This window comes from Eublepharis macularius, chromosome 7 (genome assembly GCF_028583425.1).
Source record: "Eublepharis macularius isolate TG4126 chromosome 7, MPM_Emac_v1.0, whole genome shotgun sequence".
Lineage (NCBI taxonomy): Eukaryota > Metazoa > Chordata > Lepidosauria > Squamata > Eublepharidae > Eublepharis > Eublepharis macularius.
In genome coordinates, this window is record NC_072796.1 from 94,799,515 (window position 1) to 94,936,222 (window position 136,708).

The window sequence follows — 136,708 nt, forward strand, 5'->3', positions numbered from 1 at the left end:
GATTGTGACGGCCATTAGCAAGGCCTATTCCCTGGCAGGGGTGGATTGCCCGCTTCGTGTCAGGGCCCACTCCACGCGGTCCCAAGCATCCTCTTCGGCACTCCTCAGGGGGGTGCCCCTGGTTAACATTTGTAAAGCAGCCACATGGTCCTCTGCAGACACCTTTGTCAGGCATTACGCCGTTGATGTCAATGCGGAGCAGGATGTATCTGTGGCCAAGGCTGTCTTACACTCCCTTTTTTCCTGAGGGAGTTTTGAAATGACTTTCTTGGCGTACCTGTTGGGTACCCTTGAGTGAAAGTGTGTATATATGTACCTGGGGGTGTGTATATATGTAAATATTGAGTATTTATGTGTCCTTACACAGTATTTTTACATAGATGTATATATGCATATCTATTTATTGTTGATCTTGTTTGCTTAATAAAATTGTGTTGGACTTCACCCCCACCTTCCTTATTGTGTGAAGCTTGGTACACTCCCATGTGTGGAGGCACAGAAGAACGAAGATGAAAACAGGGTTAACATACCTGTAACTTATGTTCATCGAGTTCTTCTGTGCTGACACACAACCCTCCCTCCTACCCCGCTGTGAACTCCAATGCACAGTACTGTAATGGCTGTAACGGAAATTGGTGTTTTTAAGGTGTTACGGCTGAAGTGTGTTGGTCAAGCGGCGGCAAGGGAGAACTGAGGGAAGGGGCCGTTGGTCGCTGGAGGATCACGTGACCGTTTGGGCGGGAAAACGGTCGCTGAGGCGCGCGACGAACGGCCCCTTCGGAGCCATAGAAGCTCTAGAAAATTCTCCGGCGGCTGGCCTGCGCCTGCGCAGTCCCCCATGTGTGTCAGCACAGAAGAACTCGATGAACATAAGTTACAGGTATGTTAACCCTGTTTTCCCCTTCATTGTCTAGAAGACAAGGTAAGAATTTAACATGCTGCTGCAAGAGGATTAAACCCTCCTTCTACAGACCAAACTGCTACTTGCTTTGGGGAAATATAGATATTAATAAGTAATATAGACACTGGAAAAGTACCCCTTCCACCCAAGTTTGGCTGGGATCATAGAAACAGCACGGGAGGAATGGGTTACAGAGATCTCAACCCCCACCCCCCGCCCATTTGCACACACACACACAGAAGCCCTAAGCTGAATAGGAGCTCTGTGTGGCTGCAATTAAAATATGGAAGATTACCACTATCTACTTTGGCTTCAGCAATATTCTCTTACACCTGCCAGCAAATATCCCAATTATTAAAAGTTTATAAAGATTTCAAATGAGTAGTGATGGCCATTTCCTTACCCTAGTCTACGGTGTCTTTAAGCTAAAACATTAAACAAGTAGTTTTACATTACATTGGTTTTGATTGCACCGATGAAAGAATTCAAAAACTTTATTGACCTATAACCTGATTAGGATGCCAGATGAGAACCAATATTGTACAGAAAGTTGTACAGAATTTACATAGAAAACTTTACATAGCTGTACCATATACATTTTCCATCTGAAAAATTTTTCTACATCCACTGTAAGACAGAATGCTTGACAATCTTTTCTTTAACCATCAGAGCACAATTCACAGTATGAATACATTTCCAATAAATTTAAAACCATCCCCAAACCATGCCAGATTTGTTACTTGAATATATTCAACATTAAATTCTGTACACAGAGTGAAATCTACATCAAACAACAAAAAAGTGATAGCAGACAAAACCTAGACTGGTTTGCAGTGATTCAAGTTCCTGTCCTGAAGGATCATTGCAATGGCTTATTATATTTAAAAGCCCTATCACAAGTATATTACAAACAGTTAAGTCAGTTGTGATATTTTTTCAATCTCTCCTCTTGACAAAAGTCAGCAAAACTAACTTTTGGGATACAGAAAAAAAAAACCCTTCACAACTCAAACCCAAACTAGTGCATTTCGTAAACAAACTTAAGGGCCTATGGGAAATAAAACAGAAATAAAAGAATGCAGGAAGAACTGTATAGTGTTTAGAACTTTATATTACAGACCTGCATCTCTGTACATTTTTTCACAGAAAGATGATTACCTACATCTCAGGCAGCCTGAGTGTGCAAATGAAAAAAGAATCTCCAGATTAAGAATTCCACATAGTTCCTAGATCTCTTACCATGAGCAATATTTTATCTAACTTTCAAAATACAGCTCTCCTGAGTTGTACTTCTATAGAAGTTCAAACTTTTTAATGAGTTAGTTCTTTGGGCAAACCCATCATAAACATCTTTTGATATATATCACTGCCTAGGAAAGTAAAAGGGGTATTACAGGCCAGGCTGGCAATAAGACTCTGTTAAAACTGGCTCTATGCTCAACACAAGCCAGATTAGAGAAATTTGGCTTGGGGGGGGCGGAATCCACTGGAGAACTAGAGTGTTGCAAGCCTAAATTACAGTTCTGTTCAGTACTGTGAACCCGTAGATGCACGCTGCCATACAAAGAAACTCTTTATGGACATCCAGTGCAAGTTTACTTGGTCTTTTGTTTTGTTATCCACACTTCTACTGCTTAGCTGTTCCCATGTCTTGATCAGATGGCTGGGATATTTGAAAAACGATCCCAATTCGCAGGAAGAACCTCCGCAAGATAGCTCGAAGTTCAGGAATCAGATCAAACTGCATTATTTCACATAACAGAGGATAGTAGAATGATGCATGAGCTTTGAACTGTTGAGAAAAAACAGAGGAATTATTTCCCACTGATTCAAGTAGAGAGGGTAGAGAATAATATTTAATACTTAACATTTACTAAGCTCTTTCCATACATGATTCATTTGCAGTCTGTATACAACAACTTAGTAAATTAGATGAGTATCATCTCCATATTGCAACTGGGGGATTAAGAGTGGTTTGCTGAAGGCCACTTAGTACTTTGCTGCATGGCACAGATCAAACCAGATAGCCCCTACTTCATAGCTTTTAGCTATTATGCTACACATGTGAAGCCTGAAGATGCTCAGAGAGTCTGCACACTATGTCCATTTGTGACAAAAGGAAGCTTCATATCCCATAGAGACTTCAGAGGGCCTTCCATCAGGTATGCGGGGGTGTAACATGAACTACATTCTCCAGAATGCCTAAGAACCAAGTACCATGGAGATGATTCTCTGTATAGCTCTCATACAGAGGAATTCACAACGGCAATAAAGCAGCTACACAGAAATGTTGTCTGCACTTCCCTTGTTCCAACCCTCTATTTTCCCAGGCTTTTAAAAAAAATCAGTTTTAGCTACCTCGCTATAACTTTATAACACTCTACTGGAATAATGCATTAGTTCCCAGCTCTGATTTGAAAAAAAGTAAATTTCTAGCCCTTTTAGTTGTCAAGCAATAACATTTCTTATATCTCTGCAACTAAAAGAGCAGGAGTTACTTTTGAAAAAATAAAAGCAGGGGACAAGTACATTGTTAGCAATATATCATTATAATGTTACAGCATTACAACATTATAGCTATTACTGATGTTTAAAAAGCTCCCCAAGATCATTAGTAGTGGTGGGAGAAATGGAGGCTGCATGGGGTGATGTAAGGAAAATTGCACAACTGGATCAGATAGTTATTTTTTCATTTGGCAGTTTTCCAAAATAGTATTCTACTATGAGACTGGAAAAGTTTTCACATTCCTGACCCATTTGGGATTATTACTCACCCGATCATCACTTATCTTTAGGACCTTGGTCAAGAATAAAAGTAACAGACTAGTCCAAGCTTCCCGGTGGCTTTCTGATGTTAAGGTGAGGAAGTAACTGAGAGCTTCACTGCAAACACTGTAAACAACATACCAGTAGAAGAAAAAATTCAAGCGCACAAACTTGCTATAGCAGGGGATTGCATACAAAGGAGGGGCACAGAAACAAGAAAGCCTCCCAGGAGCCAAACCAATCACCAGCAATACATATATCTCAATCCATCCATATAATTAAAGTGCTAAAGTGCTCAAAGTGAACAATGGTGGGAACTGCCCAAATATCATAGTCTCTCTATAAATACCATAAATACGTCAATAAATAATGCAATACATGCAAAAAGCAGCAACAGAGTACTTCTCCATCAAGATACTGTCATTTACTGCTCTGTAAATAACTCACACAGTCTCAAAAACCTAGCTGGTCAGGCAATGACAGTCTGTCACCGTGCCTACGTAATCTGTGATGCATATTTTAAAGGCAGGCAAGCACCTCTTCCAACTCTGCTGTTAAATCCAAGTTCAGCTCACTTAAATATATGGGCAGCACTACCCGTCCTCTGAAAGTAAGAATACAGGAACATATTTCATGTATTAGAAGTAGGGATTTTGAGGCTCCTTTGGTGCAACATTTCACACAGCACCACGAGAGCGAGAGAGACTTCCAGTTCTCAGTCCTGCATGTAGCGAACCCCAGATTAAAAGAAAACACAGATAGACATCTACTGCAGCTGGAGGCTTGATGGATTTTTAGATTAAACAGCCTATCCCCACAAGGACTTAATAATGAAATAGATTATTCTTTTTAATATTTTAATATTTTGTGTGACATACTTTATTTTTGTGTAACATTTTGGTGTAACATGGGTTTCAAGTGCATGGCTGCCTTTAAAATGTGTGTTACAGATTACATAGGCAACAGACTGTCACTGCCTGACCAACTAAGTGTTTGAGAAGACTGGGACACTGGTACCACAGCGAGTTATTTACAGAGCAGTAAATCACAGAGCAATTTATTTAACAGCTTTATTGTTGTGTTTATAAATGACAGGACTGTTATGGTTAGATATATGTTTTATTGCAGTGGTGAGAATATTAATTTGTGTCCTTGAAGAAATGTTCAGTAAAACAGGGCAATGACATGCTGGCAGAACCCACTGAAGCCTTCTATAGGCATAGAACTCTGAATGAAAGGCATTTCCTTTTGAAAATTTCTTTTCAAGGCTTCTCCTGCAATAACATCAAGGCGACAACGGTTTACACTAAAAGCATAATGAATGCTTACTTACCTACAGTCTCTGAACTTTATATTTATTGAGGTTCCAAGAGGTGGTTTAATTATCATATTGTTTTATACTTAGATGGTCTGGAAGACTTCTGTATTGTATCTTGATGGAGAAATACTCTATTACTGCTTTTTGCATGTATTTATATTGTTGCATTATTTATTGACATATTTATGGAATTTATAGACTGACTGTATGATATTTGGGCAGTTCCCATCATTGTTCATTTTGAGCACTTTAGCACTTTAATTATATGGAGGGATGGAGATATAGATATTGCTACTGACTGATTTGACTCTTGGGATAGTAGGAATTGACTTAAAAAACACTCAACCATATAGGCACTTTATTTGTTAGACTTGTGTCTTTACTGTCTAGCTTTGACACATAAGGGCCATTTTTTCTACAGTCCATTTTAATTACATCTCCCTTCACCCCACCCCATCTTTATGTCCCTCTACTTGGTATCATTATTAATGCCTCATGTCTTAACTTTTTTATTACTAAAAAAGGGACTAAGTATTACAATTGATTATAGTCATTGCAAATGGTACAAGAGATGTTCAGTTATAAATTACCACCATACCTATAGCGCCCTATACAAATTAATATTAAAACTATTAACCATAAGCAATACTCATATTCATGCTATACTATGCTATACTACTATAACCACCATACCACCACAGCTATCATACCACTGTAACTGAATATTCCTTATTTATATAGGCTCTGCCAAGGAGAAGGAATTCAAATGCATTTTAAAATGGCCTGCTATGTCTGCTCATTTGGTTTATTTGTATTCCAGTATACTATGAAGGGATACCAGTTTTTGATTAATCTTTCCTGTACACCCCTGTTCCCTTCCTGCATTTTCTTATATAAAAAGACTTTCCATTAAGACAATGTACCAAATTTTGTGAACCCTTGTATCTGTCTCTGGCAACCTTTTCTGTTTCCAAGTGTGTACTCTTAGTTATCCTGCTGCTGTTAAAAGATCTTTAAGTAAGTATTCCCCCCCCCCCCCCATCTATAGGAAAAATATTACGAAGGACCCTCAGTAATAGTATGGAATTGACTTTTATTATAGTTAATAATAACTTCACATTCTATAAGCATACACCTAATAGAATGAAAATGTGATTAGGCAAATTATGTCGGGCAACTCATGTTTTAGACCACTGCTGCGTGCTGACCCTTTTTATGGAAAAGAGCAGAAAGGAACAGAAGACCATTTCTTACTAAATGAATACAAGTTAATCTAGAATGTATACAGCATAACTTAAATGCAGATCTTAAGAAAAATAAAATACATTAAAATCTAGGCACTCTCAACACAGACTGGCATAGCCAAATGAAAGGATCCTTACTTTAACAGCCGCTGCTGCACTTCCTCCCATGCATCGCTGCGGCTTTCATCCATGTACATACGGAAAAGAATGCGCAACCCGCAGGCAAGGCTACTGGTCTCCTGTTTCAGTAGATTGGGCTTAGATTTTCCTTTAAAACCTGCCAAAATACCACCACATAGATTTTACTGGATACATCTAAAAACCTGCTTTAGAATAATACATCTTGCGGGGGAGGGGGATTAAACTATTAGGCTTTAATTAGGGTACTCTTTGCTCTGGAGATGAATAGGGTTCTATTAATACCGTGTTTTAAAAATCCTTTTCGTGACAGTCAGTGACAGGATGCTGAGAAAGGACTCTGTAAAATCTGTGCGCAGGACGTCACTGGTCTGTTTGTGTTAAGGGGTTTAAGGCACCAACTACATGTTATAATTTAACACAGGGTTGAGGTTTCCTGACCAACTTTGATGCTGACAGTCAGAAGTTAAGAACAGGGGGACTTGTTTTTCAAGGATCCGTGGCTCTGATTCAGATTGGGACCATGATGCGGGAGGAGAAGCCCAGTGCTTTTTAATATTTTTTATAAATGATCTGGATGAGGGTGTAAAAGGTTTTCTCATTAAATCTGCAGATGATACCAAAGTGGGAGGAGTAGCAAACACCCTTGAAGACACACTGAGATGTGAACACACTGGGAAAGTGGGCAGATTTGAATAAGATGTGATTTAACACACATTTCTCCACCTGGGTAACAAAAATGCAAAGCATTTGCATACTGGGTGAGAGATACACTTCTGGGCAGCAATGTGTGTGGAAAAGATCTTCAGTTATGGATAGATGGAAGCTAAATATGAACAGTCTGTGCGATGCTGCAGCAAAATGGCGAATGCAATCTTGGGGTGTATCAACAAAGGCATACTATCCTTTGTCCTGTTATATACTACACTGGTCAGACCCCACCTCGACTACTGTGTGCAGTTTTGCAGGCATCATTTCAAAAAGGATGCAAACAAACTGGAATGGATGCAGAGGAGAGCAACCATGATAATCAGGGGCTTGGAAACCAAGCCCTATGAGGAAAGACTGAGGGGCTTGGGAATGTTCAATGTGGAGAAGAGGAGACTGAGGGGAGACATGATTGCTCTCTTTTAAGTATTTAAAAAGCTGTCACTTAGGGGTAGGAAAGATGCTGTTCCTGTTGGCATCAGAGGATAGGACTTGAAACAATTGGTTTAAACTACACAAAGGTACCAGCTGGGCATTAGGAAAAACTTCTTCATGTTAAGAGTAATTCAGCAGCGGAATCAGCTGCCTAGGGATATGGTAGGTTGCCCCTCATTAGCAGTCTTCAAAGAGCAGCTGGATGAATACTTGTTGGGGATGCTTTAGGGTGTTCCTGCATGGGGCAGAGGGTTAAACTAGATGGTCTATAAGGCCCCTTCTAACTTTATGAGTCTAATTTTTACTGCAACCATATTGCAATATAATGTGATATTCTTCTCATGGTTTCTGTGCACTGACACTGTGGGCTCTGTGCTGAGTTCAATTTGGAATCTTCTAGAGTTAAGATTTTAGGTGCTAGCGCATATCACTCCAAACCAAGGGCACTGTTACCTATACCTTCCTGTTCAATTCTCTTTTGTCTGCTGCTGCATATGAATATGAAATTTTCTCATATATTTTCTTTCTCTCTCATCTTCTCTCTACTGTTTTTTTTGCTTTTTGTTTGTACAGGCATGTAATTCAACTGCAACCCAAATGAAATAAAGTAGTGTAATACCTTTTCAAAGTCTAGTATTCATAAGACTTACCTGCTTTCCACAGAGCAGTTCTTTGCTCATTGTTTGAATTGAAAGCTTTAGCAAATTTGTGAGATTCCAGCAAGCAGTCCAGCAGCTTGAACAACTGCTGTGATGTTAAAAAGCAATACATTCCTTGATCTTGTGTATCCACATGAACATTAAAGTCTACTGCATCCCTCTTTAAAGAAAGAAGAAGAGGTTCACGTTCACATTCACTATAAGGACCTAGTTTTCACTATCATTTAAACATTATAATATCTGTCAAAATGTAAATTGCTACAGTAAAAACTTAAAACTCCATTTAGAACAGTAATTGCAGCCAAGTTGACCCACAGAAAGACATCCAAAATAACAAGATCATCGCAAAGTGGTGACAAGTGTTCAAGCCTCTCAGAATTCTATTTCACGTTGGATATTAAGCTGAACAAATAAACTATGACAAGGGCAGGAGGGTGAAGGAGGATTAAAAAATCCTGATGGGCATGATCTGCAGCTCAGATCTGCAGCAACAGCCTTATGACTGAGCAGAAGAGGTATTATGCAGCGCTGGATGCTAAAAAGGACGGACAAAGCAGTTTATAAAATGGAACAACATTGCAACAGCAAAATATAACACAAGATCAATTTATAAATATCCAGCATCCATTCACAGCTGGGTTGCCTGAGAGAAAACATAACACTCAGCTAGCCAACCCAATAGGCAGCTGAAAAAGGGACGCAACTGTTCCTTGAAGGAAACTGAAGAATTGCATGTCAGAAGAATATTCCTCACTGCCAACTATCTGTATAGCCCCTTCCTTCCTCCCAAGTTCTTTGGCAGAACTATGTTTTTACTTAATGTCTGCTCACACATACTTGGTTCCATACGGCTTCCATACAGTTCTATGGGGAGGACACCATTAAGAATTTCCACATAGCAGATGAAGCAATTCCCTCATGACGCAGGGTTTAGCACTGCATATTCACAAAGTGTTCTCCTTGTGTGCTCTTGAGGATGAACTAAAGACAATTCTAATGTTGCAGCAGAAAAAGCAAAGCATGATATAGTTTTGCTATTTCTGCTTCAGTATCAAACTTAAACCAACTCTTACAATGTAAGAGAAGTTTTGGGTTTTTGTCAGAAATTACAAATTTCTTCAGACAGAGAATGGAATTCAAGACCTGTAAATGAAATTATTTATCCATGAACTAGTACCATACAACTGTACTAACCTGTGCTGCAGCTAGATTCTCTGCATCTTCCTTCTTACTGGTTGCTGGGAAGAACACAATGTTGTCGATGGTTTGAATGAGTTCCAGTTGCACAACACATTTGATCAACAGAGCACCAAACAGTTTCTGGTCTGGAAATTCTTTTTTTTTTTTAAATGTACAGTAGAGAAAAGATTTACAGTTAGGAGCTGCTGTAATAGTTTATAAAGATCAGATTACTTACATACAAGAGCAAGACCACTGGTAAAACACATTACTATGGAATGGATCCTGTAATCTTTTCTGCTAGTGAAAGAGGAAAAAGTAGTCCCTTTTGACTACTGAAAAATTTATGATGTGAGCTGTGGAATCTGGGTGAAGCTGTGGAATGGAAACTGCAGCAAAGTCATTTGCACTTCTAAGTGGCTTACAATTCCAAATTAAAACCATACAAAACATAAGAAAGCTTCATTAACCCATTTCTGCAAGAAAATGCCTACAGCTATGACTGCTTTAAAAGTCCTATCAAATAAAACAGACTTTGAGCACTTCCTGAAAATTTCTAAGGATGGTGCCCCCTTACTTTCTCGGAGCCCAATCTAAAAGGTGAAAGCCTTTATTTTAAAAAGGACCAGACTCTAGATGTCAAGCAGGAAATCTTAATCAGGAGGAACCAACAAAAGGTGGCAACTAGAGGAGTAGGAAGACATGGGAAAAGATATGTGGGGGTTTAGACTGTGATGAGACTCTTGAATTGAACTTAGAAACAAAATGGCAGCCAATGTAGCTGTTTTAAAACTAGCAAGGATGTGTTCCTGTTAACTAGCACCACACAATAACTGGGCTGCCAAATTGTAAACTTCATCTAGTTTCTGGGTTGCCTTCAAAGGCAGTCCCACACAAAATATGTTACAATAGTCCAGCCACTGGGTTACAAAGCATGGATTACTGGGGCCAGGTTGGCTTAAAAAAGCAGGGAGTTGGCAAACCAAATGCAGATGATAGAAGAGGTACTCCTGGCCACCATACCAACCAACTTTTCAAGCAACAATGGTGGGTCCATGAGCACTGCAAAGCTCTTAATCTTCTCTGCCAATGCCAACTCCATGCCATCCAAAACAAATGGATCCAGTCCCTACAAAGCATGAGCCTTCCTGGCCATCATTACCTTTGTCTTAGCTGAACAGACCAAACTTCAGCGTATTCTGCCTTACTTATGATTTAGCCTCAAATCATTGGTTAAGAGCCAAAATAGATGCATCTTGAATCTTAGATAATAGAATACAGAGTACCCTAAACTTCTGGAGCACTGTAATTCAGCGGTGTCATGTAAATATTGAAGAGCATGGGTGACAAAATGGAAGCCTGAAGCAACGCACAAGAAAGAAACCCAACCCATTGATTCTGTTCCTCCTATGGAAACTTTGTATTAGATCTGACATGAAAACTACAGTAGAACTACTCTCTAATAAAAACTCCATATTCCAACTGATGAATAAGAACAGAGTGGTCAACTGTATCAAAGGCCACTGACAGATCTGACAGTACCTATAAGTGTGAGTGCCTACCAGTGTAAACAAAGCTGTCCTGGTTCTGAACTCAGATCTGACACCAGAATGTAACGGGTCAAAGGCAGATGTTATCCAAGAACCCTATCCCACGCTCTATAACGTTCCCCAACAATATGATACAATACACTACAGAACAGCATGATCACAGGTTGCCATTAAAACAATGGCAGCAACATAATTCTAAAGTAAGGCAACATATAGAAAACACAACCAAGCTGCTATCTTATATGCATACAGCTAGATTTTAGCTAATTATTGAAGTCCAAAAGGTACAAGGTATGAGGTGTGCATTTTTTATGGTATAGCTGTTTTATGGGCAAGAGAGTGAAACGTACTCATTCTCACATAATTAGTATTCTTAAATAACCATGGTCCCGATCCAGAAGGATGTCCAAGAAGCTTCTCCCTCAAAGTTTCAGGGAACTTTAAGAGAGGGATCCACAGTGGAAGACATTAGAAGATGAAGCAGGTGAAAAGATTAAACAAGGAAGTTGTGCTGCATACAAAAAATTACTTCTATGCCTCAATCAGACTCAGTCCACGTAGCTGTTCAGTGGGTCCTGATATGATCAATATCTCTCCCAAGGAACAGCTTTTCTTCCTTAAGGAAACACTCACTTGCCGTAGGTTTGTTTTTGCTGACCTCCTCACTTGCTGTTGACCCTACAATGGGCTGAAACTGGCATCTATCGGAAGATCTTGGTTGCACAGAGTCATGGATATCTACAGATTTCTGTGATACCGTATCCTGAAAATCAGAAAAATAATGTTACCTAAGCAAATACTCAACAAGGTGGTGGTTGCCAATTATAACAGTTCAAAGGTACACAAATGTAACAAATGTAAATATGTCTTACTAATTTCTAAACTTACCAATGGTTTCTCTCTGCCTGGAGACAAAGGAGCTGTGTCTCCTCCTGTTGGTCGCCACGTTAAAAGCCTTGAAAAGAGGAAGGGGAATATACTTAGAACAGAAGTAATAAGTAAATATTTGAAGATACGGCTATCCCAATTTGAGTAACATTAACAACAGAAAATAGCACTCAAAAGATGCAACATACATAAAAAGATCAATAAAGAATTTCCAAGAAGATCAATACAAATAAATACTATATTATTTATGTATTGATATGGTAGTTTATTTTTGTCTTGTTGATTTCCAACTAAAGATAGAAATTCAATTATTTGGTTTCTTTGAAAGAACAGATATTAAAAAACAAAAGTATTAATATTAAGAAAGACAAAATTATTTTTATGAATACAGGATTTATTTGTAAGTTTAATGTGCTTTCTTATTAGTATGAAAATTACAAAAATAGCTTCATCATAATATATTATATACAAAACAGTCTGAGTTATTCATAGAATAGTTTGTGGGGAGAAGCCATGTTAGTCTGTAGTGGTGGAACAAAATTTGAGTCCAGTTACACTTTAAAGACCAACAACATTTTCCTGAATTTAAGCTTTTTTTGAGTCAAAGCCTACTTCATCCAATATCTGTAATGGCCTTGAGGAAAGCAAGTGTAATAGAAAGAAACAGTGGCCTGGAAAATATGGAGAGCACAGCAAAAGCAAAAAATAGCCAAAATTTCAAATCAGTGTTCAAAAACAAGACAAAACCAAGTAAATGCTCATAACTACATGGAAAAATTATTTTGCATTTTAGATGCAATAAAAATACTGACTTATAATAAATTTTATCCATCTAATACGTACAAGTGAGAAACAGCAGCAAAAACATGGATGTTGAATTTTTAAGCACCATGGATTGGATGTAGTGGATGCATTTTACATCCGTTACAGGAATCTTCCACTGATGCAAGGGGCTCTCTGCTAGTACCATTAGTAGAAACGAATCATGTAATCCAGTCCAATGAATATCCAAAGTGAGTTACTACTATTTTTAATAGCTCTCTGCTGTATTATAAATTCAAAATTAATATAGTAGTTCAGTCAGTCACAAAATACCAGAATCAATGTCCTCTAGAGGTGGGCACGAATCACAATACGAAGCAAAAAAATGCACAAACCAGGCTGATTTGTGGTTCGTGAAAACACGGTTCGTGGGAATGCGTTTTCCACGAACTCCATGACTTTTTTGACCCGGTTCGTGAGAGTCTTCAGCAGTTTGTAAAGCCAGACAGCCTGGTGCCGCTGATCATGTGTGAAACTGATAGCCCTGTTCTCCTGCCGAGGGCTGTCAGTTTCAAACACCCCGCACTGGCTTCAGAAGCCGGCGCAGGGTGTTTGAATTCCACGAACTATTAATCGATTCATGAACTGGTAAAAGTTCGTCGAAGTTTGTGGTTCCTGGTTCGTGGAATAGCAATGAACCACGAATCAGGTGGTTCGGGTTTTTTGGGGTTCGTGCCCATGTCTAATGTCCTCATACAATTATTTACAAAAGAATATTCCACAGTTATTTTTGGTTGCTATGGATTTGTTCTGATTTGTTTTCTTGCACTCCCCTATCCACAGCAAAGTGTAAAAAGCACTTGATTATGCTGGCATAATGGGGATAGACTGTGGGTCCCTTAACATATTAACAACTCATTCATACTTCAATAGCATTATCTACTTGCTTTTCTGCCCCTACATTAGGGGGCAAACATTATTTTCATTATAAAGCTGCTTTTATAAATATTCCAAAATATTAACAGTGACTAGGACTGCAGTATCTCGAAACAATGAAGCCTCAACCAATCACAAGGGAAGTTAAAACAAAAAACACCGCATGTGCATACCTTTTCTCTTTTATTGAATTTATCTGTTTTTAGGGCAAATTGGCAAAAATACTTTCTGCAATCTGCTTTTTTTCTGATACTACATCAGATTTTTCTACATGTCCTAGGGCTGCTTTAACTGTTCAAGTGCCTGTCTCGAAGGTGGCTTGATGTATGTGCAGGCCAAATTACAGAATCTTGCAACTTGAGGCTTTCTAAACCCTAGCTGACTAATTTTTTTTTTACTAATATTTTTGTTTATGTCAAGGAGTCAGGGTAAGTTCCTTTCTTGCCCAGCTCTGTTCCAAGGCCTTAGAGGAATTCAGGGATTCTTCCAGCTTCTACAGCAGGGGAAATGGGTGGGTAAGTTGTATAAACTTGCACAGAACTGAAAGAGCAGCAGTTATATAGTTAGGAGCCACACTGTTCTCTCTTTTATGGCATCAGTGCAGTTCCACAATTAGGAGACTATCAGTATAATCCTAAACAGAGTTAAAGACTTCTAAACCCATTGAAATCAGTGGGCTTAGAAGGGTGTAATTCTGTTTAAGATTGCACTGTAGGAAGTTCTTTGCTAGAGAAAAGGCTCTGTCCTACATCAAAGGACAATAGAACAAGTGTAGTTTAAAAGAAGAAACTGCTCCCTTGGGCTCCAAAATGGGAAGGAAGCTAAGAAACCTCACTCTCCTGAGAAGGAGAGGTGACCAGTACCAATGGTTTCCATTGATCTGGTCTGCACAGATCCCAATTTATGGAACTGCACAAGCACCATGAAGAAGACATTAAGATACCCTCAAGACACACACACACACACACACACACACATATATGTGTGTATAATATAATCAGTCACCATGAATTACAAGGTAAAAAAATAGCTTACGCATGGGGGATTGTGGTTTTGAAGATATCCAGCATACAGTTGCAAGTCTTATCCCAGATCTCAAGGGTAAACTTTTCACCATTTAGAATGACAACATTCTCTAAACAATTTGTACCAGATCGTGCTAGTTGTTCATTGTCTGAAACACAAAACAAGGCATTGGTCTGTTTGTACCACACAGAATAAACCAATAGTATTGTCTATAAAAGCTTGGTACATTCTTTTACCTTGCTGAACACACCAGTACAGCTGGGCAAATATATCATCCAAAAGAACATCACTAAGTACTTCCAAATACTGTGTGAAAACATCACATATTGCATAAAGTGCGTGGTTGCAAGTTGTTGTCATCCATTCAGCTTTCTATAAAAAAGGAAGAGGGAATTTCTCAAATGTGAGGTATTAATTGAAAGGAAGCTAAAATGCAGAATCAGGCCCAAACTAGATGAGCTGCTGAACTGATATCATGCATGTTTTTAAATTTGTAAACAGCAGCTGTAGGATACTGATCTGAATCAAGTTACAGCTTTGTAGCCCTTCCCAACTAGGGTTGTTACAGGGGTAGAATTCCCCCCCCCTGAAATTTTCTTTTTTAGATATAGCAATTGGTTCCTCATATTCTCTTTTCCTCTTTCAAAAGAGGAATTCTCTTTGATTTCTCATTAATTTATCTTTGAGTTTTTTTTAACCATGTGATAGTACGGATTTTCTCACCTCTCGATTTCTGTCTATTGCGCCACTGTAATATAATACAAGTGGAAAAAAGCAGGCTGATGCAGCAAGGATATGTTCAGATAAGTCCTGGCTCGTGTTTAATTGCTTCTTTAATGGTTCACCTTAATTTTTCAATTATGCTCATAGTAAATAAATAAATGCCCTGACCTGGGTAGCCCAGGTGAGCTTGATCTTGTCAGATTTTAGAAACTAAGCAAGGCCTGCCTTGTAAAGTAATTGGATGGGAGACCTCCAATGAGGACCAGAGTTGCAGAAGCGGGCAATGGCAAACCACATCTGCTAGTCTCTTGCCATGAAAACCCCGCCAGGAGTCACCATTAGTCAGCTATGACTTGAGGGCACTCTCCACTCTTTCCAAATAAATAAATACACACATTTAAAAATAAATAAATACACACATATCTGAATCGAATCTTTCTACTCATGAAAGAGGGACTGATTCGAAATTGAGTGAAACCCCTATACAGAGGAATAGGAATGGATAGCTGGGTTTTAGGGGGGAAAAAACAGCAAACAGGAATTAAGAGCATTCCACTTAACAACCGTGTTCCTAACCATGCTATTTTTCTGAGTTCAGATAATCCCCTGGGGCTGTGATTTGCCCCATTAGGAATACAGAGGCAGCTTGTATCTCTCTAATAGGGCAAACCGCAACTCCAGGTCTTTTGAGGCCAGGAAAATGGATTAACGTATATCACAGAAAAGGCACAAACAAATCCAAGCGCACAGCAGGTTGAAAACAGTTTTAAAAAATAAGGCAACTTTCATTAAGCATTCTATGAAATGCTTTTATGATTGTGTAAAGGGAGTGATACAAAGCAAATCTACTTGTTGTAAGTAATTCCGATTTTATCAAAGGGGGCTTATTTCCAGGAAAGTATTTTTAGTATCGCAGCCAAAATGTACTAAAAACTCCCTTACTTCTGTAATTTATACTTTGCCTTTTTAATTTCTGCTCATGTTAACTAACTTTCCCTCCTAATTTGGACCACAATGCTCAGTGCATTTTCTTACAGTAAAGGATCATGTTGTTCTATGGGATTTCAAATAGGCAATATTTTTTCAGCTTGAAGTTTTCATTAAAAGTAGCACCAGAATCAGGAAAGACGCCCATCAAAGTGAATTGGGGAGAGTGCTAACACCACAACTTTGCTGATGTAGTATATAAGATGGTAATAAACCATTCAATGTTGTTAAAGTCAAACTTCTAGAAAACTGAAAGTTGAAGGAACAACTGATTATATGCACTTGTATAGGTATCAAAAGCAACACACACATGTACACACCAGAGCCATAATCACAATATAGAGTGCAGATGCAGCACTCTAAAGAGACCTTCCTTTTTATCTCACCTACTCCACTAATAAAAAATTAATTCACATCAAAAGTTGTGCTATACCTACCTCTGTTTGCTGTTCAGGCAATTTCATATTATCAAATATCCGGAAGACAATCCGAAACAAATCCTGCCACCAATGCTTTTCATAAGTATGACCATATGTTTTCATTATTTCAAACATTACTGTTAAGCCTCTAGAATAAAAAGTAAATGGCAAAAATAAAAAAGTTAATTTTTTTTGATAGACTAGACTCTTACAGTAACTTTAGAAGCCTATTTTTTAAAACTTGAAGTATCTCGAAAATCATAAAAACAGCATTATATTGAATAGAATTAAAAGTTGTTATTTAAAGAAAGGAACACACTCTACTTGTATTATCTTTGTAAAGGTGACAAGAAAGCCTTACAATTCATTGGTAGGGGCCCTCTGCAGCACCAGTAGAAGACACTGGTGGAGACTAATCTTTCCTGACCTCTTCATAACCCCCCACCCTTAAGCTACCTGGGAGTGTCAAGGCAGCAATTTCACAGTGTCGTAGAACCCACATGATCTAAATGTCATGGGAAAATCACTGTAGTAGTGAAGAGGGGTAAGCAGCTGAAACTGCTCCTCCTGTCACTTGCATCACTGGACCCTCCACTTACCAGAATGGAGGTACAGGATGCAACCTGTAGTGACTAAAATGTAGTTTACAACATATCCTCCATTTGCCAAATATTAGTGGCACTAACACATAAGTTGAAAAACAGACAAAAAAAAGAGATCAGTAATTTTGATTTTTCCTCTTCTTAAAGTAACAAACAAAACATTCCAGCTGAATGCTTATCTGTAAGTGCAGCCTATGCAAAACAATCCTTTGAACATCAGAAAGTCAGTTCTAAATACCAGCTTACTTGTTTCTGTCAGTTGAGGGGTATATGAAGAATAGCACATATGGGTTATGTTTTATTTTAATGGAAATTTCAAAGATTCAAATAAACAGAATATTGCAAAAACCAAAGAAATTTCTATAGGGGTACTTTTGGTGCAAGCCAGGGAAAGGTGACATATTTAAGTGTCACTGAAGTAAAATGAATATAAAGAGCTAAACTGGTATTCTATTGACATGACCTTTGGTACATTCTCTGGCTTGCACCTACTACGTATATTTACTTGTAACATTGGGTGGGTGTTTCAATTGAAATAAGCTACTGTTCAAATCTTCCTGGAAAATAGTCCCTTTAACCCAAACCTATACCAGGCTCCATAAAGAGATCTGCATAAGCAGAGGTTACCCCATTCCACATAAGTTTAGGAAAAGCCTGCAACTCCAGAAAGACCTATAAAGAAGAGAAACAAAATGCTTTGAAGTTTGAATTACAAATATGGATTGTTACCTGGTTCTTACATCTAATTTGCATCTATTGATGATACAGGACAACTCAAAGAGAATTGGAAACCATCCTCTCACCCACACTCTGTCTTCAGGAGCTACATTCATATCATCACTTGTATATTCCTTAAAAGCCTTCAAGAAGCAAACAAAAGATTAATATAGCAGAAACGCAACTCTGTATTCCAAAAAGGTGTCAATTCTAACAATATAAAATTAGAAGATCTCAATAGATTAGCCTTGTGCACAGAAACAGGGTGCATCTACTACTACGTGTAAAAATCTCTTATGTTGAATAAGTGATAGTGCTTTGTCTATTTCCATGATCCTTGAGAACAGAAAGAAAAGGAGATCTGGGAATTAGTTTCCCCCAGTCCACCAACAAATCAAACAGCTCTTTTAAAGTAAATGGTATTCAGTGATGAACATCCAGCACAGAAGCACCATGTACATGCCATGAGTGCAAGACCTCTCACAATGTGGCATCCTTGGGGCACAGAGCATGTGGTCAAGAAAAGCAATTTGTCTATGGAAGCCTACTTCAAGTATCAATCACCTACATGCTGATCACCCAGAGTGAATATCCAGAAAAAAGTTCAATTATTTCTATTCTTATTGCTGCCCTTATTATACATTAATACTGTGTTTATAAGCCAGCTAAAATGATTTTAAAGCAATGATTAGAACAAATGGTGTATCTTGGGACTGACAAATCATCAATTTTTTAGACACAGGAAATGCAGTATTGCGTGTGGCAGGTTCCAAGAAGCCAAAGTCCCCAGAAAAAATAGTCTTAACTAGAGATGGGCACGAACCATGTGGTTCGTGGTTCATCAAATTTCATGAACCACGAACTTTCACAAACCTGCTCCTGGTTCGTGAAAACGTCACATCCAGGTCAGAAAACCACCACTTCCAGGTCAGCGGAAGTTCACTTCCGGGTCTGCAAAAGGTCTGCAAAAAGTCCATCCCCTGTTGACTAGGAAACTGATTGATCGGCACCAGGCTGTCTGCAGTAACGAACCAAAAAACGAACCAAACAAACCAGCCTAAAACTTCATGGCGGTTCATCAGAAATGGGATCTGACAAACCATGGTTCGCGAACCGCGAACCCGCCTGCTTCGTGCTTAATTTTGGTTTGTATTTCGGTTCATGCCCATCTCTAGTCTTAACTTTTGACAATGGTTACAACTGGTTCATGCCTGCTTTCAAACATGTGCCAGCTTTTGTTGAATCTAATTTCCATTGAAACATTAATAGTCTCTACAGATGAATTTATTCTAGAACACAATTACTTTTAACACTGATAAATAATACCTGAGGCCTTTCTGAGACATATTTTGCACAATGGCGAATGAGGCGGATTGCTTCCATACTTGTGTCTGGAAAAGCTGCATTGCATGCAAACTCAGATAAGCATTTTACTGCATCCTGGAAAGAATCTATGGTTGCTGGAAAATGTTTCTCAAACACAATTGCTGTAAAAAAAAAGGATAAATAGTGAAAAGGTTGTCCTCAAACACTTCAGTGGGCTTCTCAGACATTTTAAATTAACTTTTAGGTATAATAAAGCAACAGAGGTAGCACATACATTTCTTAAAGAACAGCTAAAAACAACTGGGGGCACACAACAAAATCTTGGGGATTATGTCAGGATGACACAGGGGGGATATGCACTGGGACCTCCTTCTTAAACATCCTTCCTCGTTTTTTTCCCCCTCCTTCCCAAGGATCATTCCCCTTTTCTCCCCGCCCCCCATTTCTCAAAGATCATTCTATTTCTTCCCCCCTTCCCAAGGATCCTTCTATTTTTCTCTCCGCCTCTTACTCTCTATCTGCAAACAACCCTACCCCCTCCCTCCTTGGCTCCCTCCTAAACACCTTTCCCCCTCAAACACCCTTCACCTTCCTACCCACCCTGGGGCAGCTGTGCTCAGTACTGGGCCTCCCTGGGCCAGTGTTATCTCACTGCACTGCCACACTGGCTAGGCATGGCAGGGCTCCATGTATCCCAGCACTGGGTGGGGATGCCGCATTCCAATGCTGGCCAGGTACAGCAGCAGTTCCCACTGGGCTGGGTGCACTAGGGCTCTATGCATCTCCCCTTTCTGCCCACTGGCCTGCTCCAGCACGGGACAGCATCTGGAAGCTTCCTCAGCCTGAAGAGTGTGCTGCCTGGGCCATGCAGGGCTGCCCCAGCACATTCTGTAATGGCAGGCAAGTAAGTTGCACCTGGGCACAGAGCACACTTATTTTTTGGGAGGTGGTTTAAAGCCCCCCATGCATCTTTCCTAATCTTTATATTTTTCTGCAACTCGGGGGTGGGGGGTTTACCCCAGGTTGCAGAAGCCTTGGTTGTTTCCAACTGGTCCCAATCTACAGTCTTAAGTGTCTGCAGATCAGAGCCAGTTGTCTATTAGTATTTATGATAGCTATACAAATCAATTCTGAAGCTAATAAATAATACAACAAAAGCAGTAAGAACATATTATGTTTCTTGACGGTATTCTGAAAAATTAGGTATCAGTACTCACTGACAATGTGGCCCGTAGTCTGAAAAGCAAGTTCTACTATACTTTCATCCTGATCTGATGCAGCCAAATGAAACACTGAGAAGATATTCTTCCAGCCAGACCGGATGTTTGCTGCTTGGGAATTTACCATCTGGGCTATGCAACGTACAACCATATCACGAATTGTTGGAGATCTGCAACATAAAAAACATTAAGAAGTCATCAAAATGCAAAGTCTAAATTCTATACTTTTCAAAATATTAATTACATGCAATTTAGTGAGTTTAATTCATTACACATTTTTACCTGTTTCTTTTCATGATATGCTCAAATGGCCTTAGGAAGTCCTTTTGGAAACGAAAATTTGCCAGTTCTCCCTTTTCTAAGAACTTCATTGATAACTGCCTTAAGGAGTCTACTGCGAAAATAGCTACATCTTCATTGGGATTGCAGCCAACCTAGCAATTCCAAATTAAAAAACTCATGATATGCAGTGTAAGTAGTAAAACTCTGATTACAAAGAACAGTTTGGTAAAAATATTAGGAAATTATCCCCAAACACTGAAATGTCCAGACATTTCTAAAAAATTACTTCTCAATACCTAGCTCTGAATAAGTAATGTACAAAGCAATCCTAAGCAGAGTTGCATCCTTCTCACTGAAGTCAATGGACTCAGAAGGGTGTAATTCTACTTAGGACTACACTGTCTGTGAAATCTTTCAAAATGTTGTTGCTTTCTGAAAATGAAGAGGAAGTTAATTTGAGCTACCTTCAACAGTCAAAATACTAGAAGTAAACGCAAAGAAAAATGAGAAAGAAAAACTATTCAAGCTGAGAATAACACCACTTACAAATTACATGCCAGTGGAGTTTGTTCTGCCAGTTCAAATATTGCATCGCCCTCCCATCTACAACTTGTTGTCCAATAGCGCCATTATATTTTCTGTTATTGTTGCTACCCATATAAAGAAGTAACAGAGAAACAGGCATTTGTATCACATCCAAAGGATAACATATACTTAAGAATAATTTGTTAATATTTAAACATACCTTATTGAAATGATCTCCAATAACTTCCCAGATTCTAGACCATTGTAGTCTTATTCGCCCCATGTTATAATAAGAAATCTCTACTATCTTCTGCAAGCTAAACATCCGAGGATGAGTCGCAGACAGCAGTTCATCCATAGATACAGCACAAAGCCACCGAACAAAATCCACTGTTCATAAAGCCATAGAAAATTCACTTAGTATTCTTTCCAAATTTTTAGTTCACTTTTTAAATAAACTGACTGGTAAACAAAACTTACCAATAGCATTTCCATCTAGCCTTGTAGATCCTGTAAATATTCTGCAAAGCACAGAATTTAAAAGAACTATGTAAGAATATGTGTGAAATTTACTTCAACATTTTTAGATTATTAAAAAAAATCTTACTGCTGAACAGAAGAAAAATATGTGAAAATTCTGTCTCAGGAAGTATAGAATAAAGAATGTACAAATTGGAAATGAAAGAATTTTCAATTAATCAGTGACACACACACACACAAATATTTGCAAGTATAATGAACACATTAATAAATCTTACTAAATGGGATGGCACAATGAAGTCTGTAAATAAATTTTCTGCTAAACAAATAATTTATGCCCACTGTTCTTCCCAAAGTCACAGGGGCATCATTAAATTTTATATACACATCAAAGAAGGTATCAGTGGGAACACAAATGCAGCACTTTACCTGTCTACAGCAACAACAACACTCTGAGAACTAGTTTCTCCAATGGATTCTTGAATACTTGCTATTTGCTTCCAATCAACATTTCCTCCAACTACCAGATCCATCATTTCAAAACAGGATAATGTTATGAGAAGGAAGGAAGGAAGGAAGGAAGAAAAAATATTACTTTGTGACTATTCAAACAACTAAATTTGTTACCATTAACAAAGTAACACCAACTACAATTACCAATGTAAAGCCAATTGTGAAAAGTTTTAACCTAAGAATTGTGAGCATATATTAGGAGATTTGTGGCTAGTCTACTTAGGATCAGTTTCAAACTGGCTTTTTTGTGCAAATGGAGTGTGTGGGGGGGGGTTGGGGGCGGGCCTACATTCTGGCAGTCTATTATGCAAACTGCTGCCTGGTAACGCTATAGATAAACATCCAAGCACACATGCAGCCTTAGTCCACTCAGAGAGCTTTATATCACAGCCAGTATATGTTAGTATTTTGTTAATAAATTAGTATTGGTTAATAAAACATTTTGCACTATTTTCACGCCTTAGGTTCCATGAACATAAAAATGGAAATATGATAAATCACAGTGGATCAAAAGAGTGTGAAGTGGGGAATGAAGAGACATTGCAAGGATAATTTCCTTCTCATTCTTTGAACCCCAAATCATGGTGGTTTACATGGGAGGAACAAAGACTTCTATAAGGCCAAGAATGAATTGAGTGAGATAGCAGCAGTTTGGCCAAGGCCTTGTATGAACTGACAAGGAGCCTGCTGCCAACTTCTACCAGCCCAATTTCGGGCTTCTTGGACTTTTCTTAGTGTCATAGGAATCTGCTATGCAATGGCTATCCTGCATGCCATTCCCTGTTTGGCCAGAATACATACTAATAGTGGGTCCTTGGTTCTTGCTTGAGCTGCAGAGATAAGATTACTAGTAAATAAACTGGTGGCAGGTTGACTACTTCTTGAGCATGTGACAAGCACTGACTGGAGAAATGCTTTGCCAAGTGGTTATAATGTGTTTCATGGCGAAAAGTAACTGCAGTAGATGCTTCCAACTTTCCTCTTTCAAGAAAATGTTGGTTTAGAAGGGGAAAGTGGAAGACACTCCAACTACACCATCCAAATTATACATTATTCACACAGGAAATGTGTTTATAATATTGAATAGAAGTCTTTGGTATTTTGCAGAAATTCTCACATAACCAACGTGCTACTATCTGAATCTCTCCCACTTCCTACCATTCCTTAGTACATTTGTGACAGTGCCAGCTACCAAAACAGCCCAAGGGGAATGCAGCTGATATGCAGGCACTAAATATGGAATTGTCTGGGAACTGTGAGGGCAGAACAGTATAGGAGGTGATTCTATTCCTCTGCAATGGGTTTTTAGCAAAGCTAAAAGATTGAAATGCAGGTTTACTGCTCTGTCCCCTGTACAGAACTATCTACATACTGAGGAAACAGCAGTATTTTAAAATACTGCGTAGGTATTAAATCATTAACAGTTCTTGATAACACAGAATGTTTATTTAAATGTCAAAATTATGGTACTGAGTGATTTATAAGAGCATTTGGAGTACAGAGATTTTTTTAAAAATTATTTGCATAATTTCCTCTATGTTCTACAGGAAGCTCACAGACAGTGCAATGCTAAGCAAAGTTACTCCAGTCTAAACCCAATGATTTCAATGGGCTCAGACTGGGGTAACTCTGCTTAGGATTGCACTGTGAAAGTCAAAACCAAGACAGGCACAAGTCTTTAAATCATCCTTCTTCAATTGCCTGGGTTATGGGCCAATTAAGGAGGGACATACAACGGACACAAATACTATTTTCTTTTTTAGTTTAAAGGTAGATTTTTGGTCTTTAAACACATTTGCCACACAGCACTTTATACTTAGAATACTTACCTAGCCCCAAACTTGCAAATTCATCTGTTGCCTGATCCTTTGTTCCTGTAAATGAACCTTCACGGCCTCTCATGGTTCCAGAAATATAACGTGGTTTTACTCCAGTACCTATTAACTGTGCCAGTTCAAGCTGACTGATGCATTTCAAAATCTTCAATAAAAACAAAATACTACTAAATAAATTAATGAATAAATACGCATAAGCACACAAAACTTTAAAACATTAGTCTGTATTAATGCCTAGCAGCAGATAACCACTTTTCCTACACCCCCACACTGTTTTTTTCGTAATATATTAAACAGATATTCCATCCCTGACGATCTTCTTAACCCCTCAGCAAATAACTTGCATCTTCGAGACTGGGTCTATAAGGCTGATGCCCTGATAGATAGACAGGCGGTCTTGAACTGTCAGTTAGCTTCTTGGTTTAAACTCTTCAAGTGCAATCATTCTAGAGCATCTTACTTAGTATTGCAAACTATAATCTTAGAGCAACCTTCACATCCCTACGATTCGAAACAATGCCTACCACAGTTTTAGCAGGCCGCTACAGGAAAATACCCAAGGACCAGTGCTTCCGTCCCTGTGGAACATCTGCAATTGAGGACTTACCTCATTATATTCTTAACTGCCCGTTGTATGCCCAACCTAGGACTAAATTTATTTCTGAGATGTTGTCCAACCTTTGTACCCACTCAGATCCTGAGAAGATTGCAGTTTTATTAGCCGACTGATGCTAACATATCCTACAAAATGGCTTTATATGCCCTGGCTGCAAAAAAAATACGGGCTAATGCTGTGCTTAAGGGATAACATTAACATTGAACATTGGGGATTTTTACTGTTTTTACTGTTTATACTTTTATTGTTCTATATGAATTTGACAACTGGAAATGGTTTGATGGTTGTATCTAGTTTTAAATTTTAATGCTTTGACCATGTCACATCAATTTTATTCAAGCTTGTGTTTCTGTTTTGTTTGTTGTTTGTGACTTGTAATGGCCTATGGCTGAATACAATAAACTTTTCTACATTCCCCCACCCCCCAATTTACTGAGTCCGTTATCTATACTGGTGCTAGTATGCATGTTCTTAAAAGTTGAAGTTCAATCTTACAATATATTTTTACCAATATATTATATAAAATATCTTTCTTTACATAATACAAGCACATTCACTGGAAACATATGCCAAGCCATAAAAAAAGATTTTTATGCATGTTCAATTCATTTTTTCGAATAGTACAAAAACAATCTACCTCATGCCAGGAATTTCCCAAGTAATTTCCATCAGTGTGAGCCACTGTAATGAGTGTTTTTATTGTGTCAATGTTCTTCTGTTTCATTTCCGTTATGCCAGAACTCACAGTAAGCAAAGTAAATCTTGCTAATGCTTGGACATAAGCATCCCTTTCAAGCTGCAGGAAGAAAAACGTTGTTTCATTCTGTAAAATACTGGACTTGTTTGCCATTAAATATTTCATAACTTTTTACCATGGTATTATACTGAAAGCTATAAAAATGAGTAGAGAACGAGTATGTAAGAATACTGGAAAATGTTGTGGCCCCACTATATGTAAACATTCTCAAAAAACGTCCTTTGATGGATGCTGCTCCTGCAACATCTCTTTCCTACTAATGGTGTCAAAACTCCTGAATCTGCTGTTTATCCCTCCTGTTTCAATGTTCTCTCCCTTTTTCGATCTGCTATAATTTGGTTTCCACTCCTCCACTGAAACTACCCTCGCTGCAGTTATTATCTGTTTGTTGATTTTATGATGAACTGTTGTTTTATGAATTAATATTTGTATTATATTTTTATAACTGCTGTACCTCACCGTGAGCCTGCTTGCGGGAAGGGCAAATTAGAAATGCAAATAATAATAATAATAATAATAATAATAATAATAATAATAATAAATCAGCCACTTTGTCACTGACAAAGAGAACTTGATTCTCAAAAGCTTATGCTACAATAAAATTGGTTAGTCTTAAAGGTGCTACTGGACTCTTTTTGATTTTGACAAATGTAAAGATCTATATTTGGTCTTCATCCTCCTTAACTTTGCTGACTTTCCTCTACAACTTTGCCCCCTCCATGTCCTGTGCCTCTGTGACTTTGTTCACAGCTGGTTCTCTTCCTATCTGCCAAATAAACTTTTTACCATTTTCACTGGGAGCTGCTCCTCCTCTGCATTCCCTTTCTTTGTTCTGCAGCAGATTCAATACTCTCAACCTGTAATCTGCATTTTCCTCCAGCCACTCCTCTTGCACACAAATTCTGCCCTTCCTCTGACAACCTTAAGCATAGTAAAGTGTTATGTGCACACTGGACTGAATTATGATTAATACTAACCAGAGGAAAACCCAATTTCCAACATTTTCACCAGGATATGATGCTATTCTGCGAACACTTTTTAGCGTGAATCAGAGTTCAGCTAAATGTGAATATAACAATCATGGTTTTTAAGCCATCTGGGGAAAGGCAGGGAAATCTGCACAGAGGGAGAGGGAACACATGATTCCCATACCTTCTTCCTGATCGCTTAACCATGATTAGAGCACTACATCTGGACTCCTCGGAGTTCCATCATTTTAAAAATATTATTTATATTATCATAATATATATTTTATACCAGTGGGATCTAGGAGAGGAATGACTACTACTGCCATCCTGCAGTCACTCCACTGGCTACCTATCAGGTACAAGGCTCAAGTCAAGGTATTGGCCATCACATACAAAACACTTCAAGACCTTGGTCTGGCATATCTACGGGACTGCCTCTCTCCCTATGTTCCACCATGGCAGTTTTGCTCATCTGAACAGGACTTTCTGCAGATGCCACCTTGCACATGGGCAAAATCAACAACTGCTCGTTCACATGCATTCTCTGTGGTGGCCCCCACCTTACAGAATGGCATACCTGAAGAGGTCAGGAAAGCTCCCACTCTCCAGGCTTTCGGCAAACAATGCAAACTGAATTATTCAAGAGGGTTTTTTTACTCAGATAGAAGGGCTGTACTGTAAGGAAGTGGTCTCAGAGAGATGCATCGGTAGAGGGACAGGACCATAGACTTTATTACTATGTGCTCATGTGTGGTTCAAGTACGATCCTACTGGGCAGTTTTATGTTGTTTAATGTATCTTTCTTAGAATTGCTTATGCTCTGTTTCAGCATTTCTTCAGTTCTGTATTGGATTTTTTCTGGTTTTAAATCTTTGCACATTCGCACGTACAGATCCTATTACTTTGTTTATTGAAACAATCCTTGAAACTGACTATACTGACTCACACTATGTAACCTGCCTTGAGCCTCAGTAAGAAAGGTGGACCATAAATCATGTAAATAAAAAAATAAATTAAAAAACGCAGCTCCATCAATTTACATGTCACAATAATATAACCAAATATTACCAGTCCCTGTCCTATGGACCTTAAAATCTAGATTTCAATAGCAGATAGCTGTAATTAGACTTCTCACATCTGCCATTTCTTCCATCCAACCATCTCTGTGCATGTACACATACACACAATTTGGTTCACAGAAACAAGATTAAAATCTTCCACCAAAAACCCACAATAAAAAAATCGTATTGCTCAAAAATGCCAGCATGTTCTCTAGATCTGCTCCCGTCTCTCTCCCAGAGTATCCCCCTTCCTGTACTACCCTCAGCCTGAATATTTCTCCATTAAAGAAACAAAATGATGCCTTCACAGCTTCCCAGCAGTAGCTGTCAAGCAAGCTACTGAGCCTGTGAAAGGCAGGAGGGGCTGGACTGCTCATATCTTACAATGGCTGCAACAATCCTGGGTAGAGATGGGCACAAAATGGGGAAAAAACAAACGACATTTCATGTTTCATCACATTCCACGAATCATGAGCTTTCACGAAATTGTCCTATTTTGTGAAATGATTCATTAGTTTCGTAATTCATCAGAACCCAGGGCACTTCAATGGCCCGCTTTATATCCAGAGATGCCAAACTTGTAGGGAGACATCAGCAGGCTTTCCTCCACCCACCCTCACCCAACAAGCCAGCGAGAACAAATGCTCTAAATAAGAATATATGTTAACAAACAGAGGACCCACTAGACAGTATAGTAATACAAACAGTGTAACCACATCAGTGGGTGGCTCAAATTATGAACAATCACTTTCAAGGTTATAAATAAAGTGAACAAACACAAAGGTAAATTATGAACAAGTAAATTTAAATGCCTATATTGTATTTCTTAACATCAATAAAGGTAATAAAGTCCATGAACTCAAGCCTTGAGGTTGAAAGTTAATTAAAGCACAGAAAAGACTCCAACAGAGCCACCAGAGCCCTGATGCCCAACTCGCAGATCCGGTTTGTTCCTGCTGTTTCGTCTTCCTGACGTCTTCAGGGGCAAGCTCTCCTGTGAGTTCTGTGAACATAAATTAAAATAGGAAACCACATGCCAACTGTACAAACAATCCCACAATAAGGCACATGCAATTACCCAATTACAGGCAAATAAAAGTATAAATAAGTTTAATAAATAAGTTTAATAAATAAGTATAAATAAGTTTAAATATTGGCCTTCGCTCCGTGAGATTCCTGGCTGTTCTGAATTACCTTTGATAGCCTTGTGAAGGACGTGGAATATCAAGGACTTGATTGTACACTCAGAACTCCGTATCCGGGAGCAGACGGGTACCTCCCTGGCTGGGCATTATAGATGCGGCCATTGCCGTCTCTGCCCTTTGGCATGGACTGGGGATGTGGTTAATATCATGCCGGGGGGGGGCACACCTTAAGGTTGAGACACTTTACTACGTGTCAGTCATCTGGTGTTGTTTATCTGATTCAATGCAAATGCCCCAAATTATATGTGGGGAGCACTACAAGAAACTTGAAAACAAGATTATTGGAGCATATGTCACGCATTCGAAATAAAGTTATGGAAGCCCCTATGGTAGAACACTTTGTAACGAAGGGCCACTTAGAGAATGATTTTCAGTTTACTGTGTTGTTTCATGCACTTGATGTACCTCACTCTCAGTTAAACACCACTTTACTGCATAAGGAGGCCCAGTGGATCTTTAAACTTAATACACTGAGACCCGTTGGGTTGAATAATGACTTAAATCTTTCTTGTTACCTTTGAAGTGCAATCTCCAGTGTGTGAAGTCTGTCCCTTTAAATCTCTGCGCCTGGGGGATGTGTCATTGTATATATTCACACCCCTTTCTTTTTTTGGTTGCTGTTAATAGCTGAGTGATTGTGTTGAATAGCCTTTGAGCTGCGACTTTGAATTGCTTCATTATCATTATACTTTTATTTGCCTGTAATTGGGTAAGTGCATGTGCCTTATTGTGGGATTGTTTGTACAGTTGGCATGTGGTTTCCTATTTTAATTTATGTTCACAGAACTCACAGGAGAGCTTGCCCCTGAAGACGTCAGGAAGACGAAACAGCAGGAACAAACCGGATCTGCAAGTTGGGCATCAGGGCTCTGGTGGCTCTGGTGGAGTCTTTTCTGTGCTTTAATTAACTTTCAACCACAAGGCTTGAGTTCATGGACTTTATTACCTTTATTGATGTTAAGAAATACAATATAGGCATTTAAATTTACTTGTTCATAATTTACCTTTGTGTTTGTTCACTTTATTAATAACCTGGAAAGTGATTGTTCATAATTTGAGCCACCCACTGATGTGGTTACACTGTTTGTATTACTAAATAAGAATATAAGCAAAGAAAATTAAAGAAAAAAAAGGTAGGCCTCAGTCAAGCTAGGCCCCAGAGCCAGGCAATGCCCTGAGACTGGGGTTGGGTGGGGTGGAGGAAAGAAGGCACCCTTACTCAACGACCTTCCCAGAAAGGCCAAGAGCTGAAAATGAGAAGGAGGCTTTTCAGACTCTTTCAAAGCAGCAACAAATCCAGCCAAATGTTCCCAATTCCATTCTCTCACTCCAAATCCCAGCAACAGTTCCTCCCTCTCCCTCTGTCTACTAGAACTGAAAAGCACGAGGCAGAGAGCTGTGCCTTATATAAGAAATGCTCACATAGAACAGAACAGGAGGTCTCTGGTTGGCAGACATACCTGTCTAACAGGGTTTGGAGGGATGAGATTGGTGTTCCCATGGCTACAGAAGGCCCATCTCCTCAGTTGCCTAGGGGATTAACCCCCTTGCTCCTTGCTGTATAGGGCAGAATGGAAGCTCTCCAGTTGGCAGGGAGAGCTGCCTATCAAGGTTATGTGGGCTAAGATTGGGGTTTCCAATGGCAACAAAAGGTCTGCAGACATTCTGGGCCTATGTTGCCTAGGGAATCAATGGATCGGCGCCAGCCTGTCTGGCATCACGAATCATTCATGAATTGCCCCCCAAAGTTGTGAATTTCATGAAAACCGCAGCCCCACAAAACGCATTTTGCGAAACATGAATTAGCCCGATTTGTCACGAAATTTGATTCGTGTTTTGATTCGTGCCCATGTCTAATCCTGGGTGGAAACTGGTCCCCACTGCACAAGAAACAGATGGCTGCTCTTCAAAGGAACTAGGTAGAATTGGACCCCACCACCTCAATCAATCAGCTTTCTGTGGGTAGGAGTGCTGCCACACATAGTTCTGTTTCAAAAACAGAGTGCAGGAATGAATGTGTCTGAATATATACCATTTCTGACACCTTCCAAGATTTTGCGCCCAAGTAGATATGACAACAGAGGATCTGTGATCAGATCTCTTATTTTTTAGATTTTGCCATGCAGGACACCCATTTGGATTAGATTTTATATCTTTTGCACCATGCTGTTTTTATAGTGTAATTACCCTTCTGAAGCAGCTATTTGCTCCATTGAGTTAAAAAATATATATGATATTGGCACCTATCCCCCACACCCAACACACATCACTGGAGAATATATTAGCCCTGTGCAAAGCAACTGAGATTGCAGAAATGATGTGGGGAAAGTAAGAACTCCCTCTAACCCTCATGGCCCAGATGATTAAGGAGATCACTTGGCCCTCTGGGAAACCAAAAAACCTAGAGGAATTATTTTTACAGGTTTGTATTTTTATCCTTGCACCTTTGCATTTACGTTTGCAAAGAGACATATACTACATGCAAACAGCAATTATTATTTTAAGAAAGCTATGAACTAAAGGCCAACTGTCAAAGTTCAATTATTGCAATTATTGATTGTGACAAGTCCTAAGGAAGTGTACATAGATAATTCCAAGCATCTGATTTTATAAAGAGCATGTGTCCTTTCATAACAAAAACATTTGCATCAAACAAGGATAATTTGAACTAAGGTTCACCAAGAATTAGCCATAGAATCTATTCTAAAATGCCAGGGCTGAGACCTGAAATTTATGAAATAACAACAGACTATCACGGAACATGAACAGAGAAAGCTACAGCAAGCCTTTATACACATGGAGAAGTATCAATATAAGTTAACCTGTGCTTTTATTTCAATGCTACAATTTCGGCAAGTGTTTACTACCCCTCAGTAATGTGGAAAACTCTACTTTCTTCAAAAGAGTCTCACCAAGATATTTGTAAATTAGTTCAAAGGGACAATTGATATATACAGCAGGATTTGAGTCCAGTGGCACCTTAGAGACCAACAAGATTTTCAGGATATGAGCTTTGAGAGTCAAAACTCTCTTTATCAGATATCTGAAGACAGTATTCAGATATCTGAAGAAGAGAGCTTTGATCTCAAAGCTCATATCCTAAAAATCTTGTTGGTCTCTAAGGTACCACTGGATTCAAATCTTGTTGTTCTACTGCAGACCAACATGGCTACCTACTGGAAATTATCATATACACTTGGAGAATCGTTACAATAAAAATATAGCAAAGTTGATATGACAAAATATCATGTCATAATTAGTCTCAAATAGCTTTACTGATATTTGAAACATTGTTATAAGTTTAATTGTATTATTGTATTACTGAAATACGATATATGTAGGTCTTCAGTGTAAGCGAATTTTTTAAAAGAGTTTCAAAAGGACAATTACTATTAAACTGCCCAATACACAAATTATGAGGGGTTTTGATAAGCATTTGCATGGTGATAAGTTTCACTTGTTATCAACAAAAATTGAAAGTCTGCAATTTTAACAACATAAGTAGCAGTCCTACAATTTCTTATTCTGGTATAATTCCACTTAATTCAACAGGACACTCCTGGGTCACTGCTTTGAGACGCACTATTCAGCCTACAGGAGTGTAGAAGATATTTGCAACTAATTGTCTAAGTATAATCAGGAATGACTGCTTGCAAGCCCAGTGTCAAGTGGGGCGGTTGAGGGGTGAAGGCAAGGTGACACTTTATTGGAAAGGCCACAATTTTATTAGTTACAGTACTGGCACTGGCACCATATAGGGTGTAAATCTCAAGCGTAGGCCAAATCTACCTGCCAGCCGATGACCCACCTCTGAAGGGGGAAACCACGGGATGACAGGCTGTGGGATTCTACATGGGCGCAAACCTCTGCATGGATCTTCTTGCCACCTGGGAGTGAGCATGCCCCAACTAGGCTTGCCCTTGCAGTGCTTCACCCCCCCCAAGATCCCTTAAGACGATCCCAATGTATGGGAAGCTGGAGTAGTGGCCTTGTTTCCTCACAAAAGGATTCAAGCCCAATGACAAACTTCAACTCTCAAAATTGTGATAGACAGAACAGACAATCCCTAGAAGGAGGGTGGGATGAATAGAAAGCCAGTTCAGGAGCTGAGGGCTCAGCAACTTTTCCATCCAGCCAGCAGACCAGAGGGAGGACTTGTCAGTTTGGTGTAGTGGTTAAGAGCAGCAGGACTCTAATCTGGAGAGCTGGGTTTGATTCCCTACTTCTCTGAAGTCTGCTGAGTGACCTTGGGTCAAGTCACAGCTCTTTCAGAGCTCTCTCAGCCTCACCCACCTCACAGGGTGACTAAGGATAATAATAAACTGCTTTGTAAACTGCTCTGCATGTGGCAATAAGTTGTCCTGAAGGGCGGCATATAAGTCGAATGTTGTTGTTGTAGCTATTCCAGGTCCCCTGGCAGGAAAGCCCTCCCAACGCAAGCCTGACCAGCCTGCTGAAAATTGGCTGGCTGGGTGTTTGAATTTCAGGCTTCACGCTGCCCACACAGAAGCTGCTGGGAGCCACTGGTGGCCACCATGCTCACACCCCTCCATCCACCTGTGGGCCACAAACTGAGGTCCCAGGTAAGTCTGAGGCTGGAGCTTCTTAGAACTTGTGGCTTTGAAATTCCTTGCAGCCAGTTTAATACAATGCAATTCAGATTTTACTAGGAGCCTTCTTCTGTCACACATTGCTAACAGACCTGGAGCTGCTTTCATAGTTCAGTTTTGACAAACTACTACTTTCCAGCTGTTCCATGTATAAGGAAGATATTTCTACCTAAAACAAAACTGACAACTTGCCAGAAGACAAACTTATTCTCAAACTTTCATTTAATGCTTCATGGTACTTTTTAGAAACAAACTCGTATTTTTGGTAAATTACACAACATATTTGATAAAGCATCACTGAGTAATAAATTGAAAACATTTTAGCATCCATTTACAGCATTTGCTGTTGTTATAAAACTTAACATTCAGTGTTACCTGGATATTAAAAATGCAAGCTATCCTTATTGCACATCGTATGCCTTCCAGGCAAAGAGAGGCAACTTCTGTGTCATCACAATCTTGTAAACCCACACTGAATGCAGCCAAGAATGGTGTCCATGCCAACTAGAATATAAAAATCATAAAAATAAAAGCATAGTTTAATTAAATTACAGGTAACTGTGAACTGCAAACATAAACGCCAAATATGAGTAGCCATGATTTTATGTTTAGATTTTATAGATTTGCCTCATTATTCATAAATCCTAACTGAAACCTTACTTATACTTCTTCCCGTAGAAAGGGGTTAAAAGAACACTCACGTTGCACAAAGTCACCATTCTGTGAATGGTCAAGTATTATATTGATCTGATGCTACAGCCAACTGCATCACCTCATGGCAATACATATTTGCCAATAATAAACCTTTTTTAAAAAAATGCCACAAAAATGGTGGAAAAAAGGATTTCCACACAGATAAATTTTATCAAATCATATGTAGAATGACAAATGAACTTCATTTCATGATCAAATAATCACATTAGACTATTTTGCAGTTTTATTTTAGCTCAATGGCAAAATATGTTGTTCCTAGGGTTGCCAACTTCCTTGTGAGGCCTGGAGATCTCTTGGAATTACAACTAATTTTCAGATTAGTGAGTTCAGTTCCCCTGGAGAAAATGGCAGCTTTGGAGGATGGGTTGTATAGCATTTATGTCCCACTGAGGTCTCTCCCCTCCTCAAACACCACCTTCTCCAGGGTCCACTCCCCAATCTCCAAGAATTTCCCATCTTAGAGTTGGCAACCCTACCTGTTCCCCATCACCGAATGAATCCTACAGTGGAGCCATGATGACGTATAATGTTCAAAGAAACACAGGATGTGACTGATAGAAAGGTAAGCTCTTTCCAGTTAGATAATACTGAACAAACATTAATTCAGGGTGACCATACATTTGAAGCCTAATAACATGATTAAATTGTAATAATACTGGCTGTTTCAGAAAACAAAGAAACTTGTTTTTAAAACATAAAATACAAGTAAGGGACTCACAGGAGAGGGATGGGATCTTATCTCCCTGGCTGGTCCTCCTCCCCATGCTATCTCCACTTTCCCTTATTGCCCCTGCACATTCTCCCCTTTCCCTGCTTCCCTCCAGCGCCCATATCTGAGAGTATGGTGTAGTGATTAACAGCGGCGGGACTCTAATCTGGAGAACTGGGTTTGATTCCCCACTCCTCCACTTGAAGCCAGCTGGGTGACCGTGGGTCAGTCACAGCTTCTAGGAGCTCTCTCAGCCCCACTCATCTCAGTGGGTGTTTGTTGTGGGGATAATAATGATATACTTTGTAATCCACTCTGAGTGGGTGTTAAGTTGTCTGAAGGGCAGTATATAAATCAAATATTATTATTATTATCTAAAGCTTTTGATAGGTTTCCCCTTTTCTCCTTCCACTCTGACTTCCATCGGCCTTCTTCTCTTGTCTGACTGCCCACTCTCCCCCGCCCCCTAAGTCACTTCAGGTTTATGAGAAACAAAATGCCTGCCAACATCTTGTGATTTGGTTGTTGTGGGTTTTCCGGGCTGTATTGCCGTGGTCTTGGCATTGTAGTTCCTGACGTTTCACTAGCAGCTGTGACTGGCATCTTCAGAGGTGTAGCGCTGAAAGACAGAGATCTCTCAGTGTCAAACTGTGGGGGAGATGTTTGCAGGTGATCTATATCTACTCAGAAAGGTGGGTTGGGTTGTGTCATCCTGTAAGGGTTTCCCAGGGTGTGGAATGCTAATGGAGTGCTAATGCTTCACTGTATCCTGAGGAGGTTCTTTTGCATCTGGATTGGTGCTTGATATGCTAATCTTCTCTGCAGGGCTATTGTGGGTTGTAGAGTCTTTTGTTAGCCTGGTGTTTTTCAGAACTGGAAACCATGCTCTATTCATTCTTAAAGTCTCTTCTTTCCTGTTGAAGTTTTGCTTATGCTTGTGAATTTCAATGGCTTCCCTGTGCAATCTGACAAAGTAGTTGGAAGTGTTGTCCAGTATTTTGGTGTCCTGGAATAAGATACTGTGTCCTGTTTGAGTTAGGCTATGTTCAGCCACTTCTGATTTTTCAGGTAGGCCAGGTCTGCAGTGTCTTTCATGTTCTTTTATTCTTGTCTGGATGTTGCGTTGTGTGGTCCCAATGTAAACTTGTCCACAGCCGCAGGGTATGCGGTATACTCCTGCAGAGGTGAGAGGGTCTCTACTGTCTTTTGCTGATCGTAGCATCTGTTGTATTTTTCTGGTGGGTCGGAATACTGCTTGTAGGTTGTGTTTTTTCATAAGCTTTCCCATCTGATCAGTAATTCCTTTGATATATGGCAAAAAAACTTTTCCTGTAGGGGACTGTTTTTCCTTAGTTGTTTGATTTATCCTGGGTTTAGTTGCTCTTCTGATTTCATTTCTGGAGTAGCCATTTGCCTGAAGTGCATGGTTTAGATAATTAATTTCCACAGCGCAGTATCCAGACAAGAATAAAAGAACATGAAAGACACTGCAGACTTGGCCAACCTAAAAAATCAGCAGCGGCTGAACATAGTCTAACTCAAACAGGACACAGTATCTTATTCCAGGACACCAAAATACTGGACAACACTTCCAACTACTTTGTCAGACTGCACAGGGAAGCCATTGAAATTCACAAGCATAAGCAAAACTTCAACAGGAAAGAAGAGACTTTAAGAATGAATAGAGCATGGTTTCCAGTTCTGAAAAACACCAGGCTAACAAAAGACTCTACAACCCACAATAGCCCAGCAGAGAAGATAAGCATATCAAGCACCAATCCAGATGCAAAAGAACCTCCTCAGGATACAGTGAAGCATTAGCACTCCATTAGCATTCCACACCCTGGGAAACCCTTACAGGATGACACAACCCAACCCACCCTTCTGAGTAGATATAAATCACCTGCAAACATTCCCTCCACAGTTTGACACTGAGAGATCCTTGTCTTTCGGTGCTACACCTCTGAAGATGCCAGTCACAGCTGCTGGTGAAACGTCAGGAACTACAATGCCAAGACCACGGCAATACAGCCCGGAAAACCCACAACAACCATCGTTCTCCGGCCGTGAAAGCCTTCAACAATATATCTTGTGATTTAATCTTACAAAGGCTTGGCATTTTAAAACTATTTCAATGTCTATTCCTTCTGTTTTTTTAAAAAAAATTAAGATTTTTCTTTAAACCTTGAGTTTTTAGGAACAACTCCCTTTTCTATTCCTGACCATACTGCATGGATATTTTTATCTATGATCTGTGGACAGGTTCAGAAGTTACTTACCCAAGTTACTTACTCAATTAAAACACAAAGTAATAGTAAAGGAAGGAAAGAATATTCTTAACTTAATTGAAGATGACTTACCTTGAACATGGGTCTCACATGCTCTAAGTGTGTTGCACTGGTGAAAGGAGCTTGAACGTGGCTCACAGCTTCCATCAGTGCTTTAGCTGTTTTAGCCATTTGTTCCATTTCTAAATTATAAAGAAGTCGTCTCTGTTTTTCACTTGCTACACCTGTAAATAATTTTTCCCATTAAACCTCACCATTTCACAAAGAACAAAACTCCTTAAAACAGTTTTAATATACTGTATAGACATGTACTGTGCATGGAGTAACATGCAGATGGGAAAGATCAACAACTGCCTGTACACGGGCATTCTCTGTAGCAGCCCCCTCCTTACAGACTGGCCTGACTGAGGAAGGCATTTTTCTAAAAGTGATAGGGTTTGCTATAATGCAAACTCTGATTAATACCAGACTGCATGGAAGGCCTAATAACATAACCATCATTCACGTTTATGCCCCAACTACACAAATGAGGAGGAAGAAATTGAAAAATTATATGCCAGTGTCCAAGAACAAATTGATCATACACCTAAATAAGATAAACTGATAATCATAGGTGACTGGAATGCAAAAGCAGACAAAGTAGAAACAAACATTATTGGAAAATTTGAACAAGGGTCACTAGCATCACGAAGCAGGAGAGCGACTCATAGAACTGTGTGAAGCCAACAGTCTGTTCATTGCCAAATGTATGCTTCAGGCAACCAAAAAAGAATATTGTGTAATATGGAAATCATCAGGTGGCCAATACAGGAACGAAACAGATTACGTAAGTAGAAGCAAAAGATGAAGAAGCTGATTATAGTACAGATCATTACTAGGGCTGTGCTATTTTGGTTTCGCTTTGGGTAAAGATACCCGAAGCGGACCCAATTCGGCAAGCTTCAGTATTCGAAGCAAAGCTTTCCGAAGCATTTGGAAAGCTTCGGGGCTTGTTTAAAGGGCCCCGCTGCTGCTTGCAAGCAGCGGCAGGGCCCTTTAAACATAACCACCCCACCTCCTCCCACTTACCTTGCGGTAGCTCAGGGCCAACTCCTCTGTTGCCGCCCGAGCCTGCGGGGGGTGGGGGGGTTGGGAAGGCCAGAGCTGCATCCTCCGGCCCTTCCTGCCCCTCAAATGGCCGTGGCGCGCCGGTGGCTCAGCGGCCCTTTGAGGGGCAGGAAGGGCCGGAGGAGGCAGAGAAAGCCCTTCCTGCCCCTCAAATGGCCGGAGCGCCGCTGGCGCCCCACAGCCATTTGAGAGGCAGGAAGGGCCAGAGGCGGCGGCTCCAGCCTTCCCCACCACCCCACAGGCTTGGGTAGTGGCACGGCAGCGGCAGAGGAGCTGGCTGGCTCCAGGCCGCGCTGCCTTGTGTTGTCACTGCACAGCTGATGACCCTCCCACCACCAGGTAAGTGGGTGGGGGTTGGAGGGGTCTCCCTAGGGTTGGGGGGGGTGGAGGGGTCTCCCCACGGTTGGGTGGAGGGGTTGCCCCAGGGAGGGTGGGTGGTGGTGGTGGGAGTTTCCCCCCCTCGCTTCAGTATCTTCATGGAGCATACCAAAGTGATTCCCGAACCCTATTCCAAATCAGTATTCTGAATTGGTTTCCTGCTTCGGGTAAACCCGACGTGGGAATACCGAATATAGCCACCCGTGCACAGCCCTAATCATGACTCATGAGTTGCTAATACCAAAAATTAGAATAAAGCTGAAGAGAAACACCAAAAGAATCATAGGAACAAAATATAATCAAAATAATATTTCTGAAGAATTTAAACACCATGTAAAGAACAGATTTGCAATACTAAGTTTAACTGATTGTGAACTAGAACTATGGGCTGAAACCAGAGATCTTATCAAGGAAGAATGTGCTAAGACTATTCCTGTAGCCAAAAGAAAGGAGAAGCCTAAACGGCTGACTGAGGAAACTCTTAAAATTGCTAAAGACAGATGAGAAACAAAAGCAAAAGGTGACAGAAACAGTTAGAATTCTAAATGCAGCTTTTCAGCAACTTGTACTCAGAGACAAAGAAATCTATTATAATAGCCAGTGCAAAGAAATGGAAGAGAACAACAAAAAAGGAAGAACAAGAGATCTGTTCCACAAGATCCAGGAAATCAAAGGGAAATTCAAACCATGGCTCGGGATGCTGTAAGATCAATACGGAAATACAGTATCCAATCAGGACAAAATAAAGGAAAGATGGAAAAATACACTGAAGAACTATACAGAAGAGATGGAAGGATAACAGATACCTTCAAACAGGAAACTTTTGACGAAGAACAGAAATCTTAGAAAGTGAAGTGAAAGATGCACTCAAAGCAATTAGGAGAAACAAAGCATCTGGAGTAGATGGGATACCAACAGAGCTATTCCAAGCTACAGAAATGGAGTCTATCAAAATCTTAACAAGAATAGGTCAACAAATATGGATAACAATGGCCCACAAACTGGAAACTCTCAGTCTACTTTCCAATTCCAAAAAAGGGAATACCAATGAGCGCAGCAACTATCCGGCCATTGTGTTAATTTCCCATGCAAGCAAAGTGATGCTCAACATTCTACAGCAAAGACTCTTACCATATATGGAGCAAGAAATGCCAGATGTTCAAGCTGGATGCAGAAAAAGGAAGAAGCACTAGAGATCACATTGCAAACTTATGATGGCTAATGGAACATACCAAGGAATTTCAGAAGAAAAACAGTCCTTATGTTCTATAGATTACAGCAAAGCTTTTGACTGTGTGGATCATGAAAAGCTAAGGGTGGTGTTAAAAGAAATGGAGGTGCCACAACATCTGATAGTTTTGATGATCAACCTGTACTCTGGACATGAGGCTACTGTTAGGACAGAACATGGGGAAACAGAATGGTTTCCAATAGGCAAAGAGGTCAAACAAGGATGCATATTATCTCCCCACCTGTTTAATCTCTATGCAGACCATATAAGGAAAGATGGGTTAGATTTAAAAGAAGGTGGCATGAAAATTGGTGGAAGGAACATTAACAAGTTGAGATATGGAGATAATACCACATTACTGGCAGAAAACAGTGAAGACTTGAAAAGACTACTGAAGAAGGTTAAAGGAGAATGTGTCAAACAGGCTTATAGACAAAATTAATGACTGTTGAGGAATTACACAATTTTAAAGTTGACAATGAGGAAATTGAAATGGTTCCCGATTTTCTATTCCTTGGCTCAATCATCAACCAAAAGGGAGACTGCAACCAAGAAATTAGAAGACTGAGACTGGGAAGAGCAGCTGTAAGGGAACTAGAAAAGATCCTTAAAGATAAGGCTATCTCTCTATGGGGACCAAGATCAAGATAATTTAGATTATGGTACTTACACAATACTATATATAGATTTGAAAGTTGGACAATGAAAAAAGCTGACAGTAAGAAAATTGATTCGTTTGAAATATGGTACTGGAGAGTTCTGCAGTTACCATGGACGGCCAAAAGACAAGTAAGTGGGATCTAGATCACATCAAGTCTGAATTCTCCCTAGAAGCTAAAATGTACTTTGGTCACATTATGAGTAGACAAGACTCTCTGGAAAAGTGAATAATGCTATGAAAAGTTGAAGGCAGTAGGAAAGAGGAAGACCCAAAGCAAGATGACTGGACTCAATAAAAGAAGCCATGTCCTCCAGTTTGCAAGTTCTGAGCAAGTCTGTTAAACATAGGATGTTTTAGATATCTTCTCATAGGGTTGGCATAGGGCAGAGGTGACCTGACGACACATAACACACACGCACACAATATCATTTACTGCTTGCTTATCATGTCATGCTTAATACTTATGTTTGTTTTAGATCTCTATGACCCCAATCCTATCACATTTCTTATTAGATCGATCATCTTACTGAGTGCATTGACTTATACTGTGTAATTCGCCTCTGTGAGAAAGGTGGACTGCAATTTTTTTTTGCCAACATATAGCAGCTCCACAGGGTTTTCAAGGTAAGACACATTCAGAGAAGGTTTGCCATTGTCTGGCTCTGCATAGCAACCTTAGACTTCTTTGGTGGCCTTCTATCCAAGTACTAATCAGGGCAGAACCTGAATTCCCTATATATTTCTATTTCACAGTTTAACTTATACTTTAAACAATTATTTTTGATATCAGTAAGAAAAAGATATTTACTTTTAGTGGTTGGTTATCTAAATGTTCACCACAGAAATAATTTAGCTAATCTATCACACAGATATTTGATTAATACAAATGAAGAACTCTTCTTAATAGCAGAAATGAGACTAGAAACAAACTGGTAAAAGAAATGAAGCCATAACTGTATAATCAGTTGCCTGGGAATAAGTCATACCGAACTTTATTTATTTACTACATGTGTATCCTGCCTTTCTACCGTTGCATTCAAGGCAGTTTACAGTTCAAAATAATTAACTACAATATAGTAAAGAAAAGGGACAGGAAGGAAGAACAAAGATACTCAGGTACTAACTCTTGTATAATTCATATAGTGGTTACAAATGTCCAGGAAGAAATGCCACTTCAGGAGACTGTTCAAGGAGTTCACGGAAACGGTCAAATGGCAGCTGGTTGACCTTATTAAAAAAATGCAAGTACACATCCTTGTGCTGTATCTGCTGTAAGTATATGAGAACATGTAACAGAGCACAGGGAACAACTGTCCTATGAGCACTTACTTTGTTTACTTGTCTTTGTGGGTATCGTTAACTCCTTTGTTTCCTTCATTGAGATCTTTTTCCCAGCTATTTCATTATAGATGGCAGATAAATATTCTTCAGGGAGATCCTTACTATCATTGATGCCTCGATTCATCTTAATATATTGTTCCTTTGTCATTTTATTCTTTACCTAAAAATTAGGAAAAGCTGTTTAGTATTAGTTATGGAGGCAACAGTAATCAGTTGTTCTGTTAGGATCTATGAATGCTAGTCAGAGTCTGTCGGCAAAAAGGGGGGCAGTCAGCAGCTGATGGCCTGGAGCTGAATCTGGCCCAAGTGAGCATGCTAGTTCACAAACCCACTCAACATGCTCACTAGTTGACACTAGTGCTTAACTTTCCTCCCAATATAATTCTGAATATGGCTGGCTATTAAATACAAGTGATAAAGGCAGTGTCCACACTCCTGCTAACAAGTAGCCAAGGGCAGTTCCAATACATAAGCCTTAGAGAACGCAGCCAGAGAAGGCTTCGCTCATCATCAACACACACTATTTCAGACTAGCTTGCCAACCAGTACTTTACCAAACTTCTCCAGTTTAGGTGCGTTTCAGTACAATAAGAGAGCTGATGCTGACACTAATAATCAAATAATAAATGCATTTTATTATGCTAGTCTCTGTTCAAGCATGTTTTACCGCAATTCTATTGTGACAAATATAATCATAGAGCAGACCTACAAAATTTTGAGCAGGGAGGGAGCCTCAGGTACCACTGTCTCAGATTACTAGAATTTCATCTGTGCACTATTGTTTTATAAGAGCTGGCTAAATACAAATACAAACTGAGGGGAAATTAAATTTAAAACACCTGTAAGCCACCACACTGCCTGTGTTTCTGGGCTGTCCCTTTGTCATCATGCTGGGTGTGCAGGAGGTCCTCGGCCTCAGAATTGGGGAGGGGAGAGGGTTACACCACCTTATTCCTCCCCCTACCCTTCTGGACTGTGACATACTGCTGCCCAGGTCATATCTGCTGCTTCCATATAAGCAGAGCCAGTTTGGTGTAGTGGTTAAGCGTGCGGGACTCTAATCTGGAGAACCAGGTTTAATTCCCACTCCTCCACTTGAAACCAGCTGAGTGACCTTGGGCTAGTCACGGCTCTCTGAAGCTCTCTCAGCCCCACCACCCACCTCGCAGGGTGTTTTGTTGTGGGGATAACAGCAACATACTTTGTTATTGTTGTTGCCATACTTGGTGCCACACTGTGGTTGCCTCCGTGTCAGTCAAGTGTTGAGTGGCTCTACCTGACCAAGGACCCTGGGCCTGCTGTTCTGAGGCTGCCGCTCCACTAGCTGGCTGGCCTCTGCCTCCCACACTTTGCCCTGGGTGGGCGAGGGCAGGACCCCAGCATCCCTGGCTCAGTGTTGCAAGAAGCAACACCTCCTGCCTGGTCTCCTTCTTTGTCAGCTGCTCATCCTGCGGCCTCCCTGGCCTCTCCTGAGCTGGGTAGGTAGGCCTGCAAGGGTGGAGTCGGTGCCGGGTCGATGGTGATCCTGGTGCAGGGATGAGCAGCCCCTGGCCCTCTCTCAGATAGGAAGGATGGCATCCACCTCAAGTCCGGAGCAGGTCATAGCTACACCACAAGTTTTGATAAACCTGAGTGACTTGCAGTGTGGATTCCCTTACATGTGACTTCCAGGTCAATTAGATGCCAATATAAAATAACTGGGTAACACAAATAATGGCTGACATACGTACATATTATATATATATATTCAGAATAAGAGCAATTAGGAATTATTCATAGTGTATATGACAGACTCTACCTTCAGAAATGGAGCTAAACAAACTCCAAGATGGCTATGAGTAACAGCAATTGAAATACATTCCATCTTTCAACTGGCTAAGAGTTAAAATATAGTCATCAGTAACTGCAGGAATCTCTGCTTTGAATGCAATTCAAGTCACAATGGAAAGCAACATAATGAGACTGATTGTATGTAGCTAAATGAAAAAGCATTAACAATATTAAAAATGGTGCAGTCTACTTCAGAGAAATCACACAAGAAACTGGGACAATCTATACTCCATCAACTGACAGTATCTGCACTGTACTTAAAGAAACAAGTAATTGAGTGATTGGCTTCATAGATGCCATATGCTGTTTCAGTGACCACTTTCTACTCTGTACTTTCCTTTTCATTATCAGCCTTTCTTATTCAGTCAGCGAACCCAGCACACCAACTCACCTAGTTATTTTATGAATTCTGACTACTTTCAGCGCAGCCCAAACCTGCCTTCTCCCTTACGCTATCTTACAGTATTCTTTTCTTCTCACTGTTTTTCCCGTCTTGTTTCAGGCCAGGCTTTAGGACTGAAACAGCCTTGATTGTCCTGGTGATTACCTGCACTGGAAGATCAGCTGATTCTCTTGTACTGCTCAGCAGTTTTCAATATCATTTATGTCCTAGACTGTGTTTTGGAGGTGGAACAGAGAGATAGTTTTGCAGTAGTTTCAGTCCTACTTGGAAGATGCAAGGGGACTGCTGTACAGTTCCTTGGCCTCTGGGGTCCCCACAAGGGTCCATCTTGTCCCTCATGCTATTCAACATCTACATGAAACCACTGGACAAGGTCATCTAGAGATCTGGGCTGGGCTATCACCAATATGAGGGTGACTCTCAGCTCCATCTCATGCTACCACTGGATCCCAGGAAGCCTATAGAAACCCTGAACCAGAGCCTGGTGGCAGGTTGGGGGTGGGTGCAGACTAATAAACGGAAGCTTAATCCCAACAAGACAAAAGTGCTATTGGGAAGTGGAAGGCCTGACCCAGGATTTAAGGTGTTACGTGTTCTGGTGGCATTCCTCTTGGGCATGTTCCTGGACCTGGGTCTACTGTTGGATAATCAGGTGGCAGCTGCAGTTACAAGTACCTTTTAACCGCTTTGATTGGTTAGCCAGCTATGGTTTTTCCTAGACAGAAAGGATCTAGCTCCTGTGGTGCATGCCCTGTGTCCGGCGCCGCCGGACTCGGCCCCGGGGTTGGGGATGCCACCCTCCAGCCGGGAGGGCCACCCCCTCCCCTGGCCCCCCGGCCCCCACCCCCTTACCTGGCTGGCGGCGCAGGGGGGAGCGAGACCCAGCCCCGCGGAGGGCCCCCCCGCACCACCAAAGATGGGGGCGAAGGCGCCGGCCGCAGCGAGGAGGCCAGCCGTGGCGGCGGCGGAGGCCGCGGTGAAGGCACCGGCCGCGGCGAGGACAGCCGCGGCGGTGGGGGAGGCCGCGCCAAAAACGCCGGCCCCGGCGACAGAGGAGGCCGCGGCCCGGGCCCCGGCGGCGAGCCTCGAGCCACGGGGACCGGAGCCACAGCGGCAAACGCAACCAGACGCACCTGAGCCCGTCAGGGGAGGGCCAGGGCGGGGGAGGGAATTCGGAGGCGGGGAAACCCAGCGGGATTGGCCCCAGGGGAAGGAAGACAGGGGAGGAGGTGAACCAGGGCTGCTAGCTGGGACACGGAAGGGTGGGGGATGGCAGGATTGGTGGAGGTGGTGGGGAGGAAGCTATAAGAGGGCGGCTCCCAAGACGCCGAGGAGGAAGTGGCTGGAGCGACTGGAAGAGAGAGCCGAGAGAGAGAGAGGGTGAACTCAGAAGCCAGAGCTCAGCAGGGAGAGACGGTGGAAGCCGGGTGCCTTGAACCCCCACCTCTCACCCATATCTGAGGCCGAGGGAGCCGCCCCCTACTGGAGCGCGACGGCGGAAGGCGGGAGCGGCACGGGGGCTGGAGCGGGCGCTCACACCCTGATAACATCTAGATTTCATTACTGCAATGCAGTCTGTGTGGGACTGCCCTTGAAAGTACTCAGAAACTTTAATTGGTACAGAATGCTGCAGCCACAATGCTGACTGAAATGGGTTCTGGGGACCATATCACTCCAGTCTTGGCCCATCTACACTGCCCCCCAATTTGTTTCTGAGGCAAATTCAAAATGCTTGTGTTCACTTTTAAAGCCCTATAAGGCTTGGGACCAGCATACCTGAAGGATTTCCTATTCCCACACAAACTGACTAATTCTGAGGCTCTGCTTTGGGTGCTCCCACTTTCTGAGATTAAGCAGGTCGCAATCCAAACTGGGACATCAAAACTATGAAACTCCCTCCCCAACGATATTCATCTGTCCCCTTCTGTCACTATCTTACGCTAGCAAGTGAAGACTTTTTCTTTTGTCTGGCATACCTCTAATGATCCCTCCTTCCTGCCCTATGTTTTAATTGCTGTTTTATGTGCTTTTAATGTGTGTTTTTATGAATAGTTTTTATGACTAGTTTTAACTTTTAGCTGCCTTGATGGCCCTGCCTGGGCAAAAGGGCAGCATATAAATTTTGCAAATAAATAAATAAATAAATAATATATATATATATATATATATATATATATATATACATATATATATATATATTAGAAAACTACATTAAGAAGTACCAACAAAAACATAAATCTGCAATTTAAAGAGGCATGAAGATGAAAGCACAAGCTGGAACCAAGAACGGGAAGAACAAAAATAAGATTAAAATTCGACAAGACTGTCAGCCTGGAAGTACCCTTTGTGACCTGACAAAAAAAGACAGGGAAAAACCAAAACAAAACAAAAAAAGAATTCACACTGTGCATTAAACTATACTAAAACAGTGCACAGATTTAAGCTTTTTACAATAGAATATTTGGCATCCAAAGGCTATGAGTAATATACCTGTGGGCTGTGGAGGTCTGTTGTCAACATGATAATTGAATAAGCCAAGACGTATGCCGTGTCTGCACTAGCAAAGAGAGTTTGCCTGAAACAACAACAAAAATATATTGTCAATTTTTCCCCATTAACAAATTTCACAGATATATAAAGCTTAGAGAAATCTGCTCACCCTTGGTTGCACTCTAAATATCTAGCAGCAAACTTTTCCATTAATCGATCAATTTTCTGAGCCTCCCCTGGAAGACGGAACCCTTCCAAAAACATGCGCAGGGCTGAAACAAAATCCTTTGCTGAAAAGTCATGTTGATCCACGTAAGCATACATAACTTCCTTGTTAAATTTATCATTGTCTCCCAGGAACTCCCCAACTTGAGTCTAAATCAAAAAATAAAGACAGTGAGTTCCAGACCATTTCAACACTCACATTTATAATACAGATAAGGAAGAGTGATTAAAACATACTTCATTTTTCAATCTTAACAAAATGCACTAAGATATTCTTTTATTGGTGTTGATTGTTGATTAGTGCCATCTAAGAATTTCTAGGGAGATTATTAGCGCCAATGAGAAACATGACAGGGCAAAGAACCTGCCTTCCATTTCATGAGGACAACAAGCAATGGCTTACTGCCACACTGTCTCAAGAGACCACTTTCCTCCTTTCCTGTATTCTCCAAAAGTTCACTGCACCCACTTTCCTTTTCAGTTGTTTGTGGGTATTTCATTCTATTAATCGTTCCACTCAAAAGATGTAGTATCCAATGCCTAGTTTTTGCTTCCTAATCACTGAAAATGCTAGATAGCACAAGATCATACATGCTTAAAAGATCATTTTCTCACTTTTCATGATAGACACCCCTCTTCCAAACTTACTAAATCTTTAATTCCCAATCCTTCTACCAAAAAAAAAGAAAAAAAAAAGGTGGCAAGACTTCACTCGGAATATCTTTAAAACTGATCATGCACAAAGGAAAGCAGAATTCCGTACCCACTTTATAAATTATTCAAATTGTGGGTAATTTATTCTGTTTATACTAGTTATCAAGGGGGCCAAGTGCTATGAAGTCCCACCTCAGCATTACAAGCCCTGATCAGCCTCCTCCTTTGCCTTCTGAGATATCCTCAGCCTTACACAAAATTTCACTTTCTCTGAATGCTGCATTCCAAGCCAAAGCAATTTCTGTGCTGTCATATCATACTCATAGAATATGCATCACCCTATATATGTCCATCTAGGCCTTGTACTAATTACTTCTCCTGTGACTTAGCTGGCGTCTATTTTATTCATCAGCTATGCTTCCACTTATAACCAAGCAGGCCAGGTCTTCTCCCTTGGTCTTATAACACCTCCTTTCCTGAGCTACTCTCTCTTGCTGAGACAGCTGAGGCTGGAGCAGTTATACATAACTCTGCTTTTTCCTGTTAAAGTTAGAATCTTAAAACAGCAGACTTAGTGCAATCCAAGGCAAAGTCACAGTGTAAGCCCTTTTATTTCACACATTTGCCTACAAAAGATCACTCAACTGTCTATTGTGTAATAGCATTATTTAAAAATGCAAACAGAGTATTTTGGATTTGTTGGAATCTTCAGAATATGAGAAGGCAATCAAGGAAAAACATTTTTATTGGATTCCAAGTTCTATAGTAAATACTGTTAGACAATCTATGTCCAAAAAGAATATTTAGTGGGGATGAGATGATGCTGAAAATGTGGATTGATTTACCTGTTTTGTTGGAAGACAAATCGGGATTCTCTTGAAGTCATCATTTTATATATATATATATTATGCTTTTAGTTTTAAGGTACTATTAACCAACTTCAAGCCCTTAAAACAGGACAGGAAACAAACAGTGAAATCCTAAACAGAGTTGCTCTAGTCTATTGATTTCAATGGGCTTAGATTGGAGTATCTCTGCTTAGGATTTCACTGTAAATCAAGTAAACTTAATTTTAAATCCAAGTATAGAAAATACAGTAAGGGACCAGGGAAACTTACTAGTATTTATAATGAATTGCTTAGTATGATTGAAATGGGATTATTTTTCCATTGTTTCTTCATAACCACAAGAAGGAACTAAGCTATGTGGAAAGTGGGTGTCCCATACTATTAGTAGGAGTGTTCTTAAAACAGCAGACTACTGCTCCATATAACAAACCACTTTTGCAATTCAAACATGTTTCTGAGTATCAGTCAGACAAAGTGGGCTGGGGGTGGGGGTGTTGCAGTTTAAAGCAAAAATATTGCAAATCCCACCGAAGCCATTACAGGTACCTAAATGAGCTCTTTGGACTGTAGCCAAAAGCACTTATTTCTGCTCTCAATTTTACAGCAGGAATATAAGCTTAGTAATCAGTCTAGTTCTCAAAGCTTCTCCAAACTGGGTGTGCAGACAATAATTTGGCAGAAGATATTCTCAATGTAACCATAGTGAGGTACACTGGAGTGAAAAATCCTACTTTTAAATACATGCTGATGGCCTCTGAACTAGCAGTGACTGTCCTGGAAAGAAAGTAAAACAGGAGTACAGCGACACCTTGAAGACTAATAAAATTTATTCCAGCATAAGCTGTTGTGAGTCAGATCTGACTTTATCAGATACATGAAGCGTTCATCCAATAGGCAGAAGTGTTTATACTCAAAACTTCAGAGAACAGAAAGTCGGTGGCTCTGGAAGAGGTTACAAAGAGAAGCCAGAAATGTCATGGACAGCTCAATAAAAATACTGAATCGGTGCTTGGCAGCAGTGAAAAGGGAAATTTCTATTCCAGAGATTATTAGGAAAGGAACATATATTGTAATGTCCTTGTATAAATCTATGGTGTGACTATATTTGAAATACTTCATACATTTCTGATCTCTGTATCACAGAAAGGTTATTGAAGTGCAGAAAAGGAAAACCCAAATGATCAAGTGCTCGGAGAACTCTCCCTATCCTATGAGAAGGGCTGGCGCGTCCATTGAGGCTAAGTAGATGGTGGCCTCAGGCGCGGGGGAGGGAGCGCCGGAGGAGGCGCGGGGGGGTGGGGGAACGTGCGCCACAAAGCAGCCGCCGCGTATCCCTCCTGCCCCGCACCGCCGCCAGCACAAGCCCCTGGCCGGGCGCAGCCACCGCGGGCACGCATCTGCGGCGGCGCAGGCAACTGAGCGGGAGAGCTCGGAGGCCGCCCGCCACAGCGATCAGGCCGGCGGCGGCACACTCCCATGATGACATCACATGTGACGTCATCACGCAGGCCAGTGCACACGCGCTTGCGTGCGCGTGGGGAGGGTGCCCGGCCGGCTATGAGCGCCGCAAACCCTTGCGCTGCCCCTGCCTATGAGGAAAGGAATTTGGGGCTTTATAGATTAGATGAAAAGATGAAAAGTAGTTTATATATTATGCATGATGCATGAAGGAGAGAAAATGAATAGAGACTTTCTTCCACTCCCAAAGTAGTAGAACTCACAGCCACCCAATGAAGTAGCTTCAAGACAGACAAAAGGCAACCCATGGAAATCACTGCTAGCAGCTGTGGTTATGGCCACTAGTTTAGTTGGCTTTAAATGAAGTTTAAGCAAGTTCATGGAGGACAGATTTGGCAGTGCTTGCGACTTATGACTAAAAGGAACTTCTATGTTCCAAGGCATTAACCCTCCAAATACCAGTGCTGGAGGGTGGGGCAACACCAGGGGGATGCACTGACCTCCGTGCTCTGTTAGTAGGCCTTTTGGGGGCATATAAATGGCCACTGTGCAAATAGAACGTTGGACTAGATGAACCATTGGTCTGATCCAGTGTGGCTGCTCTCATACTAAACTGGAATCAGTGAATAAAATAAGCACAGATATTCAGTATTTTGAAAATTAGCATATTACCGAGTCTAATCTTTCTTCTTGATGCAAGAACTGAGCAATATCTTCAGGAGTAGTACCAAGCATCCCTTGCTCTTGCAGGTATTGAATTCCTCTCTTTGGTTTCTTATTAAATCTGTATGTTAAATCTTATGTTAATTAAGCACAGAAAATCACATATACAACACATATATTAGCATAAAGAGGGGCGTTCATAAGCCAGCACCATAACCACTCCAATTTCAAAATCTATATATGCCAAATGAAAAACCCTACTGCAACAGCTTATCAACTTGTATTTTTAAACATACATTTAAATGTCCTTACTGTTAAAACGTTTAAATGTATTTGTGGAGACAGAATTTGCAGGAAATGGTATAAATATATAGGGCTTCAGGGTAAATTTTTCACTATAGGATGACTTATTATCACTCATAATTATTTCTTTATTCTGGTATTTATTAAAATTTCACACCACTGGACCTTCCAAATCCCCATCTAGTATTATCATGCTTTCTCTCTTTGGCAGGATTATTGAAATAACTTTAGTGGTGTTTCTGTTCCATTTGAATCCATGGTCATCTGTGAAATATATATGCCAGAGTTTTTCACCTAATTCCAATGTACTTCATTTCTCACAATAGTCTAATATGGAAAGGAATACTGACAAAAACAGTAACTTATGCACACTCCAAAATGTAGTTGCTGTGATCCATGTTTTTAAGGGCAGTCACCCTTCAGAATCTCTTACTGTCAAAGGACTGATCAGCAGGTGGGGTGACTGGATTGTGCTATCATTAACCAAAAACAGTTGCACAGCCACCTGTTGTGAGTTTAGATTCTTAGACAGAGGCTGCCTCCTTACTGCTGTGGAATGCAAATGATTTTCTCCCCTGAAGCTGCTTCTTGCACTAATTCCATAGGCAGAAAACTTTCTTTATTACAGGATTCCCTCACTGATTAGAACCAGACTAGCCAAACTTTATTTAAATGAATTCCATTGATGGTACCCTAAAAACATTGCCTTAAGGATATAATGTCTAATACAGAACATGGATGTAGACAGTCTCCGGAACAAGTTTGCTAATATCTTGAATGAATCAAACATATTTCAATGAAGGGGACTCTCTGAATGAAAGAAAATTCTCAAAGAATTAATCTGAACTCAACAGCATCTTCACCTGATGTACTGGCAGGAGACTCAGAACCAATTTAAACATTTAGAAAAGTGTATGGTACAAACTGCAGGTGTTGGGGTGGGATCACATATCTGAATGCTCCCTGGCATAAAATCTGTTATGCGCATGGTAAACTAACCTGGCAAGGAGGAGGCTAGGGTTAACTTCTTCTGTTCCATATGTTAACTTCCTATTCAGACAGCTTTCATCATTAAGGTACATTCAAGCATGCTCTTCCCCTGCAGTTTAAAGTACTATTCAGTGCAATCCTAAGCAGAGTTGCATCCTTGCACTGGTAGTCCAGGAAAAAGTGCAATAAATTGTTTTCCATGCATTTGAATCTGTTCTCATACTTTCAGTCATGGAAGGACCAGAGGGAAAAGTACTGGGACCAGAGGGAACACTACTGACAGGCTGTGGTTAAAATCCTACACATATTTACTAGAAAATAAACCTCACTTAATTCAATGGGACTTACTCCTGAGTAACCACACTGACTACGGGCCGCAAGAGTGCAATCTTTACAGTGCTATGGAAGTGCAGCACCAATAACTGCAGTGAAGCTTATAGGAATTATGGTATTCTGCTAAGGAATTAAAAACGGGAGATATAAATAGAAAATGCCTCTGCATTCTGAGAATTCATCTCATGAGTGAAATGAATAAACTTACAAATCTATTCCTTGCTCTATTATTTCTTTTTGTTGCTTTAGGACCTCAAACTGCTCTGGGTTGTCAGTACCAGACATTTGTGTGCTGTAGCTTCCAATTCCTGATGAGGCTGTGGAGTCAAGGGAATTCAAGCTTCCATATCTGTTAATTGTGTCGGGATGTTTTGTTTCACTGCTGTCTTGTTCTGCAGGTTTTTCTTGTCCTGCACAGGGAGAGCAAAAGGAGAGTTACTTTTTCTATATTGGTTAATGATATATTTACTGGATGGTTGTATCATTTTTGTTACAATGGGGACAGGGATTACAGTTATCAATTACTAGATGCCAATTGGTCATAGATCCAAAAGAGTTAACATGCATCTGACGAAGAGATCTGTGGCTCTTGAAATCTTATGCTACAATAAAGTTAGTTAGTCTTAAAGGTGCTACTGGATTCTTTACTAGATGCTAATTACGGTTCTTAATAAACATTTTTAAAATGTATACCCAAGTAACATGGAGAATCATAACATGAACACATTTCTAAAATATGAATCTAAAAATGAATATTAACTCTAAAAAACTGCACTCATTCTGCATAAGGTTACTCTGGAATATCAGCTGTAGTGCTTCAACCGTTTATAAAGAAACAAGAATTTCAGAGCAGCAACTTACCCAGGGTTGTCTGAGAGTTGGGGTTTACATACTGATCCTTACTCCATTCCACCATGCACTTCAATATAGATACCAAGCATTCCAGTCCCTTCTTTCTCAAACTTAGCTCCTGCAATAAGTTACATGCATTTACAGGAAATGAGATAATATCCAACAATTAGAACAGCTTAATGAGAAGAGTGATAATAACTCCTACCTGAATGTTGGTCATGCCAAGTTCTTGGCTACCCCTTCCTTGAGCAATCTTAGATAGATCATTAACTAGTCTTTCAAATATATTTGCAGCATTTAAGTCACAATCGTAGTTTACATAGATGTCCACTACACTCTGGGCATCTGTAAGAACAAAATTATACAATGAAGAGCTTTTGTCGCAACATTTGTATAGCACTTCTGAGCACAGCCAACATCCGCATACCCCAGGGTGGGGCACATGTCAGAACCCAGGGCTTCTGAAGGGGCCCACTGCTGCTGACTCCCCACTCACACATCTCCTCTATTGCCTGTACTCACACCCTTCCATTGCCTTTGTGAATGCTTTGTCACCTCTGCTCCAAGATACATATGCTGACAAGTGCTTCTGGAGAAGGGCATGTGGATGGTGTACAAAGCATCACCATTGGGGAAAGAGCATGCCAGCAATGTGGGCAGCTGTGACTCCAGGTGGTGGGAGAACCTGCCATGTGGGTGGGTTAGGAAAGAAGGGGGGGCTAGTAGAGGGCAAGTGATCCTAGACAAGTTTTTAAGCATGTAAGAATGCCCAATGGAGTAATACCTGCGCATATCCTTGTCAGTGTTTGTATAACCATCCATTTATGATCAAAAGAGCTAGTGGAGGTTTCCAAGATATACAAAAAAATTTCTTTGAAGAAAACCTAGAAAATATTGTATAAGCAGGAAAGTTAACTTATTTCTAAGCTCTTACATTTCACTCATATAAACATCCATTGTATGGATCAACGTAACACTTTACAGACAGATAGTGATTGTATCTTGGGGAATAATAATATTCTCGTAGCAATTCATAGCATAGTCATAGCATAATAGTTATAGCAAGTCATAGCATAACTTACCACTTTTACAAGTTTAGAGCTTTCATGCTATGAAAATATCAACTACTCTGTTCATCAGAATCACAGGCAACCATATGCAATGGCTACACAGTGACATTTTAATTCAAGGGAAGTGATTCATAGAGTAGCTCATGATTATATGGTGGCATGGGGGTCACTGAGTCTGACTTTAACAGTAATTGTATTTACTCCAATTACTATTTTACCAGCTCTATTGAATTGCATTTCGAAGTCCTGCTAAGCATAACTGGAAAAAGTAAAACAAAAACAAAATAAACAGCATGCCTGCAATCCTGTAAGAAAAGGATGAACACACTAATTTCTGAGCAGCAGAAACGAAAGCATCATTTTGAGAAGATATAGTACACAGCAACTGCATCACACAAGTTACAATACCAATTTACAGAAACAGGTGACAGTCAACAAGTCCATTAAAAAAAACAGATGACAGTCCACAAGTGAATGGATGGCACTGAGTTCTAAGCAAGAATCTAATTCCTTTTGTTTATGACCACACTGGAAGCTGCTTTTCTAAACCTGAGGAACTTCAAAAACAATTTCCAATGCAGTGAAGGAAAGCTATTGTTGGGGGAAGGGGAGCTGAAATTATAGCTGGAGATCTACAAACTTGTATGTATAACAGCTTGGTGAATTTTTATAATATTCAATAATGATACCTGGATTAAATATTAGGGGACTCCATGATCTATAGCTTCTTACTTGTTAGACTTACAGGTATATAATGAAACAACAATGGGACACTCATTAACAGAATAGGCCTCTGTATAAAAAATTTACTTCACCTCTCCCTACCAAGCTTACATACAATCACAACACATTTAAGCACATTTTTATATAGCATCCCCTGAAATTTCTACTATAGCAATTTATACAATGCTTCCAATAAATCAGGAAATTATCCTATAAAATGTCCTAGCAACTCTAATTAACTATCATAATTTCATTCATCGCAGTTAACAATTTAGAGAAAGAAAAATAAATCAGGAAATTATCCTATAAAATGTCCTGGCAACTCTAATTAAATATCATGATGATTTCATTCATCGAAGTTACCAATTTAAAGAAAGAAAAATAAAAAATTACAACGCACTTGCATGTCACTGTTATATTATCACGTTGCTCTCAGCAATCTTTAATCGAATTGCTAAATCTTTCTTCACAGTGTTCATAGGCTAAATCTGCCAGCATATGTTATATTTTTTTCATTAGCTCCTCATAGAGTTCATATGCTTTTTCATATGATCATAGAATTTACCAGAAAGCAACTCAAATTGCACCCCCCCACTTCTGGGGAGGGGGGGTACGCCAGAGGGAAGTTTTTTTTTTATCTGTCACAGCAAGTAATCTGGTTACATTAAGGGCACAAATGACAGCAACTGCATATTTCAGCTCAACCCCACTTTCGCCAATTGTAGCGATTGAAGACCTTGATATATAAAAATACACGTCCCTCATCTTGTGTCCCGTAGACATCTGTTTTTGAATTAAAAAATCAGCCTAGTAAATCCTGCCAGTGGTGCTGTGAGATGGCAAAAGGAAAAAAGCTTCCTAAGAAGACCACGTTCCCCACAAAATTGAAAAGATACATCTGAATGGCAGTTTCAGAAAAGATGGTCTTTTTGGTTTTGAGAGCATTTTAGGTTAACAAATGGAAGTGGGGAGGGCAAAAGGGGTATCAGTCTGCAACTTTATGCTAAACAATTTGTGCCCAGCTCAGCTGGTAAGATATTGAACTGGAAAACAAACAGCGTAAGGCAGAGTAACGTCTCAGTCAGCACCCATGCTCATCTGGTCAGTGGAAGAAGGCAGCCTATAACCTTTTCCCACTGGTCTAGAACAGTTATGGTGGTAGAATGGGGTTGGCTCCATGTATTCCATTATTAAAAGAATATATGTATCAGCTCTTATTTAAAGACTGCATATGGAAGCAAACAATTCATAGCTATGAACTGAGCCCCTTATCTATGGGTTAGATCCCATGGATCAGTTCTGCTAGTGGAGGCAGTTTCCCCTAGCAGAAGACGCCTTCCCCAATGCAAAATGCTCTTTTTCTGGAGAAAAGTGCCTCTGTTATGGATTTACCTCGTTAAGTATTGTTACAGAATTCCACATGGAGAAAAATGTGCAAGGAATATAGACATGAAAATCTGAACAGTTACTAGAACAGAAAATAAAAAACTGTTAATTGTAAGAATGTATTAATAAATTCGGGGGTCATTTTGTAGAAAAAGAGCTGGAGGAACTCATTAGCATAACTCATTAGCACATGCCATGCCTCTTGCCATCACCGGAAGTGTCATTAGTATAATGGATTTGCATATGGCACACCCCCTGACATCACCTATTCTGGCTGTTTTGGACCCAATCCTGGCCATTCAGGGCCAAAATTGGGCCCAAAATGGCAAAAAAAGGCTGAAAATGGCTGAAAGGGGGCCCAAAATGGTCAGGATCAGGCCACTGATGAGCAGGAGAGTGATCTACCACCCGATCCAGGCCGTTTCGGCCCCAATCCAGACTGAAATGGGCCCCAAATGCCTGAGAGTCAGGTGGGTGGGGGGAACAGGTGGGGGGGGGGGACTGCCGGAACTGCATTCCTGTGCGTTCCCCCTCAAAATGAGCCCTGAATAAATTTATGTGTCTGGAAGTGTAATTTCGTGCCTTGAAACAGCATTTTTTCGAAGTCATGAACGTTTGACCCAAGAGTGGGGCTTATTTTTTAAGGGCTATTATTTGACTGAAGCATTCTTAATCCATCTATTGAATATATTTTCACTTGGTACATCTGCATAAGTTTGAATATAAAAAAACCAATAGATCTGAAAAGAAAAAAAACTCTTTGGAACAAAAGCAGGAGGAACACCTAAAAAGTGAATATTTTTAAAAGGCTTGTCACTAAATTAAACAGCATTAATTGATCAAAAACGTTTAATTGGTTAAACTGTTAATTGCCTAATTGTTGCAGCCAGTTTTTACCCCTTCCTCTCAAACACAATTGGAGGCACCAGTTGGAGTTAAAAGGTCTTAGATGATAAGGTCAAGCCCCACCCCACCCCCCATAATACTTGTACTCAAGCTCAGGCCCTCATGACTACTTTAGTAATTGTAAAATAATTTTTCCATTGTGTTGACTGGCTGGTTACTGCAAGCTCCTTCTGGTCCCCATCCTACCACCCCAGTCCCACTACATTCCTTTTTCTAATAGCAACTTGTGTAGCATTCCTTAGTCCTCTTCTTTGCTTGGGGCACAGTATCATAATAACTTAGCCTTAGTTATTTAGAACATCTAAGTATTTAGTTTCAGTGTAGGGACTTCAAGAAAAATTACCACCAGTTTTCTTCATTGTATAGATATATCTTAAGCTATATGCAGTCATTTAAATCACACTGTAGGGAAATCAGGACTGTATACTTGCCACTATATTTCACCTGACATTCTCATCTGGACTTCACATTTTCATAGGGGATTCCATACACAAAAATAAACCCATGCAGATGTTATTTTGTAACCTGAGGCATATAAGTAAGCCTGTACTGAAAAAAGGGTTTGGGGCCTAGGACCTAGGTCTGATTAATAGACTGCAGATATATAGATAGACCAAACTAGCAGATAACTGAGCTGTACCTAAGGTTGTATTAATTTGCATGTTTAGCAAAGGCTCATGGGGCATAGGTATTAAAAAAAAAGAGGTCACCACGACTAGGAGAGGTGCTATAATACAGGGCTAGGCTAGCTGGGAGAGAGAACAGCTGAAGCTACTGCTCTTTAGAAACCAAAGCTTGTTTCCAGCTTTGGAGCTAAGAAGGTCATACAGCTGAAACTGCTAGCTGGGAAGAGTTGAACCCTCCTCCCTGGAAGACCAGCAATATCTGGGAAGAGCTGAAGAAATGAAGACCAAAGAGCAGGAATTGGTGCCAGCTGAACTGGTTGACTGCTTGAGACCAACACCCTAGTACAGAGCTGCCCCACTTTGTCTTACTAGGAGAAATGGGGAACTGCTCCTAGGGCAACAATCAAGCTCCAGGATTCAGACAGCATCTTTACAAAAGGAGTCCTGCTGTTGCAAGGCCTTCTGGATATTTGGGACATGCTTCCAGGCATAGCCTCTGGCCAAATCCACAAAACTGTCTGCACACTTTACCAAGGGATTGTGAGTAGGACGCTGCTCTGAGGTCACTGGTTACTGATCCAGTATTGATAACTTTGGGAATGTTTTCATAGTTGTGTTCTGTTATATTTAAATAAATTGGATTTATATTTTGAATTTGTAAACATATCTCTAGACATTGAACCTGGCCCTGGGGACTCTGGGGGTTACATATAGATCACGCTGCCTTGGGCCCTATTCATGTAGCCCTAAACGTGAAACCAAACATGAAGACATCTGGTGGAGAAGGCGTGGAAGGTGTTGTTTGCAAAAGGTTACAATTCTATTATTTGAACACAACAGTAATTTGTGCTCATACTCAGTAGTAGTTAGACAACTATTCATTAACTTTATTCAGAATGACATGCTAAAGGAAGTCCCATCAGACTAAGACCAGAACAAAATTACTTTTTCAAGATCCTGACCTATACATCTGCATTCCAATAGGTGATCTTAAGTGCAGTATGTGCAGCCCAGAATTATATGTGATTAAAATTAAATAAAAGCATTCAAACTACTGAAGATAACTTACCTCAATTTGCATTTTCAGATGTGTTTTAAAATTTGAAAGCAGAGTCAGGAATATAGATAGTGAAAGTTCAAATACGTCTGGAACTGATGAGACTCCATTTTTAGACAATGCAACACAAAGGTACTGCTTAATGGCATTAATAAACATTTCATTTGTCCTAAAAACAGGACCTGCATTCTGCAGAATAGATAACAGCAACTGCAATGAAAGGATCTTTGACCGCAACTCATGGGACCTAGGAAAAAATTGTTATAGTTATTTGAGCTGTAGATACTTCAGGCATTCTCAAAAAGGCTACAAATATAATATTGCCTATTGTCCCTTTAAGAGAATACAAATGTATGAGATGAAACACTGCAGTTTAATTGGTGTCTTTGAAAAAAGTTTCACAAGCATGCGTCAAATTATGTGTATCCTGGAGAGTGTCCATTATCTGTATAAGATAACATTGCAACTGAGTCATTTTATACCATTCATGGAAACACCAATATGAATATAAAGATGGCTGACAAATGGAGCATCTTATCAGCTATATCACATCTGTATATTTTCTTAAGTCATGGAATTCAGTGGTTTGTATTCTACTACTCCGGTCAGCAAAGTTTTAAGCTTTCCTCCTGCATAAGTATACTTTCTCTAAAGAAAGTAGCTCTTTTGCCAAGTTAGAGTTGTCAGGCTTCCTGCTATGGCTAGAGGTCTCCCAATGGCAGCCTTCTTTGCCTGCAGCAGTGGGAAAATTAAAAACAAAACAAAACATGTTGTCTGCATTGCTACATCACTTCTGGAGAAAACCATGTTGTTTCTGGTGATTCATACAGCTATCCTATGTCACTTCTGGTGACAAATATGTTAACAAATATATTAGTACAAATAGTTCAAATAGATTAACAATCATTTCTTATTAATCCAGAGGAGTTAGCTGTCTTAGTCTGTAGTAGCAAAATAGTAAAGAGTCCAGTAGCACCATGAAGACTAACCAACTTTATTTAAGCATAAGCAGGTGCATCTGACAAAGAGAGCTGTGGTTCTCAAAAGCTTATGCTACAATAAAGTTGGTTAGTCTTAAAGGTGCTACTGGACTCTTTACTATTTTATTTCTTATTAACAATTACTTCTATCATTTTTCTTCCATGAGCTAGCAGAGATGATGATGTATTCATCCATAAAATCTGCTTTTCCTCCAAACAATTGTCACCTACTAATTACTCAACAGGAGATGACCAGCAGAATCCATTATAGGGAACAGAAAGTCTATTTATTAAAGGGAAATATGTTATCACCTGATCCTTTTACCTCATGGTCTTTGAAGGGCCTTCCATAGATGTAATAATGATTTCACATCAGAAAATTCTCAAGAATTTTCCACATGTTTTGTTAATCTTGAGCTAGTTTTGTTTTCAACATGAAATGTGGACAGCAGTAATATGGAGTTTTTAGACTATGCATTTTAAAGGTTAAAAAAACTAGAAAGAGGAAGTGCAACTGTGAGATTGAAAATTTTGAAAAAAAAATGAAAAAAGCTGATGTGGCCAATTATTGTCCAGTCCCTAATCTGCCCTTCCTGGCTAAAGTGATCGAGAAAGCAGTAGCTGACCAACTCTAGACCCTTTCCAATCTGGATTCAAACCAGGGCATGGGATAGAGACAGCACTAGTAGCATTAGTGGATGATCTCTGTCTAAATATAGACAAAGGCCATGCCTTCTTATTTCTCCTCCTGGATCTGTCTGTAGCCTTTGACACAGTAGAACATGCCATCCTGTTGAGGCGTTTAGAAACAGACGTGGGCATCAAAGGATGTGCCTTGGACTGGTTTAAATCGTTTCTCATGGAACGGACTCAAAGGGTTGCCATCGGAGATCAGCTATCTCCAGAAAGGGAATTATCTTGTGGGTTCCTGCAAGGCACAATCTTATCTCCCATGTTATTCAACCTCTACGTAAAACCTTTAGGAGAACTCATTCGCAGCTATGGAGCTGGATGTCATCAATATGCAGATGATACCCAACTCTGTATCTCACTATCCAGGTCCCCACAGGATGCAGTAGAAATCTTAGATCGCTGCCTGACAACCGTGGTAAAATAGCTGAAAAATAACAAATTAAAATTGAACCCAGACAAGACTGAAGTGATGCTGTTTGGAAGTCAGAGATCTTGAAAAACATTGTACTCCCCACCTTCGATGGAGTTCGTTTGACCCTTGCACTCTCGGTTAAGAGCCTAGGGGTTATACTGGATCCAGCGCTACTACTAGAAAAACAAGTTAAAGCAGCTGCAAAAAACACTTACTACAATCTCACTCTAGCCTGGAAAATGGCTTCTTATCTCAATACGGCCAACCTGGCCACCTGGATCCATGTTATGGTAACATCAAAAATTGGCTATTGTAATGCATTATACATTGGTCTCCCATCTAAGTTAACTAGGAGGCTCCAATTGGTGCAAAATGCTGAGGCTCGACTATTATCAGGAGCGAGCAGGAGCTTGAACATCACTCCCATCCTACAGTCACTCCATTGGCTACCTATCAGTTACCGTGCTCAGTTCAAGGTAATGGTTATTACATACAAAGCCCTTCAGGGCTTTGGTCCAGCACGCCTACGGGACCGCCTCTCTCCTTCTGTCCCTCCACGGCAGCTTCGCTCATCTGAACAGGGTCTCTTGCAGATGCCAGCCTGTACATGGGCAAAATCAACAGCAGCCTGTCTCTGTGGTGGCCCCCACCCTATGGAACGGCCTGCCTGAGAAGGTCAGAAGAGCCCCCACTCTCCTGGCTTTCCGCAAACAATGTAAAACTGAATTATTCAAAAAGGCCTTTTTTTCTCAGCTAAGAGGGTGATATTGTAGGAAAGGGATTTCACCATTATGTTGCCTTACATATTATCTGCTGCTTTAAATATGTACTCCTATATCCTTCCTGTGCTTAACAACAATAACAACAACATTCGATTTATATACTGCCATTCAGGACAACTTAATACCCACTCAGGGCGGTTTACAAAGTATGTTATCATTATCCCCACAACATACACCCTGTTAGGTGGGTGGGGCTGAGAGAGCTCCAGAGAACTGTGACTAGCCCAAGGTCATCCACTTCAAGTGGAGGAGTGGGGAATCAAACCCGGCTCTCCAGATTAGAGTCCCGCGCTCTTAACCACTACACCAAACTGGCTCACCAAACTGTTGTTCAATATAAGTCCTACAATTGATCATGTTCTGTTTCAGCAATTCCTCAACCCCATACTGGATCCTTGCTAATACTATATCTTTGTAAACTTATATTCTTTTACCCCATGACATTGTTTATGGAAATGTTCTTGAAACTGTATCATTTAACCTATGACATTGTTTATGGAAATGTTCTTGACACTGTATGGAAATGTGTGCCCTTGTCCTTGCCACTAATTGCACTAACACTAATTGTACTAATCTCACATTATGTAATCCACCTTAAGTCTCAGTGAGAAAGGTGGAATATATAAATAAATAAATAACATAAATAAAAATAAATAACATAAAATTTTTACTGACACATTTCACAACAGAATAATGTCAACTTACTTTGGATCAGGTGGTCCATCTGACAGAGGCTTCATAGAAAGTTTACACAGTGACCTGAATACTAGGAAGGCATCCTTTTGTAAAATATGGGAAAATTTAGCACCAGGGGTAGGTCCTGAAGAATTTCCAGATTCCTAAACAACATAACAGATTTCAGTGTTCCATTTAGCATAAGCAAGTATATATTGTTTAATCCCTATATAATGGTGCAGATATAATACTAACTCCCTCTAAACCGCTATTAGGAAATCAAAGTAAGTCTTCAGACTGTTTGCTCTTTCCTTGCAGCCCGTCTGCTCCCTGGAGAGTTTCTCTGTTCCCCACTGCAGAAGAGTTAAGTTTGGTAGACCTGCTGTAACTCTATTAAAGCTAACACGGTATTCTCTCAATTCAGGCTCAGAAAACATTTTAGAGCATTTTTCTGGGGTAAGACAAACCATGTTTTGCTTTAACTGCTGTTAATATCAATTCTAATGAACCGCTTAACAACTTTTAAGAAAAGGGAGAGAGGTTTATGCTCTGGAGAGAAGTGCAGGGTTTTCCCAAGCCTGGACTTGTTGACTAGTCATCAACACTAACAATATGCTGTGTATACAAGCTCATGAGCTTAGATTAGCCTATAAACTTGTCTAGACAGTTCTTGCTGAGCACCAAGTATGGCTGGTTTTTGAGCAAGGTTGCCCCTTCATGATGATGGCCCCTGTCTTGCAGAACAGTCTCCCAGAATAAATCCACAATGCCCCTTCTCTCCTTGCTCTTTGCTTGCAAGGCTTTGACTGAGATATTTTGGTGCTGGCTTGTTGTGCACAATTTTACATTGGTCCAGAGTACATTAAATACTAGCATCACCCATATTAACCAATCCCAGACTTCAGGTTTGCCTTTTTTCCTCCAGTCTGAGCAGAGAGGTTTGGCTCTTGGAACCCAGGGGAGGGCTTTTGTAGATGTTGCCTTGTGACTTGGGAAATTCCTTCCCTCAACTGTGACTAGTCATTTCACTTAAGGCCTTCTGAATGGGTCTGAAAACCTGCCTTTCCTGGAGGGCGTTTGAGTTAGATCAAGAAGAATGGTGTGGCAAGGAAAGTGACACTACTGAAAAACGGAGACACTGATTTTTGCTGTATTTTATTGATTTTTACTGCCTTACTATTGTATTTCACTATTTTTACACTGTATATTGTGTTGTGAACCATTTTGTGAATTTATTAGTTGAAATGCAGTCTATGAATAAATGAACTATTTTGTTATTTTAATTTGGTTTTTGTGAGTCCTTGAGTTATTCTGGAGAGGCAGGATACAAATATTTCAAATTACACACACACATGCTCACACATGTTATCAAAGATACTGTGAATATTTTGCTTATCTGTGTGAATGTAATTAACACTTTCTGAAGCTGGTAACAATATTATGGCATTTAAGAAGTACAGGTGAAATAAAACAGCTAATTCTATAACACATACACTTGGCATAAGCTGGTTTTAAATTAGTAAATGTTGATTATGGAATCATTATGGACATTTTATTCTCCTATGCAAAACCCTACGAAGTCCGTTATACAAGATTTGTGAAGGGTTTTTGAAAAACAGTTGCCCATTATATGTAAAATAATAACATTCTTATAATAACCATAGAAATGAAGTGTATCATTTAAGCACTGTGACAACTTCATAGTTAAATTTTATTTAGTGGTGCCACTAGTCTAAGGCATATCAGTAGTTTTTGTCCTACTGATTTACATAAATAATTAAAATTAAAGCATCTGCTCCTTGGGGCAGAAATTGTTGCCTCAATCAAGTTTACTTATGTATGAGGGACAATATAAACTTTAATATACTGTGAAATAGTCCCAAACGATTTAAATCTATAGTTCTCTACAAATGTATTCAAAAGAAAGTATGTTTAGACAACTTTAGGACAGCATAAATCCTTGTACCTGAGTGTCATTGGAAGATACTGATAATCTGTCATCAGGTAAAGATGGTGTATAAACAACAGAAATGGGTGTTCCTGGAATTCCATTTGCCTGGATGTTTTCACTGTCACTACCATCTTCTGAGGTCCCAACTGGCCCATCTGTTATACCCTTATCAGCAGTTCTTTCTCCTACATCTAGGAGAACCATGGCATGCAATAAAAAACATGATATTGAAAATAGTTGGAAATACCATTTGAAATAAAATGCATTAAATGTAACAAAGCACAAGACTTCAGCAGTTTACTGCGCACTGCCAAAAGCAGGACGCAGCTTCAAATGTTCCTAAGACCGTATCAGATTCTACTTAGTACTATAATATCAAATTAACATCAGGACAAAGGGTGTTTTGCAAAGACTTGACTAGGGGAAAAGCACATTCACCAGATCAATTTGTTTAAATATTCATAGTTTGTTTTTCTCCCAATCAGGACCCAAAGAAGCCTAACAACATTTTCCCCTTTCCATTTTATCTCTATGACAATCCTGTGAAGTAGGTGAAGCTGAAACAGAATGACTAGCTTGGTGAATGATCCAGCTTGGTGAGAAGCTGTAGGCTTAATAATATTATTTTACTGAATTATTACTGTAACTTCTAATATTATTTGTTACAACTGTCTAGGCAATTGATTTTTTCAGTTCTAAACAGATATAGCACCTAACAGTTGGGGACATCTTCCCTTCTCTTTAAAAAAATGTCTAATTAAGCTTCTTGAGAGGAAAAATCTGCTGTGAAGAGCTCACTCATAAAAGAAAAATGGGAAGTGAAAAAATATAAATAATTTGTCAAATCCTGATAATTCAAAATAGGTCAACAAATTAGCTCAAATACTAATTTAAAAATATTCCTTTAAATGTTAGCAGAAGCTTGACTTCTACTTGTTTGAATAGTAGTATGAATGCCAGCCCAGCTGAAAATAGTACATACAGGGAATATAAGGAGAAGGAAGCAGAATTAAAACTCCCAACACTCTGAATGTTTTCAACTGTGCAGTCCTTTAATAAGCTACTGTTTCATATACATCAGATAAGGGGAATCAGCAACTACTAAAAAAAAAAAAGATTGGTACTCACTCAGTATGGCACAGTACTTTAAACTAAGGGACTGATAAAAATAATCATTTTGCTTATAGCCCCACTTCCTGAACATACTTCAGAGTGGTATCATCACATCCTCCCTTGTGATTTCCAGAGATTACCCTTCCCATTGTAGCAAATTATTTTAAGGCAATTATCTTACCTCCAACTACTATGTTCACCATATCTTGGACTATACTTTGTACAACATCCTGGGCAGTTTCTTCACACTGATGTTTCTCTCCATCACAGTGCCCTGCATCTGCTTTAGAAAGAGCTACAAAATAAAAATTAGTAACATATTACTCAAACTACATTCCAGTAATCAAAAGTGTATATTTACTTCTAGTTAGTAATTTGTTAGGCTAGAAAAGTAAATAATTCATAATTAACAGTAACTCGTATATTAAATTCAACTTGTTATTTATTACATACAGAAAACCAAGGAAAGAGAGCAATGGTTGTTGTGGGTTTTCCAGGCTGTATTGCCGTGGTCTTGGCATTGTAGTTCCTGACGTTTCGCCAGCAGCTGTGGCTGGCATCTTCAGAGGTGTAGCACCAAAAGACAGAGATCTCTCAGTGTCACAGTGAATGGCACTGAGAGATCTCTGTCTTTTGGTGCTACACCTCTGAAGATGCCAGCCACAGCTGCTGGCGAAACGTCAGGAACTACAATGCCAAGACCACGGCAATACAGCCCGGAAAACCCACAACAACCATTGTTCTCCGGCCGTGAAAGCCTTCGACAATACATCGAAAGAGAGCAACTTGGCAGAAATGTCACTTGTGATTACAACGTAACTTAAAACATGTTACCCAGGCCTGTCAATGACCTGCATATGTTTTTAAGCAATAAAGATAAACATCCCTTTACACGACAAAACTATACTCTCTTCCACCCTCTTACAACCAAAGCATCCATTATTACTTTCTGCTGCTGCTGTTGCTTGGTCTGCTTCTGTCTGTTCATTTTCCACACTGGAAATATCAGACCCATTTTCTGCTTCGGTGTCTTCCTGAAGACTCTTGTCCACCTCATTTGTGTGGTGGTCCAAGTCCCCTTCATGATCCTGGGATAGCTGATCAACAGTGTGCTCTGAAAGATGTCTCAGCTGAGGTGATTCAGGCTCATGATGGCTTAACGGTGACTGTTGTAGATGGTGCTGCTGCCGATGTCTTTCTTTCTCCATTTGTTTAGCTTCCTGGAGCTGGGAACAAATTGGATATGTCTGAATAAATAATATATGCAGGGCAAATATTCCAACTGCTTTGCATATGTCATACGGCTTCAAAAACAATTTCCATATTTATTAGTTATGTAATTCAGGGCTGTATCCAACATTTCCAATCTTCAGTTTTATTTAATGCCGTACCACACATGGATTGTGCACAGGTTAAAGGATCTTAGAATAACCCTTGTGAATGTTCTTCGGTGATTGTAACGTGAAATGAAAGGACTAGGTGAAAATAACACAAAGCAACATTTAACACAAATAACACAAAGTAAAGGAACATCTGATGTCATTCTTAGTACAAAGTGTACAGGTACTCACTGCTTGGTTTTCCATACGTGCAAATATAACATTCAGCATTTGTGTGAGAGTAGCCTTGGCTGTGGTTTGATTTATGAGATTTTTGCTTGCAAGATAGATATTATAACATGTTCTTACAGCTTGGAGCACAGTTCCTTCATGAATCTCTATATGTTGAGATGTTACTGCTGTGAGTAGAGCCTAAAACAAAGTCAGAGTTACTGTCATTAACAATTCAAAGTATTGAAATATTCTGGGTGTTTGTACAGAAATGTGAAGGCCCAAGAGGGGACAGCTTCCACTCACCCTGAAAATACAAACATAGAAAACAAAAGCAAAACAAACACAGGCTGCATTCCCCCCCCCCCCCACAAAGAGATAAAATATAAATGTTAGGTTGATTTACTTTTTAAAGTCCGTTAAGAAATTCTTCCTTCTTAAAATGTTGACTGAAATACTTGTTAAAATATTAGAGTCAACTGGTGCTTAGAACTAAGGTTCAAAGATCACAGTGTTAATGATGGTAACTTTGCTCTCCACATGGCTGGATGATTAAACAAGCCAACTCTTCTAAGGCCAGATACTTGACAAAGTCTTTTCAAATGTTAAGAGTACAAAACAACTTCCCTACTGAAATGTTTGGGTAGGTATGAATCACACACTACCATTTCATTCAGGCATCAATGGCCTGCTCATTCAGAGCAGATTTAAAGTTCGCATGGGCTAGAACTGAAGCAGTAACCTGTGCCTCTGTTTCACACAACTTCCATTTCATCTGAAGGTGTTTGCCGTGTACTCTGCCAACGTTCGTGTTGAATTACCACACTGCAGCAGTGCATCTACCCAGGATGTAGACTACTGCCATGCTAACTCTGTATACCTTTGGACCAGCATGTGAAGAAACCATTTTTAAATGAGACAGGAACTGTGAAGACCATTTCTAGAGATGTTTTACTCATGGCCATGTTACATTTAAATAGGATGATAATTAGGTTTGCCAGGTCTTGCCTGGCAACTGGTGGAGAGGAGTCACATGTTCCACAATGCAGTCGATGACATCACTTCTGGTGCAACATGGAAGCAAGAGCATCACACCGGGCCCAATTCTTTAGGAATCTGCTCAAAATACAGAGTTTTTGCACTGGAAGTGACATCATTGACCAGGGACATGGGTGTGTTCATGCCCATTTCCCTGGCCTACCTGCTGTTGATAGGCAATCTCTGGGTAGCCTGCCTCCTCCCTCCCATCACTAGCAAGGCAAGAATCCATGGGAGATTGTGGGCACCTGGGAACTCTAGTCATAATGCACCAGTTAAAACACAAAAAATTCTCTCAAAAGAAATGCAGTATCATAATGAAGGGTTTTATACTTGTTTGGTCTATCTCTTTCTTCCTGTAAAATAAAAACAATACAGCTATTTAAATAAAGAAACAAACAGCTTAAATGTTAAGTAGCATGTTTCAGATTTTAAAAAATTGAGATCTATGGCCAAAGCAAGGAATAAATCACTCTAGCTCATAAATGAAAGGACAGAACTTTCAACTAAGAGCCACTTTTAACTCAGATCCACTGACCATGCAACTTTGATAAATAATTATTGGATGCCGGTATTTTGTTCAAGAATAGCATCCAAACAACTCAGTAACATTCATTTCAAAAGTGGTTAAAGGTTCTAGACAGCAAGAGTGTGAATCAAAATCTGAGTGATGCAGATATAGGTTTCAGTGATACCAAAAAAGTTCGGTATCCCTGAAATTCAGGTCAGATTCTCTGCTCCAGGTTAGAGAATCCAGGATTTATCAAGCCATTATTTCCTATGGAGGATAATGGCCAAGAAGAGGCTGGTGGCCTTTTTTAAGCAAACTCCACCAAATTTGTAGGTAACTTACTCCTGACTGTCCACTAAAGACCCCCCCCCCCAATTTTCAGGAGAATTGGACCCTGGGATCCAATTTTATGGGCCCCTGAATAAGCTGCCCCCAGCCACTCTTCATTAGTTCCTATGGGGGAACACCCCCAAGGCTTCTAAACTCCACAGCTTGGCCCACCTCCTTGCCTGGGATTCTCTAGTTCAACATTAAAACTCTATTACAAGCATAACCATACAACGTCCACAGAACCAAAATGCAGTGAGGGAACAAATGTCAAATGTGAGAATCCCAATTTCGAACCAGAGAATCCCAAGCAAGGGGGGTGGGTAGAGTTTAAAAGGCAGCTGGCAGCAGCTTGAAGGGCTCTGTTGGAGCCCAGGCAGGGGTGGAAGGGTGGAAAATGGGATGGGAATCCACTTTGCCTGCTGCCTCTTCTCTTGCCCCCCAGCCTTGCACTGCTCTCCTGCTGCAAAGCAAAGCTCAGACTGGCTCCATTCATGTCACTGCCTGCAGTGGCTGCCTGTGGCAGAGTCTGGCTGCCTGTCATGGATCCAGGGTTCTTTTATGTGAACTGGCATAGCTGAAATATACTGACTGGCATAAATTCCGCTATTTTGGGGGTTCATGAACCTGGATTGCACACCTCTATCAGCAAGCACAGTCCCCACTGATATCTGGTTTCTGATTACAGCCCAGTTCTAGAGAGATTTTCACATCCAGCACTGCTAATTTTACAAAGACCTTTTCAACAACACATAGAGGGCTGGCACTTCTGAACACATACTGTGCTAGTGTAGTAGTTAGATCTTAGGTCAGTCACATACAGCCTACCATGCCTCACAGGGCTGTTGTGAGGATAATACAGAAGGGAAGGAAGCACGTACACCACCTTGAGTGCCTTAGAGTCACAAAACAAAACAAAACAGTACTGTCAGCTTTAATTGTACCACGTACCTGAAATCAGCTCTGTCATCATCCAGGCAAATGACTGTAGAGATCAGCTCGGATCTCTTCTCTTTCTGGTGGCTCATATGCAGTATAGTAACCATTACTTTTCTTGGCATAGATCAAAAAACATAACCTCATTCCACTGTTGTTCACTGCGAAATATGTTTCGATGTTTCCACCCACCCCTCCCCCAATCATAACAATTATCTTTAGCATGTGATGAATGTTCTAAATTCATACTAGTACATTTCTTTCAGGGCAGCATACGTTCAGTTCCAGTTTTTGATTGTATGCACTGCAGGGCAGCGTCCTGACTCCTTGGATACCTTTCAACAGCAAAGTCTGTGCTCAGAATAGTGGACAGCTTCTAGCCAATGGATGTTGAATTACCTTAATAATTTGTAGCTGAACTCCTTCATCGGTTTGGGGACCCTGAAAGCATCCACATATTGTTTCAATAATTCTATCGATTAGCTTTTTGCCAGGGGCTGTACTATCTGGAGCACTGCCAGTCAAATGTCCATAGGCTATAAGTTTCTGTGTGGCAAAGCAAAGAACAATCATGAGCTATTAAGCCTAAACACCATACCCCATACTACCAGAACAATATGCTTTTCCTCACATAAATTATCTTATTGAACTGACTGCAAACTTTTTAAAAGCCTGGTTTATGCCTGTAATAAAATGGAAAACAGAGTTAAGTAGTAACTGGAAAACCACTGGCATATATTCGGTTTCTGGTTACACAGTTCTTCCATAATTTCTGAACCTGAGACTATAGTGGCCATAACAATAGTTTATTCTAAACCAAATTCAGAAACCGCTCAGAACCAGGATTCCTGATTCTGAAATGCAGGCAAACTATGTTTAACATGTCAGTAACTATAGCTTGCCTCAGGGCTCATTTCGAGGGGGAATGCACCGGAACACCATTCCAGTAGTTTCTCCAAGTCAGGTGGCCCCATCCACCTGACTTTAAAACATTTTGGGCCGTTTAGGCCTTGATTGGGGCCAAAACAGCCACAATCGGGGCCAAAACGGCCCGGAACGAGGCCGAAACACCACGGATTGAGTCGGTGCCGGGCAGGGGGAGCCTTCCGATCCTGGCTGAAATGGGTCAAAAAAGGCCATTTTGGGCCCATTTCGGCCCGGATCGGGGCCTAAACGGCCTGAATCGGGTTGGTGCCCGGCGGGGGAAGCCTTCCCCACCCGAATCTGACACGGTCCCGGCTGTTTCGGCCCCAATTTGGGCCGATATGGGCCAAAATGGCCATTTCTAGCCATTTGGGGCCTGTTTTGGCTTGGATTGAGGCCATAGGGGCGCGGATGAGGTCGGTGCTGGGCAGGGGACGCCTCCCCCACCCAGTACCAACCCAATCCCGGCATTTAAGGTCCCAATTCGGGCTCAAATGGGCCCAAAATGGCCATTTTTGGCACTTTGGGGCCTGGATTTGGACTGAAAGCCTGGAGTGAGTCAGTGCTGGGCAAAGGAGGGTTCCTTTGCTTCGCTCCAACCAGATCCAGTCCTTTTCAGCCCCGATCCTGGCCCCAAAGGCCAAAAATGGCACCTTTTGACCATTTGGGCCATTTTCTGTTGGAATCGGGGCCAGAACTGCTGGGATCTGGTCAGTGGCAGGAGGGAAGACCCTCCCCTGCCCAGCACTGATCTGGTCCAGGCTCTTTCGGCCATGATCTGGGCCGAAACGGGCCCCAAATGGCCAAAAATGGCCATTTGGGGCCCTTTTTGGCCAGGATCAGGACCCAAACCGCCAGGATTGGATCAGTGCCTGGTGAGGGACCCCTCCCCTGCCTGGCTACAACCCAGTCTGGGACATTTTGGGCCTGATCCAGGCTAATACCTGCCCAAAATGGCCATTTTGGGCCTGTTTTGGCCTGGATTGGGGGCAAAACAGCCCTGATCAGGCCACTGCCAGGTGGGGAACACTCCCCCATCTGGCAGCAGCTGAATCCTGGCCATTTCGGCCCAATCAAGGGGCATGGCATATGCTAATGAGTTATGCTAATGAGTTCCTGCAGTTCTTTTTCTATGAAATGACCCCTGGCTTGCCTAATAGAATTATTGCTACTAAAAACCAGGAAGTGGAGGAGCAAAATCAATGTCCATGTGAGAAAGGGGAGTATGTAGGCTTTATTCTACTATGGCTTGGTCAGAATGTAAAAGCCTGGCAGTTCATACCCAATAAGGACAGCTAATATTTCTAATATTTTGATGACTATCTTGTTAATCTACATTTTTCTATTCAAAAACCAAAGATTAGTCACTCTCCAAGCTGATGGTCTATGAAGAAACTTAACATGGTATAAGGCTTAAGTTTTGATAAAAAAATTAGCGATTTCTGAAATAAAATTACACAAATATAGTAATAATGCCATATTATGGCTTGACACTATGTGAACAAATCTTGTACTCACCTCTCCCACTTCCTCTCTTCCCCTTTGCATACTTAGAATCAATTAATGACTTCTAATTATGCAGACAATAATTTGCCTTTACATCTGAACCAGCTAACCATAGCTTGTGTTTCCCCTCCAAATCAAGACTGCAAACCAGAAACCAGAGAAGAAAATCCAAGATAACTTGTAACCTGATTTGGATGGAGAAGGCAAATCACAGGATACAAAGAGAATCAGAAAGTAGGAGAGGAGGGAGCGCACAGGGACAGCATTTGGACACAAACCACAAAGCCATTATTTAGCATCACAACTAAACTATTCCCAGAGTCATGTTAATAAAGAAAACCACAAATATGAGTGATGAATGAATGATCTGTTAATCTGTACATACCTGTAAACAGTCTAGTGACGTACTAACAATCCTGGGACACTTGGATTGGCATGCCAGTTCAAAAGGCAAGAAGTACTTGTCTGCTTCAATAAAGCTTGTCTTTGATTTCACTGGTGGAAGAGTGCTTGAACCAGGCTTTGCTTCTCCATGAGGAGGACTGAACAGAACACTCCAATTAGCATGGTAATAGAGTCAACAACACGTTGAACACAGAAGTACAAATAATCATCACTAACTGACTCCGACTTTCTGCTTCAAATAATCAAAAAGTTATTTGTACAAGCGAAACTTATCTTTATAGTTAAAAGTGCAATCAGAAAAATTCAAAAGGCAAATGAACAATTCACAATTTAAATAGTGAAATCTTAAAATTTGTAATCAGGCCTCTACAGAAAATCTGGTGTTAGTGAGTATTGCTTTGAATACCAAACAATTTTACTTCTTTATGAGAAAGAAGAGTGAAGTCTGGTTTTGTAAATAAATGCTATTTGATTTGATATGCACCCACCTTTCTCCCAGACAACTGGGACTCAAGAAAAAAAGTCTTTTAAACCACAGAAAAATGCAACAAACATTTAATAAAAGTATTGAAAACAGCCCACAAAACCTTAACTAACATTCTTCAGCAGACCCCTGCTTCACAAATCCCTACGAACTAGAAAAGCAATTACGTAATTCCTACAGCCTTTCTAAAAAGTCCAGCCTTACAGCCCTTGCAAGAACTTCCTGAGTTCTTCTGATGAGATTCATGACAAGATATGCCTCATGATTACTTAAGAGTATGTATGCATGATACAAGTAAACATTATATTAAACTATTTCGGAGGAGGACATAGATTAAATAGTTTTCCTGGCCAAATAACCAAAAAGTTGAGAAAAATATAGATAATGAACCAATGAGGGAGGATATAAATTTAATACATACCACTAGAAATACCGTGCAAATATATGAAATATAATACATTAACGAACTCTTCCTAACCAGTTAACCTAACAAAACACTAAAACATTGTACAATTGAGAATGCCTTCATCAGTGGAAATTTCCCCCCCAAAAGAATTGTCTACGATCATGAAATCATCTAAAACGACCATATGTATCCTGCTGATCAGGTAAAGCACTTCAGTGTACCATTGCAGAATTGATGTCTTCCTATAAATCAAAGTCTTCAGAATGAAGTCTACATTAAATTCCCTGAAAATGGATCAACTGTCCAACGCTCTCACTATAAATGCACACACAGTTACCCGTTCACGAACAGCAGGTTCTTTTGCATTTGTATATTACCGAAGAAGTATGATGTTCTCACCAACATATAGCATGCCAGCACAGGGGTTTTTGGCACTCTAGGCTTGGTAGCATCCCTCTAAATCAGGTAGTGTCCCTCTAAAAGTTACAAAATGCTATATATTGACCACATTTTTAATGTAATTTACAGACAAAACTATTCATGTTCAATTAAGAAAAAGTACCTTTGTTTTCCAGTTTCTGCTTTAATTTCCTCTGAAAGAAAAATAAATAAAAACACAATTTACAACAGTAAGTTACAGAAACACTGACATTAGTAAAATAAGCTCCACCTTTATGAAAAATCAAATTATATGCAATTGTATTTATAATTCTGCATTTCCAATATTGTTCAGCTGCCAAAATACACATTAGGATCACTTTGTTCTATGAACTATTTCAATACAATATGATTTGGCCCATGTAATGCATATTTAATATCATGATGAGTATAAGATTACATTTGTGCTCTACATTAACTTGTTCAAATAATTGCCTTTCTGGTTAAAAATGCAACAAACCTGGATTGAACCATGACAACTCACATATTTTTATGGAAAGAGTTTAAAACCATTCATCATTACTGTGACTATGGTGGGGTGTTTGTGCAAGCGAGAACTAATTTGCATTACATTATCTTGATGATGTTTTCAAAGAAGCCTAGTTCAGAAGAACAGGAAGCAGATAAGTCTTACCTTTGTTATTTAATATATGTGATCTCAGTCCTCTCAAAATAAGTCCATTAAATTATGCTTCTAAGCATTCTATTAACACAGTAATGAAGACTTTATAGGTTCAATACACACTCTTTAAACTGAGTGTAGCATCTAAGTCAGCAGCTCCCTTAAAATAGTAATGAAAAGCAGCAGAAGAAAGTTTCTTCATTTTGGTCAGGCTACTTCTGTATGCATCTGGGCCAAACTGGAAATTGAGGGACATTTACAGTGCCTCGTGTTTAATGCATTTATGTCTCCCTAACCACACATAGCAGCAATACAAGAGACACAGCATATACTAATACTATGCATACAATTCTTTCAATTTTCATAAACAGATACTGTAGTACACTAATAACTTTCGCATCTTTTTCAGATTAATCACAGAAAGTTTATCAGCATTTCATTTCAACTGTATGGCCAATTTCAGAGTTTTTAAGATTATGAAAACACAAAAACTTCATTTGCTAAACAACTGTTTCAGTTCTCAAATGTTTTAACTTACAGGACAATCAAGCATTTGCTTTATTGACTCAAATAGAAAATTGGCACACAAAGTTTTTAGGAAACAAATAATTTTGACCTATCCTATGTGTTTTAGGTAGGGAAAGTGGCATGGTATAACCCAATCTCATCACAACTCAGAAGCTAAGCAGGGTCAGTACTTGGATGGGCGGCCATCAAGGAAGACTCTTCAGAGGAAGGCAATGACAAACCACCTCTGTTTCTCACTAGCCTTTAAAGCCCCTTGCTGGGGTCACCGTAAGTCAGTTGTGACTTGCTAGCACATACACACACACATGTTTTAGAGAAAAGTCAAATCCGTGCAATTAAAGAAGTCTTATAAATACACCTCTCTCTTGCACTTCATACCTAGATAGCCCATTCTTCTCAAGCAGTATGGTTCACCTGCTCTGTTTTAACATGCAACTCAAATTAAAACACTACCAGAATTCTCCTAAAAATATAATACACTCCAGAATTTCACTTTCAGTAATTCATATTCAGAGATAAGCTATATCCTCTGCATTGTTATTCCATGCTCAGGAATGTTTCATGATTAATTGCCAAGAGAGCGCAGATTGAGAACGTCACAATAAGACAGAGGCCCAGATTTGTTCTTCAATTAAAGGTCAAAAATCTCAGATCTTTAATAAGCTTTCAAGACAAGAACAAATCATGCTGATAATCATATGAAGACTAAGTTTTTACACAGAAGTTAATCACTCATAGAAAGAACTGTGTTAAGTCAAACATAGCTTGAAACTTCAACCGTTCAATGATTCTAGAGTTCAAAAATAACTGTGGCGACAACACTAACACAATAAGCCGCAAAGCATTCAGAGATGACAGACTTCTTTGGACCACAAGGAAATATCCAATCCCTGCAACTGGTAGGCAGCATAAAGTCTTTCAACTGGGCAGCAGGAATCCTGTGATGGAGACACCCATCCATATCTAGATTCAGGTATAGCTGCCCAGAATTCTGGTAAGCAGTTTCCACACCTTGAGCTTTCTGCTAACTTGTAGTTCTTTCTACTTACAACATGGTACATTTTACATTGCTGGTATATTCCCAGGACACCTTTTATTTTTTCATTAGCTGACACATATGTCAAGGTAATTGCTAGACATGGGCACGAACTGAAATACGAATCAAATATTGTGATGAATTGGGCCGATTCTTGTATCACGAAAACACGTTTTGTGGGGCTGCATTTTTCATGAAATCCATTACTTTTGGGGCCGGTTCGTTCGATTCGTGAATGCTTTGTGATGCCAGACAGGCTGGCACAGATCCACTGATTCCCTAGGCAACACAGACCCGGAATGTCTGCAGACCTTTTGTTGCCCTGGAAACCCCAATCTTAGCCCATATAACTTTGATAGGCAGCTCTCCCTGCCAACCTGCGATCTCCCATTCTGTTCTATGAGAGCAATGAGCAGGGAGGAGATGGGCCTTCTGTAGCCATGGGAACACCAATTTCATCCCTCCAAACCCTGTTAGGCAGGTCTGTCTGCCAGCCAGAGAGCTCCTGTTCTGCTCTGTGAGCATTGCTTATATAAAGCACAGCTCAGTGTCTCCTGCTTTCAGTTTCCGTAGACAGAGGGAGAGGGAGGAGCTGTTGTTGGGGTTTGGAGTGAGAGTGGATTTGGGAGCTTTTGGCTGGATTTGCTGCTGCTTCAAAAGAGACTGAAAAGACTCTTATTTTTTGCTCTTGTCCTTGCTGGGAAGGTTGTTGGGTGAGGATGCCTTTGAAGTCTCCCTGCGAGTTTGGCATCTCTGGGTATGAATGGGGCCATTGTAGGGCCCTGGGATCTGACGAATCATGAACCTAACAAATGGTTTTGTGAAATGGGACAATTTCATGAAAGTTCGTGGTTCATGGAACGCGACAAACAACGAAACTCAGGGTTCGTTTCCCCCCCATTTCATGTACATCCCTCAAGAAATATGGCTGGAGACTGTCTGGCATCCTTCTAAAGTGATAATATAGCCATAAAAAGTCACATCTGACTTTTCACACAGACACAGAAAAATATTTGGTTCAATGTATGCTCTCCCAAATACTATATGAAGGCATTGTCCAAAATGGCCACTCAGGTGATGGAAGATTTTGAATATGGAAACTGGCAAAAGTGAAAGTGAAAAAGGGTATAATCATAAAACCACAGCTTTAACATGTGCAAAGATTTAGAACATGCCTACATTTTTGGTATTTTATTTTTGTGTAATTCATGCTATAATTTCAACAGAGAATCTGACTTTAACACAAATATGTGCACTACAATGTATTCTTCTGACAGGAACAGTTTCTGGAACAGACTGTCTAATATATACAGTGAATCAGTTCATGGAAATAATTTTATTCTTTCTCTTATCCCAGACTGTCACTGTAATCCCCCCGCCTTGCTTCTGGATTTGTTGTTAGATTTTGATGTGTTAATGTTTTCTGAATGCACTGTTTTTACTACATGACTGTTTTTACAATATGGATTAGACCTTTTTATAATCTGCTTCTGTTTATATTCTTTTATCTGTTTTTATCCTGGATTTCTTACTCTTATTAATAACATGTGCTTTAATTGATTTTGCTATAAGGTACCACAAGAATTTCTAAAGGAAGGAAGATATCAACAATTAATCCTAAAACTGTGCAAGCTACCAAAAGTTTTATACCTTTTGACTTTGTGTCTTCTTACATTATGATATGGTCTCCAACAGCTACCAAGTCTTCAGTGTTTTCTAGAAAAACGTTGTTTAAAAGCAACCACCATCACCTTCATTTCAAAATTCTCTGGCACACTGGGTGTATTAAATAACTATGGGCCCAAATGACTATAAGCAGAATTGTGCAATGTGTGCTGCTGAGTGTGGGTTGTGAAACTAACTGCTCTTTTTATGCTACCAGTTTTAATTGTTTATTTCTGTATTTTTAAATTGATGTGATCTGCTTTGAGTCTGCTTGGGGGGGACAGTGAACTACAAATTGAATAAATAAAATAAATAAGATGTTCAAAATATTTGAGAATCCATAATATTTCAGGCCAAGGAACAAATCAGCATTAAGAGGTTCAAACCAAATTGTGCCAACCAGCACCAGCCTTGATACTGGTATTTATTTTTTTGCAAAGATGACAATGCAAAAGAAGAGAATGGATAGTGTCTTCTGCAAACAAGAAAGAATTCTTTGCAGAATTCTTTGTAGATTTCTAGATTCCCTGTCTGATTCACATCACAACATGAAGGCATACAGTTAAGCCAATAAAAGTAAGTCAGAGGGAACCAAACAGATACAGATCCATCACTTTTTATGGCAATGACAGGAAAAGTTAGAGAATTAAATTCAAAAGTGTTTCCGCACACATTTACAAGTGTAATTATGCCTCTTTGTTGTAATGTGTACAAGCAGCCTCTAGTAGACAGCTTTCTGCTTTGTGTGTTCTTTAGTTTTGGTGCGTCAGAGCTCCTGCAGCAAATGGGCGGCTGCTGAGTAGAGATGGGCACGATCCCAAAAAAAAGTAATGATCAAGCTGATCATGGATCGGCGCCGGCGCCAATCCCGATTTAATGACCTGCACCATGCATCTCCCGTTCCCGATCCGTGGATCATGGAGGCAAAAGTGGAGGGGCGCCCTGCTGTTCCCAGAGATACAGGAACAGTGGGTGATGCCAGTGGCATCTGTGTTTATGTTTGGCCGTCTGTGTTTGGCCGTCAGAGCTGCCTATCAGGGTTTGCAGGGCTGAGATTGGAGTGCCCATTGCTACAGAACACCCCCTTCTCCCTCCCTCCCCTGGGTGTCTTCTCCCAACTGGTGACTGCTTTGCTGCTCCGTGGTTGGAAGGAAGCCCTGCTAATCAAGGAAAGCTGGGCTTCCATTTGGGTTTCCAGGACGACAGAAGGAGGGCAAACAGAGCTCAGGCATTCCCCTGGCTCCGTTGCCAGGGGAATAGATTGCTGGCGCCTGAGTGTCTGGATCCCCGATTCGAGCCTGATTGCCCCAATCCAGGCCCCTCCCGATCACTGGATCGTTGGCCGTGGACGATAACTATCCGCCGGGTCACGATCGCGCGATCGCCATTATCGTGGGGGGGGGGTGTTTCGATCATAATGCGGATCGTGCCCATCTCTACTGCTGAGGCTGGACTGAGAGGCTGACTAAAAATGCAGACTGGACCAGAGTGAGAGCTGAATAAACCTGTTTATTATATATAAAGCTGGCATTGGTGTTCAAGATACAACAGTCTTAACCTAAGAAGGCAAAGAATCTTCTTAAATTTGGGTTGGGTTAGATCTAGATGAACGTGTTCTATGGGCACAAGAACTTCCATCCATGGAATGCCATTTCCTATGGAGAGGAGAACTCAGAAAAGGATTTCAGGGGGCATTATGGGCTGCTGCAGGAAGAGGAGGAGGGAATTGTGTTCTGCAGGCACAAGTCTGCACCCGCGCTTAAGTCTATACCAGTTCAGATCTGTGTGCCATACAGGTCCACTAATTTCACAGTAATCCAAGATCTATGGTATGGTATAGTATAGATAAGCAAGCTTTTAGAAAGGCATCGAAACAATATGCTTCTGGCAGGGTTTTAAGAAAATCAAGGAAACTGTTCCAGTATTAAAGCATAACAAGGAGGAATGCCTCATTTCAAATTTCAAGTAACATGTTCAAATAAACAGAAAGAGGGCTATAGGAAAATTCTAATTTTATTTCCTAAAAAACTGTTGAGTTGCAACAAAAGATCTTCTCACAGTTTAGAAACCAAAATATGAAGAAACCAACAAGCTATACTAGTAAGAGAAAATGAAGACTCTGTACTCTCCCTTGTTATTGGCCGCAATGGTAGCTATTATCAGGAACTTCCTGTGTGTTACCATTGTTCATACCAGCAACAGCAAGTCTATCAAATCACCCAGCTACAGTAAGATATCACATGTTTAAATATGAATACAAATTAATATTGTTTTACAATTATATAAGAAACAACACCTCTACAGGATAAATAATTTCTCAATAATAATGCTTGCTTTATTTTTAGTAGTGATGTGAAAATTGTAAGCATACATCTCAGGCTATAACCAAAATGGCATATGATCTGAATTTGAAGGAACCATTATTTTGCTTTTTAAAGAAAAACAACATTTTCTCCTTTAATCCTTTAAAGGAGAAAATGTTTTTCTTTAAAAAGGAAACTTTCAACTAGAATATGTGTAAGGCTCTACCTGATTTCTCATAAAACATTACAAAACAAAAAGTATGAAGTTCATTGAACAAGAGTAAATGCATATAAAATATTTCAGAGATAAAGATAAATTTACTTTATTTATTTATTTAGAATATTTCTATATCAGCTCTTCAGAGTTCTGGTTGAGGTGGCTTACAATAAGCAGCATAAATATCATCCACAAAACAGAGCAGACCATTAAAAAGGTGGTAGGATAAAACTCCTAATTAAAAGCCTGGATAAAAAGATGTGTTTCAAACTTTCAAAGAAAGTAAGTAGGCACCAGGTGAACCTTGAGAGGAAGGGCATTCTAAACACAAAACTACTCTCTGCTCTCTCTACTTTACAAACAAAGGGGAATATTTCAGTGCTCTCACTTGCAGGCAACCAACTGAGCTAAAATTTATTTATTTAGTTAGTTAGTTGGATTTATATCCCACCCTCCCTGCAAATGAGCTTATTCCTATTCGATATTAAGAAAATATGAGTGTGAAGCCCCCAGAGCCAGGGACTGCTTCTCCACCCAGTCTCCAGACTCTCCAACAACAGGCTGACAGCAGGGGGGGGGGATAGGTTAGGCTGTAGTTTATTGTTGTTTTCGCCAATAACAGAATCCTAGGTTCAAATTCATAATAACAGTCTGGAGGTCTGCCTACCCCTTAACTTTTACACTTGTAAAACATTTATACTACTATGATTGCCTTGAGTGCATGCTGATGTTGAAAACTAAATAAAAAGTCAACACATGGAGAAACTGTTTTAAAACTGTAGCTCCAAAGGGTGTACCAGTGGATGATTCCATAGAGCCTGTAATCCTGATACTTATGCTATGTGATTCTCAAGAGCTAAACCAGGCAAGCTCTCGTCATGTTTTATGTATTCTCAAACGGGAAGTCAAAGTTTCCAACAGCCTGCCCCAATGAATATTCTGTAGCTGATACGGTACAAACTGCTCATACTTCAGCATTTAAGCAGCATAAGGATGGGCAGACATTCACCAATCTGACATATACTCTTTTTATTGCAGGAGAAAGCACTATGACAGCTTATTCTTGGCTCAAGAACCTGTAAATGAGCATAAGAGGATGGGGCTTGACACAAATATGCTATACCCAAATGCAAAAGTTCTCTTTATGGGAAGGGAGAAAAGAAGAATTATAGCAAAACTCAACTTGCCTCATGTTATCAGAATTATCCTCCAATAAATTAATGTTGCATAAAGTTTCAGAAGTGTATATTCCAAGAACAAGTTTTGTGAGGTCAAATGACAAAGGCCTTAACATCCAAATAATTAAACCTGTGGTACAGGAAAGACAACTAGGGCAACAGCATGATATAAACAAATAGTCAGCTAACCACAGACGTGAGGAAGAGTAATTTGCATCTCAAAGAATGAGACCAGAAAATTCACCAAAAAATTGCTCCTAAAAAGGTGAGGGGAGCGCTTAATACAAAATGATGACAGATACAAAGAACAATGTGTGGAGCGCAATGGATTTTTACCTTACCCCTTTACATTGCAACAACTTTCATCTGGGTAGCGTTGTTTTGCTGCGCTCCCAGAAGATAAAATTGTAGGCTGCATATTGTGTTTTATCTATTTAGCTGATTCAAGTATTATTAATGAGACTAAAATCTCTCTTTTTTCAACATCTAAGTTACCGGAAACAGATTTTCCCAATGTCTAAAGATTCGTTCTAAGGACTTTGAATTTTTGGCTTCCCAAACACTGATAATAGCTCAGACTCTGAGTAAAATCTGGAACTCTCTGTCTGTAGATACGTGGGCCTGCCGGGAACTTTTATCCTTTCAGCAGGCCTGTAAGGTAGATATGTTCCACCAGGCATATGGTTGAGGCTGGCCTTGTATCCATCTAGTGAGCCTCTCTACCGGTCTCCTGTCAGGGGGAGGGGCTGCATATAGTCATCTCGTCCCCCCATTGGAGTCATAATGCAACCAAAATAGCGCTTCCCCCTTTCCTCCCCTCCTCCTAAGAGTTCCCCCTTCTATGCAGTATTAGCTAGGGCGGTTAGTAGGGTTGCCATCTTGGGAATCATATTTTATCATATTTCTCACTGTATTTTATGTTTGCTAGGATGATCTAGTCTTATTATGTTTTAAATGTATTTATACCCTACTCTGATCCAGCCTGAGCCCACTTGCAGGGAAAGCAGGCTAAAAGTCCAATAAATGAAATGAAAAGAAAAACCTACGAGAAACTTGATCCATTTTTCTTTAAGCAGTTCAGTACTTCAGATTTTGTAATCCAAAATGGGAACAAAGATGTGCAACTTCTTTAATTCCTTGAAATAACACTTGTGAGGATTTGGGGATTCTCCGGAGTGGCATGGATTGCAGCATGGTCTGCAGCCGGGAAGCAGAAAATCTGTACCTCAACCGTGCATGAGCAGTTGCTTGCATGGGGCACTTTGAATCCTCACATACCACATTTACTTCATTGATCTGTCAATTTAAGGTAATGTTGTGATTTATTTTCTCCTACAAACTTTAATCCTCAACACCATCAAAGCAACCTTGCAAATATGTTTTCTGGAATGATCATTTCCCCCTTGTTCACATTTCCACATATTACTTTCATTCTTCTACCCCTCATGTGGTTACAATCAGGGATTCTTACAATTCTTCGAGAATGGTGTGATCACTTACAGGGAAATAACATAAATGCAATCATTTCATTCTAGGAATTGCTGGAAACTCATGTCACTCTAGGAATTTGTTTCCAGCTATTCCTAGAATGACACAACAGCACTTCCAATTTTTCCTTGAAGTGAAGTCACTGCACACTGTGCCCTCTGTTCCCGCTCCAAACCTCGCACAAGTGTTAGGCATGGCCTGGCAACGCCAACTCAATCTCATGTGTTCCCTTGTATAATTAACAAGGACCTTATAACTGGCAATAATTCATGGCCATAGTATAATATTGAACTGTAAGTTCCTTCAAGCTGCATGAGGTGGTCAGATATATTGGACAAATAGAGACCTGTGACAATGCTATGGAAGACTGGCATCTCATACAGAAAGCCTAAAGTGGAATATTGAAATTAATGAGAGTCCCCTTCCCCTTCCCCCACCCCCAAAACCAAACCTAACAGCACTGCTGAATGAGAGGAACAATTTACAGCCTTATATACTATCTGTGTCAGAGAAGCCTGCAGACAATTTTTAAAATAGAAGCAGCGCAAATTGTTCAATATTTATCAAGACCCCTAATATTACAGCAGTAAGGTTCAGATTTCACAGGCAACACCAACTATGAAGGTGCATCTTTCCTCACTTGCAGCAGAATGTCTAAAAAGCTTTCAGATTGTGACTTTAAAGAGGAGCTTGTTGAAGCATTAATAGATAAATGTGTATGGAGAGGACAAAGTGAGAGTACACAAGAGACTTAATGGAGGAATACCTTGCTTTTGATCATACTAGAGAAATGGGTGTAACAGGGGAAATGGCAGCTACAGATATAGTGGAACTCCCAAGTAAGGCTAGAACCAGGTGGGGCCTAGGGAATCTCACAAAATTACAACTGATCTCCAGACTTCTCCAGAGAAAATGGTTGCTCTGTGAAAGGTGAGTCCAGCTGAGTAAGAATGACTGGGCCAAGATCATCTAGTGAGCTTCATGGCAAAGTGGAGATTTTAAAATGGATCTTCTTGATTCGAATCTAAGACTCTAACCACTACCATTCAGGAAATACCTGATATGATTTGGGAACCATCACACTAATCAGTCACACAGTTCAAAGGTGACCACCAATATGGACTTGCAAAACTATATAAACCAGAATGTTTGGTGACACCATCTCCAATACCAAAGGTAGAAACCAAATCCAACATAGCTATCCGCTAGTAATTTTTTGAGTAGCATGCTTTATCTGATCTAGCACAACCAAACAACTGCACAGAAAGTACAGGACAGGGACGGATGCTGTCCAGAATGAAAACACAAGTCACAAGAGACTTAATTACTGACTTGAACCTTCTGTGGTAATTCATAAAACTTTACATATGTAATTTTGTTTTCATTTCCAGTGTGGGTGGAGATAACACATGTAATGTACAAGGAGCTTCAAATGGAGAGAGGCTCCTGACTGCTACACTAGGATTGGCTGGGCTTGCGGAACCAGCCAATCAGGACTCTCCAACGAACTAAAGTATCAATGAATCAGGGCTCTGAGTGCTGGGGTGTTCCTATTGGTTGTTATAAAGTTGGGGGCATGGTTTGACGTTTGGAATGTGTAGATAGTTGTGGCTTGCCGTGTGTTCTTTTCAGTTGGTGTTCTTCCTCAATAAAGAACTATGTTGAAATCACTTCAGCTTCTGAACCCACTACATAACAACACGTATTTGGGTGTGTCTAACAGAATCTATGTAGTGTTTCACTTAGGAGTGAGTTATGTGCAATCTTCTGCTCTATAGCATCTAGTAGATTTACATAATATGTTTTGTTACTTAATAGAATCACAGTTCTGAACCCAGTTTTTTGTGTGCACGTAGATTTATTGTATGTGTCAGTCTATGGAAGACAAGATACTTTGAAGCTGACTCCCAACCCTTGCAGCAAGAAATCCAGGCTCTTGAGTAAATGGGTTTTATTGAGATATCTTGGCTTCGCCATACATATGTCCATAGGATACACAGAAGCAATTAAAGACGTCTGGCTGTACACAGGTTTCTTGTTAAGAATGATGCATTGAGTACATGATACATTATATCTACCCCTCTACATGTCCCCCACGCTCCTAGCCCATCCAGCAGAACACAATCAGTAGCGGGACGGAAGGAGCTGTCCCAAAACCGCTGCGGTGAGCCATCCAAGATAAGGGCTCTGCCGTCCTGGAATCTGGAAAGCAACAAGGGAACAGGTGCACGAGGCTACTGCAACATATATCTAAAGCTGGGTAACAGCATGGAGAGACAGTGGGCAACAGACCTGACATTATGATTAGCAGCCATTATTTTATAGGACTGACAAGGGGGGGGGCACAGGAAGGGAAGACTATAAATTCCCCCTTTCCAAACTCCTCTTCCAGAATTCTCTAAGTTCACAGTTACTTGAACAAGTTGATCTCATCCACCCCCTTTCCCCCCTTCAACCGACATTCAGCTGTTCTCAATATTCCATCCCTTCTGCAGCATGTACAGTACTACTCCTAATCACACTTTTGTGAAATTCTCTCTCTTTCTGTCTCTTAATTTACCAAGTCATATTCTCTACACATACCTGAGGGACCCTCCCAAGTATGCAGAGACCCATTTTGTTAGTGGATGGAACACTACTGTGGTTTCCACCATTCTCATATGGAACCGATCATGATTCAGAGATAGTGCTACAATAACAAACGCATTTTCAGTTTGCAACTCCCGCCCCCCACCGGTAGTTAAGTCAGAAGACTTGTAAAATATTTGCATTACAATAATACACACTACATCCCAGAATACTCTCTAGGGTTTAAACAGCTTTGATAGCAAGCAGCAAGAGCTGTCTTGAAGATTCAGACATTGCTCTTTACTAAAATGATAATGAAACCCAACTCCAACAAGGACTTGAAAAAGTCTACTCAATCTGAACAATTGGGCTCAGTGATGCTGATGAGTCAAGGGAAAAGCCAAAATAAAAAAGAATACTGACAAACAGCCAAAGGTATATTAAACTTTTACAGGAGTGAATATGCATGTTGACAAAACAAAACTCTGCCCTTCTAATACTGTGAATATAGATACAAAAAAGGTAAGAGGGCAAAACAAGCTTAAGGTTGTTATTTTAAGGACAAAACTAACATCTGAACTACGTGATAAAGAGACATATTGGAATCTTCTGCAGGTTTGTTAAGAAGTAGCTCCACCTGTATTCATTGGGAGCTTATTCACAGGTAAGTGTTCATAGGATTGAACTGGTGTAGTGGTTAGAGAATCAGGCTCTCGCAAAACCAGGTTCAAATCCCCAATCTGCCATGGAAACCAGCTGGGTGACCTTGGGCCAGTCACACACTCTCGGTCTAGCCTACTGCGCAGAGTTGTTGTGGAGATAAGAGGGAAGACAGAATTATGTAAGCCGCCATGGGCTCCCATTGGGGAGAAAGGTAGGGCATAAAGTAAGTAAAATGAAATAAAAAATAAATATATCAAAATTAACAAAAATAAACAAGTCCCCTTTTTTTAAAAAATGAAATATAATGCATAATGTTTGATCTAGTAAAATAAACCAGAACAATTTTTTTAAAAACCCTTATAAACATACCAAAAAAGCAGAGTTGGCGGTTTTATGAAAGGAAAAAAATCAAACCCAGGATGAATCAAACAACCAAGGAAAAACAGTCTCCTACAGGAAAAGTGTTTTTGCCATATATCAAAGGAATTACTGATCAGATGGGAAAGCTTATGAAAAAGCATAACCTTCAAGCAATATTCAGACCCACCCGAAAAATACAACAGATGCTACGATCAGCAAAAGACAGTAGAGACCCCCTCACCTCTGCAGGAGTATACCGTATACCCTGCAGCTGTGGACAAGGTTACATCGGGACCACAAAGCGTAGCATCCAGACAAGAATAAAAGAACATGAAAGACACTGCAGACTTGGACAACCTGAAAAATCAGCAGTGGCTGAACGTAGCCTAACTCAAACAGGGCACAGTATCTTATTCCAGGACACCAAAATACTGGACAACACTTCCAACTACTTTGTCAGACTGCACAGGGAAGCCATTGAAATTCACAAGCATAAGCAAAACTTCAACAGGAAAGAAGAAACCTTAAGAATGAACAGAGCATGGTTTCCAGTTCTGAAAAACACCAGGCTAACAAAACACTCTACACCCGACAATAGCCCTGCAGAGAAGATTAGCACATCAAGCACCAATCCATATGCAAAAGAACCTCCTCAGGATACAGTGAAGCCTCCCGCCATTAGCATTCCACACCCTGGGAAACTCTTACAGGATGACTCAGCTCAACCCCACCCCCCCTGAGTAGATAAAAATGACCTGCCAACATCTTTTCCACACTGTGACACTGAGAGATCTCTGTCTTTTGGTGCTACACCTCTGAAGATGCCAGCCACAGCTGCTTGCGAAACGTCAGGAACTACAATGCCAAGACCACGGCAATACAGCTCGGAAAACCCACAACAACCATCGTTCTCCGGCCGTGAAAGCCTTCCGACAATCCACAGCCACATATTTGCAAATGACAACTCAAGAACAAATAAATGTGTATAGGCTTAGTTAACAGAACAGCATACACCACAGCACATTTTAATTGGCAAATACTTTTCTTACGTTCCATAGTAAGTATGCTAAAGCTGTATATTATGTTTACTGTATAACTTAACCATAGATTTAACACGCACAAAAGCAAGCAGGAATGCCAAAATACCTAATGTTTGGTGTAATTAACATTAACCTATTGCTGTACATTTAGAAATGCAGATGAATATCCCAAATACATCATCATCATGAAGGAAGAAGAGGAGGAGGAAACTGGGAAAATGGTTCCACCTCCCCTCTTCCCCCGGAGAGCTTATTTGGGGCAAGAAGCTCTGCTAGCAGAAAAGGAGGAGAGGATACCTGGCTTTCCCTCATTACTTTGCCCGCCCCCCCTTTGATGGGTGCCTTTTTCTACACAGAGCTCCCTTCAGCCACCAGCAATGCATTTTCAAAAATCCCAGAGCTGCTGTGAAACAGAAAGGTGCGGAAGATCCACTTCTTCAATTATATTTTTATTTTCCACTTTCAAAGGTCTGAAAGGTCTGATTTGTTCTAATTGCTTGCAAAATGTCAAAGATGACAAACTTTAGCTATGGATGTCACTGTGCCACTAGAGATCTCTGGACACTGCAACAGCAGTGCTGAGCAGATGGAAAACAAATGAGATGACCAGCAGTTCTAATCTATGATTTGCTGATATATCTGAAAGCTCAAGTCCCAGTTATATTATAAAAGCCGCCCTGAAGGATCAAATCAAAAGTACATCTAGTCCAGCTTCCTCCATTAGGCAGCCAAATGCCTTCAGAGAATCCAAAAGCAGGAAGTGAAGGAAATTACTCTCCCCCAATGTCCCCCCGCCCCGCCAGCCACTGTTATATGCCGAAAACAGAGGTTCCATTCAGCAATTAAAGATTATAGCTCAACAGCTAATAGATCAATATATATAGTTGATAGATCAATATATCCACCACTAAATCTGGCCAATCCCCTTTTAAAATCTGCAAAACTAGAGATTATCACAGCAGATTTAGCAGCGAATAGTATCAACTAATTTTGCACTGTGGAAGAACTTTTACCTGTCCTCCATCTATTGCAAATAAGAGATCCTGAGTTCTACTAATAATGGAAGAGGGGGGGAAATTCTGTCTACTTTCACCCACACCATGTATAAATTTATGAACATATGCGAATCAGCACGGTACTGGTTCAAATCCCACTATTGTCATGAGCTCAGTATCCAGTGGCCTTGGGTACGCCACTCTTCTCAGGCCCAGTTCCCCAGCTGTACTGTGCAGACAATAATAACACTAACTTGTTCACTGCTCTAGGAGAGGTATTAATCTGTCTAGAAGAGCGGTATATAACTGTGACGATGGTGGTGGTCTAAAGCAGCTCATCTCCAAATGTTTTAGGATTTCCTTGTAGGAAATGTGCTCCAACCTCTTGATCTTTAGGTTCCCTAAAAATTCTTGTTCATGGACAGAATAAAAAGCTTTCAAATAAATTAATGAACCTCCCATAGTTTTCTGCATTTTAAAAAAATTGTATCATTCTATCATTTTAATCTCATACCTCTTTGAAGAAGGTCAGAGCAATGTACACCACTATCCACTTCATCGTAACAACAATGTTAGTGTGAGAGATAGATGGACTTTTGGTTTGAACACTGTAAGCCCCTGAAAAGCAATTTGAACACTGGGCTCCTCAGTACTAGACCAGCATCTAACCACTATGCAATAGCCCCCATCAAGAACTACGTGCCACATTCAAAATGCCCCCACACCACATATTTACACAGAGGTATTATGAAAATGATCATTTTATTATTAATCCATTTCCTAAAAATTCCTAACATGACCTTTTCTGTTTCACCTCTGCCATACACTAATTTAACATTTTACCCATCTTGGAACCAGAATCTCTTTCCTTAACAGGAACCACTAGTTTGAACTACATCACTGTATACCTGAAGTTAGGAGATTGCATCAATGGACATCACTTTACACTTAGATCAATCCTCATTTTCCATTTTATTTCACATTCAGCCAGTTTGAAGTGGTCCTTGCACACTGACAGCCTACTGAAGTTTTCATCATGCACAAACTTAGCTACTTCACTGTTCAATTCCAACTTCAATTCATTTACAAAAAGTTTAAAGTACAAAAAGTTTAAAGTACCAATAAATATCCCTGAGAAACCCTACTGCTTGCTTTTCTGTTTCTCCTTGCCATTTATTTTCTCTTCTTCATCTAGTCCATAGCAGGACTTACATCTTATTACATGACTTCTAACAGTGAAATCCTAAAAAGAGTTACTCCAGTTTAAGCCCATTGAAATCAATTGAAATCAATGGGCTTAGACTGGAGTAACTCTGCTTAGGACTTTACTGCAAGTTTATTAAGGAGCCTTTGCTCAAGGACTGTGCCAAATGGTGTTGGAATTTAAGTATACAATATGTTGCGCTTTGCTGGGGTGCATGTGCTGGGCGTCGGCCAGGCAGGTTAGCTCACCGGTGGGCCAGACCAGGTAACAGCAAGGCAGTCGGTTAGAGCAGGAGTCAGCAGTTTGTGTCAAGTCCAAAGCAGTCAGTTAACACTAGGGGTAGGCAGGCGAGAGGTCCAATGCAAGCCAAGGTCAAAATCCAGGAGGTCAGTCCAAAGGGGAACAAGGTTCAAGACGAGGTAGCGAGCTAAGACGTTTCCACGCTGAGCTCTGCTCAGCAGCTCCCTTTATTGCTGCTCTAATGAGGTGCAAGTGTTGCTTCTTCCTCTGATAGCCTTACCTCGTTCTCAGAAAATCTCACCCTGCGCTGTGCCTGCGAGCACTCCTCTGTGTCTCCCACACAGCTGCCTTTACTTTACACTTCCTTTTCTCAGCTGGCCCGGGTTTCTCCCTTACTCAGTGGGAGTCTTTGTTTCCAACAGCCTCCACAGAGGTTCCTGGCTGCTCTTTCTGGGTTTCTTCGGGTGCTACAGCTGTCACAGCTGGCTCTAGAGTAGACCCTGCTGGCTCTTCCAGCTCCTCGTCCTCTGAGGACGACTCTGGGGCAGAGGTAAAGTGGCTGGTCGAGGCTGATGCATGTCAGGTTGAGGCTGACTCATGACATAATATCACTCCCACAACTATGCTTGCTGACATTCTCAAATTAGCTACAAAAAATTAGGGAAGCAAGACTTTTGCAGAAGCCATACTAGAATTCCTTGGACTTCCAAATGCTTAACAAATACAATTTTAATGTTTATGAACCAATATTTAGAATAGACACTAAGGCTACCGGCCTATAATCCCCTGGCTATCTTTGAACTACTTTTTAAATTTTTTTGCTTCTTTCCAAACCTATGATAAGGAGGCAGTTTTAGTGACAAGCTGCATGGTTTTGTACCAGTGCAGCAATTTCAGATTTGTCTTCTTTAAGACAACTTGAGTATACGCCATTTGAATCTGGTGACATTATAATTTGTCATGTAGCCATCTTCACCTCTATTTTATTTAGTTCTTCAGACATCCTTTCAGTTCTTCATACATGCTTCCAAAAAAATGCACTTTAGGTGTTGGTATCTATCCAATATCTTTCACAGCAAAGACAAAGGCAAAGAAATCTCTAATATTGTCACTCCTTTATTTTCCAATGGACTCACTAGCCGATTTCCTGTTCCTAATGTAAATATATGTTTGGTTACATTACAGTTTTTAGCAATATATTTCTCCAAATTTTCTTTACTTCCCTTACATTTTGCTTGACTTTCATTTGCGCTGCAACAGTCTGTTCTCCTTTCTGTTTTCTTATTTAAGGAAGACTTTCACTTTTTAATAGCAACCTTCTTGCCTTTTGTAGTTTCCTTGACTCTCCTTGTTAATCACAATGGCATCCTCTTAGACTTGTTGATACATGTGCTACATATTCGGAGTTGTTATTATCAGAGATTATTTAAAACCACAAGCATTGTGGAAAGATTTGACTTTGTTGACTCTTCCTTTTCATGCCCACCTACTCCCCAAAACTCCTTTTTGAAATCAAATATAGTCCTGTTGGATTTTCTAGTCAACATTCCTCCTACATATAAGTTCAAATTTATACCATAGTGGTCAGTGCTCTAAACTAGTGTAACAACATTTGAGTCAGATACTAGATACCATTCAGGACTAAGTTGTGAGTTGCCTCTGCTTCACAGAGCTCCACCACCAATTATTTTGGCTCTCAACTATGTTTTGATGATTGATATATGAACTAAGCATACACTTATTGACATTATATACGGAATCTAATTTTATAAGATTTATTAGAAACAGAACATAATTCCATTTCTTTTTATGTCAGAAGTGTGGTACTTCTGTTGCAAACGTACAAAAATGAAGCCACTGTTACAAAATTCATTGCAGACACTAACAGAGGTGCGCACCCCAAAAATTTTCGGGGTAAACCCAAAGCAGGAAAAACGTTCGGAAGTACCCAAAACCCGAAGTGGCAAGCCACTTTGGATTCAGGCATTTGAATAGCTTCGGAATGCTCCATAAAGATTCGGAGCATTTCAAAGTGATTTAGGGGGCTGGGCTTTCTCCCAGCACCCCCATTCCACCCCCAATTTAGCTTCCCATCCTCTCCAACCCACTTACATGGCTGGGCGGGGAAGGACAGAACTGCCTCCTCCTTCTCCACCGCCTCCTCCTCTGGGCTCACAGGGCGGCTGGGAAGGCAAGATCCGGTGGCGCATGGCACTGCAGGGTGACAGGGAAGGCCTTTTTTGGCATCCTCCGCTGCCATGCGGGCCCACAGGGCAATAAAGAAGGCCAGAGATGCCTCATCCGGTCCTTCCTGCCTCTCAAATGGCTGCCATGGCGGCCATTTGAGGGGCAGGAAGGGCCTTTTCCAGCTCCTCTGCCACCATGCAGGCCCGCAGGGAAGTGGAGAAGGCCGGAACCTCCTTCTCTGGCCCTTTCTGCCCCTCAAATGGCCACTGCGGCAGCCATTTGAGGGGCAGGAAGGGCCTTTTCAGCCTCCTCCGCTGCCATGTGGGCCCACAGGGCTGCAGGGAGGGCTGGAGCTGCCGCCACCGCCGTACCGCCTCCTCCAGGGCCGCAGCAGCCCACAGGGTGGCCAGGAAGGCCAGATCCAGAGGTGCGCGGCCCCATAGGGTGGCGGGGAAGGCCGGAGCCACCACTGCCGTGCCACCCCACTTCCTTCATGGCTGCAGCGGCCTGCAGCAAGTGGCAGGGCCCAGGTAAGTGGGGGTGGGGGTGGGGGACTGGGACTGGGGGGTTGGGATGTTTAAAGCACCCTGCTGCTTGCAAGAGGCAGGGAAAGGGTCCTTTAAACTTGGGCCCCGAAGCTTCCTGAAGCAACCCGAATGTTTCGGGAAAGCTTTGATTTGAGATTTCCGAATTCAGGAATCCTGAATCTTTACAGATCAGGTCAGATTTGTTTATTTTATCCAAATTGGAAACCCAAAGTGCGTACCTCTAGACACTTAGGACCAATGCAGAAAGATTTAATCCTAAGTTTTTCTTCCTCACAATTGTTACTTAGAGTATTCATGAGAACTAGAGATTGCAGTGAAGACTATGCTAAGATTGCCTTAGCCAAGCTAATGGATTTGATTCAACCCATTTACTTGATGGACTTGATTCAACCAAGAACTACCCATTTACACAGAAAAGAGAATTATCTCCAATTTTGACTGGATGGCATCCATTGTTTTCAAGTGTCAGATTCCCACTGTGAAATGGAAACCACTTACACAACTTAAAGGCAAAAGGAATTTGGGCAGGCTTGCAAACGCTATGCATAAATCCTGAAAAATCTTTCTCCAGTTATAGAATTAAACAAACATTACAGCACATCAGCATATAATGAAAACGTAGCTCCCAGTAAATGCAAATGCTTGGTTTCAAAACAATCTGGAAATATGAAAATGAAAGTTATTTCTTCCTTCAATGGCCTAATGAAAATATGAAGCTTATATTGAAAAGCCAAATAACTTATTAAGAATATTTACCAGATCAGCTATTCAACAAAACAACACTATTACCTGTGAGCATAGCAGATACCATTAAAATTGATTTCTATACTGTGCTATAGTATAGTACACATACTAAACCATACCTTTTACATAGTGATTCTAACAATGAAGCAACTGACACACCCCAACTAATGGAAGGGAAGGTCAATCCACTAACATCACAGAAGGAACTCTGCATTTCTGGAAAAACTATTCGTTAATGTGGTTTCCCTAATTATCCCTTAAAGAAGAGCAAAATCTAATGCTTTATTCTGTGGATAAATTTCAATTTCTAAATATTCATTGTTTCATAAAGCTGGGCTGTTTCCACACGGCTTACCTTATTCTGCAAAATAGCGAAATCTTGCGCAAAATCTCACGAGAAGACGCTGTTATCATGTCTTCTCGCATGATAACAGCGTCTTCTCGCGAGATTTTGCTATTTTGCAGAATAAGGTAAGCTGTGTGGAAAAGGCCCTAGTAACAATGAATGGATATCATTGCCAATTCAGTATTAGACAAGCTTGGGAATTTCAAAATATTTTCCAGCTAATTACCCCTAGGAATGGTATGAGGATTTATAGATAAATGTTATTGATATATAAATAGGGTGGGTGGATAATAAAGCCACAAATATATATAATAATCCAACTAAAAACAAATTATAAATTCTCCTGAATTTATAATAGCTGTACAGATCAAATTAAAACCAAAGATAAAATTCTTATTAAGTATCTCATCTCACATGATGGAAGGGGACACTGCAATTACTAATTTGCTATCACACTAACAAACAATACAATTGATGCTGTAGAGTTACTGTGAAGCCAAAGAAACCTAGTGATATCTGTGGAACAGAGGTAAATTATGTTGAAGTAAACGAGTGGGCAGCAACAATAAAAGGCACATACACAGTGTGCATGTCCATAGTTTTCAGCTCCTTTGGTTTAAACAATGTAAGGGAAGTACATGCTGCATTGTCTTTACATCTGCACAAATATTACTCTAATAAAAATAATTCTCACATAAAGCTTTGAATCAGTTTGAATACAATATAGTATTTACAATACACTTGATCACTTTTTCCCTAATAAAACATTTCTTCATATACTATTTGCTACTGTGACAAAAAATTAACATGAAGTACTTTTAAGTAAAAATAAGCATGCTACATTAAATTAAACTCTATTTACAGCATTAGAAGTTTCCCCAGACAATCCATATCACTAGATAATACCACATCCCTCTCCCTGAAAAAAAATTGTTAGAAATAGGGCTTCCTTCATGATGCCATGGACACAAGCATGAGGGAAGACTGAAGGCACAAGCCATCATTCTGTTTAGCAGTAATTAGGTTGAAAGGACAACAGGGGGCAAGCTGCTGTCTTCCTTAGAGTTTGATGGGAAAGAAGCCTTCCTCACCACCACACAAGCCACCAGCCTTTACAAGCCATCTTGAGCACAATTTCAGTAGAAGGATTTTGGACCCTAAAATAAATGATATGGAGTGAAGATGTCAGGCACACAACCCACGGCCCCATTTCAGCTTCCCTCCAAGATCTTTTGAGTTGTTAGAAAGAACTGGCTTTTTCTTTGGTCATTTAGAAGATTCATTCAAATTCTTAGGTCCTAATTAATCATTGCAAAACCACAAACTGCAGAGGGAAGACCCTTTAATGAAGTAAAGGATTGGGGGGGGGGTTATTTGCTGAGAAGCCCCTTCTTAACAAATGTAAGCTTCCAGGCCTTCAAAGTCCTATTCCATCCCACAAAAATCATTTGCAGGCAGCTCTAGGGATCCATGGTGCAACATCTTATTCAGACAATAATAATGCCTATGGCAAATAAGAATTCTCTTCAAGCAATTAAATAGGAACGCTTCCATAAATTCAAAGAGAGTAGGTAAGCAGGGTTGGCCCTGGTCAGTATTTGGATGGGAGAACACCAAGGAAGGCCAGGGTTGCTTTGCAGAGGCAGGCAATGGCTGAATGACTCTTATCTTGAAAACCCTTTGGAGCCACCCCATGTCAGGCACAAAAAAGTCCTTATTTTAATACATGTCAAAGTGTCACAAGTGACTGATACGGTGAATAATTTGAGGATGAGCTGTTGTGTGAGGCAACCCTGGCTCTCCTCTGATTTGAGACCTGCTCAGAGAGCAGAACTCTTCCTTCCCCCCCTTACTCAGCTCTTCCCATTGTACCAGAATGGAATGTGTATATGAGGTATACTTATCAATACCTCAAGGTCACATCTGGCAGCCAGAATTACCGTGAAGGAACCTTTCCACAATTTATAGCACCCTCTGCCCCAGTGAGAGATAAATGGAGAACAAGGGGGTCTTGGCTCTTTTCTCTCTCAGGGCCAAAACTAACACTAGAGTGAGCTGAGAATCTTCCCAAGAGACAGAGGCAGACCCTAGCCCCCAGGATGATGCTTGCCCTAAGAAAGAAGGGGTGGAAATGGACCATTTGGGAGCATAAGAACTAGAGCAACCCCTCCTTGTTTTCAGGCACCCTGATCAGGCTGTTACATTGCTTCATTTCCTACACTGGGTTACAAGATACAAGTCTGTCTACAGCCATGTTTATGTCTTAGTAAAACCCATGGATTTATCTTGTCTCTATTTTTATGGCACAATGAATCTCCCTTTTATGTGTGTGTGAGCCCCGTAGCACAGAGTGCTAAGCGGCAGTACTGCAACCCAAGCTCTGCTCGTGACCTGAGTTCGATCCTGGCGGAAGCCAGGTTCAAGTAGCTGGCTCAAGGTTGATTCAGCCTTCCATCCTTCCAAGGTCAGTAAAATGAGTACCCAGTTTCCTGGGAGTAAAGTGTAGATGACTGGGGAAGGCAATGGTAAACCACCCAGTAAAAAGTCTGCCAAGAAAATGTCGTGATGTGACGTCGCCCCATGGGTCAGCAATGTCTTGGTGCTTAAGAACATAAGAACATAAGCAAAGCCATGTTGGATCAGGCCAGTGGCCCATCCAGTCCAACATTCTGTCACACACAGTGGCTAGAAATCCAGTGCCATCTAAAGGACTGTCAGTGAGGCCAGGACACCAGAAGCCCTCCCACTGCCTTCCTTCCAGCACTAAGACAACAGAGCACCACCTCCCCACAAAGAGAATACCATCTATCTCCTGTGGCTAATAGCCACTGATGGACCTCTGCTCCATATATTTGTCCAGTCCCCTCTTGAAGCTGGCAATGCTTGTAGCTGCCACCACCTCCTGTGGCAACGAATTCCATGTGTTTATCACCCTTTGTGTAAAGTAGTATTTTCTTCTATCTGTTCTAACCCGACTGCTCAATAATTTCATAGAGTGCCCACGAGTTCTTGTATTGTGAGAAAGGGAGAAAAACACATCTTTCTCTACCTTCTCTAACCCGTGCATTATCTTGTAAACCTCTATCATGTCTCCCCTCAGTCGTCTTTTCTCCAGGCTAAAGAGCCCCAAGCGCCTCAATCTTTCCTCATAGGGAAAGTGTTCCAACCCTTTAATCATTTTAGTTGCCCTTCTCTGTACTTTTTCCAGTGCTATGATATCTTTTTTAAGGTGTGGCGACCAGAACTGTACACAGTACTCCAAATGAGGCCTCACCATCGATTTATACAGAGGCATTATGATACCGGCTGATTTGTTTTCAATCCCTTTCCTAATAACCCCTAGCATAGCATTAGCTTTTTTTATGGCAGTCGCACACTGTGCTGACGTTTTTAGTGAGTTATCTATCATGACTCCAAGATCTCTCTCTTGGTCAGTCTCCGCCAGTTCAGACCCCATCAACTTGTATTTATATTTTGGATTTTTGGTTCCAATGTGCATTACTTTGCACTTGGCTACATTGAACCTCATTTGCCACATGGATGCCCACTCTTCTAGCCTCGACAGATCCCTTTGGAGTGCCTCACAATCCTCTCTGGCTTTCACCACCCTGAACAATTTCGTGTCATCTGCAAATTTAGCCACTTCACTGCTTAATCCCAATTCCAAATCATTAATAAACAAGTTAAAAAGCATTGGACCCAATACCGACCCCTGTGGCACCCCACTGCTCACCACCCTCCACTGTGAGAAGTGCCCGTTTATACTCACTCTCTGTTTCCTATTAATTAGCCAGTTTTCGATCCACAAGAGGACTTGGCCCTTTATCCCATAGCTACTGAGCTTACTTAGGAGCCTTTGATGAGGAACTTTGTCAAAAGCTTTCTGGAAGTCAAGATAAACAATATCTATCGGGTCTCCCTTGTCCACTTGTTTGTTCACTCCCTCAAAGAACTCTAACAGATTGGTGAGACAAGATCTTCCCTTACAGAACCCATGCTGAGTTTTCCTCATCAGCTTTTGGTCATCAATGTGCCCACTAATTTTATTTTTGATAATAGTTTCCACCAACTTACCCGGTATTGACGTCAGGCTGACTGGCCTGTAATTTCCCGGATCTCCCCTGGAACCTTTTTTAAAGATGGGGACAACATTAGCTACCTTCCAGTCCTCAGGAACAGATGCAGAGTTTAATGACAGATTACATATTTTTGTGAGGAGATCTACAAGTTCACACTTGAGTTCTTTCAGAACTCTTGGATGTATGCCATCTGGGCCCGGTGATTTATCAGTTTTTAAATTATCTAGCAGTCGCATAACCTCCTCTCTCGTCACCTCAATGTGACTCAGGTCTTTCAAAACCCCTCCCAAAGTCAGTGCTTCCGGAGTGGGCATGCACTTCTTATCTTCCACAGTGAAGACAGAAGCAAAGAACGCATTCAGCTTCTCGGCCATTTCCCTATCACCCTTTAGTAATCCTTTTACGCCTTGGTCATCCAAGGGCCCCACTGCCTCCCTAGCTGGTTTCCTACTTCTAATATATTTAAAGAATTGTTTATTGTTTTTCTTTATGTTCTTTGCAATATGCTCCTCATATTCCCTTTTCGCCTGTCTGATCACAGACTTGCACTTTTTTTGCCACAGCTTATGCTCCTTTTTATCAACCTCACTCCGACTAGTTTTCCACTGCCTAAAAGAATCCTTTTTACCTTTTACAGCTTCTATTACATTGCTTGTTAACCATGCTGGCCTTTTCCTAAACCTATTTGTGCCTTTCCTAACCAGCGGTATATATTTAATTTGAGCTTCCAGGATTGTAGTTTTAAATAGTCTCCAAGATTCCCCAAGTGTTTTGACCTTTTTTACTTTCCCTTTCAGTTTCTTCTTCACGTACCCCCTCATCTCAGAAAAGTTACCCCTTTTGAAGTTAAACATGGCTGTGTTGGTCTTATTTGGCAATTTCCTATTTATACATATGTTGTACTCAATAACATTATGGTCACTGTTCCCAAGTGGTGCAATCACATTTACATCTCTCACCAGGTCTTCAGCATTACTGAGGACCAAATCCAGGATCACCTCTCCCCTAGTAGGTTCTGTAACCATCTGTTCCATAGCACAGTCATTGAGACAGTCTAGAAACTCACTTTCTCTCCCCCGATTCGAACACCCATTGGCCCAGTCAATGTGTGGGTAGTTAAAATCACCCATTACAACACAGTTTTTTTGTTTAGCAGCCATCTTTAATCCTGTCATCATTTTATAATCCTCCTCTATTTTCTGATCTGGAGGGCGATAACAAACTCCCACAGTTAAGTTTCCATTTGGGCCCGTAATTTCAACCCATAGCATTTCCAGAAGCGAATCTAATTCAGTTACCTTCTCAATCTTACTGGAATGTATACCTTCTCTGACATATAGAGCCACCCCACCACCAACCCTTCCCTCCCTATCCTTCCGATATAATTTATATCCAGGAATCACCGTGTCCCACTGATTTTCCTCATCCCACCAAGTTTCTGATATGCCCACAATGTCTATGGATTCGCCCAACACTAAACATTCCAGCTCCCCAATTTTACCTCGGACACTTCTAGCATTTGTATATAAACACCTGTAACTTCCCCGGCACACTTTGCCTCGAGACGTAGTTAGGTCATCTGCACTGTTTGTCTCCATCTCAGTTGACAACTCTAATCTATCTCCCTGTAGAAGTGTTATACCTAGCCCTTCATCTCTCTGAGATGAACCATCCTGAACCAGAGACACTTTATCTCTTGTCGGCTTTCCCCTAGCATTTAGTTTAAAAACTGCTCTGCCACCTTTTTGATTTTAAGTGCCAGCAGCCGGGTTCCTTCTTGGGACAAGTGGAGACCGTCTCTCTTGTACAGCTCCCGCTTGTCCCAAAAAGAATCCCAGTGCCTAACAAACTTGAACCCTTCCTCCCTACACCATCGTCTCATCCACGCATTGAGACTCCTGATCTGCGTTTGTCTCTCTGGCCCTGCGCGTGGAACAGGTAGCACTTCTGAGAAGGCTACCTTGGAGGTCCTGGCCTTGAGTCTCCTGCCTAACAGCCTGAATTTTTGTTCCAAGACCTCACGACTGCATTTCCCAACATCGTTGGTTCCAACATGGACCACAACTGCTGACTCTTCCCCAGCACTATCTACCAGCCTATCTATAACACGCGTAATGTCCGCTACCTTCGCACCAGGCAGGCAAGTCACCATACGGTCAGAACGCGGTTGTGCCACCCAGCTATCTACTTGTCTAAGGATCGAATCACCAACTACCAAGAGCCTCCCTCCCGCCCCACCCAGGGATGGTTCCTTGATGCGAAAGGAAACCTGCTCACCAACTGAAGAAGAGGTCCCTTCTAAGGGCATGTTCCCCTTATCCTCAGTACGGTGCCCTGATTCCACAAGATCCTCATTCTCCTTGACAACAAGAACGCTGCCATTTTTAGAGTGGGACACATCTATCCTGTCCCTGAGAATCTTGTCCTCGTGCCTATCTAACTGTCTCCGCTTCTCCAGGTCAGCCACCTTGGCCTCAAGGGTACGTACTCGTTCCCTGAGAACCAGGAGCTCCTTGCAGCGAGCACACATCCAGGACTTCTGACCAGAAGGCAGATAGTCATACATGTGACACTCAGTGCAATACACTGGAAAGCCCCCAACCCCCTGCTGGCATTCTGACTTCATTATTCTGTTTTAGGAATAACACACTAAGAGGAAAGAAAACGGCTATGATCCCCCGGCTAAGAGCCACAGGCCAAGAGCCCTTTAGCTCTCGCCCTTCGGCTCGCGCCCCTGCCCAGCAGTTGCCTTTTCAATGCAAAATGTCACTTCCTGCTAAGCACAGGAGGTGAGCACAAAGGGGGGGTGTGGCTTGTACTCCAGCAACCCCCAGCAGCCTTACAAACACACTTACCCTCAAACACAATCAAGCCCAAACACACTCAGCCTCAAAACTACACTCAAATCAACACAGGGGACTACCTTTACCTTAGGTCAGTACAATCAATATGAGGAAACAGAATGAGCAATGTACTAGGGTCATTGAGATCTCAATGAGCATAGGACATTAGGAGTGAGGATATAATCAAGAAAAATGAACAGGTTACAGAAAACTAGTTAAAAATGCAGAAAGATGTTAACCAGAGCTACCGATTCAACAACAAATACATTTATTACATGTGAAAGGGTCCACTTACAAACCATGATTCAAGTGTCTTGAAGTATATCATACATGTTTGAAAAGATGACAGTAAATAAAAATTGAACCTGTGAATACGGTACAAAAAAAACAACCACCCCCGTGGCAGATTTACACCCTTCTAAACCAGCTGACTTTGAAGGTGTAACTCTGCTCCAGTTGGCACTGTTGGTTTATTAAATCAAGCTGAATTTAATTGCTTCATTGGCTTAATATTTTCTTTATATACAGGCTGTACACAAGATGCATATTATCAGGAAAAGAATACACATTCTGAGAATTTTTTTAAATGAATAGAGCTCTTAACTGTAACCTGTTGCTGACACAGTACACAGCAAGAGAACGGCATTTAAAACAAACACAGTTGAAAGCACACAAAATCACAAACAAGTACATTTACAAACAGAACGTTTAAATTCTAGCACAAAGCAGGATGAACACAAAGAAAATACAATTAGAACAATGATGTTTATTTAGCAGTGAAATTCTATAATCAGAACAAAGCAGAGACTGTGTGACCGATGTTACTGGGCCAAATTCAAACTTAATTTTATATATGGCACAGGACAGGACACAAATTGAAGATTAAATAATTCCGAGTTTTATATCTCTGTTAGTCAACATTGCAACAATAATACGTAAAGGAGATGCTATTGCAAAAGTTAGATAAATGACGGTTTAAAGAAAAATGTTAAAGAGAAATCAATTAAAACTTTCTAAAGACTCAGTAATGCTACATTTATTCACAAATACAATAAAATACAGTTACAATAAACACAATTTAAATTAAGTTATAGTAAAGATCGCTATAAAACCAAGCATACCCAAAACATCAACATTATTAATCCTTCCCAAAGACAGGGCTGCTGAGAGCCACAATGGGTCCCTAGAAAAATGTTCTATCTGCTCCCTCCATATGATCCTGATGCAAACCAAATATCATAACAAATCACTTAGCCTGCAGTTATCATGCATACATAATAATGTAAGGATCCATGTGTTCACTTGTCTCTCCATTTCTGGCAGGAATAACTCATCAGAAAATAAAGATACGAGTCTCAGAATTGTTAAGTAACTTCAGGATGATCCTGGGAGTTCTAGGCCCCACCCCCGTGCCATCTGCAATCAAAGCTAAGGTTCTCTGTTTGTGGCAGGCATACTTTATCTCCATGATAGACAACATGTAATAAGAGCTTTTAAGCAACCTGTCATGTGTCTCTCATCATAGGGTTTAATCAAAGTCAAAGCAGTCATTGATAGAACATTTTGGAGGGCATTCATTCATAGGGTTGCCGTAAGACAGAAGTAACTTGACAGCTCATAACACACACACTAATATTTCACTAATATTCATAACCCCCATCTACCATGGAAGGTTGCTGGGTGATACACTCTCAGTCAGACCTACTTCACAGGCCTGTTGTGAGGATAAAACGAATGACAGGAAAACAATGGAAGTTGTTTTGGGCCCCTATTGAGGAGAAAGACGGGATATGGCATTAGTTATAAATCTAATTTTTCCTACAGTTTACCAGAAAAGGATTATTGCTATTGGTGTTGCTTCAACAAGTATTGCTGCAGCTCTTTCAACAGGAGGAAAAACTACTCATTCATTCAGTATTCAAACTACTGTTACATATCACAAATGCTGCAATCTGTTAAGTGGTCTTCTCTTTGCTCTTGGATAATATAAAAAGTTTTGTTACAGCAACCAATAAGCACACACCGTTGTAGGAATGTTGAGAACTTCTTTTCCTGGTGGCTTCATTTAAACCAATCTGCTCTTTTTTTCCTTCTCAAAAAGCATTTATATGTTTGGGTTGCACAGCTGCAAGCCTACATATGATTTTGGGAGTAAATCCCATTGCATTCAGTTGTGCTTTTGAGTAAAACTTGGAACCATGTTAATATTATTTCTCTGCTCTGTGTTTACTTGTTTTACTTGTCTTTGACAGTTTTTAACAAGATACCGTATGTTTATTGTGGTATAAAGATAATATATTAGTGGTCTTTTGTCCATTTATAGCAATCACTAACACTGATTTTCCTCCTGAAAAATCACTCATAAGACTATTTTTCACAAACCACTGAATAGCTAACCTCACATTTTTTGCAGTGCTATAATACCCAATATATCTGAGATGTGTAAAATGTTTAGACCTTATTTCAAGAGCTGCATTGTGAAATACTAGTAAGATCTGTCCTCCAATTGTACTTGAGGACAGGTAATTTTATATATGTAGAAGAATAAAAAAGATGAAACTTACTAGTTTAGAAGATAAAAAGATAATAACAGAAACAGAGCAAAGACAGGAGAGGATGTTGCAGCAGCAGGAAACATATTTGTTAAAAGAGGTGATATTAACTAAGGAAGTGTGAAAGTCAAGATGATTCACTGCTGCAAATAGAAGAAACTTTTCCTCTGCAAAGCCCATTTAAATGAGAGAGATTTACACAACAGGTCCTTACTTTATTATGCAGTATTAAAAAGAAAGCTTCTGTTTCATATAAGGATAGGTAAGAAAGAGGAGTAAAGGGTTTGAGGATTATTAATACAGTCCAAGATTGCATAAAGGAAATACACAAATTGTGGAGGGGGGGGGGTCCAGTTCAGGAATACAACTAAACTAAGATTTAAGAATCAAAAATAGGTCTTGAAATCCTGCACATCCTCTAACTCCCCTTCTTCCAAACCCAGTTTTGGTATTATACACTACTGTTGCCAACCTAGGCTAATATGAAACTAGGTACACTCTAAAATTAATTTGACTTGATTCAGACTCAACATCAAATGAAGGTCTGGCACTGTGGAACAAGCTTTTTATGTTCACATGCTCCCTCTTCCTCTATGTGCTCAAATGCAATCAGTTACTTCTTTGCTACAAACCATAATTTGATGTTACATCTAAACAGGCAAAGTATAGCTAGCATTTACTATTCAAACCAGGATTACAAACCATCTTCAGACTGTAGATTATAATCCTGGTTTCAAGGGCAAGGACAATGTCTAGTTTACTGGTTTGGAAGAAACAGTAAATTATGGACTGCACTAAAGAAGGTTTGATTTATACACATGAAGTTGCCTTTTACTGAATCAGACCATTGGTCCATCAAGGTCAATATTGTCTACTCAGGCTAGCAGAGGCCCTCCAGGGTCTAAGGCCGAGGTCTTTCACATCCCCTACTGCCTGGTCCTTTTAACTGGAGATACCAGGGAATGAGCCTGCAACCCTTCTACATATCAAGCAGATGCTCTTCCACTGAGCCACAACTGTTCTCCTGTGAACACAATCTGCACATGTTTCATCCTAGCCACATTTCATTTCATTTATTAGACTTCTATCCTGTCCTCCCCACGAGCAGGCTCAGGGCAGGTCACAACATCACTAAACCATACAGGCATATTTTATGTCAAAACAATTTACATTAAGGCAATATTAAAACCATCAATATCAACAGTTACAAACTGCTATCAGATTCAGTTTAAAGCGAACATGCCATAAAGCAGCTGGCAGATTAAAATTCATATCCATGGCAGGGTGGCAGGACACGGGCAATGAGGAGGAACTAATCGACTCAGCCAAAGGCCATGCAGAAATGCAGCTGATCTCACAGGGCCCACATCTCAATCAGAAGAGTGTTCCACCAGGCTGGTGCCAGGGCCGAGAAAGCTTTGGCCCGGGTCAAGGCCAGGTGGACATCCCTCGGGCCGGTAACCACCAGCAACTGCTTGACAGCCGCCACAGCAGAGCTCAATTATTCTGTTGCTGACACTTCTGTTTGCAAAAGGATTCACCGAAGGCTATTGATCTTGGTTAAATGGAAATAACAGGAGTTGAAGAAGCAAGTTCCACAGCAGAGACTGTCCTCTGCAGTGGCTTGAGCAAAGGGCATATGGAACACAATCATAGGATCCAAGTTGAAATAACTAATTGAAGCAGACACCTACAGGAGATGAAGGAGGAAACATGTGAACATATGGCTTGTTCACATGGCATATGTTTCTGTGCTATGTCTAAAGTGATTCTTTGAAAGTCCTAAATAAAGATACATTTGGAAAGGAAGTTTAGGAGTATATCTGGTTTTATTTTAATCAGGATTAGAATGGTCACACAGTGCTGAAAAAGGAAGACTGTAGGGCGAAAGGAAGAATTCATGTGTGAGCTACACTATGAGATTCTTAAATTTAAGCTCTAGTTATTGAATGGACTCTGAAGGACTTCAATCTCCATTCCTACTTGTATTTGATGAAGGGAGCTTTGATTCTCAAAAGCTTATACCCTGAAAATCTTGTTGGTCTTTAAGGTGCTATTGGACTTGAATCTTGCTATTCTACTACAACTCAGCTACCCACAACGCTAGTGTTCTCTCTCTTGTTGGCCAATCTCATTGCCTTGTAGGTATAGAAATGACAACTCCTCACAGGTGTGGTAAAACAAATTGGATTAATGCACAGAAAAAACTAATGTGGAAGCATTTCAAAGAACACTGCAAATAATGAAGCTTTTTCAAAAATCAACAAGAGTCAAATTCTTTGTAAAACTCAAACATAGAACCAGGCATTCATTATTATTCTAAGAAAGGAAAATAACACAAGGTGAGAATACTGGACTATGAAGTTATCAAAGGTAGAAAGTTTCTTCCGAAATATAATATAAAGTTAATATTGAACAGTATATAGGTATCAAAGGCAGAGAGCAAAAAAAAAATCTAGATTAACATGTTTTGCTTATTTCATTAGTAACCATTTGCAATACAGTGCCAAAGAGCCAGAGTAATATCTATTGCATGAAAATGCAGTCTGTTTTAGTTGTGCTTTCAAGGCTCCTTGGCTCTCAGTGCATAAGCACCAAGAATACAAAAGAAACAGTGAAGGAAAAAAAGAGCCAGTACAGGCCTCATGTAATAAGCATGAGCCAGATCAAATTCAAGGCTTGTTATGTAAAAACAATTTCACCAACACAAGAAAGAAAAATATCTAAATAGCATAGTCTAGCTTACCTGATAGACACATTTTATTAAAAATTATCACTCCTTTCTATAGTTGATGGTGGTTTATAGTCAATAAAACAATTTATAGAATCCAGATAGTACCAAAAATAAAAAAAACACAGTAAAATTACAAAATATCCAATCATTGCCAAACACCAAACTTATCAGAACCCAGCATGGGGTATCACCAACATCTTGATGACATCCAACTCCAAACCTCAAACCTCCTTATATCATTCAGCAAATTTAAATAGCTATTAAAGGGAACCAGCAATACAGTAGCTTATGGTAATCCTACATGAATGCAGAGGCATTTTTCAAGGCTCCTACTATCAGACCAAAAAATCCTCTAAACCACAAGAATCCTACCCCAAATGCTCCCAACAGTTCAATGGTATCAAAAGCCATCCAAACAGCTAACAAAAGCAACTTGGAAGAATTACTCTTATTTGTAAGTGATCCTTCACCACTGAAATTAACGCTGTCAGCATCCCATAACCAGGCCTTAAATTAGATTAAAATGTGTCAAAAAAAGATGAATTACTCAAAAATACCTCAAATTGCTGTGATACTACATGCTTCATCACTTGTCCCCGAACTGGAAACTGGAAAAGAGTTAACAATTGTCCAGGACTACCTAACAAAGTGCCCTGACCTGGATAGCCCAGGTGAACCTGATCTTGTCAGATTTCAGAAGCTATGCAGGGTCGGCCTTAGGTTGTAATTGGATGGGAGACCAGGGATGCAGAGGCAGGCAATGGCAACCCCCCTCTGTTAGTCAATGGAAAACCACCCCGTAAAAAGTCTGCTAAGAAAACGTCATGATGCGACGTCCACCCATGGGTCAGTAACGACTTGGTGCTTGCCTTTAGTCTCTTAACATGAAAACCCCACTTGAGGGCACTCTCCACCACCACCACCTAACAAAGTAAACCTCCCCCAACCACTAGCAATGGATGAACCACTGCTTCTTTATGTGACTGGGATAACTTATCCTCAAGCAAAAAAAGGTTAATTGATCTGGACAAAGGATCTCTCAATTTCTACTGGACGATTTAATCTCCTGGATGTTTTAATCAATCAAAACAGACAAAAATCTAATTTGTGAGTGTAACCTTCAAAACTCCATGTAATCATATATCACTGTCAAAGATTAAAGGGGTGGAGAAGCCATGACATTTCACAAGATTCAAATTATTTCTGATGAAGAGAACTATGATTCTGGAAAGCTTATGCTACAATCAAGTTGGTTAGTCTTTAAGGTCAGGGCTTTTTTTCAGCGGGAACGCGGTGGAACGGAGTTCCGCAACCTCTTAAAAATGGTCACATGGCTGGTGGCCCCGCCCCCTGATCTCCAGACAGAGGGGAGTTTAGATTGCCCTCCATGCTGCAATCTAAACTCCCCTGTCTGGAGATCAGGGGGTGGGGCCACCAACCATGTGACCATTTTCACTGAGGGCAATTAAAAAACTCCCCCCTTGTTCCAGCTGACCCAAAGCGACATCATTGTGCGGTCTTGAGTTCTACCACTGAGTTCCACCACCTCTTTTCCCAGAAAAAAAAGCCCTGTTTAAGGTGCTACTGAACTCTACTATTTTGCTACTACAGACTAACATGGCTAACTCCTCTGGATCTAAAACTATTTCTAGAGAAAATTAAACATGATATGTATATAGACACACCTAGAACTTTGTTTCTTTATATTTCTTCTGGACTAACAAAGATCTTTAAGTGATCCAGCACTTCCATACTGAACCAGTATTGTTCTCTCTCTGTATAAATATATATAAACCATCACATAGAAAGCAGACCCTTCTGAGCCTTTTCTGAACCAAATATGTACATATTTCAACAACTGCTACTAACTAGATGTGTCATGATATACATTTTCATGTGTCTGTTGGCACCAACGTTGATGTGTATGTAGAAACACCCATGCTAAGTCAATAGATGGATCAGATTCAACTGACTGTGATGTTGTAGTTTCCTTGACTATTGTAGGATGGGCAAGCAATGTTAGTGCCTTAACACATTTAAAAATTGATCCGAAACAGATTAATTTAAGTACAACTGAGTTCAATAAAATTTACTTCCTAATAAGATTAAAGCTTTGTAGATTAACTCTAAGCTAAATAAACTTTACCTTCGAGAGCTAGTGGAGTGGAGTGGTTAGCATATCAACAGAAATAATATGCTTTCTTTATTTACATACACATACATACACACACACACATATTTATATATATATTTACATATATGTGTAAATATATATACACACACATTAAATGGACATAAACGCATGCACTCATACACACAAGTTATATAATATTGCCATGGGGGAGAACATTAACCAATTTTTCTAGATTTAACACATTTTTTAATTTCCCAGGCATTAAGTTACACAAAGATCTTTTTAACAAATACAAAGTAAGCTCAGCCCAGAAATGAAAAATGTAACACTATATCACACCTGCGCATTTTCATCTCAGTATCTCCCTGCTCTAATGAAATTATTGAGTTTGACTTCAGTTGGGTGCAGGGATCAAGCCCCAATTTAAGATCATGGATGAATGGTTCAATTCTGTAAAATGTGGTTTCCATACCATATTTTTATTTTATTCTTGCTGCAACAACCATACAACTGAAGGCAACTCCTTCTCTTCCCAGCAGGTCTTTTCCTGACACACTCAGATTTACTAAAAGGGGTTCCTCCTGCCACTATATTCTTCCCTGCTGTTATTCTTCCTCACAACACAACTATCTCTCAATTCGAAAAACAGACAATTGTAAATTCGGGCAGGATGTCTCTGTCCCTGCTCATTCCCTTTCTAGAGCTTCCGTTCTCCGTCCCCCCTCCCCCCCCCCAACATCGCTGCCTGTCACCTGCTCCCTCCCAGATGGCCTTGTTCTTCCAGGTCAGCTGTGTACACACCTTCTCTGCCTATTCATGCAGGGTGTGTGTGTGTGGGCGAGAGCGACGGTGAAAGAAAGCCATGTCAAGGCAACCCCAGCGCGTTTCGCCGTCAACAAGGAGGAGAGCTTTCCTAATGCACAAACTCCATCAAAAGCCACACGCACCATTCTTCCCTAAGACGAAGGCAACACACACACGCACACAGAGAGAGACGCACCAGGCCTTGTTTAGTTCTCTCGTCTCTCCCCTAGCTGTATCCATCTCCAACCACCACCACTGTGCCAGATCACAAAGGCCTGCCTCCTGCATCAGCAGCACCACGGGCTTGGCTGTCCTCCCGACGCCCCTTGCCAAGCCAACCCGAGACCTGGCCCGACAGGCACCCCGGTCGCCTCGCTCCACCCCCTCTCACACCAGCCCCCTCCCCATATTGCCCCGCGAGACCCTCGCTGCTCCCTCCCCAGTCCATCCCAAGGCCTTCCCGCTGCAGGTGCCTCACCCGCCGCCCCCATTTACCTAGGGCCACCTCACAGGCTTTGCGTAGCTGGGAATGATGCGCCTTCTTCACCTCCTTGTCAGCCAGGATCTTCTCCAAGGCCCGGGTCAGGAACATGTTTTTCGTTTTCTTCCCCTCATACATGGGGGCGCGATGAAAGTAAGGCGAAGGAAAGACGGAAGGAAGGGCTGGGGAGCCTCTCGCGAGCCCTGGCTGTGGCTGTGGCTGTGCACTCCCCCCCCCCCCGGGCCCGGGCTGGGAAGCTGGTTCCTGGTGAAACTGTGGCGGGAGCTGAGGAGGCTGCGTCCCAGCGAAGCGGCTACGGCGGCCCTCGGGAAACGCCGGCTCTCTTGTGCTCGAGGCCCCTTCAGCCCCGGCGCTGCACGCTCGCCTCAGCCTCCATGAGTCGCGGCGGCACTAGCAGCAGTGGCAGCAGCTGACTCTCGCCATGTTGGAAGGAAGCGACGTCAAGGCCGCGGCCCGAGTGGCTGCGGAGAAGGAAGCGGCAGCGGTGCGGCTGCTGTGGTGACTGCTGCTGCTTCAGGCCGGGAGGAAGGCGGAGGCGCAGCCGCAGGGAGGCAGCGACGGCGGCCGCGCCAGAGAGGCTGAGCCGGGACTGGCTGTCAGGCCTGCGCTACAGGTGTGAGGAGAGGAGGGGCCTGCGCTTCTCCTTCCGACCGAGAGGAACGGGGGAAGAGGCTGAGTGGCGGCGCCAGGGAGCGAGCAGGCTGCTTCCTCCTCTTCCCCGCCGCGCTTGAGTCAGCGCTGAGGCTTGCCCCTGGCGAGCAGGGTTCGTTCAGGCCGGGCGAGGACGCTAGCCCGCTTGATCCCTCATACTTGGAGCGGGACAGGCGCTCCTGCTCCGTGCTTTCTTCCGGGTGAATGGGCCTCTGTTTATTCTGCGGGGGTGAGAAATAAACCCATCCCAAATTTGAACACATTTACTTGAAAGCAAGTCCAAGTAAATAGGATTAGGCTTACAGTAAGGCATGCAAAGACTTAGAGCTGCGAGTTCTCAAACTTGGTTATAGTAGCTGTTTCTCTACTTGATCCTTCCAAAGGGTGATTAAGATTAAACGTAGAGGATAAAGTTTTTTTTAAAGCTTTCTATTGGTTCTTGTTTTCAGTTCGGACTCAGGCAAAATAGGTTAACGTGAATAGTAGAACTTCAAGCCATGGAAGGGACGCCCAGGAACTTTAAAAACTTGCAAAAAAACAGTATGTACGGTTGAACAAACCGTATTTGAATCCAGTGACACCTTAGAGACCAACGAGATGTCAAAGCTCCTTTCTTCAGATACAGGGAGGGGTGGAGATCCCTGATCCCCTGCTGTTTGGGATATAAAGGCTCAAGGATCTCCACTCCTCCCTGTAGCTGAAGAAGGGAGCTTTGAGACTTGAAAGCTCATACCCCGAACAAAAATCTTCTTGATCTCTAATGTGCTACTGGACTCAAATTCTGCAGTTCTACTCCGGACCAACTCAGCTCCCTACCTGAAAGTGTATGAAGTTAGTATTCATCACAGATGAAAGGTCTTGACGGGTTGGAAAAGTTGGGAAACGCGGATTGGTGTCTTGGCTCAACTAAACCAGCATCCAACAAACTTGCATCTTTCCTGGCAATTCAGTGGGCTTCCTTAGGTAAACTTAGAGGGGTAGCCACCTTAGGCTGTTGTAGCAAAAATAAACAGTAGGGTTCTGATGCCTTAAAGACTCTGTGTGTGTGTGTGGTGCCCTCAAGCCATAGCTGACTTACAGTGACCCCCAACTAATGAGTTTTAATTCTAACATAAACTTCAAAGACTAACATGTCACAAGCATCCTGTTTATTTTTCTAAATAAGAACTAAATGACAGCTACTAGGAGAACTCAGCCCCATTATCAAATACAAATACATTCTGAAAGTGTTCCCAAATTACAAAACTGAACTTTTAAAAATGAGCTAAAATATACTAACAGTAACTGTATTCAAGCATTTCCCCAGCACATACTAAATTAACAGTTGAGGCCCTGAGAGTTGTTTCACAAATCCTCTTTCTTAAGGAAGGAAGTCATGGTGATTCTCGCCCTTTTGAATGACTGATGTGGTATTTTAAAATTCTAAATTCTGGCTAAACAGCAGCATAACTTAGAATCATATATGATGGGATGAAGAGGGCCTTTACAGCCTTTTGTTTTCAAACTGTGGGATTAATAATTCTGTCATGTAATAAAGACCATGGATTGATGATATTAGAAGTAAACATTGCATTGCTTACTAAATTGTACTATGTATAAGGTTCCTCAGGAAAGCAAAGCTTTTTTATGTTGTATATTATTAGCCGTGTTAGTCTGTAGTAGCAAAATCAAAAAGAGTCCAGTAGCACCTTTAAGACTAACCAAGTTTATTGGTTAGTCTTAAAGGTGCTACTGGACTCTTTTTGATTATATTATTAGCTGTATTTTCACTCTGCTTGTCAATAGCAACAAAAAAGTTGGTTCTTGAAGCAGTTTATAGCAGTTAAAAACTAAGGATTGGATCCAGCCAGACTTTTCACTCAGTATCCCCTAATTCCAGTCCTAATTGCTTGATTCCTGATAACACATGCTTTGTCCGTGCAGGTCCCATCATCTCTAGCATAGCTTTTCCTCTCTTTTTCACCACCAAAAAAGCTGGTTGGAGCCAGACCTAATACAGATATTGAGCAATTGCCGGCTGCCACAACCTAACAAGTTTATCTTATTAAGGGAAGATTCATGGAGGAAGTCACAGTGACTCTTCCACCTAAGACTGGCCAGCTATTACATAACCAATAATCAAATAGGCTTCTGTGCAGATCAAAAAAAACCTTACAGCTGGGGCTTAGATACTGGTTTCTGCAATCCTGAGCAAAACACGAGAATTTTTTAAAAAATAATTGGGCATTCAAAAATACACAAACAGTAAAAACTAAAAGGTGGCATTTTGTGTTGCTAAAGCACCTCAAACTAGCACTTGTCATAAGTGACTCAGCATGTCTTGGACATGGGGGGCAGGCATTGCATGTGTCTCTGTATACATGTGTTACCTTTCTAATAAGCAAGTGGTTTTTCTTTGCTTAAGGTGGGAAAGCCTCTTGACCTCTTCTCTCTTCCTATCCATTGAGAGAGATTCTGTCTCTTGCATTTTTGTCTTCAGACAGAGAGGTCACATGTATCTTTCCCTTGCTTGCAGTGGGAAATTAGTGCCGAACTAATTGATCATGGTATTGGAAAAGTAATGCTTTAGACTAAGATTCTTTCTTCTACAAGAAATTGCTGTGAATAGGATCTGTTTCAATAAATGGAAGTTCTTTTTTTTTACAGTTTAATTGTCTGAGGACTAATTACTGCATGTTGTGGAAATTGCAATTGAGTAACTCTGCTACCAAACAAAATATAACGATTTCTAATACTCATTGGAGAAAAAGTTGGGGTATCAGTAAAGTGCACAAATAAATATCTAAAACGTTATAGTTGATTGTTAGGAGAAGTGATAATGAGGAGTGATTTGTATGGCCTGTGTCTTTCTTTGCATAAGAATTTTTTTGTGTATTGTTTTGTGAAAGCACATCTATGAATAGGCCCACAGTTTTCCAAGATACCATGAGCATCTTTTTTCAGACACTGTTCGTCTACAGTAGTGCAATAGAACGGAAGAGAGTCTGTTGTACAGTTGCTTCTCCCACCTTAAAGGACGATATATCTCTTAGGTAGATATATCTGACTTAGGTAGCTGGGTCAGCAATGATTGTCTGTCTGTGTATCTAAGACTGCAGTTTAACTGTGTTGGGGATGGCAGGCAATGTTAAGGCACCTCAGAGTGATGCCTGAAAACTAAAAGTAGTTAGGAAAGTATTAGTGATAGGTTTAGGGAAAGTTAATTTTTTTGTATATGATGAACTATACGTTTTCTTAAAATAAAGTTTGTTCTTACTCTTTTCATTTTATAAACTCCATTCCTCAGCAGTTTTTCTGTGCCCTCAATGGTTCTGCTAAAATGTAAGATTAACAGTTTCAAGGCTTATACTCACGCTAGTTGTCCTTTGTTACTAGATGAGTACTCAGCTAAATGTAGATCCAATGTGATCTGGGTGGTAGCATAATTTGTGAGAATTAAAAGAGGCAGGGAAACAGACAGCATTTCAGTGAGGGAAGTGTCACAGTCACAGTTCCCAGTTTTGAATGGGGCTTCACTGCATGGCATGCTTACTAATGATATTGCCTAAAAACAGAAGGTCCTGCATAGGCTACTTCAGCATCATAAAAGGATATGTAGGTAGGAGTAGAGGCCATTAGATGTTATAACTCATACCTGCTGTAACCATCCCCTACATCATTGGTTCCCAACCTTTTTGGTATGGTAACCTACAAGTTGAAATTTACTACATAGGGTGACCCATCCAGGACAGGCTCAAGAGATTGAGAAGATGCTAGTGGGTGGGGAAGGCCACTGGGTTGAGGAGATGTGGGAAGCTGGCAGATGTCAGCAAAGAAGTGGGTGACAAGTGGCTCAGTGAAGTACATCTCCCACAGCAGATAGAGGGCAGTGAGGCACTGCAGGGCAAGAGTCTGGGCTGCTGAAGGAGCAGTGCCAAGAACAACCTGCATTTGCACACATCTCTCTCCTCCTCTGGATTTTCCATGCACTGAAACAGCTCCCATCTACTTTTCAACTCCCCCCCCCGCCTTCTTCCAGCTACTGTCATAACATTACTAGTTGCCTGAAAGCTTTCCCCCATTATTATTGTCGGAAAGGGAGAGGGCAAGGCAAGGATGTGAGAAACTGGAAAGGAAGATGAGAGAAAGAGAAGGGTGCAAGGAGTAGGAGCTGTCAGTAGGGATGGCTGGCCTGTGACCCACTTCACAACTCACTGTTGAGTTCTGACCCACAGATTGGGAAACACTGTTCTGCATTTAGTACAGCAGCCTGTTTTAAAGCCTTGATAGTGTCCCTGTTAGTGTCACCAGATTTTTATGTTGAACTGCCACACACCAAATTAAACATTATGAAATACCAAAGAAATAGAAGGTGCCAGTGTGCTGTTAACATGGGGCCAAACAGATACTTAAAGGAGCAGTTGGAGAAGAAGTCAAGTAGAAAGCATTGAACTCTAACTTAAAAGTATGAGTCAGAGCCAAAATGGGCAAAATGTTGGAATAGAATCTGAATGCCTGTTTTCAACTCTGGTTACCACAGGGTGGTTTGGAACAAGTGATTAACAATGCAATCCTATGCTGAGTTACTCCAGCTAAGCCCATTGATTGCACTGTAACTCTACTGACACCATGCACAGTTGAGAGACACCTGTTCCTAGACTCATGTCAATATGAAATGGCTCATTTTCCAATTTGGGAGATTGGACCAGAACAGCCCTATTATATCCCTTACTGATAAAAACATGGGTAACATCACAAATGGCAGTTTATCATTTGGGTGACTGTCAAAACCATCTATTGCTAGTTTGGCTGATGAATAAACTGCAAGTACTATGCTGAGTTCAATGTGATAATATAGGAACAGTAAGTTACCACTAATTTCCTATTTTATTGCTATGATTTTTATTATTATTGTGTATTTAATTTTAAATTTATTAGTTTTAATTGATATTGACATTATTTGTATTGTGGTTTTCTCCTGGTGTTGTTGGCTAAGGCTATGAGCTAATGCAATAAAGTTTATGATGATAATGATCCAAATAAATAAATAAATTTGAGCCCAAATTCACACTGATTTATTTGTTTGTTTGTTTAGAACATTTATATGACAGAGTATAAGGAAACAACACTGAGATCCAAATATAATTAAAGCAGAAATAAAGTTTATTAAGAGGAATCATAAAATTATCCGGGCTGAGGAATTGGCACATCTCAAGCAGACAAGATAATACCAGGCATTTACTGTCAATACCCTGTTTTACAATCCCACAAAAAAGCAAGTCATTCCAGGCATCCAAATGCTGTACATATTACTGTACTCAAGGAAACACAAGAGGGAAAAGACAGTGTAAGAGAGAAAACAAGAAAGCTAGATCTACTGATTCTTTGACATGCCAAGAAAGGCTCAGAGCTTCAAAGCAAGAATCCAAGCATGTAGGAATCAAATAATCCAAAAACATATGTGTATCACGTGTGAATGGGAGTCAAGGAGTTTATATATATGTATTGGTTTGGAGCCAATAAAAATAATGCTTCAGGTGACGATTTGGTCTCTGGTTATTTATGGGACAAACAGTAGAGTTCAAAATACGAAAGATTTCTTTTCCTTTTGCTTGGAAAGAAGGTAAGGGGCTACATAGGAATACCTTTCAAGGAGTTCTAGGGTTCTGAGAAAAATTCCAAATTTACCTTATAGTGCCAGAGTAATCACAGTTAACATCTGTGTTAACTAATCTACATTCTATAAGCCACTCATTGGCTTTTTGTGCTGCGTTCCCATTCATTTCATTGATGAGATGCTGCATTTGGTGTGAGAGCCAGTTGGTGTAGTGTTAAGAGCGCGGGACTCTAATCTGGAGAGCCAGGTTTGATTCCCCACTCCTCCACTTGAAGCCAAATGGGTGACCTTGGGCTAGTCACAGTTCTCTGGAGCTCTCTCAGCCCCACCCACCTGATAGGGTGTTGTTATGGTGACAATAATAACATACTTTGTAAACCGCTTTGAGTCATCCTGAAGAGCAGTATATAAATCAAATGTTATTATTTGATACTAATATCTAACCATTTAGTTTTGTTTAGGAAGGCTTGTCCTAATCCTCAAATTATTGCAGTCTTTCTTGAATGCTATTATTAAAGGGATACTTGGAATTTTCAAGAGTAATGAATTCCGATGTAAAACTGCAGAGAAATATATGTGTAAACCTACTTCCAGGAATAACAAAGAGAACTAATGAAATTTATCAACAGAGTCACTACTGGAGGGGGAGGACCCCATTAACTAACTTCTTTAAATGTACAGTTTGTTAATACCTCAATTGTTTATATTACAATTTCTGACAGGAATCAATCCATTTATTGATCAGAATCAAGGATGTGCTAATGAATCAGTAATTTCAAGAAACAAATCTGTTGCCCAATAGTTGAAATTCTATTAGATGCTGTCAGACAATTATTTGGATGTTTGTGGTTGTATTTATGGATCATTGTACACACAAACAGATTTTTTTTTCTGGTCAGAAAATGAAATAGTTAAAAAGGAGGAAAATATCTGTAGTGGTGATAAAGAAAATTTGTTTGCTGACACTGACCAACTTGTTTTTGAGCATTTGACTTTACCCTATATTTATTTACTTCATTTATACCACACTTTTCTCCCCAGTGGACACTCAAAGCAGCTCACATCATTCTCTTCTCCTCCATTGTATCCGCTCAACAACCCTGTGAAGTAGGTTAGGTGTACGATGTGTGACTGGCCCAAGGTCATTCAGCAAGCTTTTGTGGCAGACTGAAGAGTTAAACCCAGGTCTCCCAGTTCCTTCTTCAGCACTGTACTCACCACACTATGCTGGCTCTTGATCCTCCTTTCAGAAGAAGTAGTTTATCTTTATTCGTCTATTTGATGTCCACACATATTTCTTTTGTGTTTCATTTATTTATCAGAAGATTTATACCCTTCCTCTCTATTTTAAAATAGATACCTAAGACAGCTTATAATAAAATCTATACACAATAGTTAAAAATAGTTAATATCAGCCATGAAACCTTATATGCACCAGAGGCAAAAATATAACTAAAAAAGGTCATTCAGGAAAAAAAAGTTTTCAGCTGACTCCAGAAGATACCTAAAGAAGGAACTGTGCGTAGTACATACAAGCTGCCCTTAATGATAAACTCAGGAGAGGTTTTGCTTCAAATACTGTATTTATCTGATCAAGATAAAAACAGTTTTTGGTATCTGAAGAAGTAAGCTGTCTCTCACAAAAACTCATACCCTACCACAAATTTTGTTAGTCTTGTAGGTGCTATTGGATTCTTACTCTTTTCTACTGTATTTATCTGGTCAGATTCATAATGATAAAGAGTGGGCCAGCTATGGAATTTTCTTTCTGGCTTGTACTGTAGTGAAACTCATAAAGCCATTTTTGTTGAAGCTTTGAGGGAAATTGTAAATACATTTTATTTGGACATTTGTATTTTAAATTGTTGCATTAGATGCTAGTCCCATGTTTTAATGAGTTTTTCTTTTCCTATTTACCATTCATGTAAAAGAATTTGAATGTATAAAGTGCCCTGAAACGTTTTTGAAGGCATGATATGAGATTGCATATAAATGCTGAACGATAAATAAAACAGCATTCCTAGAATAGGAAAGAAAAGACAAAGATAAATAGGATCAGCTCAGAGGAGAAAGTTATACGTAAACAGAAATAACCTTTAATTTTAAAGAATATACAGAAACATAGGCAAGAAGAAACACTTGTAACTATTTCTAATACTTTAGTCGTTCTGCAATGTTAAACTACATTTGGGCGTGTTAACATTGGATCGTTACTAAGTTCCTAGATCCATTTCCAGTAATAATAACTTTTACAGTGCAATCCTAAGCAGAGTTACCTTAATCTTAGCCCATAGTTCAATCCTGATCCCATGGCAAACTAGCTGATTACATCAGTGTAGACATTCATGTTAGAAGAAGCTGAAAACAAGGCAGTTAACTTAAGAGTGCATTCCTGTACAGAGTTACTCCAGTCCATTGCAGTCAATGGGTTTAGATTGGAGTAACTCTGCATAGGACTGTACTGTTAGGTTTAGCTTTTATGTAAAATTTTATCAGGTGATTAGATATGGAGTTTTCTCATCAATTTTATACTGGATCAAGAATAGACAATAGACAGCTGCCTGTTAAAGATTGTCTCCAAATACTAGTTCATCAAAAGAGCGATGATTAAGGCCACGGTGAGCCATTATTGACACCACAGGGTGAAAAAACAAGGTTTGTAACTAATCTCTCATTCAGAAAATTGAAACTAAAAATGGAGAATTGGATCCAAAAGTGCCTTCTGCTCATACGAGAAAGGAACTGTGATTTTTGAAGACTACACTCAAGTTGTAGCCCACACTATTTCCTCAGGTCCCTGAACCTCCAGAGCAATTTTTTTTTTGGCACCTCATGGTGGTGGTGGGAAACTGCTGAAGAGGGGTAGAGGATCCAGTCCACCAGTGATACTCTGTTTGTGACTATTTGGTTCCAACCCAGAAGCTTAGAAGAATGTTATGGTAAGGTTAGACAGGGCAGATGGGAAAACTCTTAGAACAGGGGTTCTTAACCTGAGGTTGGATAGATTTCAAGGGGTCCATGAATTTGGATGGGAAAAATTACATTTTTATTTTTACTAATCTAACAGAAATTATATATTTTATGCATTTAAAAACATTCTGAGAAGGGGTCCATAGGTTTCACCAGGCTGTCAAAGGGGTCCATGGCACAAAATACATTAAAAACTCCTGTCATTGAAAGAGTAAGATAATGGACTATGTTTTCCCTCAAGCTGACTGAAAGCATCCAATCATACATACAACAGAAGAAAAGGTTTGAACAGTAAATGGATGTCAACAAACAAGTGTTTTCGTTTATTGACATGAGAGTTTGAATTCTGAGGGAAATTGATTAATTTGTTCTTTGAAATTACACATTCCTCAATCCAGGTAGTAGAATGCATGGATCACACAACCTCACTGTGTTAGAACTGTGGCTCAGAAAACAGAATGGAGAAAATCCATACTGTGGTGTAACTAATATAGCATATTAAAACATGGTATCACAATCTGCTCCTGTGAATGTGAAGTTTTTCATGTAAGCAGTTTATTGGGAATACTAAGCATTCACATACAGTTTCAGACAGTATTTAGTGGCAAATGTTTAAATCACTAGTCATTTAAAAAACCCTAGTGCCGAAGAAAAAGCTACGCTAAATATTTTGAAAGCTCCCTCTGTTGCTTTTTCCTATATTGTACTCCTGTAACTTTAGGGGCACTTAAGCTTGCCAACCTCCAGATGGATGTGTGTGTGTGGAGATCTGAAATTACAAGTGATCCCCAGACTACAGAGATCAGTTCCTCTGGAGAAAATGGCTGCTTTGGAATGTGGACTCTATGGTATTACCCCCCAGTGGGTTCTTCCCAAAAACCTACTCTTCCCAGGCTCCAACCCCCAAGTCTCCAGGAATTTCCCAATCCTGAGTTGGCAACCGTGGTTGTCTAATCCACAGACTGGGAAATTGTCTCCATATGATAACTTCACCAAATAGCATTGTATAAAAGTCTTCACATGGCAATCAATTCACATGTTACAGTTCTGTAAATATAGAAGCAGTAACTCAATAAATCTTGTATGTGTTTGACTTCAAAAATATTTGATTGGATGTGCCTTCTATGCCTGGTCCCCCTAATTAATTTGCGTTGGATATAGAACTATTTTTTAGTTTTGTGAAAGGTTTGGTTCAGTTCAGATGAGCTAAGATGCATTCAGAAGTTATAAAAATGGTCACTTTCCCCTAAGTGTTTGTGTGCAGTGAGCAACATTTACCTTTGGATTCAGGTTTGAGTTTTTGAGTTTTGTGTGTCTAATTCAGAGAGGAGCCCGCTCCACATAGCCCTTTTGCTGTTATGTATCCTTGCCACTTTCCTGGGGGTTGGTTGGGGATGTTGTATGCATGCATTTATCCGCAGTGAATTAAAAGAAGGCTGTCTGGTTTAACTGCTTATTTACTAGCCTGTAAAATTATTTTGAACACTGGGGGAAAATTGAAGGTTTTTTTTAACTGCCAGAAATCACTTCTAAAGGTTCCTATAGTTGATACGATGTGACCAGAATAAATTATAAGTGTGCCTTGCAGAGCAGAAACTGGTTAGGATGAAAATTGGAAGCTGAAAATGAAACAAAAAGTCAAAGTAATATTGCATGCTTAACAACCCTCTTATATTTTATACGCATAAAATCAATTTAAGGGATACCTTCCTACTTTTCTTTAAAGCATTTTCAAGTGGATCTTAATAATCTGATAAAATGACAAAGGGGGAACTAAAATACAAAGAACTGTGCAATACTAAATAGCAATACTAAATAAGAATTTTCCTTTTGGATCATAGTAAGATGAATAGCAATGATGTTTTAAGTTGTTCATCCATGCAGGCATTTTAATATCTATGTTGAAAAGCTCAGATGGAGAGGTCATAAAGCCACGTGAATTAAGGCAGGAAGCAATGAGACTGGAGCGGTAACCACTTTAACTGCCACAAAGGGATCTTTGGATCTGTGCAGTTCTTTCCTCTGGCAAATGCAGCTTTATTTCCTGTCAAAAATGCAATAACTGATATTTCATCCTGCCCATTATAACAGAGAGTTGCATGGAAGGAGTGAAGCATTTCAAGTATGAATAACACAGGAAGCAAAATTGAATGGAAACTACGGTTGTTCTTGCCTTAAAAGAGATAATATAGAATCAAGGCAGTAATTCGTTGAAGCACCTCTTACCAAATATATCTCCATTTGAAAACCATTTTCAGAAGAACTGTTTGTTTTCCTGACAAACATATGATAGCTATGCAAATACTATAATCTCATATTTTGCTGTTCTCTCTTAATAAAAGCCACTTGTTGCATTTCAGTCCTTCAAAAATATGCATGATATTTCTATTGATATACATTGGACACTGGAGGAGCTACTGAATAGGCTATATTATTATTGTCCAAGCAAATTAAGACAATGGAGCACAAAGGTGGTGGTGACTGGTGAGGCAAGCATACTAAAGTCATACTAGGGGAAATAGTTGCCTCTAAAGAATATTATCTTCTGAGTCTGGAGACATTTTTATACGTAGCAGTTGCCCTTGCAATTATCACTGTTAATAATTTATTTGCTGAACAGTACTATCCTAAACAGAATTATACCCTTCTAAGCCCCTTGCCCCATTCTCTATTCTCTACACTTTTTAATTCCATTTTCCAGGACCATTTCTAATCCTTAGTTTTTCCTACTGTTCTTTATTGTGGGCCACTTTTGACTGCATCCACTCCTCTCCAATGTCTCACCAGATATTTACTGAAACCTTTTCTAATCTGTTGCCTTTCTGAAGAATTCTACTGAACTAATAGGCCTCGCTCCAACTTTACGGCACTGCACTGGAGAAGCATCTGGAGCTGTCAGAACTCGGGACTCCAATTTCTGAAATGGGTTTTGGAAAAGGAAAGTAGATGTCTACATGAAAATTGCTGGATGTCTAGATGAAAAATCTGGGTCTGTGAAGCAGAACAAAGAAGCTCTACCTATTTTTACTTCAAACTTTTCGATTATGTGAAAAAGTATAATATTATGAGGCACTGGCTCTTATCAAGATATTAGAGATAATTCCAAACAATTAAATATTTTCTGAAAACATTGAGGATTTACATTAGTCCATGCTAAGATTTGATACAAACCTTTAAATTTTATAGGGTATAATATAAGCTTTCCCAAGGCTTATCTCTAACGTTTAGGTACATTCTGTTTTGTTTATATAGGACTGTATACTCATTCATTCGCTATATATATCTAATAAAAATCTACTTAAATGACAATGACATTGGTTTCTATAGAAGTAATAACTTGAGAAGGACTATGTATTTTAGCTTTCTTATAGGATGGTTTTGTTTATTGGTAGTTTAAATAGTTTGCCATTTGTAAATAACCCGTAGGTTTTTTAAAATATTAATGAGGAGTGCAACTAGATTCAAACACCTTTGAAAACACTCCTAAAGTTTTGGAACAGAAATGTTGCAACGGTCATCTAGTTCAGTTCTCTATCCAAAGTCAGGCTCATCTAACCCATAGATCCCTTACTGGAAGAAACAAGCACACTGTCATGCATATGACTAGAACTATAGGAGAAAAGAAAGACATAGAGGTTGCTTTGCACACACAAACAGGGCTAGCTTGGCTCCATAACTGGACATGCCACAAAGGGAGTCTAGAGGCCTAGAATAGAACAACCTTGGAGAGGAGCATGAAACAGTGGAGTAACACAGTTGTATGGCCTTGTGTAGATTAGAAGAGCTGTCTAACTCATATACTTTAAGGTTCATGTACAGAAAGCATCTGAGAATGGCAGGAATGTCTAACTTCACAGAAATTGATATTACTCAAGGATAGATGTATTGGTGGAGGACCAAAAGATATTCATGTGTATGAGAAACTTGTAATAATTAATTTTGCATAGTCTTCTGAATTGACCAGGAGCATCTTCCTCAAAGGGGCTGTTTGCCTGTGACCTTTGTATCTTTGCTGCAGAACACACTTGTATCTTCTGCTGCAGAACACACTTCCTTTTGTATGAATAGGCACTTTCTCTCATGCTAGACCAGTGTGTGAACTGAAAAATACCTAGCACATGGAGGATGCACTATGTACCAGAGAACATTTCTGTAATAGATAAAGAATACAAGTGACAAGACATCCAATTTTTGCAAGGCTTTTAATGACACTGAACTGCACAGCTTGGCATGGCAGGCATTTGCAAAGAAATAATAATAGCTTTAGTCTGAAGTAGAGTTGCCAGTCCCCCGCTGGGGGTAGGGGATCCCCTGCTCCCATCCTCCGCTCCCTGCCCCTGCTTACCTGGCTAGCGGGGAGGCACCATCCTGGGGGTACACTCCCAGGTGGCACAGTGCGCTCCCCTGGGCCCAATCCAGACCATATACGGTGTGGATTGGGCCACTGCAGAGTGTAGGAGTGCTCCCACGCTCTGTAGCAGCCTGGATCAGGCCAAAATCAGCCTGGATCAGGCCCAAATTAGGGCTAAATCAGCCCAAATCTGGCTGCTGCAGAGCGCAGTGGCTCAAAGGCTCACAAACTAGCATAACAATCAAGCATTTAGGCAAACAATTTCATGTCACACAGTTGGTGTGCACACCATGCACTTGTACTAAATGTACATTTAGACATACTATAAATGTTGTATAAGCATTGAATGGGTGGTACATATTAGTTCTAAATAGATTGTCTATTGTTTTGCCTCTATCTCTTCCTACAATATGATACAGGAAAAATTTTCCAGTATAATAATAGCCTCAGGGTATGGCCTTTTTAAAACAGGAAATACTATCTGTGTACTAGTAGTATATGCAACCTAGTCAGATGAGGAAGCATATTATTAAATCATTTTCTTTGCCTTCATTTTTACCTCAGCTTCTCTGTAATTTTCACATTATATATTTTAAGATAATAGGGCTTTTTTCTGGGAAAAGAGGTGGTGGAACTCAGTGGGTTGCCAGCACAGGGAGCAACTCTTCGTGAGAGTGGTACCCCTGGTACCACATGTGCGCATGTAAAGTGCGCGCACGCTCCCAGGGCCAATGACGTCACTATGGGTCAGCTGGAACAAGGGGGGAGTTTTTAAAAGTTTATATCGCCCTCGGCGAAAATGGTCACATGGTTGGTGGCCCCACCCCCTGATCTCCAGACAGAGGGGAGTGGCGTGGAGGGCAATCTAAACTCCCCTCTGTCTGGAGATCAGGGGGTGGGGCCACCAACCATGTGACCATTTTCAAGAGGTTCCGGAACTCCATTCCACCGCGTTCTAGCTGAAAAAAAGCCCTGATAATAGTTATATACACATTTTGGTCCTCTAACCAAAGGACACTGTAAATAGAACAAAAACCAAACACAAAATAAAAAGATCTAATGTATGAGGAGGTCAGGAAAGCTCTCACTCTCCTGGCTTTCCACAAACTGCAAAACTGTATTATTCGGAAGGGCTTCCTACCCAGACTATAGGATTATGTCACAAGAAATAGCTCAGAGGGATGCTTTTGCAGGGACAGGGACTATATACTATGCTATAGGATACTATATGCTGATATGTGCCACTAGGGAATTTCCACGTTGCTTAACATGCCTTGTAATTAGTTATGAGTTGGATGTATTGTTGAAGGCTTTCACGGCCGGAGAACGATGGTTGTTGTGTGACACTGAGAGATCTCTGTCTTTTGGTGCTACACCTCTGAAGATGCCAGCCACAGCTGCTGGCGAAACGTCAGGAACTACAATGCCAAGACCACGGCAATACAGCCCGGAAAACCCACAACAACCATAGTTATGAGTTGTTTCAGAAAGATTTTATCTCTATACTCGACTTTATGCTTATTTTCAAATTTTCCGCTACTGTGCCCTATTGCATCTGTTTTCACTGAATGTCCAAACTGTTGTTCATTTGTACCTGCTCATTGAATGTCCTACCTGTTGATTGTATTGTATTTCACTTGCACTGTGTAATACACCTTGGATCTCAGTAAGAAAGGTGAACAACAAACAAACAAGCAAACAAGTAAACAAAGAAAGAAACAAAAAAATGTTTTCCCATATTTAGAATGGAAACTTTGGGCAAAAGATGGATAGATGTAATCCCCACTCTCTATAAAACGATATAAAACACTTAATCTAAAAAAAGTAAAAATCTTTATGAACTTCTGTTACTTTACCACACAACTGGCATAGATTTTCTTCACTGCAGTTGCAAATAATGCAATGGTAAGATATGCTTAAATATTCACCAGACAAATAAACAATTATATCTAAGATGACTGCCCAATACATTGGTACACATAATATGACAACATTTTCACTCTTTGAGAGTCAAAGTAGACAGAACAATAAATAATGGACCAGCTGTGCAATCCTGGGGGGTGACTACACTGAGTAGACTTCAGTAGGATTCTGAGTAGACTTGCTTTGGATTGCTCTCTAAATCTTTAACATAACCATTTTTTCACATACATAGTGGAATGTGCTATATTCTCAAAGTATGGTTGGAATCCTGGTTCTTTGAATACCTTCCTCAGGTTTGGGATAATCTGTAAGTAACAAGACATTATTAACTTTTTCTTTCATAGTTGCATACAAATAAGAGCAGGGCTTTTTTTCAGTGGGAACGCGGGGGAACGGAGTTCTAGAACCTCTTGAAAATGGTCACAAGGCTGGTGGCCCCGCCCCCTGATCTCCAGACAGAGGGGAGTTGAGATTGCCCTCTGCGCTGCCTGGCGGCGCGGAGGGCCATCTAAACTCCCCTCTGTCTGGACATCAGGGGGCGGGGCCAACAGCCATGTGACCATTTTCTCTAAGGGCCTCCCATTGAGTTCCACCACCTCTTTTCCCAGAAAAAAGCCCTGAATAAGGGTGGTTATTTATCTCTTCTATATCTAGAGCTTTATGAAACTTAAGGATCTGCTTATGGAACCCCCTCTGGAAATTATTATTGTTGTTACTTTCTCACTGAGATCCAAGGCGGATTACACAGTGCAAGTGAAATATAATATAATCAACAACTAGGACATTCACTCAGCAAAGTACAATAATGAACAACAGTTAGGATATTCAATGAAAAAGACAATAGGGTATGGTAGCAGAAAATTTTAAAGCATAAAAATGGGCACAGAGATGAAATCTTTCTGAAACAAAGCATAACTAATTTACATGTTTAGCAATGTGAAAACTCCTTAGTAGTTGCATAGTTTCATCGGACAGTACCCAATAGTGTAGCATATAGTCTCTGTCCCTATCAAGGGATCTCTATAGTTCAGTTAAATTGTTATTTTATGTGATCACTTTATGTTAGCATAAATTACCTGATCAATTTTTTTTTAAAAAAAGGAATTTTCTGTCAAGAAGTATTGTGGTTTAATGAAAAAATTACCAATGATAACCACTTCTCTGACTTTACTGAGGATTATTTTTTGTTCTATACTTCCTTCATAATTATTTATATTTTAAAATTATAAACCACGCTGAGAGGGTGTTAAGTCATCCTGAAGGGTAGTATATAAATTGAATGTTGTTATTATTATTATGTTTGTCAAATATATTTAAATATTTGATACTCAATTAGCTTTCAAGTCCTAAAGCCCTCCTTGTTTTGTCAGCCCTTCCATCATCAAATAATTCCAATCTCATAGTCTTTCCCATTTTTTTCACATAAAACTCTTCTTTTTCTCTATGAACTCAAATGCATATATGATAAGAATACTTAATAGAAGACATGAGTCAAGGCATAGTTAAGCACTGCTAAGTCCCATGGATTTCAAATAGGAGTGTGTGTGAACTTAAATGTGCTCAATTATGCCCTAAGTTTTCATCCCTCACTAATTAGGTCATTGATCCAGAGGAGTTAGCTGTATTAGCCTGTAGTTGCAAAATAGTTGCATGCATCTGACGAAAAGAGCTGTGGTTCTTGAAAGCTTATGCCTCAATAAAATTGGTTAGTCTTAAAGGTGCTACTGGACTTTTTACTAATTAGGTCATTGTTAAGTTGTTATTATTATTACATGTAACAAAGTAAATTAAAGTAAGCCTCAATATACGGTATTTTGAATATATTTTTAAAAATCCTAAACTACTACCATCCTTAATGGTGCTAAAGAGCACAAATAAGCAAGTCAGCAACAGTCATCCCTGGCAAGCGAGTATAGTTTTGCAGATAGTGAAATGACTGGATCTCACTGCAGAGTCCCTTGTCCGAGACCTCTGTTGCCTTACAAAGCGGGCTGACTAATTTTTTCTTTTTTAAAAACTTATTAGAATGCAAGTAATTGTCTCCCTAAAATCTCTGTAGACCATTCTTAGACTTCTGACCTGAAAATGCTTATATCTCATATCTGTGGAGTTCTTGCTGTGTCTGATGGCATATCATTCATGACTCATCATCGGGGAAGTCACAGTAGATTGTTTGCTTCCTACCAGCAGATCCATACAACAGAAGGAATTTTGATTGGCTACTAGTATCTCTCCAACAGTTCTGAGCCCCATGAGAAGAGAAGAAGAAGGTAAGGCAAAGGACACCAGCAGCACTACTTTTTCTTAGCTTAAATTCACCTTTGGGGCTAGTAGCCATATTGGTATCATAATGAAACACCAAAGGACCTTTGGATTTGCTCTTAGGGATGAATAAAAGTGACTGCCCATTATGTGGAAGCTCTACCACTGGACGCACTGGTGTGGTATAGTGTGAGAGGGCACTTTCTAAGAGTAGAGCAGTGTTGCATTTGTTGTAAAAAATAGCTTAATAAAATAGTGACGGAGTGGTTGATCATACAAATTACAAATTACAGTTCAAATTAAATCTTTTTCCCTCCCCTGGGCCTCGGGCGCAATTCCCTCTGCGCAGCTACCGCCGGAGCGCTCATTGCCTCCCCCCTCCCTTCAGGCTTCGGATCCTCTTCTTTTTGCTTAGTGTCTGGTCCAAATTCTGGATTTTTATCCACAAAATCCCTTAGCTGATCTTCCGAATTAATCTTGTAAGCTTTATCTTTATAACTAAACCCGATTCCTTCCGGGAGTAGCCATTTGTACTTTATATCCTGTTCCCTCAAAAGAGCTGCCAACATCTTGTACTTAAATCTTTTCTTCCTCACTAAAAATGGAACGTCCTTCAATATCTTGACTTTATTTCCCAGAAAGTCCAATTCCGCATTGTATGAATTATATAGGATACTGTCCCGGACCCTCCTAGATGAAAACTCGATAACAATCTCGCGAGGCAGCTGCCGCTTCGTTGTATATTTTGAAGATGCCCGACGGACTCCCAAAATGGCGCTTTTCACTTCTTCTTTAGTTGCCCTTGCGGGTATCGCTAAAAGTTCCGAGGCGAGATCCCATAAATCCTCTTTTTCCTCCTCTTTAACATTCTGGAGACGCAAAATGGTTTGTGTTCGCTCCACTTGCAGTCCGATCAGCTGGTTTTCCACCAACTTTAATTCCCTGTTCGTTGCTCTCGTAAGTGACGCACTTTCCCGGGCAGACTTCTCTGCCCCCCCCGCTGCTTCTTTAATGGCTTTCACATCGCTTTCAATTAAGCCCACCCTTTGATCTGTTTCATTCAGCTTGTCAACAAAGGGTTTTATGGCTTCCATAACCGCTCTTTTAACCAGTTCCTCAAGCGTCTCACCCCTCTGCAAGGCCGCCGTAACTGACTTGCCAAGAGAAGGACTCTGCTTTTTCGCTGCCATTTTAGGGGGGGGGGAAACCGCCAATCTTCTGAGACTCTATGAGGGGGGAAAAATCCGAGTCTTCTAACCTTCAGACCCCACCACTCCTCGCATGCGCTTGTAGTAACAGAATGGATTCGCTTACTTGCAGGCTTTCGCCTAATCCTGCTCCTTGCTGTTTTCCATAGCCCGGCAGCACACTGGGTGCCGCGCTCGTCTGCCGGCCTCCATAGGGACAAACGGGCGATTTACCCACTGCCTCGATCTGTCAGAGGGCTCTTCCCGCCGTGTCCCGGACTCAGACTCCCTGCATGAGAGTCTGGGGGCTAACCTTTGCAGATCAGCAGCCCAGCCAGGCGGCTCGGCCGCTTCCTCTCGGACCTGCCGAGAGGAGCGTCCGACATGGCTGCGAAAACGAAACCGAATCAGTGTTGCATTTATAACAATCCCTCATTTGTTGCTGAGCTGCATAGAGAGGAATTTAAACTCTTGGCTGGGGATGCTTCTGAACATAGCAGCATGTTCCCTAAGAGGCCCATGTCTGGGAGCAGCTGTAGGGACTGCAAAGTAGATGGTGATTAGTGGTATTCACTGTGCACAAAGGTGAAAGTTGCCTAACAACATACTGTCAGAGGTTTTGGCAAATATTAGGGCAATTGTATAGAAGGGAGATCTCACAATAGCATATTTGATAAAGGAAAGTACAACAAATGTGGCAATTCCTTCTACCACCCTTGCTGTAGTTCTAGGATTACAGGGCTTGACCTTGATGGAAGCAGATCCTACATAAAACAGAGGCTGATTATATTGGGGACACTGAAAAGAAAGAGGCCCAGACTGGTGACAGCATGCTAGCCATGACAGAGGCAAATAGGTAACCTACAACTGCACACCATAGCTGACTGAAAAGGGCTTCTCCTGCACCTTAAAAATGCCAGCATTAAGTAACACTAAATATATCATCCAAATTGTGTACTTGTGCTTATGTCATGTAGGAGATGAACATTTACTCAGTTTGCTTTTAGAAAATGTATGATTTGCTAATTAAGTGCTACACTTGTGCCATTACATAAAACATCATACAGTACACACTGTGCAAAGAGACATCTTGTCTCTGTATGAATGAGTCTGCGTAGGTATGTGAGAAAGTTCACGTATTTATAACAGGTTCAGGATTTTGATATTACCAAAGGTTAAGGTTTGTTATAGCTTTCAGGCTGCCTTGTCAAACAGTCCTTTTGAAGGGGAGGGGGAAAGGACCTGAAGTAAAATACATTAAAAGATGGTGAATTTCATTCTCCCCAATAGTATATTCAAATGAAATGTTTCTTGCTAATATTTCCAAGGATCAAGGCCATGTTCTTATGTCATGGTTCAATCCTTTGATTTCAAGACATGGGCTCAGGACAAACCCTTGCATTTACACTGTGCTACCCATTGTTGATACAGCTGCTGCAATTAACAGAGCTGCGCCAACAATTTCCCCATCCCCATATGGCACAGATGTACTTAAAATTGCTCTGCTTGAATAGAATGGGTAAAAATTGAGCTGAGGTGGAAATTCTTTATGTTGCATTACTGACACATGTTTAGAAACCCAGAGTTAGATGGGAACATAGTTTATCACTAAATAGTTGTAAGTAGCTGCCTACAGGGGCATTCTGCAGAAGTACTGTCAGCATTTGTAAGCTGCTACCCTTTTACTTTCCTAATGCTGATACACACTTTTCTAAAAGAATAATAGCTCAGCTCTTGGGTCAGTAGACTATGTGCTTTACATGATATCCCACACCTCTAAGGTTCAAGAATGGGGAAAATATATGACTGAGAAGCAAGTCAGACTCTCACTGTCCTGTGAGAGTCGCTGACTTGGTATAAGGCAGCTTCATGTTCGTACTTGATCACTGTTCAGGGACAGGGAGGAGCTGTAGTTTAGTGGTAGAGCACATACTTTCTGTCCTTGGTATCTCCAGTTAAGGATTCTCAGGTGATGACGAAAATGATATTGAGCTACATGGATCAATTGTTTGAGGTGGAATAAGGTAGTCTCTTATGTTCTTACAAGGCAAGGAGATTCTCCACTGTGTGCCAAATTATGTTATAGTTAGATCTGTGAGTACATTTAGTTTATTTTCAAAATTATGTAAAAATTATTGTTGTAGGCTTGTGAATACCAAGTGTGTATAATCATCAACCACTTTTGTTATTCTTATTCCTCAAAATCAGTTCGGTTTTTCTCCAAAAAGGAAACATTTCACAAGGTCATATGGCTTAAGCAGATCATCGGCATAAAGACACTATAATACTAAAATATTGTCAAATTGATAGTGTTTAACTACATCATTGCTTGCACACGCCACAAAATGCAATAGTCTGTTGTTAACATTTAAACCTGACATTTCTCCATGCTTGAAACAAAACAAATTCATGCTTAGAAACTGTAATGTCATTCTTTAATCATTAAACTAATATGCAGGCTGCTCAGAATAAGCGTATATGTACTGAAATAAAACACTAAAAAGGAAGAGCAGCAGTACACCATATGGAAAAAACTGCCTGATGTTGTGCAATAAGGGCTTCTTTTGTCATGTATAACAACTGTTCCATGTACCTCAATGAGATTCTTTCAATTACCATTTTAATATATTATTCATAAGTGGAGTATCTGATGTCTTAATGGAGAGGTGACTCATCCAATAGGTGACTTGGCATCTTTCTCCCAGGGGAAATATTTTGTGTGAGGGCAGCTGGATTGTTCTACCTGACTGGTCAATTTCGTTCAGTTAAGAGGAATAAGAAAGGCACTTTCTGGTCCAAGCATTCATTGGTCTTTTGATAATGCAGTGCCTTTGCTCAGAAAATTTTTTTTTTTGCAGCGGCTTAGGTTAGCCAGCAACTCCCCAGAAATTAGACTTGAATGTTTTTATTTTGAATGGGGATTTGCTGACTAATCAAGCCACTGGGGAGGGGAAAAATAGAAAGAGGCAACATCAGTGCCAAGAAATAATATGAATCTTACTGATACAGTATCTACTTTAAAGCTACAGTGGCATAGTGGGTTAGTGTGCAGTACTTATAAGGGAATACATGTAAATATGATGCTGAGGTTCTTGGTTTAAATATTTTCTGGAAAATTCTCACTCAGTGGTAGAACATGTAATTTTGCATGCATTGAACCCATATTCAAGCTTAAATAAAGGGACAAATTGCAGATGATGAAAAAGACCTCCTCATGCAATCCTGGAGAACTGCTGCTAGTTACAAGAGAAAATACAGGGCCTGTATAAGCCATCTTCATAAAACATGTGAATACTAGGGGAACTCTTTCAAATGGTCTCTGACCTTTCATATATCAGGAAGTTCTTTATTCCAAATTCACATTGGGTTTGACGTACTCACATAATGTTCTGTTGTAGCCACCTAACAAGTGAAGTCACGGAATGGAAGATGACTGACAGTGGAATCCTAAGCAGAGGTACACCCTTTTAAGTCAATTGGGCTTAAATGGGCAGCATAATTTTGCTTGAGATGGCAACATAAGTCCAACACTCCACATATTAGTCTACCATCCACAGCATGTTGCAAACAGCTTGAAACACCAGAACATGCCTTTTACTATCCACATCTCTTATGCTGGTTCCACCCCTCCTTAGAAAGGATTTGGTGACACTCATTCATGTTTTTGTAATTTCTTGTATGGACAGCTGTAAACTACTTTTAATACGTGGCTGCTGTTAGGGTTGCCAGCTCCACATTGGGAAATCCCTGGAGATTTGGGGGTGGAGCTTGGAGATGATGGGGTTTAGAGGGCAGGGACCATAGAGTTCACCCTCCAAAGCAGCCATTTCTCCAGGGGAACTGATCTCTGTAGTCTGGAGATCTGTTGTAATTCCTGGAGATCTCCAGCCACCTGGAGGCTGGTAATCCTACTGCAGTTATAAAGACAACCTGATAGATTCATCGGGCTTCCCTTACTTTTACTAGAAGGCATGATGACCTCTTCAGTTAGTTTGTGGCTACTGATAAGCCCCTTTCCTTACCTTGATACACCTGCTTCATTTCTCCATTTTTCTTCAGGCTCGGCTGACTTCTAGCATCAAAAAAATGCACAGAACACCAGCAGAGTAAAGTGCAGGAGGAGTTAGGTCCCCTTGCCCACCTGCTCCAGTTTCATTTCAAAGCAGACCTCCCACATCTCTTTACTCATTAATAGTTGCCTGTCCCCCCTCCCTAATAACAACTGGTGTGCGGGGGTGGGGGAGGTGTGGGGGGCAGGAGGGAGGAACAATTTTGAATCAGGCAAACACTCAAAGTCAATGTAAGAAGAACCCACATAGCATTAGCCTGAATATAATTAACAACAGTAAAGGCTTTTTAAAAAGATTTGCATTTTCAATAGATTTCAGTTTGTACTGCCTGCCCCACCTCCACAGCTTGGCATGATCTAAGTGTGCTGAATTATTCATTAAAATATATATAGAGATGTGGTGTGAATAGGAACATGCGCACAAGTATATTCATTTCACTCAATACTATGGTAATCACAAGGAGTCACTGTTAATTCTCAGATGTCATGTGTGCTGTCTAAAGCCTTCCATCTTAAGGAAACTTAAAGGCAGAAGTTTTCATAAGAAGGGATGTTTTTTTTTTTTTTTACTAATTCCCCCTTCCACTGAAAAGTCCCTGTATATGCTTCCTGAGGGGGTTCTGATTCCAGGGACAAAATTTTGGGTGGCTCAGTGGGCTGCAATGGAACACTGACTACTTAAGAGCACTTGAGAATTAACAGCTTCTCCTTTGTTGTGACAAAATGCAACATCCAGCCAATTTTTTATTTTAGGAAGGGTGTGCAACAATAGAAAAATAGAGTTACCTACCTGTTTATCTATTCTGAATTTGTGGATAGAATATTACTTTGTTGTTGCTTGACTGGTATTTACAGGGATATTGCAGAAACAATAAAATGCTGTTGGGTTGTACTTTATTCAGTGGCAAAGCCTTAGAGTTTATATTGTTGTTGATTGATTCTGTACCATACTGCCCCGTATTATTATATATGTTTCAGGCTATGCTCTCAGGACACAAATTTACTGTTCAGTGGTTATTGTCATCTAATCCTTTCTAAGAGCATTGAAGGGATGCTGTTCTGTGGGTTAATGTTCTTCACTGGTTGCCAGCCAAATGCCAGCACAGACTGATGTGCCTTTCACCAGCTATCACGTGAGCCTCAAAACTTGACATAAATATATGATTACTGAAGCAAAGCTTTCTGAACCATGCTTCAACAGGCTGTCAAACCTATGTTGCTACAAACAGTGTTGTGGATTAAGCAGTTCTTCTCTTTGCTTTTACCTCTCATAGAGAAAAAAAATTGCATCATAAATAAATAATGCAGTTTTACCAAATGAAGCATATTTGGATTCATTCCTTTCTGTCCTAAGCATACAGATTGGTTTTAAAGTAATCAGTGATTACTGTATGTCTTTCAACATGTATTCTCTGAAGCATCAGTTTTGAATGCATTTTGTTTCCTTTATCTAAAACGGTTCTTACACATTGATTATCTGATGTTCAATTCATGGCTGTTGCATTTTATAGATACATATAACTACGACAGAAAGTTAACCCCTTCCCATCCACAGATCTACCAGTGCTATTAGACTTGTGGTTTCCTCTGCTTAGATGATTCAGAGAGGGGAAAATGAGTATCTGGACTGTGTTTTTTCTGTCTATCGGGGACAAGGGCTCTAGGAATGTAGCAGCAGCGCACAGCCCCATTGGTTTGTCATGGGATTAGATCTAGAATTGCCTTTCCTTGCAGGACTACTAAATGGAAGAAATGAATCTATGTCCTGCACTTGCACTGCAGGAGAAGGGCATGGCTCAGAAGCAGAGAATTCGCTTTGTATGCAGAAAGTACCAGGCTCAATCTAAAGCATTTCCAGTTAAAGGGACTAGGTAGTAGATGGTATGGAAAACCTTAACTTGAGACTCTGGAGAGCCACTGTCAGCCAGAATAGATAACCCTGATCTTGATAGGCCAATGAGCTGACTCAGCAGGCAGCTTCATATGTTTGATTTGAATGCAAAATCCGATTTCCATATACATTTCATCCTATACAATATTTTGTGTGAATAAAATGTGGTACTGTGATAAATGAATTAATTTTGCGGTTGTGATATAACATTGCCATAAAAGTTGGGAATAAGTGCTGTTAAAAGCCATGGGTGACTTACCATTTCAGAATCCTAGTAGCAGCAATTAAGACATGATTTATTTAATAAGTTCTGTTGTTATTAAAAACAAAATTCCCAGTTACAACTGATATGGAAATATCAAGGAAGCAAAGTCCCTTGTAGCTGCACATTTTCATCCTGATCCAGAAATGGAGATCCTTTCATGGAAAACGCACCACATATCAGATCAGAAACCAAGGGCATGGAACACATTAAACATCTGCCCTACCTTTAGATACATTTTTATCTTCCTCCAAGGAGCTCAAAGCAATGTGTGCATTGATTCTCCCTCATCTGATCCTCACAAACCCTATGAAGTAGGTTAGACTGAGAGAAGTGACTCATGAGATAGCAGGGATCTGAACATGGGTCACTCCAGTGCTGGTCTGATGCTGTAACAGCTACACTACATTGGTGACTTCTCATTTATTTTTTCATCTATATGTGAATGTTGCCTATCAGCACTGAATTCCTTTCAATGAAGAGCCCCATCCACATTCTGACAATGTCACACATAACTATGCATGACTGCAGCTGGGCTGAGGCATTATTCTTTCAAATACAATGTTCATTAGAGACCTCCTATGCAGTATTTTAATTTCCTGATCATTTATACAATCTTATACAAGTTACTTCAAACCAGGCAAAAATGTCGATTCCCCACGATACTAGTACATCCATTAATTACTTTGTGGGTAATTAACAACTATTCTACTAGATACAGGTTTGCCAGATTTCAAACTTCTTCCTTTTGCTCCTGTTAATATTGATTTGATCTGCAAGCAATTATCAGGTGATATTATTTAACTGTGCATCTTGAAAAGCTTTAAATGTTTACTAGAAAGGAATGAAGAAACCAAGGAAAGACATGAAGCGCACAATATCACGAGGAAGCTCAGAGAAAAATGAAAGCTATTCAGAATAGCATAATCAGGTGATAGGAGAAGCCAATAAGATCCAATCTAGTCTTTTATCACACTGAATGTGGTCTGGCTCCTCAGTCTTGTCACAGTGCTGCTCAAACAGCTACAGAATGCCAGGAAGTCCTGCCAGAATATGCTGAATTGTCACCACTCTTCCAGGCCACCAACTCTAGCATTTATTTAGTTTCTTCCCTCACATGGCACACGAGCCTGCATCCCATATTGTTTGGGGAATTGGCAGATATTTACCATATGAGCTGTCTCTTCGATTACGTTCTCCATCCACTGCTCTGAACAGAATGAATCCATGCTGACATGAACCAATATGAGAGAAATAGTCATTCTCTAACACAGAAGTTTTAAATGACGTAAAAGAAATAGTTTCCTTAACATAACAGCAAACATTATTCCCTTACAACCTTGCCACAAGAAATCTATAATGACTAGTTCCATCATGTGCAATGAGAAGGGCTTTTTTTCTGGGAAAAGAGGTGGTGGAACTCAGGACCGCACAATGACATCACTTTGGGTCAGCTGGAACAAGGGGGGAGTTTTTTAAAGTTTAAATCACCCTTGGTGAAAATGGTCACATGGCCGGTGGCCCCGCTCCCTGATCTCCAGACAGAGGGAAGTTTAGATTGTCCTCCGCACCAGTGGCATGGAGGGCAATCTAAACTCCTCTCTGTCTAGAGATCAGGGGGCGGGGCCACCGGCCATGTGACCATTTTCAAGAGGTGCCGGAACTGCGTTCCACTGCGTTCCTGCTGAAAAAAATCCCTGGCAATGAGCATTCTGTGGATGGCTATTGCTGGGACAGAAGACACAGGGTTACTCCTATACCCAACAGTGGAATGTTCCTTCTGTGCTCTACTATAATCTGAAGCAGAAATATGGACAAATGCCATTCTTCCTGTGGGTTTTATATTAATGAGCTTACTAGGAATTTACTGCATAAAAAGTGCTTTACGGTGCTATCCTATGCAGAATTAAAGTCAATGGACTTACTGGAGCACTCTTCATAGGATTGAACTGTTATTCCACCGTCATCCATGTTAGTGATGATGATGGCTCTGGAGATGTAGGAATAAATCATTTTTATTATCCCCAAAGAGAGATTATTTAATATGTCTCTTGCAAATGTTTTTTCAGAGATGTGTGCATTCTGTACTTTAATCAAAAACAAACAGCAAGAAAACCAAACACCTGTGCCAAGTTGTATTCTTCTTCAAGCCATGCCAATATCTATGCTGTGTAGATTATACAAACTAGGTAACTTTGTATATATGCATATTTATTTGCATAATTTATTATGC

At 40.4% G+C, this 136,708-nt stretch overlaps 1 protein-coding gene across 2 annotated transcripts; it reads right to left on the bottom strand.

The window, feature by feature from the left end:
• Positions 1–1,379: 1,379 nt before the first annotated feature.
• Positions 1,380–109,912, bottom strand: ARFGEF1 (ADP ribosylation factor guanine nucleotide exchange factor 1). 2 transcript variants are annotated; one of them, XM_054984602.1, is made up of 39 exons: positions 109,307–109,912; positions 73,858–73,888; positions 72,386–72,542; positions 69,970–70,116; positions 66,780–66,959; positions 66,155–66,434; positions 65,390–65,503; positions 64,111–64,286; positions 62,175–62,308; positions 58,615–58,849; positions 53,619–53,718; positions 53,040–53,179; positions 52,844–52,952; positions 52,191–52,392; positions 50,366–50,477; positions 46,678–46,883; positions 46,509–46,593; positions 41,774–41,945; positions 37,140–37,291; positions 33,732–33,860; positions 25,393–25,551; positions 24,134–24,284; positions 22,221–22,311; positions 21,792–21,832; positions 21,532–21,701; positions 20,787–20,938; positions 20,502–20,674; positions 19,285–19,445; positions 17,971–18,101; positions 16,658–16,787; positions 14,747–14,882; positions 14,520–14,658; positions 11,787–11,853; positions 11,532–11,661; positions 9,364–9,503; positions 8,161–8,329; positions 6,368–6,506; positions 3,676–3,793; positions 1,380–2,693 (listed from the first exon to the last, which is right to left on the bottom strand). In XM_054984602.1, exons 1-39 carry the CDS (start codon positions 109,428–109,430, stop codon positions 2,529–2,531), a joined length of 5,547 nt encoding a protein of 1,848 aa, XP_054840577.1. In that variant the 5' UTR covers positions 109,431–109,912; the 3' UTR covers positions 1,380–2,528. The 2 variants fall into 2 exon arrangements, 1 of the variants encoding a protein (XP_054840577.1); XR_008597401.1 differs by lacking the exons at positions 1,380–2,693; positions 3,676–3,793; positions 6,368–6,506; ... (3 more) ...; positions 11,787–11,853; positions 14,520–14,658 and having other exon boundaries at positions 14,872–14,882; positions 17,982–18,101.
• Positions 109,913–136,708: the final 26,796 nt, after the last annotated feature.

Bases quoted from the DNA above. Each gene is read 5' to 3' on its own strand.
- ARFGEF1 (XM_054984602.1), bottom strand. From the start codon at position 109,430: ATGTATGAGGGGAAGAAAACGAAAAACATGTTCCTGACCCGGGCCTTG. The intron at 52,393-52,843 runs GTAAGTTGCTGC...CTCCCTGTGCAG, and splicing joins CAACTCTCAGACAACCCTGG to GACAAGAAAAACCTGCAGAA. The intron at 46,884-50,365 runs GTAATATGCTAA...TTTTTGATTTAG, and splicing joins AAGAAGAAAGATTAGACTCG to ACTCAAGTTGGGGAGTTCCT.